Below are 144,179 nucleotides of genomic sequence, written 5' to 3' on the forward strand. Positions count from 1 at the left end.
CTTGCCCTTTTACAATTCAATTAAGAAGGATTTATTGACTTTGCGGAGTTGGAAACTTGGAGTTATAAGCTTATACTTAAGTCATAAGTATAAGCTTTTAGCGCCAAGTATATTCAATGATTATCACTGATTCTATCAAAGTTAAAAAAAATGATTTGACAAAAAGTAAGTAAACTTGAAAGTAGACTTTACTTGGTGGTAGGACTTTGTGGGTCGTCTGGGTAGGTACCACTCAATCATCAGATATTCTACCGTCAAACAGAAGTACTCAGTATCGAGTGAGCCAGTGTAACTAAACAACTAACAGACACAAGGGACATTACATCTCAGTTCCCACGGTTGGTGGCGCATTGCCGCAAGGAATGGGTAATATTTCTACAGTGCCATTGTCTTTGGGCAATAGTGACCACATACCATCAGGTGGCGAATATGCTCGTCCGATTACCTATGTCATAAAAAATGTATTATAGTTTATAATAAATTGATGATCAATCTAACTCTAAATGATTTAGAATTCGATATTCTTGTCTTTAAGCAAGAAATACCCCGGACACGTACATTTGCGACGCTCGGTTGTCGAAGTACCCAAGCCTAAACGTGCCAGACCGCTTTGATGTGGGAACGGACAGCCCTCCTACACAGCTTACGTTGTACAGATAAATATGAAAATGAACGTTTCCTCTGATCTCAGTGTTATTCATTACCATTTAACATTTGTGGTAAATTTCATTATTCTTATGAAAATTACCGACTAAAAGCACTTCTTACTATTGTTGCGTTTCATTTTGTAATTAGTACCTATGTTAGATATCTGTGGACATTGGTAATTTAATCTATACTTATATTAAAAATGTGAATGTAATTCTGTCTGTCTGATCTTCTACGATCAAACGAATGAACCGATATGACTACTTTTTTGCCTATCACGTGACAATTAGGCCCCCTAAAACGCGAGCAAATCCGCAGGCGACGAATAGTGATTGATAAATATTTTTTATCTTTTACCATAATATGGTAAAAGATGGTTTTTTTTATTATTATCTTGTTCATATATTATATTTATTTTTATTTGTTTTATTTTTTTGATTAGACGTAGATTAAAGTGCTAATTTTAATTGTTTAATTGTAAAAGGAGGTCGACTAATTTGTTCGTTTTATTATTAAATTAAATTAAGAACAATTGAATATTAATGAATAGTTTCATTAAATATTTTAATTATTTGAATACTATTAAGTAATCAAAGCAAACGATTTTTACTTTTCCTATTCTATTATTATTGAATTGTTTTGATGTTTCTATTGATAATATAAAAGCTTCATGAGTGGTAATTAATTTATATGATCACTATTTACCCCACCGAAAGCCCTCAACTCTCTAGCCCGCTTCGTATCCTATCTCTTACACCTTTATGTCGCGTTCAATTTAATTAAACAATATTACTGCAATTGAATAATATTGCAAAATCAATACAATGCAATCTTGTCGTAAATATTTTGTATAATAATATTATTTGTTTACTATAATACTACTTCTTAATATAGATTTAATTTTTAATACAACCTTAGGGTTAGTATACTGATGTTGATGTCCTTAAAAAAATGAATAATCTGGTTCTCTTAAGAAATAAATATTCTTTACAACACATGCATAAAGGTAAAAATATAAAATAAAGTTATGCCCATGAGAAGCCGGGACGGGCCGCTAGTTTTAAATAAATAAAGATTCTTACTAAAACTTAAAAAATATTCATGATTATACAAAAATTAATCATCTTTCGGTCTTAGCGCGTTAAAAGATAATAAGTACGTGCAATCCTATAACGAAATAGCTTTGAATATTACTATCTAATTTTTATTAGATGCGATTGAAATTTGAAATGAAATGAATTCATTTTTTTTAATGAATTCATTAACTAGCTTCCAAGTGAGATGATTAATAATTTTGCATATCCAAGGCAAGGTTATAAAGAATTTATTTTATGCTAGATAGCATACTTTTGTTGCGGATGGAATTTTAATTATTTTATAAAGGAAATTTACTGCAATTAAACAGTGTAATATTTTGTCGGAAGATAAAATTTTGAAATTCTTTATAGATTTTATGATATTGAATAACGTATTTTGTATTAATTATCATGCTTTATCTTACTCTTTACACAACATCTAAACAATGTGTGTTCTGGCAATATCATTAATATATTTTTTTTTTAAATAACACCGGCTTTAAAAATGATCATTAAAAAGTAATAAAATAATTTGATTTAAACACGTATTATTGTAGTCGTAAGTAAAATAAAAAATATTTTATTTTACTCTTTTTAATGTTATTTTCTCAAAATATTATAAATTTAAAGTCCTTATGTATGATGGTTATTTGTTGATTTTTTCAAAAAAACGCTGAACCTATTTCAATAAAACTTATATGGGACCACTTCTGGAGCATGATATACCAAACAATAACATAACAAACGAAATGTTTAGTGAACCTGTACTTCTCTTCATAAAAGCTATGAAGAGGAGTATAAATCCATATATTAATGTTGAAAGAACTATCTCCTAACTCCTAGTAATTGAGGACTTACCTTCTATCATCAGCTCAGCAGTATAATATTATGATTGCCAGAAGCAAATGCCAATATAACTTCAGAAAATATGTAAAACTCGGTACATGTGCCTATAAAATTTGAGGGTGCCCCTCGATTTCTCCAGGATCACATCATCAGACTCTGACGTCCTCATAATGGTACCATTTCAGGAGTATCTTCTCAAAAAAAAGTCATCAAAATCGGTTCATAAATGGCATAGTAATCAGCGAACAAACAAAAAAAAATACTATATACGGTCGAATTGAGAACACTCCTTTTTTTGAAGTCGCTTAATAAAAACAAAATCAAACTATACTTTATTCAAGTAGGTTTTTACAAGTAGAGTAATTTCATTAGTAAATTCAAAAGTAGAATCGTCACAACTCTGTTAAGTGAAGCTACCATCCTTTCAGAATGTAGATTCTACCTAGAAGAGCTGGCAAGTTTTAAGTATAATTCATGGACGATATATTTTAAACTTACAAAAGAATCATATGTAATGTGACAGGTATTCAGTTCTGTGTAAATATTTCCGGCTTTAACAATGATGTGCCTGTTTCTTACGAATGTCAAATCAATGATGACAGAAAGAGACAATCATAGTTTGGCTGTGCATACGCTAAGCCATAGTAAGACCAATAATAATTATTATATATGCAATAACACCCGTTCTGAACAATGGGATTGACAATATCCTCTTAAGCCGAACTAAATCAGCAAATCGTGTAGCGCTATCAGATAGACGGATTTACAGTCCCAACTGGCAACGACAAAGGATCTCGGGATTCCTTAATAGCCTTCGTCCAGTCTTTGAAGGCTTTGATCCTTACGATTGCCGACGTATTTTATCTGCGAAATTGTTGAACGCCAAATAAGATACCTGTGAGATTGAAAATATGCTTTAAAGAATATTTGTGCAGCAAATCGAACCTATGTAAATATATTTTTTCATATATCTGCCTCGCAATTTATATTCGATATAGACTTTGGTCTTGACGATCCCTCGAGAATCTTTCCAATTCCAGAGATAAAAAGTATACAGTATGTTGATTTAGGTTACTAGCTTGCCGTGATTGAGTTTGCTGAGTTTTCATGAAACTATCAGATACTTTTCGATCGCAAAAACAGAATGTAAAAAAATTCAAATATTCGTTACAGAAAATGTGAAAATATTTATATTGTTTGAGCATATGTGTATATTATATAATTGTTAATATATTGTAAAGTACCAGTAAGTTAAACTTGTAAAATAAATATGGCATTATTTATTTATGAAAAAAAACATTTAAATTTGTATGCTTCCACTTTTTGTAGGGATTAATACTTAGGGCAAATAAATTAAGCTGCAGTAACGAGTACTGTAATTTATTGTTATTCCCTTTTTTAATAATAAATATTATTTTGAGATACTTAAAAAATTATATAGTTCATAAGCGATGATACATGCATGTATATGATTTGGCTTCGGTTTCTAATAAATAAATATATATCTAAACAGATAGACAGATAATTTTATCTGAATATTTTGGAGTCTTAAAATTTTCTTTTATAAAGTTTTTCGTCTCTATAGATATCGTCACGTTTGAGTATTATACTATAGTAAAAAATATATGCAACATATTATCATCCCATATATGTACTAGATAGCTTGCCTAATCTAAAACTGTAGGGTATAATAATAGGTCCAATAAAATATAATATCTAATAGCAAATAAGTAATTTTAGTGTGAAATTACAAAAAACCTTATTGATTTCCAATATTATGTCTCGATCCAGCTTCGTGGGGTGAAATAAAAAGAACAAAGTTTAGAAAGAAAATATTTATTTCATAACGTTAATTTATTGGGCTATATTGATTATGGTCTAAAAATAATATCAAAATTGGTTTTATACTAAAATCACAACAATTTTAGTGTAAATATCAAAAATTCCATGACTTACCTAATTTTATTATTACAACCAGTTGTGCATTCAAAATCAAAATTAAAAATCAAAATAAACTTTATTCAAGTGGGCTTTTACAAGAACTTTTGAATGGTCATTTAACAATTAAGTAAAGCTACCACCGGTTCGAAAAGTAGATTCTACTAGAAGAACCTGCAAGAAACTCAGTAGTTACTCTCTCTACTCTTTTTCAACATTTAAAATAATACAGTCATATTAGTTAATACAATTATTTAAATTAATATATCCTGCCTGGAAGTCAACAGGTATTAATTCCACGCCTTTTTATCATCTACAAAATCGTGTATCGAATAATACGCCTTTTTAACCAATGTATTTTTTATAAACGATTTGAATTTACGAGACGGTAAAGTTAAAAATGTCTGCGGAATTATATAATAGAAATGGATACCTTGCCCCAAGAAAGAATTATTGACTTTGCGGAGTGGGAAAATTGGCGTTATAAGCTTATCCTTACTTCTAGTGCATATACAATGATTATCACTGATTTTATCAAAGTGATCAATGTTACTGTGAATATACATGATATTGTTGTAAATATATTGCGACGCAACAGTGAGTATTCCTACTTTGTTAAAAACATCCCGAAGAGAGTCTGTAGCTTCAAGATTATAAATAAACCGGATTGCTCTCTTTTGTAAAATAAAGACAAATTCAATATCTGCTGCGTAACCCCAAAGTAATATGCCATATAACATAATACTGTGAAAATAACCAAAATAAACTAAACGAGCGGTATCAATATCAGTTAGTTGTCTAACTTTTCTAACCGCGTATGCTGCAAAGCTGAGTCTTCCTGTTAGGGACGACAAATGGGGACTCCACTGAAGTCTGGAATCCAATTCTATTCCCAAGAACACCGTAGTATCGGCTACATCAAGTGGGCCACCGCTTAAAGATATATTATAATTTTGTTTTCTAACTTTGGGTAGGGTATAAATTACACATTTTGTTTTTTGAGCATTCAAAACCAAATTATTTACTCTAAACCAATCGTGTATCTGTGATAATGCACCGTTCACATCGTCATAGTCAGTTTTTATTCTGTCAACGTGAAAAATCAGTGAAGTATCGTCAGCAAACAATACTATATCACAAATACCTTTAACAAAGAAAGGAAGGTCATTTATATATAATAGAAATAGAAAGGGACCCAAAATTAAACCTTGTGGAACACCCATTTTTAACGTAGATCCAGAAGACTTTATTCCATTAATGAAAACTTGCTGGATTCTTTGATTTAAGTATGAAGCAATAAGATCAAGAGCTCTACCTTTAACGCCGTAATATTTGAGCTTATAAAGAAGCGTCTCGTGTTTTACACAATCAAATGCTTTAGATAAATCACAGAATACTCCAGTAGCATTCTGTGATTTCTCCCAAGCATCGTAAATATGCTTAAGAAGCGCTATTCCCGCATCAGTTGTTGATCGACCTGTTGTAAAACCAAATTGCTCACTATGAAAAATAGTATTTGTACCAAAATGGATAAGAAGTTGATTTAAATAACTTTTTCGAAAATTTTACTTAAAGATGGGAGTATTGAAATAGGCCTGTAATTACTGGGATCGCTTCTAAATTAAACGTTTCGAAGCGAAGATTTTTTGTTTGATATATTTTAAAGTATTCGATTGAAAGGTAAAGTAATGCTATATCAGTAATTCCCTGGAAAGACAAGCGAATTATGCAGTATTTATTTAGGCGGTCAGATACATGAAAACCAGAATATTCTCTTTTCTCTTATGTACCTACCGATAGAAAGAAATCAAAACATTGCTTAAAATTGTTGAAGTGCAGAATGGCGTTAAATGTTATTCGGGTGTAAACATTGTTAGCTGTCAACGAAGTCTGGACTCCGGACATATAAGGAGCAACTATTCAACTCTCGTGAGACAAGTCTAATAACATTTTTACTGACCTAATCCGGGATTTCGACCCAGGAGCTCGGGTACGGATTAAAAGTTTTTATTTAACTTCCAATGTGTGTTTGCTTATCCGGGTCAAACATCGCAAACTGAATTCGAATCACTTTCTCTGATTCTATTGAGTTATGATTAGGCACGTGGACAGTTCCAATGTGTTATTTATATACAGGATTGGTTCCAGACGAAAAAGGTACCACCAATAGCTTAAAAAAAAACAAAATTTTATTTATTTATATACTCTTTATTGCACACCAATACAGACAAAAATAATAGGAGTAAAAAAAAACAAAGAAAAGAAAAATGTACAATAGGCGGCCTTATCGCTAAGACAGCGATCTCTTCCAGGCAACCTTTGGTAAGGGAGAGAGATAGGATGGTAGGGGTTTTATGTATTAAATAATGTGTACAAATTATTTAATACATAAAAAAATAGATACAATATATATATGTATGCATACGATACATAAATAAATATTCCATAAATATATAATTATATAATAATATAATATACATACACATTATAAATATATACATTTACATACTATAGATACTTACACAATAAATTTAAATTTTGTTTACTATAATACATTAATCTCTATACTATTATTACAAATGTAAAAGTAACTCTGTGTCTGTCTGTCTATCACTCTTTCATTACTAAACCAACGAACCGAATTTGATGAAATTTGGTACGCAACAAACTTTAACTCCAAATAAAACAATCCCTAAAACACGAGCGAAGCCGCGGGGAGAACTAGTTTAAAAAATATTGTAGCTATTAGATAAACCGTTTTTTTTTTATTGAATAGGTTGGCGGACGAGCATATGGGCCACCTGATGGTAACTGGTCACCATCACCCATAGACAATGACGCTGTAAGAAATATTATCTATTCCTTAAATCGTCAATGCGCCACCAACCTTGGGAACTAAGATGCTATGTCCCTTGTTCCTGTAGTTAAACTGGCTCACTCACCCTTCAAACCGGAACACAACAATACTGCGTACTGTTGTTTAGCGGTAGAATTTATCTGATGAGTGGGTGGTACCTACCCAGGCGGGCTTGCACAAAGCCACCAAGTAAAACCAGTTGATAATCAGTTTTTAATAAAAATCCCATCTATATATATTTAAAAAAATAGTCACAATAATCATGAACATTGAGTCGAGATGGCCCAGTGGTCAGTTGGTTATCTTAACCGATGATTGCGGGTTTAAACCCTGGCAAGCACCGCTGTTTCATGTGCTTAATTTGTCTTTATAATTCATCTCGTGCTCAGCAGGTCTTCACCGTTTTTTTCCTTCGAAAATATCGTGAGGAAAAGCGGTGAAGACACATTTGACAGGTGACACATTTCATAGAAATTCTGCCACATGTGTATTCCGCCAACCCGCATTGGGACAGCGTGGTGGAATATGTTCCAAACCTTCTCCTCATGAGAGAGACAGATGAGGCCTTTAGCCCAGCAGTGGGAATTTACAGGCTGTTGTTGTAATCATGAACATTGAATTAAACTATTTGTAATATAATCAAATGTCCAATAAATACAATATGTAATATAATACGTACTTACGGGCTGAGAGTATTTTCAGTAAGATTAATAGGCCTTTTGTTGAAGCCGTGAAGCCTTCAAGTCGATCAAGTGTAAAACTAATCGACGCCAATATAATGATTCATACACGCTTATCAGTTATGTAAAACATCGATTAGTTACCTATCACTTTGGTTTTAGGACTAGGGTCAAAGAAAACTGCATCATGAACATTCAATAATAATTTATTATGGTTAAAGTCACACGTTTCACCGTGATATTATAGTTTTATATTTACAATTTAATTTTAAGAAACTGTTTCACAATATTTCGATATTCAAGATATTTATTTATGTAACATAGTATAATACATTAATCTGCATCTTCATTAAACCGAAAATTGGTATTTTGAGTTAAAAACACTAGTTGATGATAAGAGATTCCAAATTCAAATTAAACTATGAACAAAATACAAAACACGTTTTCAATTTGAAACTTCAGTATAGACCCCTTATCATTGTCATCATTATCATTACATAGTATAAAGAAAAGTCTTAAATAAATTAAAAACTTAAATATTTAAAATAACGCAACGGATTTTGATGCTTTTGATTTTTAATAGATTAATAGATAATAGAGGGATTCGAAAGAAAGAGTTTTGTATATAATACATGGATAATATAGTTAAGAAACAAGAAAAAACTTGTAGCATATTTAGTATCAGCATTGCACCCGTGCGAAGCCGGTAATAAAATATACATATCTTAACAATATAAAGCTGAAGGTTTATAATTCCATTGTCATGTCACGATATCATATTCTTATTTATATACACAAATATAACTTCAACTAACTCTGTATTTACATATTATATAAATTACAAGCTTCATATCTGTATCATATTAACTCACTTTGCGTCCTTGTGATATTATGATTCGCTTTAAAATTTCACTACAATAATTTTATTTAAATATTTTCTGCTATGTACCATATTTACATTTTGATATATTACAATTTCACTTAAATAAATTTACGTAATTTTTATTATAAATAAACTATTTAAAATAAATTAAATTTTTGATTATAAAATATAACAATATAATTTATAGATATTTATTTTAATGGGATATTTGTATTAAAAGTAGTAACTATATCTAATCGAATATTGTATATATGCAGTATAACAATCATTTGTACGATTTCATTTGTCAATATCAGAAGTCCGGATTTAATATATAATTACGAGCAAAATTTACACTAACTGCAAGAACTCATTTGTGTCATAGTGAGTGCAAACTCGCGTCGGTGTCGCTCTCCGCCCCGCCGAGAAGGAGACTTGTTTCACAGGGAAGGGGGCGGCTCGGCGAGTCTATTCGGACGTCTGGCTGACGCATTAGTCACAGCTCGATAGCCGCGGAACCTTTCCACGTGATACCGGCTCTTAGGAGGTGATATAATCGCAACACGCACCATATACATAGACACTGAAAAAAAAATTATGAATTAAACTTTAATATGTACTACTAACGATTAATTTAAATTAATCATTTATATTAAGAAAATTATATATTAGGCCATTTTTAAATCAGTTTTTTGTCATGACAGGGAATCGAACCCGTAACTATAAGATAACTGCGGCATTAAGCTGTTCAATTCTATTGAGAAGACTTGTTTACATATACGATGTATAAAGCAATATTTATGATTATGGTTTTCCGGTTTGATTAGGCCACTACAGACTAAAGGGACATTAAATCTTAATTACAAAGGTAGGTGGCACATTTATGGCCATAGCTTAATATTTCTAATAGTGCCAATGCCTATGGGTGGTAGTGACCTACCATCATGAGGTTCATTTATCAGTCCGCTCAAATATAGAACTATATAATTTTTATTTAACCTACATGATTCTTAATGCATCATTTAGCAACAATTATCTCGAAATAATGAGTAAAATTATTTTGATTTATGAATTGGTTGGACTATAAAAAGTAGCACAAGAGGTAGATTTGGATCTAACAAGGAACGGAACTAGAGTGTCACGGAAAACATTATTCAAAGATAAATTACATTAAAGAAAACATTAGATTGAAATATTCCATGCGTATTGTTAATTTACAGCTCAGTTACTTAAAATACGTTTATAATGTAACACTATTCCACTTAAGTAATTATATTCATTTTTTCCCCAAAGTTCCAATTACAACTTTGCTGATATTTAAATCGCCATTACTCCCGTCATATCTTGTCAATTCAATGTTAAAGTAGTTTGTTGTCTTATTGTTATTGGAATAGACTACAAAAAATGTATTTCGAAGTCATAGTCAACTACGGTGAATATAATTTTTTTAATCGTATATTCTGCTGGAATGACACGATCCGAAAATCAAAGCAGATTTTTGGTCTCTCCCATGTTTTGAACCTAGGACTTCAGAATTTGCATCCTCGCAAGCTAGTCGCAAGACGTTGGTCTTGCGACGAGACGTTGGCGGGTATGATTGAAGTAAGTATTGAAATATATTATATATTGAATTCCGATGAATCTATAATTTAAAATTTAAATGTAACATTAATTTTGCAAAGACTTTCTGTTGCTTGCAATGAAGATTTCCTCATTTCCATTTTATATAAAACTTTTTTTAAGATTTTGTAATTTAAACATTCAAATATTTGTTCAAATAAAATCGCTGAAGTTTATAAATATTATTGCGAAGGTAAGAAATGATCTTTCGCTGAAAAGAAGTTCCGACTTAATAGTATACTTACATTCAGAAGAATTCTCGGTATTAAAAACGATATTTCCGCTTTGCACATCGCGTCGAATTGCTGTAACAAAAAATTCATTATCAGCATAGTATCTATAATAATTATTTTTTCAAAACTCATCATAAGATCAAAGTAAGAATCATTTGTTTGGATAGAAGCAGCTTTCAGGTAACAATAAATGAATCTAAAAAATAGTACTGAAGCATATAGGTAGTATGCGTGTCACGCACATTAAAGGAGGGCGCAGAGAGGGTATGACGTTATATGAGAGCATCACTACGTTTTTATCACGGCATACGACCCGCTCTTACCTCTACGGGCGCCAATAGGTATCAATATAAAGGAAGTATAAAATAAATGGTTAATAAACAAAACATTGGAATGAAACTAGGATATAGTGCCTGTAACTATATGTAGTCTACAATCTTCCTCAATAAATAGTCTATCTAACGCAATATAAAAAAGGGTGTTTTTTGGCATAGATCTGGTAGTTGCTTTATAATATTAGCAAAGCTTAATCAATGATGTTGTCTTCTGATATAAGCTTCTATAAATATACTTATGACCACCAATAAACCCTGGTCTTTATTTCGTAACACGAAGGGTGGAAATACACGGAAACTGTTTCCTTTTAGATAATAATGAATCATTATTGTATCACAGCGTATATGTTCACAAACAATATAATTACATTATATCTATATATAAAAAGGTCAGAATATTTTTCAGTTCAGCGCATATTTGTGCGCGTAAAATTCAATATGTATTCGATGGACTATCAATGTTGATATAAAGTTGAATTTTTAAACCGATGTGTTTCCAAAGTTACATAAACGAATACATCGAACAAAAATATAGAATATTTTTTATTATTTCAAACAGTTGATGTTACGAGGTCTTTGATGTGTGCTTGAATTCCGACTATGAAACTTTGAATAAAACACATGAAATAATTTGAAAGAAGGGAGAGGTCATTATACACAGCAGCACGTAATATGGGGTGTAATGTTTAATTTAATGATGTGTTAGCTCGGTGTTTAGGGTGTAGCTTGATGAAACTATGTTCTCTGGAATACTTTTAGTTAATTATGTACCAAATTCATTTCAAACTATGCCACACACTAAGCGTGGTTGGGCTTAGCTAGTTTTAATATAACAATAAAATTTATAATAATGTGTAATGTTGTCTTAAATTTTCGCGATTATTACACATTTAAATAAAACTAGTTATAACGGATTGTAATCGCGTATATTAATTATTTTGGACATCCCGACGTTTCGAGCACTTTACAGCGTTCGTGGTCACGGGTAGACATATAATAATGTGTTATTTTCATTTGGTAATAATATCAAGGGCATAGTTATATTATACTACTAGCTGTGTCCACGACCTTGTACACCTTTGAATATATCAAAAAATATATTATTGTAGCCTCGATAGTGAAAGTCCCGTCAAAATCAGTTTAACCGTTTCAGAGATTAGCCGGAACAAACAGACAGACAGATAGACAAATCGACAAAAATTGTAAAAAATGTTATTTTGCATTTATAGACAGTACGTATACCACGTACCGTGTATAAATGCATATGCATTGATTAAATAAGAACTCTTTGAATATTACAAACAGATACCCTAATTTTATTATATGTATAGACTATTCATAACAGAATCAGTTAGGCGCATATTCCACTATGCTACTCCAATACGTGGGATTCACACGTGGCAGAATTTCGTTGAAATTTTTTTCACCGCCGAGCTCTAATTATATGACGACCAGTTCAACGCAAAAAGTTAAGGCGCATGATCAACGGATTTAAGTGCTTTCTAAGGTACGGGTGTAAACGTTTTTCTTGACTTCTGTCTACTACTGACTTTTTTTACAGAAATGCTAATAAATTCTTATTGGCTCGGAATTTAACTACAGATCGCGATTTGTTGTTTTATCAGATAGACACTTGGCAGATGTAGAGGCAGTGTGATATAAATATTGTTTTATATTTAATAACATACCGATTTTATTTGCACGATAAAACAAAATTGAAGTGAATAAAAATCATAAAGCGACTGCAAAATCTACGGATATAAATACATGAGCTATCTCGGTTTACAGATGATTTCACTTTGCGCTTTCGCTAAACTTGGTCGTGCAGGTATTTTCGAGGCTCAGATATTCTTATGTACATAGAAACAAACTGTGTAAGTCTTAAAAGGTTATAACGGTATTGTACTGATTGATTCTTTTATTTATAATATAAAAAAAGAGTCGAGATGGCCCCGTGATTAGAACGCGTGCATCTTAACCTATGATTGCGGGTTCAAACCCAGGCAAGCACCGCTGATTCATGTGCTTAATTTGTCTTTATAATTCATCTCGTGCTCAGCGGTGAAGGAAAATATCGTGAGGAAACCTGCATGTGACAAATTTCATTGAAGTTCTGCCACATGTGTATTCCACCAACCCGCATTGGAACAGCGTGGTTGAATATGTTCCAAACCTTCTCCTCAAAGGAAGAGGAGGCCTTTATCCCAGCAGTGGGAATTTACAGGCCGTTGTTGTAAAGAAAAAATGACAATAAAATACCTGACAATAAGTGTACACATCAGTTTTATATTTTTACCAATTTTTTACGAAAGTTCCTACGGAATAAATAGCACTACAGAAAAAAAATTACAATTCTTCCTTTTTGAATTTGGAAGAAGTTTCAAGTGAAGTGAGATATTTTTAGAGAACTGGATCGGGAAAATATATTTCGCGATAAGTACGTCTGAATAGCGTTAAATATAACGAGCTCATTATTTCGAAAGAAATCATAACATTAAATGGATATAGATTTCTCGATTTTTATCATTTATGTTTATTAAGTTATCCCGATAATAAACTGGTGTTCTTATGTGCTTTGGTTATAAAACTTATGAAAGAGGATTACTTTACTCTTTATACTGCATTTACTTCTATACCCTTGAATGAGTCAATCTGTAAGTAAGGAAATAAGCTCTAGGAAGATTTTTATTAAACATTCCTAAGAACACCTTATTGTAAAAAATTACTAATATTCATATTTGCCCTTCTTATTAAGTCGAAAGCTAGTGCTAAGAGTGGATACCACAATACGACCTCCGCTGTCGAGTAGTGTGTACATCGGAGTACTGCCGAGTCGATGTAGTACTATTCTATATTGTCTTGGGTCTGGGTGTTTGTGGTACCGTCGTTACTTCTGATTTTCCATAACAAGTGCTTTAGCTACTTACTTTGGGATCAGAGTAATGTATGTTATATCCAATATATATTATAATAGCCCAAAGGGTCAGGATTTAAGCTAACATTTTTACATCGCTAGGCGGCTTGTAAACCACTGCGCTAATAACACTTCTTTGATTTAATTGTAATTACTTTCGATACTGTTATATAAGAAATATATTTGGATGCAAATACAATTATTTGACGCAATCTGACTGATTTGACGTTAGTGAGCATTGTAAAACTTGACATTCTAATACTGGATGCTTAAATTAAAGTGTTTATGGTTTGAGTTTGATGAAGGAGTAACTGGAGAGGTGGAGTGGCTTATGAGTTTATCGTTCCTCTCGGAATTCCGAACCGTTGGTTGCTATCAATTTATTGTAATCTTGAAAAATAACGATTCTAAAGTACCTACTCGAATCGAATATATTATAAATCAATTTTTTTGAAATTTCGATGGCTGCCTTTCAAGTTTAAGTTAATGTTGATTGTTGGATGATTTTTTTAAATTTTACTCATAAAAATAAGTTCGATAGTCGTTTATAATAATATTATTATATGCACGAAATATATGAGTATTATAATAATACTTTTGATAAAACGTTTTAGTGTTTCTGTTTTGTTATAAATTTGATAAATTGAATATCACTCCGAGCAAGTTCCAAACAGACTTTGCTCTTAAGATTTATTTTAATCTCGTTAATTTCGGTAGCACGCAAATTTTGTTTTAAGGGTTCTCGAACTTAATACAAATTATTCAATTTCGTTACATTGAAGAGCACATTTAAAACTTGGATTTAATTCATGTTTAAATCGTTACAGAATGTCTGTTATTTAACAACGATTTATATCTGGATATTCTTTATGTCTTTCAAAATTAGCTCTAAAGCAATTAGCATTACTAATCAGTATTGATAAGATTTAATATTAACATGGTTATTTTTATTACTAAAGTTATTAATTTCGGGATATTTACCATGTTTTTTTTTATATTTATTCGTTGGAGCTCGATATTTCGACATTATCTACGAATGTCTCGTGAACAAGAATTATTAACTTCAGTATGATAATTTGAAATAACATTGGATTATTTTTACCAATATTAATGATATATATAACCCGTTTTAGCAGTTTGTACCGTCTCGGCTTAAGGAAATGATTTGCTATTTATTCTTAGGTATAAAGTATACACTGATTGGTCGCAGATTATACAAAATACGATGTTATTCAGGACAGATAAAATTAACGTGTTCTATCAACTGTACCTTCACGCCAAATGCAATAATATTATATAATACATATAATTGTAATAGCGACTTAATATTTAGTATGTTTACTCAGAAGCAGAGAACTGCGGTTGAGAGGTGCATGACAGCATAAGACGTAACACAAACTTTTCTTTCATTACTTGAGAGAGAGTCGAGCTTTTTTCGTACTAGTCGGTCATACCCATTTTCTGACTCGCATAACCATTTTGTGGAACCAGCTTTCGCCGGCGGTTTTTCCGAACCGATACGACATGGGAACCTTCAAGAAAAGAGCGTACTCCTTTCTCAAAGGCCGGCAACGCACCTGCAAGCCCCCTGGTGCTGCAGATGTCCATGGGCGGTGGTAGTCACTTTCCATCAGGAGAGCTTCCTGCTCGTTTGCCACCTATCACATAAAAATACCCCCAACGCGGCCTTAAAGATGTAACACAAAAGGTCTGATAAAAGCCAAATCCAGCTATTATACAAGTAGAATACAGTAATTATTCAATAATTATAAGCATGAAACATTTTATTATCTGTGTACGAACCATCTGTTTTATATTACTTAAGTAATTACGACTAGGTTACACAGAACGTAGCACGCCCATAAAAGTTGACCACTCATTAGCTAATGAAAAATCATTATGGCAACACTCACTGCTTAGAATAAAATTAACGTCGCAAGTGGTATTAATTACTCTAGTAACACGTGCTGTTATTTAAATATGTTGTTTACGTAAATACCAATGTTTTCCTTAATCACCGTTAGTCTTTGGATTGACAGATGTTTTAGTGTGTAATTAATTGTAGCAGTATACAAATAAAATATAATAATTATGTATTTTGTGACTTTTATGGCAATAATATTACCACTTGTTACTTGAATAAGTAAATATTAAATCAATCGTATATAGAAGATAATATAAGATAAGAAGCTAGGTAGTTATAGCTGGAAATTCTTTGTTACCGTCTCACGATACTATGTGAAAGCGATCCCGTGGCGCCCGCCGAAGAGATGAAAAGGGTATCAAAGTTTTTTAATGGGTATTCCAGTTAACTAGGATGCAATATGAGTCCTTGGCATCGACGCATCCCACAAGGACAAGAAACCAACCCCCCCCCAACCCCTTAATACAAAACGACTTTTTCCAGCAAGTTAAAAAAAAGTAATTCTATGTTACGGAAGAGGTAACATTAATGACTATGTATATTGCTTTTTATCTTTTAGTTCTTACATAACAAAAAAACATTTAACAACAATTAGTTTTAAGTATAACAGTATAATACGGCTAGAGTTAATTTATCATCACACCGTAAATCATCAGTATCAAATGTATACTAATATCTGTTATTTGTCATTTCAATTCTATCTGTACTCGATTGGTAAATTGTAATCAAGACTTCTGCGTTGTCTAAAAATCACACAAAGAACTTTTTTTAATAAACGCTGATTTTGTTTCAAAGATTGTTTACTAGACAATGAAGGTAATCCAGTAAATATATATAAATTTAATACTAATAGTAAGTCGTAATAAACGCAAGTATGAGTACCATTATTTGGTCTAGGTTTCTTTTCCAATTAAAATGTTATGAAGTTTATTATATCAAGGTTATATCACTACGTAGTGGATTTGTAGTAGAGTTTCATCCTACTGATATACGTTTCCTAACAACGTTTTACTTCATCGCTAAGCATGAGTTGTCGCATAAATTAATTACATGAAAAGGCAGTGGTACTCGTTCGGATTTTATACCGCAGTCTTCGTTCATTATTTAAGTGTGATTCATTTGTTCTAATCACTGGACTCTCTTCTCTCCCGTTTTACTGTCGATGTTATAGTATTACGATATCTTTAAAAAATGTAACGTAGGATTATTATGGTACAGCTACTTTGTGGTAGGGTTTATATTTTACGGCCAAACAGTGGTATTGTTGTCTTCCATTTGAAGGGTGAGTAGGCCATTGAAATTTCAGGCACACGTGACATAGCATCTTCGGTCTCATTCAATGGGAAATTTCACAGCGCTCATGTCTACATGATGTTTGACATCTGATGAACATTTATCATCTGTTGGCATACATTTGCCGATAGCAAATCTATTACATCCTTATCCTTACATACTATAAAACAAAGTCGCTTACCGCTTTCTGTCCCTTTGTATGCTTAGAACCTTCAAACAACGGATTCGGATGAGGTTTTTTTAAGTAGATAGAGTGATTCGAGTGGAAGGTTTTTTGTATATAACACATGTACAATACAGTAAAGAAACAAGAAAAATTCTGTAGTATATATTTTAGTATCAGCTAATAAAAAATAAATCAATAATAATCTATCTATTTGTTTAACTTTTATAAATGATGCTTTCACATGTTTTAACAGTCACATCTCACTAATTCATATTATGATACTATTGTATGCCATTTCCAATAATATGTTTATCCTTAAAAAAGCACGGATAATTATTATATACGTGATGTTGGAATTGTTTGAAGGCCGAGGGAGTTTGATCGATATACGTGAGGACGTATCGTGTTAACGATTTATTAGTATTCGGAACATTGATATTGGGAGACGAATGACCAAATATTTTGTTGATTTAGTCCAGTCACAAAAACGCCGCATGATATATTTCGACAGATACTGTGTTCTATTCGTTTGAATGTAGATTTTCTATAACAATAAGTGATAGTTTGTATACGTTTCAAAAGAGTTTATACAGAAGCCCGGAATGACGTTTTCTCGCCAACGATGTTGACATAATAGGTTACTTTTCAAATATAACATAATAGGTTGGGGAAAAAGTTTCTTCGTATTTTATATGAAAATTCAAAAAGTTTTTTTTATAGTTTATTTACATTTGACTAAAGTATGTAGGTGCCATTTTGTTCCATAACTTTTTGCCATCTTGTTGGTAGTGACATGATCCCAATGCTGTAAAAATTTTGGGGCTTCTGATCGAAAAACTGCGACAGGTGGTTTTGGCAGTCCTCTCGTGATGTTAACCTGACACTGCCTAAGGAATTCTGCAGAGACCGAAACAGATGAAAATCTGAAGGTGCAAGGTCAGGACTATACGGCGGATGCATTAATACCTCCCAGCCAAACTCTCGTAATTTTTGTTGAGTGGCTAAAGATGTGTGAGGTCTAGCGTTGTCATGGTGAAAAACCACACCCCTTCTGTTGATCAATTCTGGCCGCTTTCTCTCAATTTCTTGCTTCAATCTCATCAATTGTTCGCAATACAGTTCTGAATCGATGGTCCTAACAGCTCATAATGAATGATGCCCTTCCAATCCCACCATACACACAGCATTACTTTGTTGCGAGTTAATCCGGGTTTTGCCACAGTCTGTGAAGCTTGACCGGCCTTTGACCACGATCTTTTTCGCACGTTCTTGTCGTATGTGATCCACTTTTCATCACCAGTTATCAGCTTCTTCAAAAATGGTTCGGTTTCATTACGTCGTAATAAAGAATCACAAATGAGTACACGGTTCATTAGGTTTCTTTCAGTGAGTTCATGAGGCACCCATATATCGAGCTTTTTTGTGTACCCAGCTTTATTCAAATGAGTCAAAACCGTTTTGTGGTCCATTGCCAGTTCTTCAGCTACATCGTAACTACTAATATGCCGATCTAGCTCCACTTTTTCAAAAATGGCATCAATTTTGTCCGTAACAGGGCGACCAGAGCGAGATGCATCTTTGATATCAAAATTTCCGGCTTGAAAACGCTTAAACCAAACTTGCGCTACTCTCATAGATACTGCATTAGGTCCATAAACATCACAAATTTTTTTCGCGGCTTGAGTTGCATTTTTACCTTTTCAACCGACTTCCAAAAGGAGGAGGTTATCAATTCGTCTGTATTTTTTTTTTTTTTTTTATGTTTGTTACCTCATAACTTTTCACTGGGTGGACCGATTTTGATAATTTTTTTTTTGTTTGAAAGGTAGTGCTTCCCGTAGGGTCCCATTTTTTTATTTTTTTTCCGATGATGGTATCCATGTGAAAACGACATAAGTCTTAAATTTGCAGTATGTATATGCGCGACAAATAGGTGAATAACTGAAAATCACGTTAACCAATTTTGATAATTCTTTTTTTATTATAAAATATATACTTCAAGGGTAATTTGGTGAAAGTTTGGTAAGGTTCTGAGCACAGGATCCATGACAAAGTAACGGAACGGAAGGGAACGGAACAATTCTGAGGAGCACGTTAGCGATACTCGGTCGAATCTTTTATTTATAGGTTATTTGGATATTTGAGTCACCTTCCGTAATGTGGATATGTTTATGTAATTATCATAGTCGAATATTATAATCAACTAGCTACCCACCCCGGCTTCGCACGGGTGCAATACTGATACTAAATATACTACAGAATTTGTTTATATACGACATCACATAGCAAACTTCTAAAATTATCAGTGTTTCTTTACTATATTGTTCATGTATTATATACACAAACCTTCCCCTTGAATCACACTATCTTTTAAAAAAAACCGCATCAAAATCCGTTGCGTAGATTTAAAGATATAGGGACAGAGAAAGCGACTTTGTTTTATACTATGTAGTGATGGAACTCCTATACGGCTTGCAGTTAGGGTGCAATATGGGGCAGAATTTCTTACTATCTTTAATCAAATTTTGTGTATGTGATGTGATGTCATATGATGTACGAAATATAGTTGGTCTTTTTCAAAGTTTTTTTGCTGAGTTCGATTACAGCTCTTTCGAGGGATCCTTGTAGTTTACGGCGCGTGACGTATTAAATCCGCATTTTCGAAAGTCTATTTTTGCTTTATTCGCAAGTTTCCTTTGAAATTGTCCTCGAAGTAGTTTCTGACTCATATAAACGGAACGCTTAATCTATCCATATTAAAAAAAATTAGTTAGTCAACATCAGCTTCACTTAAAATCAAAAAATAAATAAAATTTTAACAAAAAGAAAAACCGACTTCAAACAAAACACTATTTTAAAACAAATGAATATCACGAAAAAGTAATAAAAATAATTGCGTATTCAACATATTTTTTAGAGTCTTCCTAAGTTAAATGAAATGAAAAATATTAGACTACTTAAAAGTCGAGTGTTTTGTTTGAAGTCGGTTTTTCTTTTTGTTAAAATTTTATTTATTTATAGTAAAATTTTAAAATATATCGAATTTCTTCTTTAGATTCACTCATTTTAACAACAACAAAAACAAATGAAAATCACACAAATTCCTAATTTGAATTTGGAAGTGCCTTCTTTAAAATTAAAACTTTTTAATGATACCAAAACCAGCCAGATACAAATGGTATAGCCAAAGAGATTTTATTACAAGTTCATACATACTATATGCGAAAAGACTTTTTCCCCAACCTAATATAATTATAGTCTCTTGAAGACATGAAGTTATCTTTACAATCACACAAATCTTAGATTTATATATTTCATTAGTTTTACTAATAGTTCGGCTATGTTCTTGATTAATATGTTATTATTAATAAAACAGAATTTTCCTATTACTTTACGAAGGTGCCATAACAACGTATATAAAAAAAGCATATTTTCGAAAATTCATTATTAATAGCATAGACACTCGACCAATGATATCACGTTAAATCATGACGAATGTTGCTTAAGTTTATGACTATGTACATATAGCAATCTATATCCGAAGTTTAAAAATACATCTATAAATATTAGCAAATAATATTTAGGTAAAAATAACACAAAATATTAATATAAATATTGGTAGCGATAATTTAGAAAATTCTTAAAATTTTATATCATAAAAGTATCATTTATCATTTAAGTTATTAATTTCGTGATATTTACTATGTTTTTTATTTTTGTTTACGAGAACAAGACATTCGTAGATAATATCGAAATACTGAGCTCCACCGAACAAAAATAAAAAACATGGTAAATATCCCGAAATTAATAATTTTAATAATAAAAATAATTAAATGTTAATTTAAAATCTTGTATCATCTATCAGTACTTATTTCTGCTTACATTTTATCTTTAAGTATTTTCCATTATATATATTGTAAAGTAAAAGAAGAAATTATAACTTCAGAAGTCAAAGCATACCGAGAAGTTTCGAACTTATACGGTTCAGATAAGGACCTGTCACCTTCATGTGAGGATACGGGCTTATAATCATTTAATATGTCGAATTTCAAATATATTTATAACTTACAGATTTAGCTTAGCTTTAGCAAGCTATTTATCCCGATTTCATACTGGCAGAAAATCTACATAGATATACAATGCATGTAAAAGAGCTTATGTTCAAAATATTATTTTTTATAATGTTGCCTAAAAATTTCGCGATTATTACACATTGAAATAAAACTAGTTATAATGGATTTGAATCGCGTATATTATGTTCGTGGTCACGGGTAGACTGACCACGAGCGCTGTAAAGTGCTCGAAACGTCGGGATGTTAAAAATAATTAATATACGCGATTCAAATCCGTTATAACTAGTTTTATTTCAATATATTTTTTGTTTCACTTTTTAAAGCCAATGTAGTAATATATGTACATATATTCTGTTATCTTAAATCTGAATTTCATTGTATTATATTATGTTCGTGGTTACAGGTAGACTGACCACGAACGCTGTAAAGTCGGGATTTTAAAAATAATTAATATACGCGGTTCAAATCCGTTATAACTAGTTTTATTTCAATATATTTTTTGTTTCACTTTTTAAAGCCAATTACTACATTGGATATACATATATGTATATTCTGTTATCTTTAATCTGAATTTCATTGGTTGTAAGATACGCCTATATTTATTATTTTTACAAGCAAAACTGTCGAACTGGGACTGTTTTTTGAAGAGCGTTGTCAGAGCTCTAATTTAATATTGCCAGTGAAATTTCAAAATCACATACAACTTTTTAAATATATTGAAGGGCACTGTGGTTCTTTACATGTACATTTTGTTTTTCAACGAGATTTGAAGTATAATTGAGCCAGTATAATTACCGTTTAAAGGTAGTTCTATCACAAGGATGATGGTGCGTTGGTGATAGGAATAGTTAAATTTCTCACAGCGCCCATGTCTTTGGGTTGTGGTCATTTAGCACGAGAAGGCTCATTTGCCAGTTTCCCTTAATACCCTAAATGAAGAGAACAACATTATGCAGTTGATTATTGCATAAATTCAATTCTAATTTTACATTACCTTTTGTAAGTGTTCTTAACGTAGTTGTTTAGTGTGTGTTTTGTTTATGTCTTTTTGTCATCATAATTTGCCATTCGAAAGAAGAAGACAGAGTACGGTATAACTAACTTTAAATAAGATTTATTGGTAAGGTCGTGACTGTATTATATAATTAGAAAACTATGAGCGTATTAGAATTCAGATATTATTGACGAGAGATTGAATCTAGGGTCAATTATTTCGTAGGTCAGGCTTAGATATATGAAGGATAATTACTAGACTGTTTCATGAATTTAATTACTACCTAAGCTTTTATCTTTCTCACATCTATAACCCTAACTAACCTTTACCTAAAGACGAGTAATAGAAAATAAACAAAAACATTGGCCTCTGTCTCTAAATAAATTTGAGAAAGTTAAGCATTTTATAAAAACGCTCACGTAACCTTTTAAATATTTTATTTCTATGATTAGTAACTGGTTTTGTTATAAAACTGACAGGACTAGATTTTTAATAAGTACATTTAAAGAATCTGTTATAGAGCCAGTTGATTGCATATCTTACATAATATCTGCGTAATTAATTATTTAATATACTTATTTAAATAGTTTTGTGCAATAAACACATTAGTGAAGAGAAATTAAAAAAAACATATTACGAATGGTGTGCATAGGCGGTTTTATCGCTTATAGCGATCTCTCACAGATAACCTTTGGTGATGGGAGCTAAGAAAGAAAACAGATAAGTGCAAATATGAAGGCGGAGATAATAACTTTAACATTCCAATTTTTACTATGTAATAAAATGAGGACCATATTGTAAGGGAAGCCTTGAGCATGGATGTGGATGGATATAAAGGTAAAGGACAACCAAGGAAACGACGGATGGATTGTTTGAAAGACGATATGGTTAGAAAGAATGTAACTTGTCAGATGACGTCTGACAGAGAAGTATGAAAGGAGAAGACATGCTGCGCCGACCCCAAATAAAATTGGGATTAGGGCTGGAGAATGATGAGTTATTATGTAAGCTTAATAAAACCATGGCAAGGAAATGAATTGCATATTCTATGTATACTAACTACAAATAAAGCTTTTAAACAAGTTACAGCCTAGGCCTCATAAAAATAACATTTCATTTGTACAGTGACTTCATACTGAGTCAATTTATATTTAAATTGGAAGCAGAGTGACTCCCTTGCAACGTTTATATGTGAGGTCTGTAATAATTTTGGTTCGATAGAATATGTTATGTCATATGAATCTAAAAAATGTTCAAAAAGAAAAGGGTCGTTTGGAAATCGCAAAATTAGTCTGCCCTTTTAAAATTGCTTTCAGTCTTTGTATTGTAAGGATTATTTTAAGATTGCTTTATTAACTTTTTAATAATCTATTGTATTTTGTTTGTATTTCGTTACAATTAATAAGAGCTGATTCAAATATAGTTTTGTGAACTGGAAATGTTGTGGAATTTAATAAGTCCAAATTATAAACAAAAACAAAGAAATAACAATTTAAAAGAATACATTTTGATTTTAAACATCACAGCGACTTACTCCATTGTTACATATTTCGTTAACCTTTGTGGGCTGTATATTCAATTAATATATTATATTTAAGAGTTGATAGAGATAATGTCTGCTTATTTTACCTGATGTTCGAAATTGGTGGTCGACACAACTAAAAGTCATTAAACCAAGAATTGAATTGAATTGAAATTGGTGGTCACGAGCTGCCTGGAAGCTCCGTACATCGGGCGATGTTGAGTGCACGGTTTTCAATGTCTACCTTCATTACTCTTTTATTATCTTTGTTTCTACTATATTGTTTTGAACACACTAAAATAATACAATCGGACCGCGCGCACGTTTGAGGCACTTTAATTTTATTAAATTTATCAAGTACCGGATTTTATGTTGTTGATAAATTGAATAAATATTTCGACATAGTTACAATGTTGTTTCCTAACTTCGCTTTGGGAAAAAACATACTAACTTTTTTCTATGCGTCGGCTTCGTCTATTGAATGTAACACTGGAAAAGTATATAATACGATGGGAAACTGTTGCAATGTACTCTGTCAAATTTACGCGTCACCCGAAAAGCTCATTGTGTGTACTTTGTAATTATTTGTACATTAATCTGAACGAAAATGTAATTGATTACTTAGTAAAACCTTTTAGTTAAACCATTGAATCTGAGAGTCCCAAAATTATAACAACAACAACAACAGCCTGTAAATTCCCACTGCTGGGCTAAAGGCCTTTGAGGAGAAGGTTTGGAACATATTCCACCACGCTGTTCCAATGCGGGTTGGTGGAATACATATGTGGCAAAATTTCTTTGAAATTTGTCACATGCAGGTTTCTTCACGATGTTTTTCTTCACCGCTGAGCACGAGATGAATTATAAAGACAAATTAAGCACATGAATCAGCGGTGCTTGCCTGGGTTTGAACCCGCAATCATCGGTTAAGATGCATGCGTTCTAACCACTGGGCAAAAAATAAAAATGCTTATTTTTAAATATTGTATAATGAACTTGAGATCCCATTATACTCGTATTGTTTCAAATTCATATTCCGAGTCTACATACTTTAATTAAAATTCCAAAAACAATGAATATCGATGAAGTATATTGGCTGATGTAGCGTTATTTACGATGAAGATTAAACGGATATTAAAATGTTCATCCAACTTTGAATATGTACAATTAATGAAGCAGAATTGCTGGTAGCTTTGTGCGAGATCGTCTGCGTAGATTTCGTCCACTTATGAGTTATTCTACCGGTAAATTGCAGTTTAATTTCTTGCCATGGATACCTAGTTCATTTATTTGTATATATTTAAGAATTAAATGTTATGAATTCTTATGTTAAGAAAGATTCCTCACCGGTACTATTTATTTGTTTATTCTTTTTCCGTTTTTATAATTGCTGTTAATATAAGTTTTTGCAGTTTTATTTGTTTAATTTTTCAATCAGGTGTAATCTCGATTTCCTGTATATATATATATATATATATATATATATATATTATTAAAATACAATTTGTACTTAAAAAATCGAACTGTCGTTAAAATAAAACAGAAATAACCTTATATTTCTGCTTTATTTTATAAAACTCAAATTAACAATTATGATTTAAATTAAAAAAAAAAAAAATAACAAGTAGGAAAAACATCGCATTCAAGTTTCTTTAAAAAAATTGAGTTACACGGTTAGTGTTTCTTTCTGAGTTATTAAACCTTATTCTTTATTAATAAAACTCGTCAATTAAACCATACTTCTAAGCTATATAATGTTTTACTTTCATTAAATACTTTTCATTTCTAAATTTATGTAAGTAAGCCACTAAAAAATATCGATTCACAAAATATACAGGAAGAAAAACCACGCAACAATGTTCTAGGTGCCTGTCTGTATGTATATAAATATAAATATAAATAATATGTGTATATTTACTTTATTGACGTGATCCCGCAGTATGTTAGAGTACACCATTGCCATCGCCTCCAAAGCCATGAAGGTCATGCAGCCAACTACCCATGGAACGAGAAAGGCGACGTTTTCCTGAAACAAAATATGTTTACCTTGAGGTTCCTGTACAAATATTGACTTTTATTTTTATAATACGTCGTGTGTGTTCTCTTTACGGAGAGCCTTTAATCCTTTCGTATTTAAATTAAACCATATTAACAAATTAAAATAGATGTTACATTGTCTTAAAATAAATTAACCACAATGCGATCTTTATCATATACCCATAGAATTAAATCGGTGTGAAAAAAATGTTTATAGCATCATAGTTAGTTATAAAAAGTTACTTATAAAAAAAGAAAATTCCTTCCATAAACAAATAAGATCTTCATTAAATATTTATTGATTTCTTGTACATCTTTGCTACAAATATGTACTACGTATTATGTATAATATTTTAATATTACACGCGTAGCTTCTTGGAACTCGAGTATCCAATGAAAGATCTTTTTATTTTATCAATAACAATATTAAAATAATATTTTTTACAACATACATTTCGTGGTCTAGATTTCTTATTTAGTCAAACAATTATTACATTATTAAAATATCTATAGGACAAAAGAATAATGACAATTCTTTTTATTTTAGTAACATAGAAAAGGTTTAAAGGCTCTGTACCATTTCAAGATTTCGAGTTTCATGTGTAACCTACCCAGGGATAGATTTTTTATTGTGATAAGTTTTTGCAGTCGTCAGTAGTAACGCAGTGAATGCTGGTGGCCTATACTCGTATGTATATTATATATTATCAGAGTTAATTTAACAAACGCGAACTTGATACAACAACAAACAACAACAACAGCCTGTAAATTCCCACTGCTGGGCTAAAGGCCTCCTCTCCCTTTGAGGAGAAGGTTTGGAATATATTCCACCACGCGGTTCCAAAGCGGGTTGGTGGAATACACATGTGGCAAAATTTCTATGAAATTTGTCACATGCAGGTTTCCTTACGATGTTTTCCTTCACTGCCGAGCACGAGATGAATTATAAAGACAAATTAAGCATATGAATCAGAGGTGCTTGCCTGGGTTTGAACCCGCAATCATCGGTTAAGATGCACGCGTTCTAACCACTGGGCCATCTCGCATCCGTTCCTCCGCTCCGCGAACTTGATATATAATTTTAAATTAACTGTGAAGGTTTATATACTCAGTGCTTAATATTAAGGGACAATGCATGAATATATGTATGTAGTTCAAATGTAATCTTTGTTTTATGAGTTTGTTCAACTCGATTTTCACAGCTCCATTAAATAGAAAATGCTTCTTGAAATCACAGCGCGAGCTCGTAAAATCCTGATGCGTTGCTTACGATCCTCTAAACCAAGTTCTTTCTTTTGTTCTTATAAAAATACGTCAAACTGTACATATGTGTAGATGTTAAAGTTAAGTCAAAAGAAGAAGGGCTAGATTACATCTGAATTTCAAATCTTGACGAACGATTTTATAAAACTAACAGGCTGTAAAAGTACTACGACTGGGCGACAGCTGCATTCTTCTTAAAGGCAAGGTTTGAAGATTATTCTATCGCGTTGTTTCAAAGCGTGCTCGTGAATATGAATATAGATTTGACTAATTTTCATCTAATACATTTCCACACAACTTTTTCCTCTACGGTCGAGGGTGAGAGTAATTATTAAACACTGATTCATCATACGAAAACTCAGCGGTTCATACTTGGGTTTGAATAAAAAATGAACATGTGACAAAATTTCATTTGATATACATATTTAGTGTTTCACGCGATTTTTTCCATTGATTACGAGATTACTTTAAAAAAAAAAAACAAATTTTTCTATACGTTCTCATACTTTGTGAGAGCTTTTGCATTTGTATGCACGTCATATCGGCACTCTGCTATGACTATGCTACTCATAGCAAAGTAGCTTAGTTTGTATTTTATTCTACGATGTTGCAGGGATGACAGAACAAAACAGACAGATGAAAATTGTCCTTTACAATTGTACGTGTAGCAATGAATGTTTGAGATGGATCGTTTTAATAAGGCGTTTGGTTTAGAAGTCGTCCAAACGGTTTCGCTCGAAAATAGTAGGAGCCTTATTAATAGTATAACGCCACACAGACTCTGACTAGCGAGCGATTCCCAAGAGTTCAGAGGGATATTAAAGTTAGTCAGATGACGCTTTAAAATATCCTTCTATCGAAGGAATTGACCCCACGTCTACACTTTCCAATCTTCAGCTGTGTATAAAACAGAGTCGTACATTCGATGTTTTTTATTCTAAGTAGCACGAACAACATACGTATCAATTTATTACTTATTTCACGAATGTGTCAGACGAGATTACAAAACAAATAAATAATGTATTCGTATCTGTTGACTGAAAACGAAATCTGTGGATTATGTATTTACCTAGAACGGAATTCTAAATAAGAACATAATCATTGAACAGAAGATTCAGATAAAAATGCTACCATTGGATAATTCGCAATAATAATTTAAACATTCATTTTTTACATACAAAGCAAAATATAAAATTTAATTTATTTAAAGTCATATGTAATTCAGTCTTTTAAAAGCCATCATCACACCGGTACGTAAATATTTATTCCGAATAAATATATTTATTTCCTGTTACTGTTATTTTGTTTTTCCGTAAATATTTGCATAGCGGCTTATTGCTTTATCATAAGATTATTTTAATGATACGGGGAATAGAATATGTACATGTGAAGAAGACTTATTCGCTACAAATATCATATAGTAACTCATATTTAGGAAGTAAATTTCTAACTGGTGTTATCGGTACATTATTATTATTTTCATTTAAACTACTTTTATTTGTATTGTGTAAATTTTACCAGATGTTAGTTGGTACGAGAAGAGTTGAGATGGCCCAGTGGTTAGAACGCGTGTATCTTAACTGATGATTGCGGGTTCAAACCCAGGCGAGCACCACTATATATATTTATATATATGTATATGTGCTTAATTTGTATGTATATATCATCTCGTGCTCGGTGGTGAAGGAAAACATCATGAGGAAACCTGAATGTGTCTAATTTTACCGAAATTCTGCCACATGTGCATTTCACCAACACGTATTGGAACAGCGTGGTGGAATATGTTCAAAACCCATTCCTTAATGGAAGAGGAGGCCTCATCTCAGCAGTGGGAAATGTACAGGCTGTTACTTTACTTTTTTTTTACTTTCTTTGGTATAAAGTCCAGGGTGGGTACCATTTCCTCGTCAATTATTTCATCAATATATAGTATTACTTTCTTGTCAATTTGAATGTTAAGTATGACAGTGTACGTACAGACAAAAGAAATTTAACATCTTAGGCGCATTGACGGTATATAAAATATATATTATTTATTACTGTAAGTTAGTTATTTGGTATGAATCAAACTTGAACTCTTAGGGACTGGACCGTTTGTTAGAGAACTCGTTTTAATTTTTCATATAAATGCTTTATTTCTGTTAAGGATTATGTGTTGAGTGTTAAATATGTGTGGGAAAATATAACCCATCAATATAAAAAAAAATGTTTTCCAATAATGTAATTAAAAATTAATAATCTAAAACATTCTTAAGCTTCACTAATCTAACCATCTTTGAAGCTATTAAGATAAGCTCTTTATTACTGCTGTAACAGCATGATGGAGTAATAAAGAAAATCGTGACTATCGTAAACCATCACTTGACACTCGATCTTATTTCCGAACACTTTATAGCACTTACGAAAAATAAAACCAAGTTTCATCATGAAGGAAAATACACGAATAACTTTAGAAGCGAACGGCTGTAGTCTCCGGCGTAATATTTTTCAAGAAAATGCATAAAACAGCATCTATAACGGAATATGGAAAATGAAGGAGAGAATACCCCTACTGAGAATATCAAATAGTGACCTTGTTTAGACACCGGTTATATCGATAAAGAATAATGTTTTACAATAATTAAATATTAAAACTAAAATTGCACTCAATATTTTAAACTAAAAAGCTTTTCAGCTGAATAATATGCAAATTTGATTTAACAGATAACAGCTGAATGAACTATAAAATTATACTCACTTTATAAATTCCGTAAAATAGGAATATGCTGAGCACAATCATAAACATTTGTGTGCCAATGATTGCAAAATACGCTATCTGAACACCTGGAACAAACGAAATAATTTATTAGCATACACACACACTAATATACAAATATATTTAGTATTATTGAGAATTTATGAATATAAATCTTTTGCTTATATGTGATAATATAATTTTGATGCTATAATAGATTTGAATGATGTATATAATAGATTTTTCTTTGAGTCAATGTAAGGCAGGATACATAAATCGTGTATAAAAAAAATGAAACGTTAAACTTTCACACTTTCAAAAAAAAAATAACCGTTTTATCGAAAGTGTGTGTGTGTTTTTTTTAATTTTGGATTAAGTATACGTATATTTTAGTATTGCGATATTATGCCGTAGTTTAATAGTGATATCATTAAAGTGAATTATTATAACAATTAAGATAGGTGTATCTATTTACCAGTTAAAATTTCTAGAAAAAAGTGCTGTTTTTGGTAAACAGGAAATTATAATATTATATTAGTAATTAAATTTTGGTGTTTCATCTCTTTTGTATTTTATTTATTCTAAATCATACCGCTATGTCTATTTGTCTTTCTGATCGTGATAAAGTAAAAAATTACTGAACCAATTTTCACACGGCTTAAATCAATGGACTAATGAAATGATTTACTGACGTGTGTTGCGTTAATCAATAGAGTTATATCGTTTTTATAACATAAATGTTTTATTTAGACCTTTATCTGGACGGGAAGTTAATATATATAAAATTAAATCTATTTAACATTAAAAAAATTGGGTCATTTCGAGACTTACACCCACCTAAAAAGCTTAAGTTATTCTATTCGGTCCAGCCTACCTACTTTCATTTATTATTATAGGAAGGCTGGTTCTCATAGGAGCCATTATTAGAAATATTAACCATCCCTTCTAACGCTTACGCGCCACTAACATTGGGAATGATAAAATTTTAACAAAAAGAAAAACCGACTTCAAACAAAACAGTATTTTAAAACAAATTAAAATGCACTAAAAACAAATAAAAATAATTGCATATTTAACACATTTTGAGAGTCCTCCTAGGTAAAATTAAATGAAAAATATTAGACTACTTAAAAGTCGATTTACGATTATATAACGTAGTTATAGTTATTGTTATATTTGGAGCCGGTGTCAGCCACAGGCACACGCTTCAACAATCAAAAGAAAGAAGCGATACAAGCCTCTTGATTGACCCAGTATAATATCGTATAAAAGGTAATTTGTAAGAAACATTTCTTAAAGTATTCTCGTATGGTTTTTTGATAGGTATAGTATAGGGTTGGCTGACACCGACTCCAAATATAGCAATAATTATAACTACATTATATAATCGTAAATCGACTTTTAAGTAGTCTAATATTTTTCATTTAATTTTACCTAGGAGGACTCTCAAAATGTGTTAAATATGCAATTATTTTTATTTGTTTTTAGTGCATTTTAATTTGTTTTAAAATACTGTTTTGTTTGAAGTCGGTTTTTCTTTTTGTTAAAATTTTATTTATTTTTTGATTTTAAGTGAAGCTGATGTAGACTAACATTATTTTATTAATATGGATAGATTAAGCGTGCCGTTTATATGAATCAGAAACTACTTCAGAGACAATTTTAAAAGAAACTTTCGAATAAAGCAAAAATAGACTTTCGAAAATGCGGCTTTAATACGTCATGCGGCATAAACTACAAGGTACCACCCTCGAATGAGCTGTAATCGACCTCAGTAAAAAAACTTTCCAAAAGAGCTATTTGTATGCTATGTCGTACATCATATGACATCACATCATTTACACAAAATTTGATTAAAGATTTAGGAGTTCCGTCAATACATAGTATAAAACAAAGTCGCTTTCTCTGTCCCTATATCTTTAAAACTACGCAACGGATTTTGATGTAGTTTTTTTTAATAGATAGTGTGATTCAAGGGGAAAGTTTCTGTATATAATAAATGAACAATATAGTAAAGAAACACTGACAATTTTAGAAGTTTGCAATGTGATGTCGTAAATAAACAAATTCTTTAGTATATTTAGTATCAGTATTGCACCCGTGAGAAGTCGGGGCGGGTCGCTAGTTGATTATAATATTCGATTATGACAATTACATGAACATAACCACGTTCCAGAAGGTGATTCAAATATCCAAGTAACCCATAAATAAAAGATTCGACCGAGTATTGCTAACGTGCTCCTCAGAATTGTTTCGTTCCCTCCCGTTCCCTTAATTTGTCATGGATCATGTGCTCAGAACCTTACCAAACTTTCACCAAACTACCCTTAAAGTATATTCTTTATAATAAAAAAAGAATAATCAAAATTGGTTAACGTGATTTTGAGATATTCACCTATTTGTCGCGCATATACATAATGCAAATTTAAGACTTATGTCGTTTTCGTACGGATACCATCATCGGAAAAAAATAAAAAAAAAATGGGACCCCACGGGAAGCACTACCTTTCAAACAAAAAAAAAATTATCAAAATCGATCCACCCAGTAAAAAGTTATGAGGTAACAAACATAAAAAAAAAAAAAAAAAAAAAAAAAAAAAAAATACAGACGAATTGATAACCTCCTCCTTTTGGAAGTCGGTTGAAAATGTGATGTCATTTGTGCCTATAATAAAATTGGTTCACAACACTCCTTCAATCTGGAATACAACGTACATACTTAGTGTTGCCGTTTAATGGTATTATATTTGATATACATTTTATTATCATATATATAAGATGAGTATATAGATACATATTATTTTTTCTCCTTCTATAAACTAAACTTAAGCAATGTTATTAAAAATGTTAGTAATATAGTTTTAGAATATAATTAAGTAAACAAATGTTAAAGAGTGATGAATAGACTACGTGCATTTGAACCAAAGCTAATTGTGTTTATAAATCCTTCGTGCTCGTCGACGAAGGAAAACGTCGTTTGAACGACATATTGTGACGGATTTGTTGTTTTGGGACACAGCTAAAAAAATAAAAAGTTTTGAGATTACTAATAAAAACGTAAAAATGTTGTTTGTTTATTTTGATTATTTGGTTCTATGAAATGAATTTGAAGAATTACAATATGTTTATCTACTGTGTTTTTTAAATAAACAATAAGTGTTATTACATAACAACAAAGAAAATAAAAAATATAAAGAATTCATCACTCAACATACGTTGAACAAAAAAAGTTTTATGTAAATAATAAAAAAAAAACAGAAATATTATTTGTCAATTCCTGGTTCAATAAAGAAAAATTGTTCCATTTTTAAATATGGTTTTCGAATGTTATCGGATATTGCATGTATGGAACTGTCAGTTTTTACGTTACGAGTTAATACACAAAACGTTTGCTTAAATCGTATATCGCAAACATATTCGCCGTAGCAATTTAGCTCGCTTAAATTCCTTATAATAATACCGTGAAAATGTATCTTTCATTTCGTATGAGTTCAAGCAAATAGCAACCCTATTTTATTGTTCAGTTATAAATTGTATAATCTTCATCATCATTAAAAAAAATTATATACAAGATTAGCTTGAATTCTCAAATATTCTAATAATCTTTTAGACTGTTACGTAACAGAGTAAATAAGACTTTTATTCGGATTGTAATCACGTACATCACGTAATCGATTCTGAAGTGTACAAACAAATCGAGTAAAATCGATCACATCGATTACCCGAAGGTATTTGCTTCGCTCGGCTTGAGAAAATATATGACGGAATTAAGTTGGAAGTCCCGTAGTAAATTGCATTAGAGTCGAAAATTCGATGCTCTGAATTAAATTACATGGATCATTGAAGAAACTAATTAAATTTCTTTACTTTTTTCTTTTCCATTTACAGGTTAATTAACCTACTATTAAAATCACTTTTTTTAAATAATCACATGGTAGTTCTCATGATGATGACTCTATCACTGATTCTAGAAACGGTAACCTTTAAATATATACATAAATAACCGGCCAAGTGCGAGTTGGACTCAGACATTCAGGGGTTTGTACAAATATCTATATCGAAAAAAGGAAAAAATATTGTATTGTATCGGAGCCCAATTAAATATTTAGTTTGTTCTGTTTTTGAATTTTTGTTGTTATAACTGTAGTCTTTGAATCATTATTCATGGGATAGAGCCTGGTCACAGACGAACAGACAGACAGACGGACAGCGATATATATTTGTTAAATAGTACAAAGTTTTAAAGACACAAAAAAAGTGAATCATTTACACTTGTTAAAACAATAATCTGACTATCTTAAAAAAATCAGGTTAAAGCTTAAAAAAACCACTCATTTTGTGTAACATATATTTTATTGTGATTGTGAAAGTTGACTTTGAATTTTCTTTTGAGAAAAAGGGTATCTGTTGAGCTTCCTGTCAGCTATTCTCGGTAGAATATACACATACTTTCAATTTGTCTTGTAAAATAAGGATTCGAGTGCTTGTATGGGCTTGCTTGAATAAAGTATATTTTGATTTACGATACATGTATGTATCTATAGTCAGTTCAATTTTGATTTTCATGTTTTTTATAAATTTTTTAACACTCTTTTCATGCCATGTGTTACATAAACAGTTAAGAAATTTTCAAGAATATAATCTGAACTAAATGTTAAATTGATAAAATATTTAATCGAAATGGATGAAATAATTTTAATCTTCTAGTCTTTTTAATATAAGTAATCTTTGAATGTTTATCCCTGGATATAATTCGATCAAAATAATCCCGGATTAGAAAAATATCAACAACCGAGTATTAAATTTTTTGGCTTTCTGTTAAGTGTATACATGTTTTGGTTGTATGCACTGAAAGTTTTGATTTATTTTTAGTCCCTTCCATTTTTAGTCGACTTCGATTGTGAATAAATACCTGTTGACTTCCAAGCGGGATATATCCTGACAAAGTCAAGTACAAATTCAACAGGTATTAATAATAGTAATTTAAATAATTGTATTAACTAACATGACTTCGCATTTTTTAGATGTTGAAAAAGAGTAACTATTGAGTTTCTTGCCGGTTCTTCTCGGTAGAATCTAATTTCCGAACCGGTGGTAGCTTCACTTAATTGTAAAATGACGATTCAAAAGTGCTTGTAAAAGCCTACTTGAATAAAGTTTATTTTGATTTTGAATACTTTCTTTCTATAATTATTAAAAAGGTTCCAGCTTATTAAAGTTAAAAATACATGTGAACCGTTCTTTGTTTGTCATTTTCTGGCGTGTATCTACGCTTGATAGTAAAATATTCCGCCAGTGTCACGTGTAAAAGATACATATATACCTACATACCCGTCTCATTCCAGTGGCTAGTTTGTAGACCAGTTTAAATATAAAAAGTTTTTGTTTACCCTAAGTAGGTTTTACTATTATTGTATAAATGTTTATACATAGATAAGTTGTGGAATATTTTAATTAAAATCCCATTTATTCTTTTAAATATTACTTACTAGTTAAGGGACTGCTCGAGATAATAGTATATATTCATTTTTTGAGTTTGAATAAAATCAATGAAAAAATAATAATAAATGAGGTTATAATAAAAATAATATAGATTTTAACCGTTATCATATTTTCTTCTATCAAATCATACAAAAAGATCGAAATGTAACAGACCTATTAATGTACATATTACAAAACTATTAACTGTATATCTTCTTGCTGAATATATGTAGATTGGAAACATTGTTATCGTCGATCGACCCGTTCGTTCGTGTAACTTTCCTTGTACCCCTATTCTAGAATAGACGGATGGCTCAGTAAATTTACGCCGCAGCTCTTGGAATTTATAAGTTTTACCGCAAAGGTGCAATTAAAGAAGAAAATAACGTTAAAATTAAAATTAAACCATTCCTAATTAATAAAACTTTAATAAATTTTATCGTATGAACTGTAACTCCGATACTATATTTTATAGTCTGGTCTCATAATTCCAAAGATAACGTCTCATAATCTACTGCCTTAATTATCTTTGGGAGTTGATGTCCATAAACTCAGTTCTCAGAATGACACTCGGAATAGAAATTGTGGATTAAATGCATACCGTAGATCTCATAGTTCTTAAGAGCTAATTTAAAGTGTGCTATTTTTCAATCATATTAAGTGTTATGAGGGTTTGTAAACGGAATCAAGGATGGCGAATAGGAAACTAATCTGTGTCGAAAAAACGAAAGGCCTATACGCCACATAATGTAACATCCATTTTTTTAATATACAACGTCTTCAGTTCAATCGTAAATAAAAATACATATATTTATAATGAGTATATAGTTCTAATACACATTGTATATATGTGTTCTGTCATAGTGTACGCTTAGTACCTGTAAATAGTTGAACAATTGCCAAGATAATTTTGAAATGCAATTATTAAGGGCGAATTAGACTATTTAGACAAGGGACAGCGGCAAAAATATTTTAAGTTGTATTTTAAAAGATCAAGATCTTTTGCAATTAGTAATTTTTGTGATGATATCGACTTAGAAATTATTGTGGTTGTTCACATTGATTTGTTTAATTTTTAATGATTGGTATAAAATAACTGTTTTTAGAATAATAATATACAGTAAAGACTTATTGAGATAGTTAATGAGTATTGGCGCTAACATGCCGCGTGATGTGATCATGATGAGGGATCGTAGGTACTCAACTTTATAAAACATATACCTAAATTTCACTCGTATGAGTGCTCTCGACGACTTGTTGTTAGTAAGTAGTTATTAGCCACAACAGACAACCAGAATAACATGTAAGAAAATAGTGTTAACAGCAATAGGAAATAAATAATTAAATATTCGACAACATCACATACATTACTCTGATCCCAATGTAAGTAGTTAAAGCACTAGTGTTATGGAAAATCAGAAGTAACGACGGTACCACAAACATGACCAAGACATTATAGAAATTTAAAGAACTTTTTTCTACATCGACTTCGCCGGGAATCGAACCTGAGACCTCGGAGTGGCGTACCAATCAGAACTGGTGCACACACTACTCGATAATGGAGCAACAGGAAAGATAGAAAACAGTCAGTAAGAAAAAAATATATAATGTAGTAGTTGCCATTGTCTGCCGTTTCAATGTTAAAATAAATAAAACATTATTTGTTATTTCTAGTTCATTGCAAAGAATGAAAAATCTCCCAATATAATAAGATTCTAACTGCATGAAAATTCAATACTTTTTTTTCATCTGTTCATCACGTAAAATAAAGATACTCTCTCGAGATAATACCAATATTACTGGTTTCGTTTTATTTTATTTTATATATTTTTAATAAACGATACATATAAGTGCAGACTATTTGATAGGTCAAAAAATATTTTAGTACATCAATAATTTGTATATCAATGATGCATTATTAGTCTGTAAATTTCCCACTGCTGGGCTAAGTCCTTCTCCCCCACTGAGGAATAAGTTGTATGTTATATTTTTTAAAACTAACTTAAGATGTGATAACATACTTCAGCATAGGAATGAAAGAGCATTTTTAATATTATTTTTATTAATTAATATTCATTTAAGTCATGACATTTTTTCATATCGCAGATTTATTCGTTCAATGAAATATGTTCATTTATCATATTTGATAACGGCCTTCTTGTAATATTAAAATTATGATGGATCACTTTTCTACCCTTAAAAGCCGAATAGTTTATTATAATCGAAGAATGAGCAGACATAAACAATTGTTAGATTTAATTATTTTTACTAATATTGTAAATGTGAAAGTAGCTCTGTTTATCTGTATGTTGCTCGTTCATTACCAAACCACTGAACCGAATTTTGAACTACAAGGACATAGGCTACTTTTTTGCCTGTCGCATGACAACCAAACCCCTAAAACACAAGCGAAGCCGCGAGCGATAACTAGTATTAAATATTCGTTAATAGTTGTAGTCATAACAATTCTTGATTAATATATCTTTATTTATAGTATAACACTATTCCATATTTACAACTTGTGTGTACTTTGATTAGAGTCGAGATGGCCCAGTGGTTAGAACGCGTGCATCTTAACCGATTGCGGATTCAAACCCAGGCAAGCACCGCTGTTTCATGTGCTTAATTTTTCTTTATAATTCATCTCGTGCTCAGCGGTGAAGGAAAACATCGCGAAGAAACCTGCATGTGACAAATTTCATAGAAATTCTGCCGTGTATTCCACCAACCCGCATTGGAATAGCGTGGTGGAATATGTTCCAAAACTTCTCCTCAACGGGAGAGGAGGCCTTTAGCCCAGAAGTGGGAATTTACAGGCTGTTGTTGTTGTATAGTCATATAAAATTTTTTGATTAACATATTGTAATTTCAGTAATTCCTGTTATAGTAATGAATCCGTTTTACAATGATGATCTTTTTTATATATTTTTTTACAATGCTTGACAATCATCCAATTTTTCATTATATTACCCAAGTCAGTTTGAAATGACAGTAACAATGAAAATAACTTAGGTCAAGTTTATTCGAATGAATTTAATTAACCTTTCATAAATTTATAAGAAATTAAAATGAATGCGGCCTCGGGATACCAGCTGCTGGTACAAATAACTTTTTTTAAATATTGAGCTGAATTAACATGTACAATAACTATCAAATTTAAAAGAAAAATCTTAGCAATCTTGCATAAGGCAAAACTTCTGCAAATTATTTGTTTATAAAACAAGTATTTAATTTCTAGTTCATTCGAATTCAAATTTAATTTTTTTCTTATGACAGCTAAATCATTATCAAAGTAAGAAGCAGTGCTATATGCCAGTATGAAATGTTAATTCATATAAAATAATATTCATTAAAGTTGTACAAATTATTTATCAATTAATAATAATTGTGTGAATAATAAAGTAAATGTAATAGTTCCTGTTATATTTATAATACGTAGGAATAATAATGTGATATAATGAATGATAAAATGCAATGATATAACACCATAGTGAAAGGCTAGGGCTACTCGCTAACAATGTCTTTATTGATAGTATAACACTATTCCATTTTTACAACTTGCTTGTACTTTGATTTATTTCCCAATTTTCGTTAACAACCTCGCTGACATTCATAACGCCATTATTTCGGGAATCCTTGACGAATGCCATAGATTATTCATGATTTCGACCAATGATGTCATGTCAATTCAATGTCAATGTGTCTGTTGTGTGTATGTATGCATGTTACACGTCCTGATATTGGAATATCATATCGTATATTTAATAAGCATTATAGTCTTTAATATTTTTTTATAATTACAAAAACGTTCTTGTAAATAGCACTCTTGCCATAGGAAGACAGAAGAGTGCTACGGGCGACTACGAGTATGTTTTATAATCACAAAAACCTTTTTCGAATTAAGCGCCTACGGAAGTTTCGTTCCCGAAGATAAATATTTCTATAAATTACTTTTTGGATTAGTTGATTAGCTTAGGAAATGCACCACATATGTTTTCTGGTTTGTATTAAAAAAGAAACATATAACACAAATTATAAAACAAAAAGCATATTACTCATAACCTTTTTTTTAATTTTGTCTTATGATAAGAAGCAAACTTGGAATAGCTAATTCTAAGCTCGATTCAACGTATTCTATTTATGTTTCAAAAGCTAAATTTTCCATTAGAGAAAAAAACAGAGAAGACCAGAAGAAACATAAAATTTGTTTGATTAACTGGATTGCATTTTGCATGTGATGTTCCTATATCAAAGGCTAAAATTCTCCTACTAACGTATTTTTTTATTTTAATAGTATTCTAATAAACGCGAAAGAAAATATAAGTTCCACAACAAAGAATTTGCTGTAGCTTTTAATTATGCAAAATTATTTGTGATGTTATTAAACTCGTGATTTCTTGGACGAGCGGACTAATTAGTAATTATTTGAATTCGAATGAACTAGAAATTAAATACTTGTTTTGTAAACAAATAATTTGCAGAAGTATTTCCTTATGCAAGATTGCTAAGATTTTTCTTTTAAATTTGATAGTTATTTTTTTTTTTTTTTTATTTATTTATTAAACCAAAAGAACAATACATTAATAATACACAAAACGGTACAACAAAAACCACAGTCGGTTTTCCTGCGCACCGCGGATTCAAACGACGATATCAACATATTAAAATGATAACGAATTAACAATGAGTATGAGTAAAAATAATAAGTGTAACAGAAATACAAAATTGAGGGTAGAACCAAAATAATAGCTTTGTAGTAATAGTCGACGCTCGCGCACTGAACTAGTTCCAGGAATTTACAATTTGAATAGCTACACTATACAGCATGTTCCAAATAGAATTTTTTTAATTTGTTTTTATAATTTTTTATGTTTAATTGTTTTTTTATATCAATAGGGATTTTATTGATTAGAGTAGGAATAACATATTCCAACACTCGCTTGCCGTAGTTATTATTGTATTTAGGAATATTTAATTTTTGATTACTGACATTTCTTAATTGCATGTTATAATTATTAGTATTTATTGTTTGATTTACATTAAAATTAAAATATTGATCTGTTAGTAGCATGAACTCAATTTTAATATTAACTGGCATTACCTTGCAATAAATAAATAAGTTGTGATAATTAGTTTTATATAATTCTTTAATTTTTTTTGGTACAATTGTTTTTAACAATCTTAGCTGCAGTTGATAAATTTGATTAATATGTGTTCTCTCTGTTAAACCATAGCTGCTGAGTCCGTATGAAATTATAGATTCGCCGAGAGTTTTATACATCATCAATAAAATTGAATATGGAATTTTATTACGTAATAAACTAAGTTTTGCTAAAAGGGCTCGTAACTTATCACAGACACTATTTATATGATCTTTCCATTTAAGACGGTTATCAATAATTAAACCAAGATATCGCTGGTTTTGGACCATATCTAATGAGGGACATTTACAATAATTATAACTATTGCTGTGTAAACATGTATGACTATGGGCAATGATCTTTAAACTACCATTATATCTGTTGTGACTAGAACTTATGTACATAGAATTTGTCTTTGTGACATTTATTACAAGACCTACATCATGTGACCACTTCGAAAGTACGTCAAAATCAGATTGAATTTGTTTTAATGCTTCGTCTATGTTATTGTGCGCTGACAGGAGACATGTATCGTCTGCAAACTGATACATTTCACAACTTTTAATAGCATTTTCTAAATCATTGACGTACGTTATGTAGTGTAATGGTCCTAGTACCGATCCTTGTGCCGTTCCGTGTGAGACGTATACTTCATCACTAAGCGATTCACCGATTTTAACACTGTATGCTCTGTCTTTTAAATAGTTTTGACACCATTTTAACAAAGGTCCTCTAATTCCATTATTTTCGAGCTTTTGCATTAAAACAGTATGTCTGAGCGTGTCAAAAGCCTTACTATAATCTATAAATACAACTATTACATGTTTTTTATCATTTAAATGCTTATTGACAGAGTCGGTAAATTTAGATAATAACTGCGTGGTACTCTTTTTCGGTTGAAAACCAAATTGCTTATGAGATAAAATATTATAGTCTTTATAAAAACATTGTATTTGTTGACAAATATATTTTTCTACTATTTTATCTATTGTTGGTAGTACTGTAATAGGTCGATAGTTTTCGTAGTCATCACTTTTACCTTTTTTAAATAAAGGCCTGACTAATCCAAATTTTAGATCTTTCGGATACTTACCTGTAGTTATACAGGCATTGATCAATTTTGCTATTATTGGAGCAATTTTATCATTTAATTTTTTGAGATCTATGACACGTATATTGTCTATGCCTGGAGATTTGTTATTGTTAAGTGACTTAATAATATTAGAAACATTATACACACTAGCCTTTTTAAATCTACATGACATATTAACACGTCTTTCATAATCATTTATTTTTAGTAATGGCATTGTACATGTGGGTATAATATTTTTAACACTGTTTTTAAAAGACATTGCAAAGTTATTTGCAATATCCTTTATTGGGATGCTATTTTTGTTAAAAGCTTTTATAATAATTTTATCCACGGAGTTTTTAACTTTGCCAGTTAATCTATTTACTATTTGCCATAATTTTCTATAGTCATTTTTATATTTATATATTTCGCTTTTATAATAGTTATTTTTAGTAATATTTATTATTTTATTTGCAAAATTTCTTGCTTTATTATATTTAAGTTTTAATATTTCATTTCCTATATCTTTCTTCCATTTTTTAAACAATTCATCTCTATATTTACATGCTCTGATTATACTTTTGTTCATCCAATGATTGGATGAACGATTTGGATTGTTTTTTATTTTTATTTTAGTTTTTGAGTTGTTATAGCAATTATTTATTTTATTTTTAATATACATGTAGATATCATCAGGGCATGTCATACGATCGATTGGTGTCCAATCGATGCCGTTTAAAAGCTGTTGCAAATGTTCATAATTTAAAATAGTTTTATATTTATCATCATTCTGTATAGCGGTTGAGCCAACACATGCTAAGGCGACCATTCGATGGTCGGCCAGTACAGTGTCGAGCGTCGAGGTGTATATGTCTAGTGAATGAGATCTCGCGTATATGTGGTCTATGCATGATTTTACTATTTTATTATTACGTAATTCAATACGTGTATAATCTGAAATCCCACACACCAGACCTAAACCGTACATCATATTGTTATATTTATGTTTGACAGGATTATTTATTTTTAAGTCAATGTTTATATCTCCCAACAAAAACAAGTCATTAGATAATTTAGTGTTTTGAATAAGTTGTTCGAGTTCCTCAATAAACAGATGTTTACTTAAGTTCGGAGGGCGGTAAAGTGCGCACAGATTAGCGACGTATCTGTTCGGTGTAACTAAAGTGCCCAGAATACATTCAAAGTGTTTTGTTTGTGATTTAGATATGCTAAATTTATGTTTTTTGTTGATATATATAATTATGCCACCACCTCTGCGCGCCTTACGCAACTCTGTGTACATTTCGAATCCATCCAAACCATACATACAACTTAATGAGTCGGAGATATTTGCCTCAGTTACCACAACAACATCGATTGATTTCTGAGATAAGTTAATACATTGTTCTAAGGCAGAAAAGTTTTTTATCATAGATCTTATGTTTATATGGACGCAAAATAGTTGGATATTATTACTATGTGGTATATTAAAAACAAAATCTTGTATGTTTATACAATTAGATAATTCCAGTAAATCATCATTTATTACTTCCATTTTAGTTAATTGTGAGATTATTATAAATTGTAAACTATAAAAGACTATAAACTATAAACTGTAAACACTTAAAGAAAAAGGATAAAATAAATTAAAAAAAAAAAAAAAAAAACTGGGAAATACCTTTTCTTATTACAAGTAACTTTTAATTATGAACTAAGCGACTTATGTCCTTTATTGATCTTAGTATGATAGGTACACTATCACTGTCCTTACGTACACGAATAACACCCTTTTTACACCATATAAACTTGTACTTATCCTTAAGTTGTTGTTTTGCATTCCATAATAAATTTTTATTATACGGTGTTAGGGATTCTCGTATATATACTATTTGTTGACCGGACTTTGTACCTGTATTTACAACAACATCCTTTACAGATATCTTACACTTTTTTGATGTAGTAATCCATTTGTTTTGAATACTTTCATTCTTCATTTTTAATAGTATCGGTCCCGGCATTTCATTTCGATTCGAGCCCACTTTTGTCTGAATACTTACTACATCATCTTTTGGTAATTGCAATTTATTTGCAATTTCTTCAACAATCAACCTTGCGTCTTCTTTATCATTGTAAGGTATATTAGATATCTCAATTTGATCACCCAATTTTTGTTGCTCGATCTCCTGTAACCGTTGTTCTAATGCACCAATTCTAGTTTCTAGGTTAGAATTTTTATTGCTCAGTTCTGTGTTTTTTCGTTTTAGTTCCTGAATTGACTGCTTGCAAAACTCGAGACCTTCCACCAATTCATCCAGCTTGTCACTTTGATACTGTAGCGATTTCATAAAGTCCTTCATTTCTCGTTGTATGGCTTTTTCGATTTCTTTGGACATATCGCTTACCATTTGTTTTATATTTATTCGCATATCCTGGGATGTATTATCCTCATCCTCGTCATCCTCCTCCGGTACGATAAATGAATTACGTTTTAAACAGTTGCTATTGCATTCTTGACACGTCCATTGTAGATTTTCGGTTGCACGCAAAGCAGCAAGTTGTTTATTTGTTAGACCGGAACACGAAGTATTTCCATGTACTGTTTTTTCACATTTATTACATTCCAATCCAGGATATCGTTTGGTAATATTTTTTCCACACTTATCACATTTACTCATTTTTAATCTATTACACACCGCGCAAATACGTGTTGACTTAACGAACTACCGCCGACGAATGAACACATGAAGTGGTCACATGATGTAGGTCTTGTAATAAATGTCACAAAGACAAATTCTATGTACATAAGTTCTAGTCACAACAGATATAATGGTAGTTTAAAGATCATTGCCCATAGTCATACATGTTTACACAGCAATAGTTATAATTATTGTAAATGTCCCTCATTAGATATGGTCCAAAACCAGCGATATCTTGGTTTAATTATTGATAACCGTCTTAAATGGAAAGATCATATAAATAGTGTCTGTGATAAGTTACGAGCCCTTTTAGCAAAACTTAGTTTATTACGTAATAAAATTCCATATTCAATTTTATTGATGATGTATAAAACTCTCGGCGAATCTATAATTTCATACGGACTCAGCAGCTATGGTTTAACAGAGAGAACACATATTAATCAAATTTATCAACTGCAGCTAAGATTGTTAAAAACAATTGTACCAAAAAAAATTAAAGAATTATATAAAACTAATTATCACAACTTATTTATTTATTGCAAGGTAATGCCAGTTAATATTAAAATTGAGTTCATGCTACTAACAGATCAATATTTTAATTTTAATGTAAATCAAACAATAAATACTAATAATTATAACATGCAATTAAGAAATGTCAGTAATCAAAAATTAAATATTCCTAAATACAATAATAACTACGGCAAGCGAGTGTTGGAATATGTTATTCCTACTCTAATCAATAAAATCCCTATTGATATAAAAAAACAATTAAACATAAAAAATTATAAAAACAAATTAAAAAAATTCTATTTGGAACATGCTGTATAGTGTAGCTATTCAAATTGTAAATTCCTGGAACTAGTTCAGTGCGCGAGCGTCGACTATTACTACAAAGCTATTATTTTGGTTCTACCCTCAATTTTGTATTTCTGTTACACTTATTATTTTTACTCATACTCATTGTTAATTCGTTATCATTTTAATATGTTGATATCGTCGTTTGAATCCGCGGTGCGCAGGAAAACCGACTGTGGTTTTTGTTGTACCGTTTTGTGTATTATTAATGTATTGTTCTTTTGGTTTAATAAATAAATAAAAAAAAAATAACTATCAAATTTAAAAGAAAAATCTTAGCAATCTTGCATAAGGAAATACTTCTGCAAATTATTTGTTTACAAAACAAGTATTTAATTTCTAGTTCATTCGAATTCAAATAATTACTAATTAGTCCGCTCGTCCAAGAAATCACGAGTTTAATAACATCACAAATAATTTTGCATAATTAAAAGCTACAGCAAATTCTTTGTTGTGGAACTTATATTTTCTTTCGCGTTTATTAGAATACTATTAAAATAAAAAAATACGTTAGTAGGAGAATTTTAGCCTTTGATATAGGAACATCACATGCAAAATGCAATCCAGTTAATCAAACAAATTTTATGTTTCTTCTGGTCTTCTCTGTTTTTTTCTCTAATGGAAAATTTAGCTTTTGAAACATAAATAGAATACGTTGAATCAAGCTTAGAATTAGCTATTCCAAGATTGCTTCTTATCATAAGACGAAATAAAAAAAAGGTTATGAGTAATATGCTTTTTGTTTTATAATTTGTGTTATATGTTTCTTTTTTAATACAAACCAGAAAACATATGTGGTGCATTTCCTAAGCTAATCAACTAATCCAAAAAGTAATTTATAGAAATATTTATCTTCGGGAACGAAACTTCCGTAGGCGCTTAATTTGAAAAAGGTTTTTGTGATTATAAAACATACTCGTAGTCGCCCGTAGCACTCTTCTGTCTTCCTATGGCAAGAGTGCTATTTACAAGAACGTTTTTGTAATTATAAAAAAATATTAAAGACTATAATGCTTATTAAATATACGACATGATATTCCAATATCAGGACGTGTAACATGCATACATACACACAACAGACACATTGACATTGAATTGACATGACATCATTGGTCGAAATCATGAATAATCTATGGCATTCGTCAAGGATTCCCGAAATAATGGCGTTATGAATGTCAGCGAGGTTGTTAACGAAAATTGGGAAATAAATCAAAGTACAAGCAAGTTGTAAAAATGGAATAGTGTTATACTATAAATAAAGACATTGTTAGCGAGTAGCCCTAGCCTTTCACTATGGTGTTATATCATTGCATTTTATCATTCATTATATCACATTATTATTCCTACGTATTATAAATATAACAGGAACTATTACATTTACTTTATTATTCACACAATTATTATTAATTGATAAATAATTTGTACAACTTTAATGAATATTATTTTATATGAATTAACATTTCATACTGGCATATAGCACTGCTTCTTACTTTGATAATGATTTAGCTGTCATAAGAAAAACAATTGGATGATTGTCAAGCATTGTAAAAAAATATATAAAAAAGATCATCATTGTAAAACGGATTCATTACTATAACAGGAATTACTGAAATTACACATTTGTTAATCAAAAAATTTTATATGACTATACAACAACAACAGCCTGTAAATTCCCACTTCTGGGCTAAAGGCCTCCTCTCCCGTTGAGGAGAAGTTTTGGAACATATTCCACCACGCTATTCCAATGCGGGTTGGTGGAATACACGGCAGAATTTCTATGAAATTTGTCACATGCAGGTTTCTTCGCGATGTTTTCCTTCACCGCTGAGCACGAGATGAATTATAAAGAAAAATTAAGCACATGAAACAGCGGTGCTTGCCTGGGTTTGAATCCGCAATCGGTTAAGATGCACGCGTTCTAACCACTGGGCCATCTCGACTCTAATCAAAGTACACACAAGTTGTAAATATGGAATAGTGTTATACTATAAATAAAGATATATTAATCAAGAATTGTTATGACTACAACTATTAACGAATATTTAATACTAGTTATCGCTCGCGGCTTCGCTTGTGTTTTAGGGGTTTGGTTGTCATGCGACAGGCAAAAAAGTAGCCTATGTCCTTGTAGTTCAAAATTCGGTTCAGTGGTTTGGTAATGAACGAGCACCATACAGATAAACAGAGCTACTTTCACATTTACAATATTAGTAAAAATAATTAAATCTAACAATTGTTTATGTCTGCTCATTCTTCGATTATAATAAACTATTCGGCTTTTAAGGGTAGAAAAGTGATCCATCATAATTTTAATATTACAAGAAGGCCGTTATCAAATATGATAAATGAACATATTTCATTGAACGAATAAATCTGCGATATGAAAAAATGTCATGACTTAAATGAATATTAATGAATAAAAATAATATTAAAAATGCTCTTTCATTCCTATGCTGAAGTATGTTATCACATCTTAAGTTAGTTTTAAAAAATATAACATACAACTTATTCCTCAGTGGGGGAGAAGGACTTAGCCCAGCAGTGGGAAATTTACAGACTAATAATGCATCATTGATATACAAATTATTGATGTACTAAAATATCTTTTGACCTATCAAATAGTCTGCACTTATATGTATCGTTTATTAAAAATATATAAAATAAAATAAAACGAAACCAGTAATATTGGTATTATCTCGATAGAGTATCTTTATTTTACGTGATGAACAGATGAAAAAAAAGTATTGAATTTTCATGCAGTTAGAATCTTATTATATTGGGAGATTTTTCATTCTTTGCAATGAACTAGAAATAACAAATAATGTTTTATTTATTTTAACATTGAAACGGCAGGCAATGGCAACTACTACATTATATATTTTTTTCTTACTGACTGTTTTCTATCTTTCCTGTTGCTCCATTATCGAGTAGTGTGTGCACCAGTTCTGATTGGTACGCCACTCCGAGGTCCCAGGTTCGATTCCCGGCGAAGTCGATGTAGAAAAAAGTTCTTTAAATTTCTATAATGTCTTGGTCATGTTTGTGGTACCATCGTTACTTCTGATTTTCCATAACACTAGTGCTTTAACTACTTACATTGGGATCAGAGTAATGTATGTGATGTTGTCGAATATTTAATTATTTATTTCCTATTGCTGTTAACACTATTTTCTTACATGTTATTCTGGTTGTCTGTTGTGGCTAATAACTACTTACTAACAACAAGTCGTCGAGAGCACTCATACGAGTGAAATTTAGGTATATGTTTTATAAAGTTGAGTACCTACGATCCCTCATCATGATCACATCACGCGGCATGTTAGCGCCAATACTCATTAACTATCTCAATAAGTCTTTACTGTATATTATTATTCTAAAAACAGTTATTTTATACCAATCATTAAAAATTAAACAAATCAATGTGAACAACCACAATAATTTCTAAGTCGATATCATCACAAAAATTACTAATTGCAAAAGATCTTGATCTTTTAAAATACAACTTAAAATATTTTTGTCGCTGTCCCTAGTCTAAATAGTCTAATTCGCCCTTAATAATTGCATTTCAAAATTATCTTGGCAATTGTACAACTATTTACAGGTACTAAGCGTACACTATGACAGAACAGAACACATATATACAATGTGTATTAGAACTATATACTCATTATAAATATATGTATTTTTATTTACGATTGAACTGAAGACGTTGTATATTAAAAAAATGGATGTTACATTATGTGGCGTATAGGCCTTTCGTTTTTTCGATACAGATTAGTTTCCTATTCGCCATCCTTGATTCCGTTTACAAACCCTCATAACACTTAATATGATTGAAAAATAGCACACTTTAAATTAGCTCTAAAGAACTATGAGATCTACGGTATGCATTTAATCCACAATTTCTATTCCGAGTGTCATTCTGAGAACTGAGTTTATGGACATCAACTCCCAAAGATAATTAAGGCAGTAAATTATGAGACGTTATCTTTGGAATTATGAGACCAGACTATAAAATATAGTATCGGAGTTACAGTTCATACGATAAAATTTATTAAAGTTTTATTTATTAGGAATGGTTTAATTTTAATTTTAACGTTATTTTCTTCTTTAATTGCACCTTTGCGGTAAAACTTATAAATTCCAAGAGCTGCGGCGTAAATTTACTGAGCCATCCGTCTATTCTAGAATAGGGGTACAAGGAAAGTTACACGAACGAACGGGTCGATCGACGATAACAATGTTTCCAATCTACATATATTCAGCAAGAAGAGATACAGTTAATAGTTTTGTAATATGTACATTAATAGGTCTGTTACATTTCGATCTTTTTGTATGATTTGATAGAAGAAATATGATAACGGTTAAAATCTATACTATTTTTATTATAACCTCATTTATTATTATTTTTTCATTGATTTTATTCAAACTCAAAAAATGAATATATACTATTATCTCGAGCAGTCCCTTAACTAGTAAGTAATATTTAAAAGAATAAATGGGATTTTAATTAAAATATTCCACAACTTATCTATGTACAAACATTTATACAATAATAGTAAAACCTACTTAGGGTAAACAAAAACTTTTCAACCGACTTCCAACAGGAGGAGGTTATCAATTCGTCTGTATTTTTTTTTTTTTTTTATGTTTGTTACCTCATGACTTTTCACTGGGTGGACCGATTTTGATAATTTTTTTTTTGTTTGAAAGGTAGTGCTTCCCGTGGGGTCCCATTTTTTTTATTTTTTTTTCCGATGATGGTATCCATGTGAAAACGACATAAGTCTTAAATTTGCATTATGTATATGCGCGACAAATAGGTGAATAACTGAAAATCACGTTAACCAATTTTGATAATTCTTTTTTTATTATAAAATATATACTTCAAGGGTAATTTGGTGAAAGTTTGGTAAGGTTCTGAGCACAGGATCCATGACAAAGTAACGGAACGGAAGGGAACGGAACAATTCTGAGGAGCACGTTAGCGATACTCGGTCGAATCTTTTATTTATAGGTTATTTGGATATTTGAGTCACCTTCCGTAATGTGGTTATGTTTATGTAATTATCATAGTCGAATATTATAATCAACTAGCTACCCACCCCGGCTTCGCACGGGTGCAATACTGATACTAAATATACTACAGAATTTGTTTATATACGATATCACATCGCAAACTTCTAAAATTATCAGTGTTTCTTTACTATATTGTTCATGTTTTATATACACAAACCTTCCCCTTGAATCACACTATCTTTTAAAAAAAACCGCATCAAAATCCGTTGCGTAGATTTAAAGATATAGGGACAGAGAAAGCGACTTTGTTTTATACTATGTAGTGATGGAACTCCTATACGGCTCGCAGTTAGGGTGCGATATGGGGCAGAATTTCTTACTATCTTTAATCAAATTTTGTGTATGTGATGTGATGTCATATGATGTACGAAATATAGTTGGTTTTGCTTTATTCGCAAGTTTCTTTAAAATTACTCAACTGATTTGCATGTGATTTTTTTAATAAATAGAGTGATTGAGAAGAAAGTTTTTATATGACAATATAGTAAAGAAACACTGAGAATTTAAGAAGTTTCTAATGTGATGTAGTAAATAAACAAATTGTGTAGTATGTTTAGTATCAGATATCGGATCGCTGGTACCGGAAAACAAAAATACTAAGTATCGCTACTTGGCAGCAGAATATATGATAAGTTTGGTTCTACCTATACCTAGCTTCAACAAAGCTTTGCCACCAATAATGTTTTTAATCAAAGAAGAAGCAAATTTAAAATAACTCAAAAATGAAATACCAAGAGAGAGAGAGAGAGAGAATCAAATCTATCATGATGAATCCTGACGATAAATGATATCAGTTAGACGACACCTAACCGATATCGTTCACGGCAGTTAACTCAAAAAGTCCAATCTATGATTTAGCATTATAGAGCACAAGTGTTAATGCAAAACACAGGCGCTCTCTCTTTTCTCTTCTCTTAGTTCAATGGCATGGCAAATCCAACGCGACCGGAGAGTATTCATTCATGCAGAACCAGAGGGAAATGCTTTCCGAGGGACGCGAGTGCACACATTAAGACACCGAATTTCCCGACCTAGGACTCAGAATCTGGTATTCTGTCTTCTAGGCACTAAACCAATGAGGCAGCTTTTTTCCAAGTAAAAAAATGTAATAGACAAATTTTAATATAATTAAAATGACGAAAATATAAGCAAGTCTAATCAAGTATTCTTAAAATGAAATTCAAATTAATTTATCCGTTGTAATACATTTACTTATTGAAGGTCAAATCAAAAACTGCCGCCTAACTAAATATCAAAATATTCGTGAATAGTAAAATTCAAAGTACGTCCTCGGGTATTGCGTTGCGCAATACCCTTTGTCCTGCTATTATAATCCTCAAAGCTATGGGGATGTTACTATTACTATTTCATTATATTACCCAAGTCAGTTTGAAATGACAGTAACAATGAAAATAACTTAGGTCAAGTTTATTCGAATGAATTTAATTAACCTTTCATAGATTTATAAGAAATTAAAATGAATGCGGCCTCGGGCTACCAGCTGCTGGTACAAATAACTTTTTTGTAAATATTGAGCTGAATTAACATGTACAATTTTATGGATTTGTAAAGTAGTCGCTGTGCCCTATTAGATAATGAAGACCAAAGATCAATATTATCAATAAGCGTATTTGGTTTCATTACTATCAAAAGAAATAAAAATAGCCCGGATTAATATTGACAATTTTGCAAATTGGTTTTGTGTTACGAACCCTTTTCATCATCAGCAGTTATTAATTTTCAAAAGTGTACCTACTTACATATAAAAAAAAATCAATGAGATTATATTTTTTTTATAGTGATGTTCGAAATTTAAAATAGTTTTTTTTTTAATTTTAAGTGTTTGAAATACGAAAAATTCCTTTGCTAAGTTATGAAAATTTTCAAGAAGTTTGAAAGTGGGTGAATATTAAATTGCAAACATACGACATAGTCTAAGTTTTTGATAGATATTTTTGTTAAAATTTTTATATGTATACATAATATGTAAAACGTTGTATTTTTATCCGAACAATTAATATTTCGATTATTGGATGTTAATTTGACTAAATTTGCGATAGCCAATCAGAAGCGTTCACCAATCACAGCGACGACTTGATCATAGTTGAGAACGGTTGGATAACGGCAGGCACTCTGGTCTGAGCGCTCAACGACGACACAGCCATAAATTTTTGTAATATAATATTATTATAATTCGAGAAAGTAATTATACAGTGTTTAATTGACTGACCCTCTTCATTAGATACCGTTCTTGTGAATATAGAGACAAATAACTCACCGTAATAGACATCGTCAAGTTCCTTATATCTTTTGGCGTTAACACCAATCCTCCAACTGTATAAAAGCACCACCAGGATTGATATATTCTGTAACAAATTTACATAACTGTGTTAATTATTTAACTTATATTTAGACCTAAAACATGAATTATTTATTACTGAAAAAAGTGTAACGCAATAACGCAATATGCTATGTTATTATTTAAAATCCAGTTATCTGTCCACTGCATATAATAATAAAAATGTAAGTTAATAAATAAATACATGGAAATATGAATTTTTAATATTATGTAGCAGTTCTGTCGTGCCTCGGACAAAAAGTTGGTAAAATAAAAAATTACCCCTGTTTGATTTTTTTAGCTTTCTTTATTTGTTTTATATAAATTGTCACCAGAGGTAAGACTAGGACAAAAATGCAAAGATATATTGCATTTTCATTACAATATACACAGCAAACTCAACTCGCAAAATGGTAACTGCTGTTGTAGCTATGTACTGAATTATCTACATAGCAGATGTATAAAACATAAAGCTAAATAAATACCAAACTCAATATTAATTAAAAATAACGTCACCTTAATGCCACTAGTATGAAATAAAATGTTACTTGTTTTTTGGCTTTATGAGTTATAGTTCTATAAAAAATCCGGCAATTTTCCTTAAATGCCCGATTCATCTATGTTAGAAAGTCGAGGATTTATTTTTAAAACTTTTTACCCTCTTCTCTAGTGACCAAATGTCATAAGGACACACTCCGATGTAAACTACCTACGGATTAAATCCGAACATTAACTTCTAAGTTACCTACTGGAATCTAGACTAATGCGATATGTATTAATAATAATCTTTATACATATGTAAAATAACTAAATCTGATTAACTGATTTATTATTGCCGAGTATATTAAAGTATTAAAGTTAAGGCCTTGAAATTTGGTGTGTGAGTGACTACTATATTACACACACAGCTAAGGAAGGAATTTGGAATATACTACACCCGTAACATACATGGTTGACATATAGGTTGAACGTATATATGGAATTCTGTCATTTTTTAATTTAAAAACATGAAGCTTTAGGTTTCGAATATTGATTTTAAATAAGTGGATATATGAATCATATTTTACGTTAATCTGTAGATATATTTCACTTCCACGCGGGAAAATCCGCGGTAAACACCTAGTTGACAATAGTTATAATACTGACGTCTATGTAAATAGAATTTATTTGTCTTAACAAACGACAGTCTGCCTAAACCTTCGTAATGCCATGAGTATTGACAACAATGATGTATTTGAATTGGGTTCGCGCAAACAAAACTAGAAGGGTAAAGGATATATGGGCGTCGTTAAATCTGGCGATATTTGCATAAGATTCGGTCGGATATAATTATGCCGGTCGTATGCAAATATACTCAAATCACAAGATGTGACGTGCAAGTTTATTTCACGTAGCGTTTTAAACGAACCCACACATTTATAATAAAAATAAAGTAACAACTTTTGTCATGTATAATTTATACAATGCTGTTTTGTATTTCTTTTATAATTTGTTGATGTAAAAAAACTTTAAAATATGCTTTATTCCAAAAGGTTACCGCCGGTTCGGAATATCGGTTCTGCCAAGAAACTATAATTTTGAGCAGTAATAGTTAATTCATGAAAAAGATAGACTATATGTTTTTTTTTTCAATTATTTTAAAGAAACTTTTATAAGGCATATCCATCACAACTACAATTAAAGATATAAACAGTGGATATTATTATCGCCTATAAGGAAGATCGGAGTGGATTACGAAACTTAGCTTAATGATCCACATTAATATTTATTTATTTTAATATACATTTTTAAGACGTTTTTGTGTTTCATTTTATTATAAAATGATTGATGGCGTTATTTAAGCAATCTATGGGTGAAGGTACCAACGATAGTTACACGTATTAAGTACACAAGTACTTACACCCATTTAATAATCTCTCTGAATCCGTCGTATTCGAGTATAAATATTTATGTACACTAAAGGCGCCATTAGAATGTGGCGTCAGGGTTTCATACAAGTGGACATGAATAGCAAACACATTGTCCACACAGATTATGGTATACTTTATAAGATGACATTCTCTTATTACGTAAGTGGGTTAGAGTGGGTGGGATTATGTGATTCCTTCTATCTATTTAAAGGTATTAGAGGAGCTACGAAAAATGATATACTCCACTAAGAGTTAATGTAACGAAAGACAAAGGTTTGTTATGAGTTCTCGTTAAAAAATCTAAGAGATTACAAACTGAGTGTTGTTTTGTAAATATTGAAATGTTAATTTTAAGTTTTTAGTCAAAATTTATCGTGTAGTTATGTTTAATCTTTTATTTAAATTGTAATTTGGGTAATAAAACCGTAAGTCTCAGCTAGAACAAAATATGTTGCGATTGCTTAAACACGATGAAAATTTATTTACGTTAAAATAGGTTCGCTGGTATTATTTAAAGCAAATAACTTTATAACACTACTAATGGTGCTGTAAAATTATTTCATCGCGAAATATTCTATCCCAGCATATATGATCAAAACATTTTGAATTTATAGCGAAATGGAGCTCTTCATGTACTTCTTTTATATTATGTACTAAAAATTTATGCGAATACAGTAAAGTTCAAAAAGGTCATAAATTTATATTGTTTTATGGATATATGTAATAATAAAAAAGAAACTTATATTTGCAACCGATGGTGGCTTTTTATTATATATACGTTTAAAATAAAAGCACAAATTCATAAAATTTATATTATTATGTTAGTTTTTATTTTAAATCATTTTAGATGGGTGGTGATGATCAAACTTTATATGCCATTAATATAATAATTATATTTGAAATAGAACAGTTAAAAACTTAATACCTACGATTTTTTTATTTGTTCATTGTGTTAGTAATAATAATGAAATTAATAAATAAGTAGCAAAAATACTAATACATTTTGTAAGGAATTTAAATTTCCTTTACTGACAAAATATTATTTGTTTTAATTCCTGTTATACGTTTTATACTTTTTGGGTTAATTAAGTGTCGTCGCAGTGCACGTTTACCCACTGTTTTCTTTGTAACTTGTTTTCTACGAGCTACAAAGAAAACAGTACTAGAAATTGTTGTCCGTTAAGGTATTGAAAAACAAAACTTTTGGAAAACAAAATAAAATTAGCAACAACTTACAACCGAATATCGTGTCCTGCAAATATTTGATAGGTACATCTTGATAGACGTATAGTACGACACAAATTAGACGTAGCATTGGAAAATACAATGGAATGAAAATAAAACCTATTACTGCCGATTTACACAACCAATAGAAATAGCTCCCTATCGCGCCATTCGATGCTATTTGTCGCTATAGATTCTCGCGTCAGAGAAAGCAAGTGCATGTAAATCGACGTGTCAAATTGACGAATACATTACGTCATATGATATTACAAGTTATTACGTTTGTGCAAAGATCATATTCGCTTGAGAAATATATATTGATGATGTGGGATAGCGTACTCAATTCGGATTTGATCGGTTTTACGAATTTTGCCGATGCTACATCTAAGGTATGTCGTACTATACAGGAATACACGGACTTCAGTACTGTGACATAATATTCAAACGTGTGACAGGCAAATAGCAAACGTCGAGTGCGCTCGTGTATTGCTAAGGGATACAGAGAAAAAAAAGCGGTTACTTTAATAGCCGAATCTACTGCCTTGAGCAGCAGAAATCAGAGAAGGCAAACACCTATAAGCTTCTTCTTGATGTTATTATTTAGTCTGAAGCTTTTCTGAAGCACTCGTATATCGAAAGATTGCAAAGTACTTTTACTATAACAGTAAGATTTTAAAAATAATAAAATAATAACAAGGTTAGGTACGATAGATATTAAAAACGTCTTCAGGCATAAAATAGGAGATAGGATAAAATAAATCTATTACAGTCTCGATAAAACGCACCAAAACTCTTAACCATATTTCTTGTACGAACGAAAACTATTACAATTTTTAAAACCAAGATCTCAAAAATAATGTATTTTGCCTTCTTCCTCTACCCAAATTAAATTATAATGACAAAACCGAATTACTTCTTACACAAGAAAAACAAAAGAAGCACATGTGATTAAGAGTGATGAGTTTTATTGTAGAGGAACAAAGGGGAAGAGGACAAATACAGATTCTAACTATAACTTCCTCAGTTGTTCTCACAGGAGCAAGAATGTCAGAATAATATGATGAATTTGAAGGATCAATTGTCGAATAATAGAAGTCATCAAATGTCTTTGTTGAGTTTAGTTAAACATTTTATTAACATATAGAAAATTTTAACTTACCTAGCTTAAAATGTTTTAGTTTAATATTTAAATAATAATTAATAAAAACATTTTTTGATACAAAGTAATTAAAACTGACTGAAGTAAAATTATGGTCTCTTGTGGTAAGCAGATTTTTTGGACAACTAATTAGAATTTTTTAAATGAACTTGGTTTCCAGCAAAACTTTTGTGTTGTCAAAAGCAAATAGGATTGTAGAAGTTTGACGGCTATTATTTTTGTAAGTTGTTTTGTATTTAGTTATAAAGTTTTCGGGGATATTTTAGCAAGTGACTTTTTCTAATTAAAGCCGGTCTAGTAAAAACTATTTAACGAAAAACAACATAATACTGTACAACTCAACAGTAAAATTTTGAGTACCTTTACCGACACTTTTTATTCATAGCAGATGCATCTGTAACAGCCTCGTAGTATATGGTAGATTATGCAATTGTACATTAAATATTCCTGCATACAAATATTAGTTCAATGGTACATAAAATTATGTCGGCGAAAATTTTTCAACATTTGGAAGAATATTTTACACGTGATGGTCACTTTTACTTACATCAACTTAAAATATCTTGTTGTAAATCGGTAAATCAATAATAAAAAAAATAATGATAAAAGTATCTATGTCGGTACTTATTGCAATGGAATCTGACTGTTATGCAATGAGTCCGATAAAATTATAAAAACTCGAGTCTGAAAGCAATATGAAAGATGACAAAGAAAATTTCGTTTAAAATGTTGTTTATGTATAATTTGGATGAAGTTTTTAAAACCCATTTGAAAAGTCTTGCTCAAACTAATTCCAATTGAGACACGAGTCTAGAGATCAAAGGCTGTAGAGAACCGATACAATTTAATTTACAATTCGTATTGTAGCATTCATGAAATTGCGACGGATTGTTTTTATTTTCCATTTTTATGGTTCTGCGAAACAAGTAATCCTCACATTTGGATTACTATTGCTACAGAGAATATTTTTTGGGTTGATTTGTACACTTACATTATTGTGTTCTTTTCATCAGGATTTCTTTATGGTTAAAAAAACAAATGTCCTGGGTTTGATAACGCCAGTAAAATATTATTTAGTTTACAACTTCTTTCGGTCATTTCCGATTAACCGACATCTAAACAGATATTAGCAAATTCAGTCAGGAAATCCTATTATTTGTGAAATGAGTCGCAGTAGGAGAAATGAAAATAACGGATGCAATAGTCATGGGGATGCTGTTATTTCCACTATCAGACGCTTAAGTCTTTTTTTACGTAATAGATAGACATGGAAATGGGTCTACTGAAAGTACATAATATATGGTCGTCTTTGTTCATCACACCAATGCGACACTAATCTTAACAGCTACAATGTTATGTCCCCTGTGCCTTTAAATACACTGGTGCACTTATCTTTCACACAACACAGCAATACAAAGAATTACTGTTTGGTAATAGCTGATGAATTGGTACCCATCGGAACAGGCTTTCAAAGACCATCCCGTAAATTTATTTATTCTAGTATGGTGTAAATTTGTTTGATGGTATTATGGTATAGGCATGCTGTGTTGTGTGTGTTGTCGATGTAAGTCTTGTCTATTATTTCAATTCCAGAGGCCGCTATAAAAATCAATAATCAAATAAGATCTAAAATACACAAAAACTATCATTACGGTATTCATATTTTTAAGGAGTTTATAACAATTAACAAGACGTATTCAAAATAATGTTTGTTTTTGCTTTGACTTTATATGGTTAATTAATTGGTAATAATAATCTAATTTTCATATTAATTCGTAAACACCATTATACAGCTCACACATACGTATTTTAAATAAATGTAACTATTTAGTTATGTGATCATATTCTTTTGGGTTTTTTATAAGCATTTTTTTAGTTTATTATTTTTGAATCGTATTAATAAATTCGGTTTGATTTAAATAATCAAGTGGTCAATGATAATTACGAGAAAAAATAATAACAGTTAAGTACTTTAACATTCCATGGAATGAATCTTAATGTAAATTGTTTCCACTGTGGCAACATAAATCGAGCTGTAATCCCCGTAGAGTACAAACAAGGATGGCCCTCAGGAAACGTAAATGTTGTCCAAACAATGTTATTTGTGAAACAAGTGTAGGTAAATTAACTTTTACAAAGGACATGAAGCAAACAACGCGAAAAAAGGTATTTTACGAAGCACGGATTTCGACTGAGACATCTTTAGTGTATAGGTATTAAGCTACAAGATTATGATGATTGATTTTTCTTAATGTATACCGAGTTTTGATTTGAAAACGTTGTGTTTGAATATTATTATCACTTGAAAGGCGGGCAGGGATCTTATGACCCATTGAAGTTTATCGTTCGATAATTTCGAAACTATTAGTTTTGGTGCTATGTCCTTCCGTGACTTTTAATGAAATGGTTTATATTTCAATGTATTGTTGATGTTATTGTTATATTATCATCCTGTATTAAATAAACATAACATTTACCTTCAAAGACGGTGCCGGGTCATTTGACCCAAGCAGCGTTTACTAAGATAAACAGTATCCATTTGAAGTTAGGTCTTAATATTTACATTATTCTTTTATAGCTGTGGATGTTACATGTGAAACTAATTGTATAGAATCATACCAACTGTTACCTTCATGCTGCAAAACAATGTTATTTCGCTATTTTACAATGTCTACGCTGAGCGACCATCAAATATTATTATCTTTACAATCATTGCCTGAGGATCAGTCAGGCGGTGAGGGTGAAAATGTGGAAAGTAAATGAAAGTAAGGAATTCAGAAGAGAAGGCACCGTAAATAGAGTAAGACGTGGCATTCCTCCCTACGCCAAAATCTAAATTTAAATTTATATGAAACAATTGTTTTGAAGACAGACGATGACCAATGTTCATTGACCATTTATCAAGCGAAAAAATCAAAAAATGTATTATTAGTCAGCATACTGCATAATAATACTCAAGTGGATGAAAGTACCTTGAAGAAAAAACCCTTACATTTTATAACTCTACTAAATATGGTGTTGATGTTGTTGACCAAATGGCCAGAAAATACAGCGTCAAAGCAGCATCGAGACGATGGCAGGTACAAGTTTTTTTTATAATATATTAGACCTTGCTGTTATAAATGCATGCATTTTATAACAAGAAGTGACAAGCAACAAAGTGAGTATAAGAGATTTTATACTCCAACTAGCTTTTGAACTCAGCAGTATGTTGGAGCACTCTTCTACCATTGGTTCAATACAACCAGCAATACCGAGGCAGTCAGCCGTAGCTACTGGAAAAAGGCGCAACTGATCTACTTTTAATTGTAAGAATAAATCCAATAATATGTGTGATATTTGCAAAAAACCATTATGTGGACAATGCATTCAAAATTGTAAATAAATATAGTTCTAGTTATTAAAAGCTATCTTATTTCGCAACCACGTTCTAAGCTGAGTTTCGAGTTTGTTCATACAAAACATATGAGTAATGAGTTTGTTTTATTTGTTTGACGTATTATCAAATATGTTTATCCGTCCCAAGTGATTATACAACTAGTTAATTTATTCCAAGTAATAAATATCAGCTAAAGCAATGTTTGTTTTGACATTGTTTTGTCTAAAATTATTACTTTGTTTTCGGGACATGAAGGAATGTCCAAAATAAGCCTCGGGGAATAAACTGTCAAGATCTATTCGAGATCACATTTATCAACAATTATGATATAATTTACAAAATATAAAATGTTTTATTTTACTTGCTATAAAATATAAATATCATACTTTGATACTAGTTGCCCATCCTGGCTTCATTATGATTTGACACGTGCTATGCTCAATTCACGAATGAAATAGAATAATTAGGAACAAAATGAAGTACAGGAAAATCCTGCAACGCGTTATGTATATTAATGTTATAAATGCGAAAGTAACTCTGTTTGTCTGTCTGTTGTTCTCTCGCGACTAAACCTTTTTGTAAATGAAATTCCATATGAAGCAAGGACCTATGACCTTAAAGGGCGTTTAAATGTTTGCTAAAACTATTGGAATTGGAAGTGTGAAATTTTTAAAATTAGAATGTGCTCAAAGAACCAATGCTTTAAATAAGATTATAAGAGATTATAAGGTGCTTTCCAACGAGGTGTGAAGAGGCATCTTGCCGGCCGGCATGGCGAGGGTGGCTAGTGCAGTTCATTCTTGCTGTCCGTACTAGCCGTCTTCGCGTTTAGACTTCTCTTCCACTTACCATCAGGTTAAGTGGAGCCATACGCCCAACCGGATAATATATATATAAAAAAAATGATGAAATAGAAACTGCACTTGTGAACTTTAATATGTCCTGTGTTTTGTTAGTCTTCCTTAAGATTGGCCATCGTGATCGAAATTAGTCAGGACGTCACAAATATCAAATAAAATGTTTACAGTATAAACCTTTAAAGCATTGAATAATTTCCTTTATCAAATAACAAGGGCTTACTACTGTTCTACTCCACTTTATCCGTACACTTTATATCTCTGTCTGCTTTCCTCGAAATCTGCATTTAATAGTCTTTAGATGGAGACAAATATCTGTATAGAGATTAAGGTAGGATTTTTACTCGCAGATTATCCGATTTGCATTTTAAAAAAGATTTTAAAATTTTAAGTTCCATTTTTTACTTTTTGTCGAGAGTCACAGTTTCCGTCGAGCAAGATATGTGTGTTGTAATATTGTAAGTTCAAGTTAAGCGTGGTATTACTCTGTTTCCGCATATTTATTTTATAATTTGAAGCAACCGTTATAATGTCCATAACTTCTATTATCATAAAAAGGTGATAATAATTGTGAAATAAAGAAGAGTCAGTTACGTTCTGATATATATAAAAGTAAAATTATGAAGCATAGGAGAGTTTTTGATGTCACTGAAAATTTTGAAAATTGCAATTATTATAATAAAGTTAAAATATATTTTTAAATCGTTTTAAATAAAGTAATGAAACAAATCCTTGCTTTGAGAAATGGAATTTATCATATTATATGAATGTAAGAACTTTAGTTGACCAACAAGCTTAAGCGTCGTCTCCCTTTGAGGAGATTTCAGTGGTTCTTGTTTGGGTTTGGACTCGCAATCATCGATTTAGTTTGTGTTCTAAGCTCTAGACTATATAGACTTCTTATACATATATTCTCATATTATTTGCCTTCTTATATTTATAGAACAGGTAATTCAATCGAAACACACAAATTATCAATTTTAATAAAAATGGGCAGATAATATTAAAAATTTCTTAATTACTGACAGTTCTATTCAAATGTTGAAAGTACTGATATAAAACAGCTAACACATACACACATTGATCTATTATATAGTTTTGTGTTTATTTAATCGGTAAAAAAACTGTTAACTCTAATATAACAAGTTAAATCGTTGATGATAATAAGGCAGAAATCATATCATAAAATGGTAAAATTGTTGTAATATAAATCCAGATAATACTTAAGTATTTTGACGCGCGATTTTTAATTGACAAGAAAGACGAAAACTTAAAGCAACAATAATAAAAAAGCGAACAACGAGTCCCCAAAAGGAGTTCAGAAAATATATCAAAAGACGGGTAACGGACTTCAATTAAATTATTCGCCTGATAATATTTCATCAACATCACACAGAGAAAGAGTGGATACAAAGGAATTGGAAATTGATCAGTGCGGTTGAGATTGCAGAGTCAATTAAATTTCTAATAACGACACCAAGGGCTTCTTTAAAATTATAGAAATTAAAAATAAACTAGGAAAAGGATTTTTCATAACACCCAGTAACTTAATAACTGAAGCAAAACAATTCGTCGTAAATTATATGATCAGGCATTGGGTACAGATTCCAGTATAGCAAAGACCTAACCAATAGACAGTCAAAAGTAGATAAATGTTTCAGTAAGTAATTAAATTTAAGCAGATTTTATATTTAGGAGCCGAAGACTATTTTAGGAAAGTTGTTATTTAATAGTTTCTTTTATTATTTTATAACAGCTTATTTACCTGTTCTTCTGTTATATTTTAAATTTTATCACGAATCCTGTGAACGATTCTTCCGTTTAAATGTAATGTAAGTCAAAGTCAAAAACTTTTATTCAGAATGGAAGTAAAACTAGTTATAACTAATTATTTTTGGCATCCCGACGTTTCGAGCACTTTACAGCGTTCTTGGTCATGGGTAGACTGAGGTGGCATTTGTCTATTTAGAGAACAAAAGAAATATTATTCACAACTACCGCCAACGATTTCTCAATTGGTATCTTGAGTAACGTTCCGGTTGCACGCAGAAGGCACTGACTGTATCTTTAGGTCTTGCAGTCTGTTGGATTTGGTATTTTAAATTTTTAATAAATGGATCCCAGGTGTTAGAAAGTCTCCAAACATCTTCTCTATCGAAGTTCGGATGTTTTTGAATTTCAATAGCCTCGCGTATCATTCTAGTAATGAATCTGTGTTCTTTAGCGAGGATCTGTGGTTTGTCAAATCGAATAAAATGGTTAGGTTTATCCAGAGCATGTTCACAAACTGCAGACTTTGAAGAACGCCGAATCGCGCTGTTGTGGATTTTCGGACATCAAGGTGGTGCGGGTGAAACTTAGAATTTTGGCGAGATGTCCGAAGGTGAAATTCAGCAGCCGCGATTAATCCGAACAATTCCTCGGAACATTCCCCGTGAAAAATTCGGTAGAAGATGCAGAGTGATCCAATATCTCAACGCAAAGCCAAAGGATCAAGGAGATCAGAAAGGGCTTGATCGTCGATAACTCGAGCCGTTCTACGTTGAATGCGGTCAAATGGAAGGAGCTGGTACTTTGGAGCACCCGCCCAGAGGTGAGAGCAGTACTCTATGTGAGGCCGAATTTGCGCCTTGTAAAGTTTTAGGCGATGGGCCGACGTGAAATACTGTCTCGCCTTGCTGAGCACACCCAGCTTTTTTGAAGACAATTTGGCTTTGCCTTCCAATTGACCGCGGAACTGAACGAGGCTCGAAATATCAACGCCAAGTATTCCGATACTACCTGTAGCGGCTATCGGAATGTTCTCAAATTGTGGAGATACGACAAATGGTGTTTTTTAGCGGTTAACGCGCAAACTTGCGTCTTTTTGGGGTTAAAATGGACTAGATTTAGCCAGCCCCAATTCGAGACTTCGTTTAACGAAGACTAGATTTCAGACACAAGTTTGTTCCGGTTCTCTTCGAAGTTTTCCCGAGAAATACAGACACACATACACACATAATTAAAATTTATTTTGATATAATGTTAGTTTACCTACTGATTGTGAGTTTTAGTATATAGTAAGATATAGTTTATTCTTTTTAAGAACATGGACAGAATTGTATGCTATGGAAGAGCGGGTCCTTCTTTCACGAGTATTATATTATACTCACTAAAGGGTCCCAACCTTTATTTGGTATGTACAACTTGATAAAGAATAAACTATTTTTCATTTTTATTTTCATTATCAAAAACAAATTGAGAAGCGACAGTCATTATTTTAATTTCTTTAAATTTACATCTTAACAAATCTTTTGGGCCTAGGTCTAAATTGCATGAATAGCCCTCTTCCGCAGTACAAAAATAGTATTAATATCAGCTGCATTACCCCAGAGTAGGATACCATACGACATAATACTGTGGAAAGTCTAATCTTTTTTACCGCATAGGCTGCAGAGCTGAGTCTATTCAACAATTTACTTATATGGGGGTCCATTGGAGCTTAGAGTCTATGGTCATACCAAGGAACTCTGTTGATTCTAATACATCTAATGCTTCCCCGTTTAAAAGTACATTCGTCTTGACACATCTTACATTGGGAGTAGTGAGTTTAATACATTTTGTCTTTTTACTATTTAACATTAAATTATTGACATTAAACCAATGCTTTAATTCCGAGAGAGCGTTGTTCACATCGTCATACGTTAAAAGACGTCTTTTTAATTTAAAAATTAAAGAAGTATCGTCAGCAAACAATACTATCTCGAGTTTATCACCTAAGAGGAGCGGCAAGTATATTATTATAATTATATTATGATATTTATAAACAAGGAAGAGAAATGGACCAAGAATTGATCCTTGAGGATACTGTGGGATACACAATAAACTGAGCCCCGGGAGTAAAAAAAAGGAACCACTCTATTTACTTTTAATATAATATAAATACTTATATAAACTTTTCTTAGCCGAGTATATTACGGGTAAATTATACATAAAAACATTTTTTTTTTTTCATTAATTGTATTGAGCTCAATAAAATGACTTTGTTCTCAATTTCAATATATAACTTTAATATTGAAGCCTTTTAATATCCAATTGTGAGTAAATGTATATAAACTTGTAATTAAGTTGAATTGCGTTGAGAGTGAGTTGAAAACAAACACAGTTGTAAAGTGATGTTTGGTTAATAAACAATACATAATACAAAATAATGTTTGTTGCCTTAAACATCTCATCGATGTATATGCAAGGAAGGGCTACAAACTTTGGTCATGAATTCGGTGTCATGTGACATCGTTATCAAGTTTGTATGATTTGTAGATCGTTCGCTTCAACCCGTTCAATATACAAACTAATTTATTGAAAAGTTAAAGTTTAATAATTATTAAATAGTTTAAAAACTTAGAAAACACGCTTTTCGTGCGCAAAAATTACAAATCAAGCGTTTTGTGCAAAAAAAGGTCAAGTGATATTTTTTTCGTATCCCGTTCAGCAAACCCTTTCATTCGATGTCCGTATCACGATGGATTTTAAACAGCCAGTCCAACATCTTGGGGAGAACGTCATATTGGATTTGTGATGACGTTTCTTAGCTAGTCATGTATTGTCATCAGAGCGTGTGCAAAATTTCACCCTAATCGAAGACCGGGATGTGGGTCAAATTAAGATTCCAAGATTTTGTTACATTCATAGTTAGATACAAGTGATGCTTATAAAAACGTGTTAATTAATAAATGAATTAAAAACAGCAGAATGTCACCAATTTTATTGTAAATACCCTCCCAAAATTTTCCACTAAATGTTGGTATTAAAGTGGTCCATTGCGCCTTTATTGACAATGGATCATCACCCTTCAAACCAAAACAACAAAAACAAGTATTGCTGTTTTTCAGTAGAATATTTTTTTTATGGAATAGTTTGGTGGACGAGCATATGGGCCACCTGGTGGTAAGAATTTGTTTTATTACCAGTGATTATTATTAAAGTAATATCAATGAGATTTGAACCCCTAACTTCCAATGAAAATTGAAGGTTCCATTCAACTGAGACATCTCAGCTTTCAGCTACAATGTAAATGAAGTTTAATGCAGACACATCGCTTCACTTAACGAGTTTTGGTGGTGAAGTTTGAAAAACTGAACGATTCTGCTACATGTCTTCCGATTTTCATTCCCCGTTTTATTACCCTCTCAAGATTGTAGAATTACGATCCTCATGTGTATACCGTGATACGATACCTCGAATCTATTTGAATATTATACGACGGTAATCGAAAAAGTTGTTTTCCTTATTAATATTTTCGACAGTGTTATTTGTTTTAATGTAGCGTGTCGGTCGCTTTGTTCAGATCTGTGGTTTTTGTAATGTTAACTTTTTGATGGCTGTATAATAATAATGATTATGGAAAATTTATATTAAAAAAAAAAACATTTTATAGGCTGTAAATGTTTCTCCTCCTCCTATTTCCTTTAAGTAGAAGGTTAGGCTCACGAGATGATTCACAAACGTAATTAAATAAAAATATAAACTCGTGTTACTTGCCCGGATTTTATTCACGATTCATTCCATCCTTAGTCTGTCTTCGGGTTTGCTTAGAATATCATACAAAGAACCGTAAGGCTCTTTGTGTTGTAATAAAGCACAATACATTGTTCTCATATTCCATAGCTCTTTGAAAATTTGTAATATTCGAGTCTGAACGCTTCATTAACTAAATTTGTACGATTCAAACTTTTAGTACTAAATCCGTTACTAAGCACTTTTTTATTGCTGCTTTTAAATAAATATAAAAACTCTTAATAGCGTAACATTGTACTGGCTGGATGCGATGTGAATGTCGCCACGTGCAATCTTGACCCCCATAGGGGGGTGGGGGACACTATACAAGGTATACGCTTTTCTGGAGAAAATACCTGAATTCTTTGAATTTACCAACATAATTTTAAGTCCGATTTCTAGAATCGCCTTCTCATCTGAATAGGTTTACTCAGAAAGCGTAAACATTATTCCATATGAGTAGACTTGGTATACTTATTCGAATGGGATGATTTCATGTCAAAGTCAAGAGTTTTCAACCGACTTCCAAAAGGAGGAGGTTATCAATTCGTCTGTATTTTTTTTTTTATGTTTGTTACCTCATAACTTTTCACTGGGTGGATTTTGATAATTTTTTTTTTGTTTGAAAGGTAGTGCTTCCCGTGGGGTCCCATTTTTTTCCGATGATGGGATCCATATGAAAACGACATAAGTCTTAAATTTGCATTATGTATATGCGCGACAAATAGGTGAATAACTGAAAATCATGTTAACCAATTTTGATAATTCTTTTTTTATTATAAAAAATATACTTCAAGGGTAATTTGGTGAAAGTTTGGTAAGGTTCTGAGCACAGGATTCATGACAAAGTAACGGAACGGAAGGGAACGGAACAATTCTGAGGAGCACGTTAGTGATACTCCGTCGAATTTTTTATTTATAGGTTATTTGGATATTTGAGTCACCTTCCGTAATGTGGTTATGTTTATGTAATTATCATAGTCGAATATTATAATCATCTAGCTACCCACCCGGGCTTCGCACGGGTGGGTAGCTAGATGTAATACTGATATTAAATAATACAATGCAATACTGATACTAAATATACTACAGAATTTGTTTATTTACGACATCACATCGCAAACTTCTAAAATTATCAGTGTTCCTTTACTATATTGTTCATGTATTATATACACAAACCTTCCCCTTGAATCACACTATCTTTTAAAAAAAACCGCATCAAAATCAGTTGCGTAGATTTAAAGATATAGGGACAGAGAAAGCGACTTTGTTTTATACTATGTAGTGATGGAACTCCTATACGGCTCGCAGTTAGGGTGCAATATGGGGCAGAATTTATTACTATCTTTAATCAAATTTTGTGTATGTGATGTGATGTCATATGATGTACGAAATATAGTTGGTCTTTTTCAAAGTTTTTTTGCTGAGTTCAATTACAGCTCTTTCGAGCGATCCTTGTAGTTTACGCCGCGTGACGTATTAAATCCGCATTTTCGAAAGTCTATTTTTACTTTATTCGTAAGTTTCCTTTGAAATTGTCCTCGAAGTAGTTTCTGACTCATATAAACGGAACGCTTAATCTATCCATATTAAAAAAAAAATAGTTAGTCAACATCAGCTTCACTTAAAATCAAAAAATAAATAAAAATTTTAACAAAAAGAAAAACCGACTTTTAACAAAACACTATTTTAAAACAAATGAATATGCACGAAAAAGTAATAAAAATAATTGCGTATTCAACATATTTTTTAGTCTTCCTAAGTAAAATGAAATGAAAAATATTAGACTACTTAAAAGTCGATTAACGATTATATCATGTAGTTATAATTATTGTTATATTTGGAGTCGGTGTCAGTCAATAAAACCCTACAGTATATCTATCAAAAAACAATACGAGAATACTTTAACAAATATGTTTTTTACAAATTACCTTTTACAGAATAATATACTGGATCAATCAAGGGGCTCGTATCGCTTCTTTCTTTTGATTGTTGGGGCAAGGGCACCGTGGCTGACACCGGCTCCAAATATACCAATAACTATAACTACATGATATAATCGTTAATCGACTTTTAAGTAGTCTAATATTTTTCATTTCATTTTACTTAGGAAGACTCTAAAAAATATGTTGAATACGCAATTATTTTTATTACTTTTTCGTGCATATTCATTTGTTTTAAAATAGTGTTTTGTTTGAAGTCGGTTTTTCTTTTTGTTAAAATTTTTATTTATAAGGAAACACCTTCTTTAATGTAATTATTTTAATGGTTTTTGATAAAATCTTAGTCGAATTGTTCCTGACGAAAAACGTCGAATGTTTATGGTTGTGTATAAAGGTCAAAAACCAGGTTAGGAGACTAAGTTTAAAAGAAATCAAGCTTTAACTATTTTAGCACTACTATTAAGTTTCTAGTAAAAATAGATAAAACGACTTTTGTATCGATAACAATAAATTTGTAAAAAAAGATATAGAATGTACTCAACTTAAACAAAAGCCTTTTTGTCACCTTTGTTATTATATTGGTCATAAAGTAATTTATATCTTGGTCGGTTCAATATAATAAGTAAAAAGTAACAATTTTACACGTTGCTAAATTATACGTAAGTAGAGTGGGAATTAAAAACAACCTTTTACGTATAAATAATCCTACTTAAAATGTCCCGTTTTGGATATTTTAACCTCAGTTTTGTATTTGAATTTTATATCATACACATTTCCTTCGCGTTTAAAGTGCACTTACGAATTGTGAATCAAATATTGTAACCGAATTTCAAATCAGTTCCGGCCGATTGAGCAGAAATTTTGCATGCCCTTTGTTACAGGACAATACGATACCAAATACCGTTATCTATTCAAAATTTTCACCAAGAGCTTACTTCTGAAAGCTTTATTGTAATACTTTTAAATTTTACGTTTCTCTTCTCCACAATTTACGTACCGCGCTTGAGATGGTTTGCCTTTGTAAACCAAATACACACTTATGTTAATTTGTGTGTGCAATTTCTCTCTCCTACAAATATGCTATTATTTATATTTACTAACTAGCTGTGCCCGCGACCTTGTACGGGTTTGAATTTAACAAATAAAAAATGTTATTGTAGCCTAAGTTACTCCTTATCATATAAGTTATCTGTCAGTGAAAGTCCCGTCAAAATCGACCCAGTCATTCCAGAGATTAGCCGAAACAAACAGACAGACAGACAGACGGACAAAAATTGTAAAACTATATTTTTAGTATATGTACCGTCTATACGTACATATACATTGAGTAAAAAAGGGCTATTTAATATTACAAACAGACACTCCAATTTTATTGTATGTATAGATAATTGATAAGCCTAATATGAAATAAGCCGATGATAATACTCAATATATAATTAAAAGCCATTTTGAATGTGCGGTTACGTTATGCTAGGCCTAATATATGTATATTTTATACAATCATAGCAGTATATTTAAGCATCGCATTTAATTTTTAACCGACTTCAAAAAAAGGAGGAGGTTCTCAATTCGTCGGGGCCTTTTTTTTTTTTTTTTTTATTTTTTATGTATGTTACCGAATTACTCGAAGATGGCCGGGCCGATTTTGACAATTCTTTTTTTGTTTGAAAGGGCATGTTTTACAGGTGGTCCCATTGTCAGGAGATCAGGATCTGATGATGGGATCTTGGAGAAAACGAGGGAACTCCTCAAATTTTATAGGCACACCTATAGTGATTTCGGTTTTATTTAAAGTGCCTTGGTCATATGCTCACGAAAAGTGACATTTGATGAAGAACTGATGATGAAGACCACAACTGGTAATCAGAACCTATTAGTAAGTAACTATTTTGGGTTTAGTTCTATTTCTTTAAGATAGTCGTCAAGCAATTGATGTTAGTAAACATACCTATGATGAAGTCTAGCTGATGGTGGACTACCAGGAGAACTCCTCAATGATTAACGGTATTGCATCGGGAAAAATGGTATTGTCTAATTGGCGATGAGCAGTTAACATTAGGCTATTGTAACTTAGGTAACGCTTAATTTGAGTTGCAGTCCACATCGTATTGAAACGGCGTTGAGTTATGTTTAGAGTCGAAAGCCGAAATGTACTGAGTATAATAAAGTGAATGACAAACACTACCAATTTTAATTATAAATAACAGAACAACACTGAAAAGCAGTAAATAAATTTTTATAAATAAAAAAAAACCGCCTTCAAAAATGAACTAAAAAGAAAAAAATAATCAGTTACATCCATATCCAATTTACGATTTTTTAATCACCTTTTGAAGTCGGTGCCAACAAAGTAAATAAATTCCTATATTGAAATCATTTAATTTGTATCGATAGTAAGGTTTGTCTAATGGTGTCATCTATGCAATAAATAGATTTAGGTTTGTATGTATGTATTATGTATTACGTACCTATATTAGCAATTTTGGCAACGACTTTGAGAGGTGATTAAAAAATCGTAAATTGGATATGGATGTAACTGATTATTTTTTTCTTTTTAGTTCATTTTTGAAGGCGGTTTTTTTTTATTTATAAAAATTTATTAGAGCTTAGATTCGTTTATAGAAAGATGATCAAAAGGAAGTGGCCCAAATAAAGAGAATTCATATTTCTAAAACGTGGTTTTTGATTTCCAAAGGTCCTCGACCTATCAATTGGCACAAAGCAATTTCAAAGGCAAATAAATGTATTTTATTTAAATTGAGAATCTTTATTGTGAAATTATTAATGTAGTCCTTGGGCCTTTACTTTTGTTGTTATCGATAATGATTTTGGCTAACCTAGTTTATACGGAACGGGAAAATGAACCACCTGATGATAAGTGTTCACGACCGCCCATAACCAATGCGCATCTAATCTCGGATATAAATTTATGCCCTTGGGCCTGAAGTGAAATGTCACTAGCCAGCTAACATAGTCTTCAAACCGGAATACAATAATGTAAACTATTGCTGTTTGGTAAAGTGACTTAAGAGTGGGTCGTACCTATCAGGACGGATTTTATAGCCTCCTACCAAGAAGTCATCCATTTTGTTTTATGCACAGTGCACAGGAAAATATGAACTGGCTTAATATATTTTTTACTCTGTTTCCTTAATATATTAGGCGAAGAAAAGTGCAATCGGTTTTTTCCTGTTGTTTTCTTTTTCAACCACAGTTGTTAGTTAATAATTGTTTCAAAGTTTTAGTAATTTTCGCAAATCTCATAAAATCTGGCTTTGTTACTCAATTACGCCAGCACAGCTGATCGGATCTGGATCATATTGGGCAAAGAGATAGATTAGTTTTTATCTCAATAGATTTGTTTTTGTGATTAAGAGCAAGACACATGTTTTTCTTTACATAGTTCAAGATTAGGAATTGACACGTGTTGTTATATCCAACGAATACGTTCGGTTCCTAAAGGATAGTATAAAGAGTAAAGATAAGTTTTTTGTAATCGATAAGGTCTTAGACAAATGATCCGATACACCAACAGAAAGCTAATTTATTTCAGTAATATTAGGATTATATTCGATAATAAGGGCATTTATGTAACAAGCAAGAGCAATCGCCGCGGAGCTGATTTATCTGCGTGCGATTTCTAAAATAATGATTCGTTATATTACATAAATGTTGGCGTTTAGCAAATCTTAAACAAAGTAATAAATAAGCCACTGTAACAGATTTTATGTCAAATATAAGTTGAAAGTAATGTTATCATTTAAAAAAAAGAATTGATAAAATAATTATTATTATAATCATATTAATATATGGTTTTCAACTTATCATCTGCTTAATAGCTTGGTAAACACTAAAAAGATTTGTCTTGAACTTAACTTAAAATGGTAAACTTACTAATGTGTACAGGGCACTCGCGTACGCTGCGTGTTTGACGTGCAAAGTTCTGCAGCAAGACAGCGTCGTATCTTGCTCGTGGGCTGACCACGCTTTCATCTGTCGAAAAGATTTGACATTAATGTATTTTATGGAGCTCTCATTTTTAGATTTTTTAATTTTTAATAAATAAAAAAATATAAAAATGGTTAGGTTAGAACACGTTGTTTATACATAAGTCCAAAATTTTCTAGCTTTCATATTCTTCCGTAGCACAGAAAAATATGCAAAGGAAAATTACGTCGTATGAAAGCCTGCAATGTGTGCATCCACCTTATCCCAATAATTGTTGCATATTACTCTCATTTTTTTAATGGTAAGCCATGTAAACATACATTAATAAATATTATACCCCTACATCATTAATATACGTTATCCAAACATTCTGAGACGCAATGTCCTTCGTGTAATAAATAATACTCGCTTACCCTTTATCGGAATACCACAATATATTAATATTTGGTGATAAAAAAAATAATGATAGCTACCCTTTTATTAAAACATATAAAATAGGATTTGTATTCATCATGTATAGTTACCAATGTGTGCCAATTAGGCAGTGTTCAAGAGGCAGTCGTGACAAAACTCTCGATTGAGTGTTCCCATTCAACAAATTCTTTGTGTTTTCTTAGCTATAAATTAACATTTAATAATTAACAGATAATAAACTACTTCATTATATTTTTTTTCAAGGCTTTTCTTTTATGCTTTGAAGAACGTGCCAGTAATTTTAAGCTTTACAATATTCGTCACCTTAGTTTTGTTTTATTAATCGACTTTAATCTATTTGTGGTTTATATGTAAATATTTTTAAAAGTTTTCATCCTGTGCAGCTCTTTATAATGAATGTTATTACATGTTATTGAACATACTATATATTTTTTATTTATCTTATTACTATTTATTTTTCTTTTATACCAATATAGATAAATAAATAAAATATGAGACATTAGGTGTAATTACATAATTAATCTATGTTCATTAATTACACAGTAATACAAACATTTGACCTTTACTCTGAGAGATAATAAAAGTCAAAAATAATCTAGCAACTAATAATATATAATACAGAACTCATTCATCTTAATTCAGCCACAAAACAGTCACACTATTGCAATGAAACAGAGGTTCGTAAGTTTTTAGGTTTTCATAAAAACACGTTTATTAAAATATAAATATATCTTAAAGGATTGTATTATGACTGTAAAAATATATCTATACTTAATAAATAAGTTTAATTTTTAAATTGTTAATTATTTTAAAATGTATAAAAAACTACATAATTATACGTTATTTTTTAATTGTTCTGGTAAATCACAATAAATAAATAAATTAAAAACGAATTGAAATTAGTTTAACTTCCATTCCACAAATATTTAAAATGCATCGGAAATAAAATATAAATCGACAATATCTAATGTATTATAATATTTTGAAATGAGAACACCTTCCATCATTCAAATATATTTTTTTAATCATATACGAGCTTCGAATTTTAATATCATCAAATAAACATTTCGAATTTATTGAACGAAATATAAAGTTTGGAAATTACCTTTGATTCAATGATGAAGCTGCAAAAATATCTGAATCACATTGCATAGTATTGTTACTAGTTTTTTTTTATCGTAATTATTTGCGAGTTTGGAGCGACGGGACGTGGCCTCACCACCGCGGTCGCGTACTGACTGAAAATGGAAAAGTCTTTCATGAGGCAGCGTCATATAAATACTAGTAATACGTTGACTTTAGGAATCGTTTTAACGAACTTTTATCGTAAAACTTTTAACAATAGCTTGAATATCTATTTTTTATGAAGATTGAAACTGTTCCAGCGTTTTATGGAAATGTATAATTATGTTTTAGCCGTATTTATTAATCCATTAAATAAATTAAAATAATGTCTCTATAAAATTTTGATTTTTATTAATTATAAAATTTGTCAGTGCCATTAAATTTGGCCAAAAAACCATTTTTTACGTTCGCCCTATCATATCTATCAAGTAGGTATATATGTAGGTATACCGTCATATACCTATATTTTTATTATATAACGCTAAAGCTGTTACCATTAAAACACATACAAAGACACACATCACCAGTAATGGCTGCACTGCTGTCAAGAAAATTCTCAGGGTTATGCTTACGATTATGTTTCGTATTTTCGTATTCAAGGTCAAACCTGTATCCCGCGTCACCGACAATACGAAACCTGATAAAAATAATATTTACCGAACCACTTAGTGTCGGCAAACTTCGAGGAGTTTCTGAACAATCTTGTTAAGGTAAATGTAAATACGGCCGCATGAACTCACTTACGTTTTACTATACTTTGATATCATCGTATCTTATTTTTTTGCCGCTATTTTTATTCGCTTATAAAGTTTATAAATAAAATAAAAATGTCCAACTTATTGGATAAGGCAACCTTGTCATTACAAAGAACGTTAGCAGCTAATTTCAATTCACATTAGTAATAGATTTGTCAGATTTTCATCCATGTCATGCAAGTTTCTTCACGAAGTTTTCCTTTTCAGTCGAAGGTATAATTAAATATTACAAACACCAAATAACCAAAAATAATCGATTTAAATTCCAATGTAAATCACTGGATAATCTATACTGCTATTTATTTATAATGAATAAGTATCCATTTAATTACAAAAAAAAACCTAACATTCGTTGTTATGCATCTGGTATAATTCCTTAAAGCGAGCCAAGGTTGTCTCAGATAAGACCTCGAATTTTAAGCCAGCTTTTGCTTAGTATTTTTCTTTTACGTTTCTGTGTTACGAATAGCTATGTTTATGTATACGTGTTTATTTTGAAAAGCCTCAAAAGTGTTGGGATTTAGCGATGTTGTAGTCTTTGGTCCGATCCCTTGTCATCATCTTACTCACTTCTTACCAAACCTCAACGTTTATAAGGAAATTACTATAAAAGAGTTGTCTTGAAATTATATGTCAGCCCTCATTATATTTATTGTATTATTTATTATTACCTTAACGAAAAAGAAATATAGTGTAAATAAAATAACGCAAATAAAAATTTCAAATATTAATTTACATTTTTTTTTAAATATACAGTTATGTATTGCGAGGTATAGAACATAGGCCACCATGACAAAATAACCACCATGACAATAGGACAAAAAGTAATTAAAAATAGAAAAATATCTATATTTAATATTATAATTGAGAAAAAACCTCTTTCTGTCTGTATCACTCTTTCGTGAAAGAGCTACTGAACCGAATGTGATGAAATTTTTCTTTAAAACATACTTTTTAACTTTGCCGTTTCGTAATCGTTTATAAAAAATACATAGGTAAAAAGGCATATTATTCGATACAAGATTTTATAGATGATAAATAAGCGTGGAGTTAATACCTGTTGACTTCCAAGCAGTTATTAATTTAAATAATTGTATTTAACTAACTTGACTTTGTATTTTTAAATTTCGAAAAAGAGTAACTATTGAGTTTCTTGCCGGTTCTTTTCGGTAGAATCTACTTTCCGAACCGGTGGTAGCTTCACTTAATTGTAAAATGACGATTCAAAAGAGCTTGTAAAAGCCTGCTTGAATAAAGTTTATTTTGATTTTGATTTTTTTTGAAACAAACTTGAACCCTAAGAAAGGCTCCTTTTTTGTCTGACACATAACAACCAACACTCTATAAGGCGAGCGAAGCCGCGGTCGATTACTAGTCAAATATAAATTACTATTCTTATTTTTAAAGTTCCAATTTTTAGATTAATACTCAAGGAATCTTGAGCAATGATAATGCGTCAATTCTATATTTAAGTTGTTTATTTGTCTTTATTACTCTTGTATTTGGAATAGAAATATATTGGCAATCGTTAGGTTGATTTCAATATTCCAGATTAATGCTCTGTAATAATATAACAAAGTGATTCTGTCAGACTAACACATAAAAATATGTACGAGGAAAAATATGGAAAGACTTATCGCTAGAAGCGATTACTCATAGAATACCTGTGGTGAAAAAAACTTAGTAAGAAAAGTGTAATAGTGATATTAAAATATAACAATAAATTTTGGAAAAAAAAAATTATGTATCGTAATGATAAAGAGGTGAAGTTTATTTTTAAGAGCCGAGATACCTCAGCGGTTAGAACGCATACATCTAAACCGGTGTTTGCGGGTTCAAACCCAGGCAAGCACCACTGTATTTTAATGTGCTTAATTTGTGTTTATAATGCATCTCGTGCTCAGCGGTGAAGGAAAATATCGTGAGGAAACCTGCATATGTGAAACCACCAAGCCGCATCGGAGCAGAGTGGTGGAATATGTTTTATAATCTTCTCCTCAAAGAGACAGGAGGCCTTAGCCCAGCAGTTTGAAATTTGAAGGATGTACGTGAAGTTTATTTTTGGATTCAGGTTGTAATCTTTAAAGCGACTCATCCGATTTAACAAAATTGTTCCCCATCATTTACAATACTCACATTGGAGAAAGGCTATAAATAATCCCGTAACAATATAAAGGTTTTTTCGGGAAGACCAATATTGGAATGAAATTCGACAAGAAAACGGACAAGCGTTTCTCATATACGTTGTCTTGATGGCAAGAGATCTATGAAGGCTTTATATATTAACATTTATTTCGATCTGTTCGTACATATTCATTAGTTAGTAATGAAAAAATCTTGGGAAAATAAATTTTCCCAAGATTTCAAGAGGTTATTATTGTTAGGTAAATTTAGTATAGGATATTATATTTCCTGTTTATTATATTGTATTTTTTAAGTTGAGATTACGATCAGTCTAGATAGATAGTTAAAGCCATATAAAAGTTTAACATGTTTTGAAGAAAATGCTGGCAAAAACAATAACATATAGACAAAAACTTTGCAAAGGGGTTGTAAATGTCTCCCAAACATTTACAAAAAAATCATCGATCACACGATCGAAAATCAATTTATAGGTTCACAGATAACGTTATCAAATGTTATTCATGTGGAAATCATGTATTTTTTTTAATTTTTGTTTAAAAATCCCATCAGTTGAACCGCTAATTTTAGAATTCATCATTATCATCATCATCAGCCCTTACCCGTCCACTGCTGGACATAGGCCTCTCCAAGTGCACGCCACTGTGGTCTTTATCCGGCTACTCGCATCCAGCTCCGCTCTAGAACGCGTTTTCCCCAACGGTTGTCGATTCTGCGACAAATATGACTAGCCCACTGCCTTCAGCTTACTAATCCGATGGGCTATGTCGATTTAATTTTAGAATTAAATTAATTAATTAATTTAATTCCACGCGGTCAAGATTTATACAGTAACTAGTTTTAGTTCATATTTGTATATATATATTTAAGCATTTAATGTTGTTAATTCTTATTTTAGAATTATTAGGATATATTTAGATTCGGCGCGATGTTAAAATTATTACCACAGTATGGGCGAACACATAGGTTGACGAATGTTTATATCTACCAAGTTAAAAACACGAGATAATAATTTACCCTTACGAATTTGGGTGGTGATTATAAACATATTACATAGATTATTCTTAATCATACTCACGATAAGGACAAGAATATAGAATTTAATTTAAATGAAAATTATCCATAAATGATTATAATTTTTCAACTTACTTTTTTGTAATTTCTCGTCATTAATCAGCATTAGAACAACAAAGACATATCTTTGTTTGTTTTTAAATAAGTAAGGCGATGGGGCAAATCGGTTACCCGATGGTAAGGGATCACCAGCATCCATAGATATTGGTTCTGTAAGATAAGCATGCCTTGTATCTTCAATATGCCACCAACTTGGAAACTAAGTTGTACGTTCCTTGTGCACCGGATAACTCTCAAACTGGAATTTTGATGAATTAAAATCTTGTAACAGAATATATATTTTGTCTCGCTCATATTTATTTACCATAGTAATAATCGATTAGATATCCTTATTATATGAGTATGTACGTGTATAAAATTGAACTATTAATTAATTTTAAATACCTATTTAAATACTGGATACACTAATTTATTTACTCTATTTTCAAATAATGGAGTGATAACGTTAGATTCGACCTTTACTCCTTGTCAATCGCACAACACAAGAACACCGAAACCATAGAAGGCCTCCAGCGCATGATCAAACACTTTTATACATCTTTAAAAGTGGATCTAAAGAGCTCTCAAATGGTGGATGTCGAAAAATGCGATGTTATTAGGCACGATTAAAGGCCAGACGTAAATAACTTTATTTCTTACTTTTTTCAATTAAATGAATCCCATAAATACATCAGCAAACTATATAGCAGTATTGATACCACTAGTTTCGATACTGATACAAATTTGACACAGAAATTCCATTTCATTCTTCGTTATTGAAACCTTAAAATTTGCCATTTAGAAACAAAAATGTAATTTATAATTTAATTAAGTCCCTTATATAAGGTTTTGATAGATATACTTGTAAAAATTGTTATGTATTACGTAAAATATGTAAAACATTGGAAAATATTATTAACTTAAGTTGATTCTTTTCCGATCAATTAATATTTAGATTATTAGATGTTAAGTTCAGTACATTTGCGACAGCTAATTAGAAACGTTCGCCAATCACAGTGACGACTTGATCATTGTTGAGAACGGCTGGATAACGGCAGGCATTCTGGCCTGAGCGCTTAACTAGACACGACAATAGAGTTTCATAATTTATTACAATTAGAGAAAGTCATTACAGTGTTTGACTGACCCAAGAGTTGTATTTAGCCATCCGCGTAAACGAATGTGTTCTACAAATTTGCTCTTGAGATTCCCCATTGACCAATGCCACATTACAGTAGAATTTCGTCCAGATTTCTCTGCTTTAGCTCATCCAGAAATCATGATTGGGTATTATACATTTTATTCTTAAACAACCCCTTTTAAAAATATAAGAATAAATAGACAAACTTACGAAAATTTGGAGATTTTCGAACAATTCTTACGCAGCTTTCGTTGATTGCCTTGCTGTGTGTAATGTTGCGCCGTTCTTTTGAAACTTTATCTCTTGAACGTACTACACGTTTCGAATTGCGCAATTCATCACAACAATTTTTGTGTTATCCCCTATAACAAACGAGCAGGAGGCATGTCAGATGGAAAGTGTCCACGGCCCATGGACATTTGCAACAGCGGGGGGCGTAGGTGCGTTGCCTTTAAGTTATTTCCTGTTCATTAAAACAAAAACAATTATCTGTGGAGTACGAGTACTTCTCTGTGGTCTTATTATTAAATTAGGTTATAAAATATTATATAATTTTACTGACTTCAGTTTTGCAATGGTACCTATAAAAGAATGATATCATTAAAATTTATGCAATCGTATCAATACATTCATATGATGAACAAAACGTAAACAAATTATGTTTAATACAATTCATTAAAATATGTAATACGATACCGACTTCTTCGTAAGCAATTTGATTTGCAAATGTAAAAATATAATGTATCATAACACAATAAGTAAACATTTACATTAATTTTTCATTTGTTCCATTTTTTCACAAACATAGTTGTGTCATTTTGGTTTTATATACATATTTAACCGTAAAAAAAGTGAAAGTCCAATGTAGGTACCTAATTATTTCCAAAAAATCATATTAAGATACTAATCTTTCTTAATGAAAAGGAAGGGAAACGAAGAGGAAATCTTGCTGAGCTACAGATCATATTAGTTATGACCAAATAATATAGTAATTATGTATACGCAACGTATCAAAACTGACATCAGTATCCTCATATATGTATAATCTATGGCTGACACTGGCAAAGCAGCGCCGAATGCAACTAACCTACTTACCCATGCCTTTAATAATAATAATTAACAATGGTATTGTCCTCCTGACGGATCACGGTAGTTTCAATCCATCGTACAGTTGCAAATTCAAGTCCACACTTTTTCACTTTTCTCATAATTTGACTGGACGGCAATCCGACTCGGGAGAAAAGAGATCGGATGACAGAACAACAGATTTACGTACTTTCCGAGGCACGGGATTATAAGCCATACTAACTATCAGATTATTTTTTTGTTTATGGTATAGGTTTGCGGACAAGCATATGGGCCACCTAAGTAGGTAAGGTAAGTGGTCACCATCACCCACAGACAATGACGCTGTAAGAAATATTAACTATTCCTTACATCGTCAATGTGCCACCAACCTTGGGAACTAAGACGTTATGTCCCTTGTGCCTGTAGTTACACTGGCTCACTCACCCTTCAAACCGGACCACAACAATACTGAGTACCGTTATTTGGCGGTAGAATAACTGATGAGTGGGTGGTACCTACCCAGACGGGCTTGCACAAAGCCCTACCACCAAGTACATAGCATGCTGCTATTAAATATTTCTTAGCAGAAAAAGCTGGGGTTTGTACCCACACCTTGGGGTCTGCTGCCTATAAATTAGTCACTAGTCCGATGAAGGATATGATATTTTTATTTAAACAATAGGATTTTCTGAATTAAAAAAATAATTTAAATAAGACATTTGTGATAATTTATTCCGGTGATTCTTTCCTCGTTTTTTTTTGTTTGCACAAGTATCTTTGTTCAATTTCTAAGCTTTTTCTAAACTGGAGTACATTTTCCGCTCTGCGACTAAAATTGTACAAGGTCGTTTCACGTAATGTTTCGAAGCTTTTGTCTCACATCAAAGACGTAAGAAATTGCCACGCGTTTGGATGAAACATGAAGTGAGCATAAACACAATGTCAGAAACAAGTGTGTTTAAAAAATTGCTATATTTCCACCCACGAGCCTTACACGAGGAGGTAGTATTTTATTTGGTCGGGTTATGTGCCTAACCAAATATACATTAAAACTGTTTCCAATCTCTATATAAAATAAACTGTCCTTTCACATTTAAACGCTAAATCAATGTATGTTTGAGATAACGAATCTGTACTATTTATGAGGTCAAATAATGCATTGTAATTATGTGAAAACCCCGAGAAAACCAAAGTGTCGTATTGTTGATACAGTTTCTTTATCAAGTAGCAATTATATGTATTTTTAAACGGTAGTGTACTGTTCGACAGGAATTAATTATTTCTTATCTAATTAATAAAATATATCTGCAACGATTCTGTGTGTTATATACATTTTTCTTATACATTTGTTTCGTACGACTCTAATGAAAACGAAATGGTAATGGTAGTTTTCGATTTGTATTCGCTTTTGTTGCTTCACTAAAAAGTTCCCGGTACTCCATCTGACTTTTTTTATAATCGGCGGTTAAACATATGTAATTGTCAATATCCTAACTAATAAATGTATATGATCTTCAGGTATATTTAACAAGCATATTTGCGTCCTATTTTACAAGACAAACTTTTTACACATCGATTTCGATTGAAGACTTTAGTGCGAAAAAAGGTCAAATAGGTTAAGTAAGTTTTTTTATAAATCTGGATAGAGTGTCGCACTACCAAATAACTAAAGGAAACGAGGCTTCTTTATTATCCTGGTGCGCGTGACAGCTACGCTTGAGGTCCCAAATATTGACAAGCGACGCTGAACCTACATGAATAAATGGATCATCAATTTGAGTGGGCAATCGTGTACCATATTTTTCCGGTATGAAAATATTAAACAAAATTTATATTTTTTTTTATCCAGAGTATTATTGTTTAAAAGTATTTAAAAATTATATTGTTTTTAAAAAAAAAACCCTTGACATTATACTTGAATACAAGGATTTTTTGAAACTTTTGATGAAAAGAGTTGGTTTAAATTGGAAAGTATGATCTTAATTCGTTGTCCGATTTTAGTGAAGTATCGAATTTGAAGTGTTTTCGTAACTAGAATTTTATTTACGATCTCTTACGTAACGTAAGGCAATACTAAGTATTTTATTTTTGACTTTTCAAACTAAATTGTTTACTGTTATAACACAAATGACGATTACCGAATTGTGCATTAGTATCGCTTACATCGTCATCACTACGATTTCTGCTGTTAACATTACAAATCTATTGATACTTACAAAGAAATTGTCTCAAAAATTATCTTATAAAACACCTACTTTTGTAACACACATAGAAAATGCTAATTTTGTTCATTAATTTTTAATTAATGTATACCGGTAAGATTAAAAAAAAACATGTAAATATAGCGTTATCTAGGCTGATCTGCTATCATATCTCTGTTTTTTATGGTATAGGTAGGCGGACGATCATATGGGCCACCTGATGGTAAGTGGTCACTATCACCCATAGACAAAGACGCTGTAAGAAATATTAACTATTCCTTACATCGTCAATGTGCCACCAACCTTGGGAACTAATATTTTATGTCCCCAGTGCCTGTAGTTACACTGGCTCACTCACCCTTTAAAGCGGAACACAACAATGCTGAGTACTGTTATTTGGCGGTAGAATAACTGATGAGTGGGTGGTACCTACACAGACGGGCTTGCACAGAGCCCTACCACCAAGTGAAGTAAAGTCTCTTAACATAGTTTTGAAAATTATAGCTTTCAGGTTAAAATATTTTGACTCTTATGATGAATACTATTAATAATAATCGCATTCAGTTCATTGAACGTCCATAAATCTGGTATAAGATAATTCTATATTTATTGTCTGATCTTCAACTCAATGTACGTAAAAGTCATAAAACTTATAACTTTGAAGCAATGCTTTGTTTCTCAATCCTTATTTTTAATTCCACAAACGCCGACGATGCCGAGATACAAGAGCCGAGATGGCCCAGTGGTTAGAGCGCGTGCATCTTAACCAATGATTGCGCGTTCAAATGCAGGCAAGCACCGCTGAATATTTATATGCCTAATTTGGTATAGGTATTTGCATCAAAATATTTTTTTTTTTAATTTTTGTATCTTGCCAATAAATAAAAAAGATATAATGAATAATAAATCTTTCACATCATAATCATGATTATATCGTTTTTAATAATATCAAACTTACAACATGCATTCAGACAATTACGAATTAACTAAAATACTAATTATTATTTATGAAATATGACATGTCAATTACAAATCAAGATTATAAAGCACTCCTATGGTGATAAATTAAAAATAACAAAAAATATTAAAACACTACTTTTCAAATTAACATCATTATTTTAAAAGACATCTATTTAAAAAAATCCTCTCTATTTCTTTTAGATCAGGAAATTCTGTGAACGATTTGATTCACATATACATTTTTGAAGTATTTCAGACAAGATCAATCAAATGAAGCGCTTTCATGTGTTTATACCTGTATATATGTATATAATTGTCCTCCATACCATCATAGGCAAACAAACATATTAGGGAATTACATTTTCACCTAATGTATGTATCCAAACTTTTGTAAAAGATTTGTTTTTCATATTAACGTGTCAGTATTTTGTTTGGATATAAGTTATAAGTATGATTTATGCCTTCTTGACCTTTAGTCCTGTTCGATCGATTATATAAAACAACTTGAACTTCATAATATTACTAGTACCCACTTGACGCAGTAAGAGCATATACAGCGATCATTATGCAGAATATTTTACGAGTAATCGTATCTCTCAGTACTGTTCTTTCATTTGTTGTAATCGATGCAAAACCCTGGTAAGTGTATTTAATGCATATTTTTATTGTTTTTATGTTTGATGGGCAAAAAATGTACTTGCTTTACCAGTCGATGAAGAATGATGAGAAGGCGGGGTTATACTTTTAATGAAGGTGTAATTTATAAACTTAATTAATAATTAATTAGTAATTATTTTTACTTTTAAATTGTATATACATTATTGTTTCGCGCCTGCAATTTTTATATTATATAAACATCTAAATTAATATAATTTTAATAAAAATTATTTCATCATATATAAAACCTTCTTTTACAATATTTAAAAATAATAAGTAATGTGCAAAATCGAGTGTTCTGTGATCTTCTTTTGTTTTTTTATTTATTAACTTACTAACTATTAATGACTACGTAACAATTTATAATTATATTGCAATAATATCAATATTAAACTAGTTTTAAAGCAATATTTTGTTTACTTGAATTCGGTTTATTTGAGTTCGGACTCCAGTGTCTAAGTAATGGACATATTGTAATAATGATAGTATTTTGTTTTTTTAAATTTAACTTAAACTTGCTTTTATAATTATTCTACTAAAGTTGCTTAAACGAGTAAGTAACATATCTTCGCGGAGACATTGAATGGTGTTTTTTTAATAAACAGGTGTGGTAGTTACGGCTGTGATAATGTCGCATATGGTGGCGGAAGCAGCGGCAATGGTGGCATCGGCGGATACGGTGGAAGCAGGGTCGGATTTGGTGCTAGCGGCGGAGGAGGACCTCCATCCTATAACGGTGGATTTGCAGGAGGTAGATTTGGTGGTCAAGGGTAAATCATTTATACCAATAATATTGTTTTTAATTAAAATACTACTATTTGATAATATATATAAATATTAATGAAATATGAATACCAATGTTCTAAATTAATTAACCACAGGCGTAAATGACATTAAATGTTACTTTCCGAGGTTGGCAAGGGTGACACGTTTATCATCATCAGGTGGCCCATTTAACCACCTAATTTTTTTAACTAATACTAAATACAATATTTTTTTACTTACAGTGGCGGTGAAATGAGTTTTGGTGTTGGAAGGCAAAATTTTGACATTAACGCCTGGCTTGGAGGGTAAGAATAAATATTATAAGTACCTCAATATAATTCCTAAACAATTTAATTTTTGATATAAATATGTTTGTTTATTTTTGTCAGATTTGGCGGAGGGCAGCAAGGTCGTGGAGGAAGGTAACTGTCAAAATGTGTTTTAATTTTGATAATAATAATCATAATATTTCAATGTATAATGTAATATGTAGAAATAATATCAATTAAAAGTGATTATCTTCATGCGTAATTTCGAAATCGGAAATGGATTTCTTATATAAATAAATTTAACGCATTTTGTTCAAGTCGATTCTAATGTAAATTTAATGAAAATGGTGAAAATTGATTTTTTATTTGTTTGATGAATGAGTCCCTCGAGTGTCAAGATACATATAGTCAAGTTTCTTTATTCGATTCTCTATGGAGCTCATGAAATATATTTAGTGATACGTGTATGATGTGTTAAGGTCAAAGAACAAAAATGTTCTTTGAGGTTGATTCCCAACGTATCAAAAATTGCGAATCGTTTAAAGACATTACAAAGTTTTGCGAACTGGCAACACACTTACACACATCGTTTAATTGTGTTGCCATTCTAATATAAATATTTTTCGTTTAATAATGAAACAATTATTTTCCAGACGACCCGATTATGTTGACCAAAGTGAAGAAGAAGTTGAGGAAGATGAGTATAGTGACTACACTTTCCAACCCCGCGTTTGTAGGGGATGCAGGATTAACAATATTGGGAACGGTCGCTACAACAAAAACTCGTTTCACTTACATAGAATTTGAATATTTTAGTTTAAATTAATCATAATGTAACCTCCAACTATTCTTTACGCTCCATTTAATAAATAAAACATAATTGAATATAACGCTCGTTTCAATATATTCAAAATAATTGAGAACACAAATATCAATATTATATTACTGTAATAATCGGAACTCTGCAAATAGCACAAAATTTAAATTAATAATTAAAATAGGCTTAATTTTGTTTTAGATAGAAAATCATTCATGAACATATACACCTACTTACTGACTGTTAAATTGTTAAATTAAAAAATTCTACCGGTCTAGAAAAAAAAAAATCTTTAACATAATACAAATGTATAGTAAATGCATACTAATATTAAAATTACATACACAGCCTACATGATTATTGGAACTTAATTCAAAACAGCATCACCAGTGCAGCATGCCTGTTTCATTAAACATAACTTAACACTTCACTATTAAATACAATATAGAACATGGTTTCAACGGTGCCTTGATAGTGTATTTCAGCCGGCAGCAATCTAGTGTTCTGCTTCGCAATAAAAATTAGTAATGTTAACCAATGTGTGCATTTGTGTCTAAGATGTACTTCATACATAAACTTTTGAGTAATTGCGTTTCATTTATATTATTAATACTAGCTGTGCCCGATAATTTTTACGCGTTTGAATTTAACAAAAAAAATATATTATTATAGCCTAATTTACTCCTTATAATATCAGTTATCTGTCAGTGAAAGTCCCGTTTAAATCGTTCCAGAGATTAGCCGAAACAAACAAACAGACGGACAGACAAAAATTGTAAGGATGTTATTTTGGTATGTGTGCCATTCATAAATACACAGCATTGAGTGAAAAAGGGCTATTTTAATATTACAAACCGACACTTCAGTTTTATTATATGTATAGTTAAATATTAATATTTATACTTTATGCTACCACATAAAAAAATTGTAAAGTAAAATTAAATATTTGAATAGTCCAATTTCACTTTGGTAAAAGATTAAATACATTAATAACAATAGTTTTAATACGGTCGTGTATTTATATCTTTAAGTTAATTTTGGTATAAAATGTTGTAAATTCTGTATATCTCTAAACGAGTTCTTTCATTAGCCATACGTAAGATCTAAATGAGTTTTTAGTGTTTGTATTGGTTACTTAAATTAACTTAAACAATTTAATATTTCATTCACGCTTTAGTTTGTCCATCTTTGAGTGGCAGTACCTTTATTAATGAAATATACATTTTGTATGTAAATTAAATAAAATTTTGGCTTTTTTTACTCTACCATATAAAAAAGCTTCACCATTGTCGAAGACTGTCAAAGCTGAGAGTGCGAAATAAATTGTTAATTGGACAACTGTTGGCACGCTCCCTAATAAAGTAGTACGACGTTAGCATGTCAAGTGTATATGTTGCGCACAACAAGATAATAAAGATGGTTTGTTTGTTTAAGTTATAGTGTAGTCTAGTACGATCTAAGCTACTTCCTATGAATGTAGTAGAATCTTTCAGCGTTACAAAATAAAAATGAAAGATAATGGTATTATAGTTAGACGATGTAAAAGATATCGTAGAAATTTAATTTTTATTTAATATTACTGCTTAAAACACGCATATCATAACATAGAGCTATTTAATTTGACGACCTCCGTGGTCGAGTGGTGAGTACACCGGTTTTCATGGGTACGCCAGTCCGAGATCTGGGGTTCGATGTAGATTATAATTAGTATTCTATGTTGTCTTGGGTCTGGGTGTCTGTGGTACCGTCGTTACTTCTGATTTTCCATAACACAAGTGCTTTAGCTACTTACATTGGGACCAGAGTAATGTATGTGATGTTGTCTCATATTTATTATTTATTTATTTATAATGTTACAAACCTCTCTCTCACTCCAATTTTATTATATGTATAGATTAACATTCACTATTATGTAAATAAAAAAAAATGAAATATCACAATAATATAAATGACACAACATCTGCAATGAGCGTTTTGAATACGAGCCTTCGATTTACTCAGTCTGATTTAAATCTAGGTACTTGAATTTATTTTTTTCTTATCGGAAAGTCAAAGAAAGGATAGTAGAAATCCTTTCGAAATGTTCACGGACGAAGAATTCAAATGAAGATAACGCTGATATGAATACCTCGAATTATCAACGCGCGAAAAACAGCGTTACTTTTTCTGTTTAGTTATTGGATTGTGATGCCATCCTTACAACCACTGATAAGTAACAAACTATCGTTATCCAAATTGCACAATAGTTATTGGCCAATTTTTATAGAACTTCATAAAGATAAAATTTTATGATAAAATTGTTTTTAGATGTTGTAACGAGTGGCAAATCAGTCTCAATCAAATCAAAGTGGCAATCTAGTGGCGAATTAAGGAAGTGACTGTGATCTGTGTTTTAGTTATTATTAATAATGAATGTAAAAAAAAAATATTAACTACTCCCTCAAGTTCATCAGCATGTATTAAACATACACTTGAACTCCGCTACCCCATGTGTCAAGCTTCCTATTGGTCATTTCTTAATTCAATTGACGTTCATTTGCTTTTTTTGTCTTTTGTCTTCAATGCAGGTCAAAATATTTTTTTATGTTAACACGGGGAGTAAAATAAATATTACTTTTTGACCTTTAACCCGAACAATCATATGAATGATTTAAGTTTTAGTAATAAGAAATTTAATAGTTTAACGGCGATGACGTGCTTAATATATGTATTTAATACCAGCGCCCCGACCCGGCTTCGTACGTGTGCAATACAGATACTAAATACACTACAGAATTTGTTTATATACGACATCAAACTTCTAAAATTATCTACCATCCTCTCGAATCAATCCATCTATTAAAAAAACTGCATCAAAATCCGTTTCGTAATCATAAAGATCTAAGATCAACTTTTGGTTTTGCTTTACTTTTTCGTTTTGACGGTTAAAATAGAAATAAAACCTTGGTAAGGATAAAAATCAATACTGGCATCGTCATCATCAGCCCGTACCCGTCCACTGCTGGACATAGGCCTCTTCAAGTGCACGCCACTGTGGTCTTTCTCCGGCTACAATAACCAATACATTCCTTCGAATACTGGCATGTATTGGTTTTTTATTTAAGTTTTTGGAAATATGTAACTAATATTTAATAATAAAAATAACATTGTGTATTATTTGGTTTGTATAATGAATATTTACGCAATTTATCATGCGTAAGTTTGTAAGATTGTCCCGTAAACTGTTGTGGATCTTATCATACAGTTTTATACGCAAAACACGTGATACACCTTGGTCAGTCAGAAATAAGTCACGAGTGTTTGACACCACTTTTTATATAATCTAGAGTTATCGTACTAATATACAAGTCGATATACTATTTTCAATAGACACATAAATAGTTAGATGTAATATTGTGTAATCTCAAAATGTCAGTATGCGTGTTTATTCTTGTATTTATTCATTAAGAAGACAATTTGATCAATTAATTTAGTTCAAATAATTAAATCATCGTAATACTATTTTTTTAACACTGATAAATACATATATAACACTGATACATAGCTTAAATACTAATAATTATTATTCTTAATACATTGTTGATTCAAAATAGAGGTCTGCAACAAGGCGGTAATCATCGAAGAGGTAGTTTTAAACACAGTAGCGGAATTTTATTGAAACATAGTGAGGAAAATGAGTTAGAATATTTTTGAGTATTGATGAATATTCTTGGATGTGGAATTGAAAGTTCTATGTCTATAAGCTGAGATGGCCCAGTGGTTAGAATGCGTGCACCACTATATACATATATGTGTTGAATTTGTGTTTATAATTCATCTCGTGCGGCGGCTGTGTAGGAAAACAACGTGAGGAAACCTGCATGTGTCTAATTTCATCGAAATTCTGTCACATGTGCATTCCACCAACCCGCATTGGAACAGCGTGGTGGAATATTTTCCAAACCCTCTCCTTAATGGAAGAGGAGGCCTTATCCCAGAAGTGGGAAATTTAAAGGCTTTTACTTTACTTTACTTTTTTTATCTTCCACGATCAAACATACGTGTAAAAGTAAAAATATGTTGTCTGTGAAAGATATCCTTATTACTTCGAAATGTTACTATTGAAACCTGCTCATATTATGTTTGAACGTACGTACCTCATTTAAGAAATCTAAAAATGTGCTATCCCTGAAACAAAGGATATGTGTTTATTTTTATCTTTGACTTCTATGTACCTATACAACTAGACAAGCTGTAAAATAAAATTGTATCTCCGTGATTGAAAATAGAAAGGAAGTGGAAGGGGAATTCCAGTGATTAAATAAAAAAAAAGATTAAGTCAAAACGATCGCGCAGATGTGGCATAATATTTTTTTTTCAGTTAATCTCCAAGAGTATCGCATTTTCAATAAGAGCCATAATTATATGGTATTAGATAGGTTAATCAATGGCTACACAAATATGTTGCTTTAAAACTATTCAATGAGTAATGAGACTAATTTAGTTGCGATAATTGACCGTAGCATAGTGTAATAAAATTACTCACGTAACATTATTTTATGTCACTATATTACTTTACCAATCAACACATATATTATTTATCCGCTTATTGTATATAAGTTATATCCTTTTACCTCCCAACCTCGAATCTAGTTTACTTCCCCACTCCCCGTTCAAAATTTCTCGTGCCAGGCAGTACCAGTTCGCCGCACCACGCCACGAGAGGAAGTGACAGGAGTCCCGCTACGGTGTCGAACCGAATCAATAATCATACTAATAAATGTTATTTCAATTAAAAAAACGTATTTAAAAATCAAAACCGTACTAAATATTATTATTTCAATTATAAGTATATTTAAAAAGTCATTACAGTGTGCAAAAGCCCAGTATCGGACAGCACGGCTAGTATACATATAAGTCAATGAATTCCATACAAAATATACCAATTTATGTTATACAATACTCACTTTAAGTATCAACCAATATTAATTTATTTTCTAACCTTAACTCTTGTTTGTTTTTATTTGTTATATTAAGAACTAGCGCGCACTGGTAACTTTTGTCACGGTGACTGTTTGTCACTCTTGTCGAGCCCATGAATATGTATGGAGGTGCGCGCACATTACGACGTGACATTATTTTGTGTCTGCATCTGTACATATTCACGGACTTGACAAGAGTGACGAAACAGTCACCGTGAAAAAAGTTACCAGTGCGCGCTAGTTCTAAATGTTGTCTCCCTTTACCATTATGTTAAATTATGGTGCCTTGACAATATCAAAGTCACGCTATAATTATGACGGAAATAATAAAACAGATGAAAATGTCAGTAACTTTATTTGACGTTATAATAACTCTGGTTTCTTTAGGAAAAGCTTCGGCGGCGAGTTTCGACGCGACCACCTTTCGATAATTAATTGACACTATCCTGGATAGGATTTTTATTTGTAGAAAGTCTGGTGAAAGAAGTGACAGTGATGGCGGCTATTGTGACAATTGCGAGACGAATAGTTAAATATAAAACATAGGAAATGGACGTAAGAATCATAACACTGTTTATATATATTAAAATAAATGATGGGTGCCAAAATATTGTGCACATGCCATAATCTTATAACATTGTTACTAGGAAATAAAACAAGACGGTACATCTGAATCTTCACCAGAGTTGAAAATTATAAAAAAAAAATACAATTACCTTGTGCTATGTATTACTTTATTTTTAATTAGTATATATTTATGAGGTTATCGGTTTCAAATGTAGTATATTTAAGTATTAAGTAGTTCACGAATTAAGTGTTTTAAGCAGTAATGTTACATAAAAATCTATTCCTACGACAACTTTTATATTGTCAACCTTTAATACCATTTGCTTTCATTTTTATTTTGTAACGCTGAAAGATTCTACTACATACATAGGCAGTAGCTTAGGTCTTACCAGACTACACTATAACTTAAACAAACAAACCATCTTTATTATCTTGTTGTGCGCAACATATACACTTGACATGCTAACGTCGTACTACTTTATTAGGGAGCGTGCCAACAGTTGTCCAATTAACAATTTATTTTTCACTCTCAGCTTTGACAGTCTTCGTCTATGATGAAGCTTTTTTATATGGTAGAGTAAAAAAAGCCAAAATTTTATTTAATTTACATACAAAATGTATATTTCATTAATAAAGGCTGCCACTCAAAGATGGACAAACTAAAGCGTGAATGAAATATTAAATTGTTTAAGTTAATTTAAGTAACCAATACAAACACTAAAACTCATTTAGATGGCTAATGAAAAAACTCGTTAAGAGATATACAGAATTTACAACATTTATTTATTTATTTATTTATGTATTTATTTATTTATTTATTTATTTATTTATTTATGTATTTATTTATTTATTTATTTATTTATTTATTTATTTATTTATTTATTTATTTATTTATTTATTTATTTATTTATTTATTTATTTATTTATTTATTTATTTATTTATTTATTTATTTATTTATTTATTTATTTGAACACTAATATTTACAAGGAATAAAATGTTCTAATAATATTTCTTAGTGACTACTTTTTTACAGGTGTTACATAATACCAACAAAAAATAATGGTTAACAACGATACAATTAAAAAGTTTAAAATTGAATTAATTATAAATAAAAAATAAGTTTATTTAAATTATTTGTGTTACAATAATAATGAATAGAGGAAAATTATCAAAATTAACAAGTAAATTAAAATTAAAATGTCTGAGAATTATAAAAATATTAAGTTAACAATGAGAAAATAATTTACAATCAATAAATAAATTACAGATCAATAAATTATTCAATAAAAACAATTAAAAAATTACACAATCAAAATTAAGATTGAATATTGGTTTAGTCTTTATCAAGATTGCAAAATATAAATCCATATAAACAAATTACAATAAGAAGGAATTATTTATTATTGAAATACATAAGTAACTGATTTCTTAAACTATACAATTTATTATCAAAAATGTCAATGGTTCTCACTTCTGTTGTATTTAACTCTTGTGTACTTTTAACTTTATTTGTAGTTTTATATATGTTGTTATAATTAATACACATTCTGTTGATAGGGGAGAAACGCCCTTGACGAGAGTGCGTTAATTTTTCTAAAATTTTTTGTAAAAGGTGCATATACAGACGGCCTAGAAAATTTTCTTGGAGCATTATTCCTCAATTTACCTAATAGGTATGGGCAGTCTGTGGACCCATTAATTAATTCAAAAAGAAATATGTTGTCGAGAAGCTGTCTTCGATCGCGAAGAGAAAGAAGTCCAAAATGCGACAATCTTTCCTCGTAGCTGTGCAGCCTACCAGCCAACTTAAAGTTATAGGACAGATGCCAAAGAAATCTTTTTTGGACTCGCTCTAATCTGTGGCTGTAAATCTCATAGTGTGGATTCCACACCGTGCAGCAATACTCTAAAATACTACGTACTAAGGCAGTGTACAGGGAAATTTTAGTTCGAGCCTCTTTAAAAACTCCACAGTTACGTAGAACTAGATAATAGGATATACAAGTAGCTCAAACACTTTTGCAAATATTGATATTATAGACATTGGTCTGTAATTTTTTGCGGAACCTCTGTCACCGTTTTTATAAAGTGGTAGAACCAAGGCTTTTTTCCAAAGTATAGGGAATTGGCCAGTTTTTAGGGAACGATTGATGATCATAGTTAGTGGCTTCACTAGGTTATTTGCACACGTAGTAACAAAAAATACAGGAATTCCGTCCGTTCCCGCACCTTTAGATTTGTTCAGGCCTTTCAAAACTCCGAGAATTTGCTCGGATGTAAAAGATATATGACTCAGACTTTGTGATGTACATATTATATTATAATTGGTGTTTGAAATATTTATAGTGGCAACGTTCACTGGTGGTGGCGTTGTACTATTGCTGTACACAGAAGAGAAATGATCAGCAAATAGATTGCAAATATCTGCACCATCAAGAGCTACACGGGAATTCAATGTCATTTTTGCGGGGTACGAGTTGTTCGGCTTTTTTTTCATTTTCAGGTATGACCAAATCAGCTTGGCTTTTAGTCTTAATGAAGACTCGAGGTTATATATGTACTTAGAGTAGGATTCTTTTAACAGCTTATCACACCTTTTTCTGAAGAGCTCAAAAGTCAGAACATCACGGGGGTTGTTATATTTTCGTATTTTGACTGTATTTATATTTCTCCTTAATACAATTAATTAAACCGCGATTGAACCAAATAGGATATTTAGAGCTTCGAGGCTTAGAAAGCGGAACATTTTATCATTTATACCAAAATTAACTTAAAGAGATAAATATGCGACCGTATTAAAACTATTGTTATTAATGTATTTAATCTTTTACCAAAGTGAAATTGGACAATTCAAATATTTAATAAATGATGGTCATTTATTAGCGAACAAAATTAATTAAAGGTAAACCTATTACACTTTGATGACTATGAATCCAATAAATAATGTATTGAAAAGATAAATACAACGATCAAAGGCATATTATTTAAATATATTGTTTTAGTAGTTTAAACATTACGAAAATTATAGTTTGTTTTGTTAAAATTAGTAATAAGATTAACTTTATTGCAAGTTAATGCAAAATTGTATACTTACAGATATTTGTTATACTTAATTGTATTGTAAGAACATAATGACAAACAAACAAAAACTTAATATAAATAAATATAATTATGTTTCTGTATGGACCGTGGTCTTGGTTTAAAATAAATGTATTGGTTATTTTCATTCAGGATGTTTTTATTAATATGAACAATGTTTGTATTTTTCTTCCGTCACCGATGCTTTTAATTTTCACATTCTCGGCATTGATTGGATAGAAACACTAAAGCCACCGTAGTCACCGAAGCCGTTGTCGCCGTAGGCTATAAATTATATTTAATTTAAAAGTCTAGATCTGAAATTAGCTGATATAGTCCTGACGGGCTTCGACTTACCTCCTCATAAGTGGTTGCTTCCGCCTTTATGTCGCCTTTTATGTGATGTGTGATCAATTACGTTTAGTTTAGTATTCTACGTATTTGATGACATGATTCTTAAATAGACGAGATTTCAATAACAGTAGTAGCAGTTATTACAAAATAATATTTCTCTCAAAATCAAACGAGATCGGATACGACCGTTTCCTTGTGAATACAGAGGGGTGCTCTATTTTTTTATGGTCTAGGTTGGCGGACGAGCATATGGACCACCTGATGGTAAGTGGTCACCAATCACCATCACCCATAGGCAATGACGATGTAAGAAATATTAACTATTCTTTACATCATCAATGTGCCAACTTGGGAACTAAGATGTTATGTCCCTTTTGCCTGTATTTACACTGCCTTACTCACCCTTCAAACCGGAACATAACAATACTGAGTACTGTTATTTGGCGGAAGAATAACTACTGCTCACACAATTTCCAAACTTCGCCCCAGAGAATTTTTGACAGAAAAAATTTTGAAATTGTGTGCTGGTCCGATGCAGTTATGTATAAGCTTACCACAAACCAACGAGGCAGTAATACAATTTATATAAAAAACGAAAAGGGATTTTACGATACATTTGTGTTTATAGCACACACTAATGGACAGTTTCGATCCGATTTTAACTTTTTTTTGTTGCATATTCAAATAAAATCTAGCTTTTAAAGCATTAACTCGTGTAAGATTACACAGAATATTTTTTTAATGTCCGGATATGTTCGTATGTGGGAAATATTAGATCACAATACTTGTTCATCATCTCGTCATCTAAAAAAATTTGAATACATATAAATGCTTAAAGTTTGTATAGAGAACTAATACAAGTTACATAAAAAACATTACTTAAATAAAGATAAATAAATAGTAGAAACGGAAATATGACATTAGAGATTGTTAAAAATACTAAACATTCATTATATGTCCAATGTATCACCAGCCTTGGAGGTTAAGATACGATGTGATGTTTCATATCCCTTGTGCCTGCAATTACAATGCAAATTATTACACACGTGGCAAATTGTCAGACAACTGCAGAAACATGCAGGCTTCCTCTCGATGACCCATCCACAACTGACTTCAATATAATGCTTAATACGCTTATGAAAATTCAGTAGAATTATAATTTACTTTAAGAAATTTTAATAGAGTTTGTTACGTTCTCATATTAACTACTTAACCGATTATAGACACTTGTAGTTATGGCTACAATAAAAAACTTAGGATATTAATATTTTATCTTTCCCACACATTCGGCTGTGACAAATTTCATAGAAATTCTGCCACATGTGTATTCGACCAACCCGCATTGGAACAGCGTGGTGGAATATGATCCAAACCTTCTCCTCAAAGGGAGAGGAGGCCTTTCGCCCAGCAGTAGGAATTTACAGGCTGTTGTTGTTTTTGTTGTACACAAGCTGCGGGTAAATATTAGTGTTTTGAATGTTAATTCCGCAAAAATATTGTTGTATATTATAACTGTTTTCTTAATATCTGTGATTTTATTCTTAAAAAGATCCTTCATGGCAATCTATCTATGTATATAAAAGCGAAATACCGTTTACTGATTGATCACGAAATCACAGAAACTTATAAAAATAAAAATTATATACGTAAAGGGAAAAAAGGGGGTTGGAAATTCGTGTTTTAAAATTTCGCGTGGGTAAAGACGCAGGTTCTGCTAGTTATTCTACAGAGGTTTATTTTTGTAAATTGCTCTTTGTCTCTCCAATAAGCTTATACACCACAAACCTTCATGTGTATTAATAGCATAAGCTGATTTTTGTTAGCAGATAGTTGTCAGCGGATTTTTTTAGCAAAGTAATAGGTTGGGGAAAAAGTTTCTTCGTATTTTATATGAAAATTCAAAAAGTTTTTTTTTATAGTTTATTTACATTTGACTAAAGTATGTAGGTGCCATTTTGTTCCATAACTTTTTGCCATCTTGTTGGTAGTGACATGATCCCATTGCTGTAAAAATTTTGGGGCTTCTGATCGAAAAACTGCGACAAGTGGTTTTGGCAGTCCTCTCGTGATGTTAACCTGACACTGCCTAAGGAATTCTGCAGAGACCGAAACAGATGAAAATCTGAAGGTGCAAGGTCAGGACTATACGGCGGATGCATTAATACCTCCCAGCCAAACTCTCGTAATTTTTGTTGAGTGGCTAAAGATGTGGGAGGTCTAGCGTAGTCATGGTGAAAAACCACACCCCTTCTGTTGATCAATTCTGGCCGCTTTCTCTCAATTTCTTGCTTCAATCTCATCAATTGTTCGCAATACAGTTCTGAATCGATGGTCCTGCCGGGCGGTAACAGCACATAATGAATGATGCCCTTCCAATCCCACCATACACACAGCATTACCTTGTTGCGAGTTAATCCGGGTTTTGCCACAGTCTGTGAAGCTTGACTGGCCTTTGACCACGATCTTTTTCGCACGTTCTTGTCGTATGTGATCCACTTTTCATCACCAGTTATCAGCTTCTTCAAAAATGGTTCGGTTTCATTACGTCGTAATAAAGAATCACAAATGAGTACACGGTTCATTAGGTTTCTTTCAGTGAGTTCATGAGGCACCCATATATCGAGCTTTTTTGTGTACCCAGCTTTATTCAAATGAGTCAAAACCGTTTTGTGGTCAATTGCCAGTTCTTCAGCTACATCGTAACTACTAATATGTCGATCTTGCTCCACTTTTTCAAAAATGGCATCAATTTTGTCCGTAACAGGGCGACCAGAGCGAGATGCATCTTTGATATCAAAATTTCCGGCTTGAAAACGCTTAAACCAAACTTGCGCTACTCTCACAAATACTGCATTAGGACCATAAACATCACATATTTTTTTCGCGGCTTGAGTTGCATTTTTACCTTTTTTATAGTAAAATTTTAAAATGTATCGAATTTCTTCTTTAGATTCACTCATTTTAACAACAACAAAAACAAATGAAAATCACACAAATTCCTAATTTGAATTTGGAAGTGCCTTCTTTAAAATTAAAACTTTTTAATGATACCAAAACCAGCCAGATACAAATGGTATAGCCAAAGAGATGTGATTACAAGTTCATACATACTATATGCGAAAAGACTTTTTCCCCAACCTAATAGGAATACTCACTGTTGCGTCGCAATATATTTACAACAATATTATGTATATTCACAGTAACATTGATCACTTTGATAAAATCAGTCCTCACCCAATCCTTCTGAGGGCTAGGTATCCGTTTCTATAATAAAATTCCGTAGAGATTTTTAACTTTGCCTTTTCGTAAATTCAAATCGTTTGTAAAAAATATATTGGTAGAAAAAGCATATTATTCGATACAAGATTTTATAGGTGATAAAAAAGCGTGTAGTTAATACCTGTTGACTTCCAAGCAGGATATATTAATTCAAATAATTGTATTTAACTAACATGACTTTGTATTTTTTTAAATGTTAAAAAAGAGTAACTACTGAGTTTATTGCCGGTTCTTCTCGGTACAATCTTCTTTCCGAACCGGTGGTAGCTTCACTTATTTGTAAAATGACGATTCAAAAGTGCTTGTAAAAGCCCACTTGAATAAATATTATTTTGATTTTGATTTGCAGATAAAAATCGGTTATGACCTCATTTACAAGAGCTCCAGGCGTATATGTGCAGATAAATAAAGATAATTCTTTATTGCAATTTACTAAACGGTTACGATTTAACAAAAAAATATTTTAGCTATTTTTAAATTAGAGAGCAGTATACTACGGCAAAAATGATATACTCGTATCCACAGACCCATATGTCTAATGTCCAATTTATACAAAGTATTTTCTAAAATGTAACTTGTTCGAATAACACAATGCTCAGAAAAAAACCAACCAAGAGAACACGCTGGATTTCGTAGCTATTCTAGGCTCAGGCTTTTGTTTATCTTAGTCATAATTATATCTGGAAAACTCTCGTAACACATGGCGTAGAAATAAAATATAGACAAATCCTTAAAGAAATATACAAAAACTCAATAAAAAAAGCAAAAGCCAGACTTGAACAGCTGGGAGAAGAATTTAGTAACCAGAGGGGTGTCAGGCAAGGTGATCCACTATCCCCAAAACTTTTTACGGCCGTGCTAGAAAATATATTTAGAAATTTAGCATATATAGTAAATACATTACAAATGTATTTAAATTATATTTGGAAAAAACCTAACCTGGACGAAAGATGTAATGGAATGGTATAATAGGAATGGGAATAGACAAAAGGGGCGGCAAATAAAGAGATGGGAGAATGACAGACCAAAAGGTTGGAGGAGACTTGCTCGTGACAGACGCGAATGGAAAAAACTAGGGGAGGCCTGTCGAAAGACAACCTGACCAACAAACTGGTTGCCGCAGAATCTAAGGTATTACTTAAGTTAATTGTATTTATTGTAACCATTATTTATAGTTTTATAAGTCATTATAGTGTTATAAATTTATTTATAAGTATTTTAATCAGCGAATAAAGGCTTTTATTTATTTATTTTTACTACGGCTGTATAAGAAAAAAATAGTAAACGTAAATAAAAGTAAAGAAAAACATACAAACAACAATTTTAACTGAATTATTGTATACTATTTGACATTATAATATAATTTAAATAAGACTTCCTAATTTGGGCGTCAAATGTAGACGAGTGACTTTCGAGTAGTATGATGAAACTTGCTTATAAATTATGAACGTCTTTATGTAAGATTTAATTTAAAACACTACTTAAGCTGCCATAAATTCCATCTGCTAAAGTAATTATATTAACTATTTAAGAAAATAAATAAGTTATTTTAAAATAAGTTTCAATTATTTGTACGAATAACTTTAATATTTTTGTTTTCGCTGTGTACAAACTTCAAAAAATATTAACTAAAGAATATTTTGAGGGTTTTAACTCCTTAAAATTGACTCCGTTATGATGATCATTCTTAAATGTACAAGTCTGTGTAAACACAACTGCTCTTTTCACTTCCTCACTCACATAATCCGAAAAGACGACCACCCATCACAACTACAGAAAAAGTTCAAACGCAAAACCACCAGACTTACGTGCCTTCGGTTCTTGCGTTGGCCAACATTGTGGCGAATGAACATGGCCAATGTCGATAGACATCATGTAGAAGATGTTTGATATCTATTGGAATGATGGCTAACGAGTTGGCACAAGCCTCATGTGGTGTCGGTCTTTTTAAAAAGATCAAAAGACTGTGGCGGAGTTATGATTGTCACGTCCACACGTTGAGCGCACGTTTAATTTTACCAGCCGTAAATGTGAACGCACACACGCACCTGTTATATTTTATAAAAACGCGTCGTAATTAAATAGTATCTACCAAAAATGGGAGAATACACGTAGTAGCGGTATGCTGTGAATAAATAAATCGCAGTAGCCGCTAATATTTTAACTTCATCCGTTTCGGCCTGAAACGAAGCAAACTGAATGTTTGCCAACGCTTGGATGCAATCACAAACTCTAGGCTTTAATAACGCTATAATATTCGCCATAATGTTGGCCAACGTGTAACCGCTATAAAGTAATAAGGGGTTTTCTATTTGCATAATAGCTGAGAAATATATTTTATATATTATACGTTTTATAAGGTAACACCGAGAGCTGGCTATATCAATGAAAGCTAACGACTCAACTTCTTATCTTGCGCTGGCAGCTTTGCGAAAATGCGGACAAAAGAGCCTCATTTCAGGGCATAACTATGTTACATCCTCTTACGTGTTTTCTTTGCTTGAATTTTAATTAGAATCTACAATGAAGTACTCATGTGTAGCTGTCTTCGTAATAATATGTCATCTGTCATCATATAAAACCTTATTTTTCAATGTGTTTATGTTTTTAGTTAAAAACTGCTTCTTGTCTTTTTGTTTTCATTGTATTACCATTTGAAAGCAAAATATACATACAGTGGAAACTAGCGACTATTCACTGGAAATTATTAAAACAAAAGCCGAAAAGAACAACGTACCATGTCATTTACATTTCAATACTACATTTAGAAAGGTAGAACCATTTCGTATTATTACGAATGGTTTTTCGACTGAATAATTATGACAATCCTATTAAGTGGAATATTTTGTATTTAATTCGATGAATTATTTAATTTTCTTGAAAATCATAATATACTAAGAAGCAACTTAATTCTAAGTAATATCTATCTATTGGTAGGATTATATGAATTATTGATATGCTATAAATTATTTACTTATAAAGAAAATATACTTACTACATTTTTTAATTTTATATAGGTACCACCCACTCATCACATTTTCCACCGTTAGGTTCGTATTTTTAGTTTTTAAGTTTTACCTCTTGTAGGATCCTGTGTAACTAATAAGAATAAGCACACATTTCAGTACCAAAGTTTGATAACGTATTGACGAACTAAGGAATAGTTAATATTTATCACAGTACGAAAATGCCAATATAAGCGGTGATCAATTCAAGAGGCTCATTTTCTTCATAATTAAAATTAAATAAATAAATGTGTCACTAGTTTCCTATATTGCAAATGCTCAAAACGTGTGAGCTTAGTTTCGCGTTTTTGGTTAATGTCATGGTCTATAAAATAGTTTCTGATACTTTTGGAAGACATTATCTTACAGGTTAAAACAACTAATTAGGAGCAGATGTGTTGTTACGAGCAAATTGCTAAGAATTTAATTAATGTAACACTCTGAATAAAGGATTAATTAGGTATTAGAAATTGCCGGTCAGAACAAGTTATATTAATCCCTTCTGAATAATGGCGTTAGTTTAGCAAAGTTGAGCCTAGAAAATATTTATAGCAATTCATATTTGTCACTAGATTTATTTTACTATGGTATTAGTTATTTAAGGTAAATTTTGTACTAAAGTCATCTAAAAAATAATTGTAACTAGGTTAATATCGCTATTATGGTTTTAAGCTATTAAAAATAGTGGTTGTTATTGTTAGCTATTTAAAAATGAATAATATGTACTGTACATACATATGATTATGATTTGACTATTTTAATTAAAATGTGAATAAAATCAGCAAGGCGGGTAGTCAAATAAATTGTAAATGTAAGAAGGGCTAAAGATTTTAAAAGCACTGTGTGAATAGATTTACTCTCAGTTCGTTTGGAGTTTTGATGGCGAAAGTAATTTAAGGTAAGATTATTGTACTAATTGTAATGTTCATTGTGTTAAGTTAAAATGTATTAATGTTTAAAATGTGTTGTGTAAAATAAATATACTATGTGATATGTATGTTCTGTTTTATTTTAGTATAAAATATTAGTAAAACGTTAACAAATTCAGAAGCGGGATAACTCTTCGCGCTCAAAATAGATACTAAATTTTTTTTTGTGCTATTGTGTAACAAATTATGTCCGAATATGTTAAATTTGTTTCAGCAAGAACAATGAATAACTCAATGGAACTCAGTGTTAAGCATTGACAAGCGACATCGGCGAAGCCGGGAGGCCTGTGGCAGAGTTGTCTGCACGCCGCCGCGTCGTAGTCGACAAGCGAGAGAAATCGAACATCGAACATCGAAGTCGGAGTCGCAGTTGCAGCGGTCGCAGAACGCAGCATGTCAGCAGGGAGCGACATCGTTCATCGAGACCAGCAACACGAAATCGATCATCCCGCACGCGTGGAAGGTACACGGATCCGGCTGATATACACAGTGAGTTCATTTCAAAATTTACTGATATTATTCAGAGTATAAATGGCAGTCACAGTAAGGAACATTTTGTGAATTCAAATGTTATCCCAAAGTTCGATCCGTCTCAAAAAAATCAGACAATAAGTAATTGGATAACTAAAGTTAATGAGTGTGCTATTTTGTATGGATGGAGTGATAGACAGATTATACATTATGCGTTGCCTAAGCTAAGTGGGGTAGCAAAAAAATGGTATGAAGGGTTATCTACAGTTTTATTCACTTGGGCAGAGTGGCAAACGAAACTCTTAAATGCATTTCCGTCAGATGAAAATTATGGTCAAATGTTATCAGATATGTTAGAAAAGAAAGCTAAATTTGGAGACTCTTTAGAGGATTACTTTTACGATAAAGTAGCGCTAATTAATCGTTGTGATATTAAAGGGAAAAGAGCCGTAGAATGTGTGTTGCACGGGATAGAAGATAGGTCGATTCGCTTAGGTGCAGAAGCAGCACAATTTGATAATCCAGATAAATTGTTAGCTTATTTACGAAATGTATCAACTAGAAATTTTGATAAAAATTTGAAGAAAGTTAGTAAAGATATTAAAACTAATACTTATAGCTATAAAACTTCAATTAAGTGTTATAATTGTAAAGAAGAAGGCCATCCAGCCTTTAAATGTCAAAAACCCTTAAAAAAATGTATTAAATGTTCAATGTTAGGACACCTGGATAGTGAATGCTTTAGTAATAAAAACAAAAAATGAGCAAAAAAAGGAAAATTCTTTTAATAAATAAAGATTTTCGAAATAATGAACAAGATACATAAATAATATTAAAAAAGTAGGATTTATTGACTTAGGGAGTAATTTAACATTAATACGTGAATCGGATGCAAAAGAAATTTTTAAACAATGGGATAGCAATGATAAAAGGCCTATGGTAGGATTCGGTGGCAAGATTATCCACTCGTTAGGATCATGCATAGCTAATATTAGTATCCAGGGCGTAAATGCTAATAGTATCGGATTCATTATTAAAGTATCCCTTACTCAATGGTCAAACTTATACCGAACAATCGCATGTTAATATTTTAAAGACAAACGATAAACTAATTATTATGAGCAATTATGATGATTACGACAAAAACCAAATAAAAATAAAATAAAAGTTGCCTCTAACGTAACAATTAAAAAAGAAATAGAAATAGTTGAAGTCATGAGTGACCCAAATGTACACGGATCAATTTATGTAAAAAGCAGTTATCGGGGACGTCCAAATAATGAATATATAATTCTAGAAGGTATTTTTAAAATTGAAAATGGTCATAGTTATGTGTTAGTTATACCCTTAGTATCCACGCCGATCCAATTTATAAAAGGTGAACTTTTAGCCAGAGCTGAAATGGTATTAGAGTCTTTCGGGTCAATTGAAGTAAACAGAATTGAAACGAATTTAAATGTAATGTCGTTTAATTTGGATCAAATTAATGTTGGAGAAATCCCTTATAATTATAAATTGAAACTTTTGGAATTAATAAATTGTTATCGCGATTGTTTTGCAAATACTTTGAGCGAATTAGGCTGTACATCGATTGAAAAGATATCTATTGATCTGAAAGATGACCAGCCATTTATATACAGACCGTATAGATTGTCTCATAGTGAACGTTATGAAGTACAAAGTATGATAGATGACTTAAGTAGAAACGGTATAATACGTGAAACAACTTCTCCGTATGTAAGTCCAATCATAATTGTGCGAAAAAAAACCGGTGATAAACGACTCTGTATCGATTACCGTGCGTTAAATAGAAAAACCATTAAGCAACATTACCCCTTACCCCCAATGGAAGATCAGATGTATAGACTTTCAGGATATTAATACTATTCTACTCTCGATTTAGCTAGTGGTTATTACCAGATAGAATTAACGGAAGAGTCCAAACCTAAAACTGCATTCGTAACCCCAGACGGCCAATGGGAATAATGCCTTTTGGTTTAGCTAATGCATCAGCCATCTTTCAAAGGACTGTTCATAAAGCCTTAGCAACACATAGGTTCAATACTGCTATAGTATACATGAACGATATTTTAATACCATCTGTAACTATCGATGAAGGCTTAGATAAATTAAAAACTATATTTCAAAAATTTAGAGATGCAAATTTAACATTAAAATTATCAAAATGTTTGTTCTTTACTACTTCTATTGATTATTTAGGATTTCAAATAACATCTGTAGGTATTAGGCCAGTGAAAAATAAAATTGAGGCCGTTCTAAAGTTTCCTGTACCAAAGTCAGTTCATTGTGTTAGGCAATTTTTAGGATTAGCAAGTTTTTTTAGAAAAATTGTTAAAAATTTTGCGTCCATAGCTAAACCTCTTACATGTTTACTTAAAAAGAATTCTATATGGATTTGGGAAAAAGAACAACAACAAGCATTTGACGAATTAAAAAAACATTTTAGTAACGCGACCAATACTTGCCTTGTACGACCTCTCTCGATACAGAGTTGCATACCGATGCTAGCAAGCGAGGATTAGGCGCGATCCTACTCCAAAAGCAAAAAAACCAATGAACTTAAGCCTGTAGCATATTTTAGTCATCAGACTTCTCCAGAAGAACAACATTTCTCGTCCTACGAATTAGAGACATTAGCAGTTGTGTCTGCTCTAGTTAGATTTCGAACATATCTCTTAGGAATCCATTTCACTATCGTTACAGATTGCAATTCTTTACATGCTACTTTTCTAAACAGAGATATCTTTTCAAGGGTTGCGAGTTGGTGGTCACTTAAATAAATATGAAGTTACATTCTATTAATAAAATTGATGGCAATTGGTTAAAACCTGTTCAATCATGTGACAGCGAAATTGAACGTATTAAAAGTATACTACTTGACTCAAAAAGTAACGATATAATAAGTATTGAAAAGAATTACTGTCTTAAATATAAAAGTGTATTTAAAATCACTGACAATGGTCTTAAACGGTTAGTTCCCAAAAGTGTTCGCTGGCAAATTTTAAAATCAAATCATGACGGTATTGGATAGTTTTCGTATGAGAAAACTTTTTCAAAAAAATTATTGGTTTCCGAAAATGAGAAAATTTACAAAAAAGATATGTACAATCATAATTTATAAAATTTAACAGGGATGTCAGATACTAAATTAACGTCGGTTTTGGATAACGATAAGAATAAAGATGATAGAAATTTGTTACAAATTAGGTCGGAAGTAGACAAACGAATAACTAACAATCAGGAAAAACAAAAGCAGTTATTTGACAAATCAAGATCTAGGTTTAAAGATCTTTATTTCTCAAAAAGATTTACAAGAAAATCACTTACATGATAAACAAATAAACAAAAAAAAAATCAAATCAAGATCTAAACCACGAAAATTTAACATAGGTGAACTAGTAAGAATAGAAAAATCTATTACTTGTCCCGGAAAACATAAAAAAATTAATACCAAATTGCTTTTCCGAATGATAGGTATTTAGTAGGTGATACTCTACAATTACTAAAAGAAAGGGTAAAGTAGTTTATGAAGGAATATATCCAGTCGAGCGTATATATTCATCAATTCATGGCTTAGTTTTAAAAGTCCTAACGATGATGATAAAAAGTAGTAGTGATAGTGATAGTTGTTAAAATAGTAAAGAGAATAGTCTTCAAATTATTTGTATTTTTACTCTGAATAATACACAACAAATAGATATGATTTTTCACGGTATATGATAGGGATATTATATGGATATGATATGGATTTGATATGGATTTGATATGGATTTGATATGGATTTGATATGGATATGATATGGATATGATATGAATATGATGTGGTTATGACATGGATATGACATGGATATGACATGGATATGACATGGATATGACTCGGATATGACATGGATATGACATGGATATGACATGGATATGACATGGATATGACATGGATATGGCATGGATATGACATGGATATGGCATGGATATGACATGGATATGACATGGATATGACATGGATATGACATGGATATGACATGGATATGACATGGATATGACATGGATATGACATGTCATATGACATGGATATGACTTTGATATTACTTGGATATGATATGGATATGATTCAATGTGATATGATATGATATGTAAAATATTCAAATGATCTAATGAAACATGATATGTGATATCAAGATGTATTTAATATATATATTAATTTACGGGATATTATTTAGTTTGCATACTCTAAACCCTAACTTTTAAGCCTACCCTAAAATGAATAACAATATTATATGTAGTTAAACTGTACTCAATTGATTTTGTATAATTATATCATATTTTCAACCTATGTTCACAATATAATTTTTATATTAAGATAAATAATAGAAAACAAATTTGTAAAAGAGGTAGTATTTGATAATTTTGTTCACGAGGACGTGACGAGTTTGTCAGGATGGACGAGTTGTTAGCTATTTAAAAATGAATAATATGTACTGTACATACATATGATTATGATTTGACTATTTTAATTAAAATGTGAATAAAATCAGCAAGGCGGGTAGTCAAATAAATTGTAAATGTAAGAAGGGCTAAAGATTTTAAAAGCACTGTGTGAATAGATTTACTCTCAGTTCGTTTGGAGTTTTGATGGCGAAAGTAATTTAAGGTAAGATTATTGTACTAATTGTAATGTTCATTGTGTTAAGTTAAAATGTATTAATGTTTAAAATGTGTTGTGTAAAATAAATATACTATGTGATATGTATGTTCTGTTTTATTTTAGTATAAAATATTAGTAAAACGTTAACATTATAAATTACCTTTTTCATTTATATTGTATCGTGAAAGAAAATAATGTATAGTACGACACAACTTAGATGTAACATCGGCAAAATTCGTAAAACCGATCAAATCCCAATTAATTACGCTTTCTCAAATTATCAATATTTATTTCTTACGTGAATATTATCTTTACACAAACGTAATATTCGTCAATTTGACATGGTTGACTGACGCGACAATCTATAGTGACGAATAGCGTCGAATAGCGCGATAGGGACCTATTTCTATTGGTTGTGTGAATCGGCACTAATCGGTTTAATTGCATTTTCCGATACTACATATAAGTTGTATCGTACTATATGTAGATCAATAATTAAAAGTTGAATTAAGATATGATTCATTTATTATTGTTGTACAGTATGCATATCAATATATTTAATAATTTATCGTGGAATATCAGCAGATATATCAGCAATGATGTAAGCCACAGCTGTCCAAAAGGCGGCACATAAATCAAGTTCATCGGGATCTTCGACATTCATCGTATCTCCTTCAGTGTGATGGAACCAAAAATAGCGTTCATTCGCGTTATGAAGACTTGCGCCAGGAATTCCATTCTTGATAATAACATTTATGTCAGAACCAGGACTGTCGTCTTCGACTAATGTAGACGCATTTATTGATTTGAATAGTTTTAGGATTTCAGCGATGATGCATCGAGCTTCTTGAGTTCCAGCTACTGCTAAACCACGCGGCGCGAAGGTTCCTTCATCGGATTCCATTATGAAATTGATATTGTGACTTTCATTTCTATGTTTCTCTTCGTAAGCATAGGCACCAATCAAACCTAATTCTTCAGCGGTCCAGAAAATTGATCGAATTGTTCGTTTAGGTCTTAAATTCAAACGCTTTAGAATAACTGGGGCTGCCCAGCTTACAAATAAACCACCACCATCATCCATCGCACCTTGGCCAACATCCCAGCTATCTATATGTCCAGAGACGATTACTAACTTCTCTGGATGATCAGTGCCTTTTAGATCTATAATAGTATTTCTTGAAGTCTTCGTTTCGTATGTTGATGACATTGTAATATTTAGAACAATTTTTTCTCCACGGTCGTAAAATCTCCTCAACAAATCCGCATCTTCAAGTGATATAGCACCGGCAGGTATTTTTTTAATATTGTCGTCATAGTTTTGAGAACCGGTATGAGGCGTATTGATAGAAAATGGAGTAATGGATCGTACTAATGAAGCAACAGCACCTTTTTCAGCTGCTTTTGATGCTCCTTGACTTCTATAGACTACAGTTTCACCATATGTTGTGAATATTGGATCATATACAACAATCTTACCATCGACATCCGATTTTGGTAAATTAGACAGTTCCTCAAAATTTTTGACAACTACTACCTCAGCTGTAATACCTTCAGGTGGCGTGCTAACACTGCGTCCAAGACCTAGTACATCAATATCTTTAATTCTTGGCTCTAACATAGTTACTTTTTCTGTTCCTCTTATCCAATGGGGTACCTGTAAATATTTTTAACAGTATAGTATATACTACTAATAATAAAATTGGTTATTTAGTAATCAAATAGCTTATTTTTGAGGAACAGAATTGTATGTAATGATAAATATGCAGAAAACGTATTCCATATTGCGCTTAATTACCTCTAGTTCTTCCGTAACGATGTCATTTATTTCCTCTTCCCGAGTTAGCTTGATCATGTGATCGATAGAATCTTCGAGAACTTGCGATCCCGAGGGCCGCGCACCGAAGGTGTCAACAAATTTTCCTAATCTAGAAATATAAATGAAACAATTAGTATTCTATATTTATTAACAGATTCTGGGACAAATAAATTATAGAAATCTAAATTAATATTATGGACACTTTTTTGTTCACATATTGAATCTGGATCTTTAGCATCAGATAAATAAATAAATGAAAGAAGCGTTATTAAATTTTATTTTATACTTGTATTAAGTAAGTTAAGTGAGTAAATAAGATTTTTTACATAGGATATTATTTTTATTTATTTTTTTGGAATTTTAAAGAGCGACCTATAGTATATTCGTTCATGTTCGAATGTGAATTCCCACCAGCGTCCTTTCTGGTTATTTTATTTCGGCTGCTTTGAAATAAATTCTTAGTTTTTATACATTTTTGGAAAGCTAAGAAAACGGTTATGTTTTTAAAATAAACTGCAGAACAAGTTCCATAATATTTTTTTTTAGTTTTTAAGGCATTATTGAGAAATTGTTTTTTTTTTTTAAATTGAAATAATGTCGTTTTCCGCCTCCAATTTTTAAATTAGGGCTGATAATGATTGTTTAAATATTGACGAATATCCACTGTTTATTCGTTTTTATAAATCAGAAGAAAAAATAGATTTTTATTGATATTTTTGTCTAAATAAATTTTTGGAGTTGCATTTTTGACAAATTTTGAAAAAATCTAAAAAACGTGGTAACTCAAAAATGGTTCACTTTTGGATAATGCATATGGAGGTTAAAATTATAGCCAATAGTCACCCCTATCACCTCCTAGCGGATGTACGTCGAGTTACCAATAACCCTGTATATAGAGTAGTTAATAAAAAAAAATGATATCGAAACACAAATCAAATATTGAGGAGTGAGTAGATTTTTTTAAATTTTAGAATAATTTAAATGATACAATTGCGATGCCATCAAAATCTATTTGTATGCCAACAGGAAAATTAAATAAAAAAGTATTTACTCACTCATCATAAGTTTTACGCTTGAAGTCACCTTCCAAAACATATTTAAAGATCTCATTTTTTACATTTTTATATGACGCTATCTCTTTTATCAGATCATCTCCTAACAAAGCTCGGCAGCCGTCACGACTTTTTGGTAAAAATTTAGCCTCACTAGCAAAAATAATAAAAAGGGTTACAAAGATTCGGGCGGAGAAACTCATTTTTCTGCCCGTGCCTTGATACTAATGCGATGTTGTGATAAGAATAGACCCTTTTGTTGAGAGACTATCTTATCGGTATAAGAGAAATCGTCGGTTGTCGAAAACGTCATATTTACTTGAGATATATTCGATATAATCTTAATGTTTCTAGACATTTAGGCTTTGGGAAGATCGTTTATCTATCCTATCAAGTTTTCTTAAAAGATTACATGGATAGAAGATATAAAAAACAATACTATGTATTACATATTGTTTTACGTGTTCTGTTATAAAAAAATTGAAGGGATTGTAATTAGAATGTAATGTCTTAGTTTTCCAATCGGTAAAGTAATTAGATATTACCTAATTTAGGAATACTTTTTTACGTGTGGTAACTTTTATTAATGTATCCTGGCACCTCGAGGTAGTCAGGCAGAGGTAGAGAGTATTATGTGGCATTGTGTCAGTCGAATCTCTGTGGCAGTTTTCACCACGGATCGAAGAAGCTAAAGGAGAACGTACAATGTACATCATCTACGTCCAGCTCAACTTCGCTTAGGAGGGCGAGAGAGTAATCACGTTCCGCTTGCACTTTGTAAAATCTTAGTTTGTAAGAAAGTACCAAACTGCTTCTCCTAGAGCTTGGGTTTCCTCAACAGTGTTTTGAAATTGTGATATTGTTGTAACCGATATTATGCAAGACCGATTCTTAAAACATCATACAACAATTTCTTCATTTAATAAGATAAATTATGCTCAATTTATGACGGCTGTGTGTGAGCATAAGTTTTTTTATAAGATCGTAAACTACCGAATAATCTAATTTACTTTCTAACTTCTAATTTCAAATGTCTACGAAATATCCTAGTCTAGTCATAAAGTTACTTCCACTGTTTCCGTAAATAGCTGTGTACTTCGCTTTCATGGCTTAATATTTCTGAAAGTCTGTTTCGTCTGATACACATTAAGAAAAATCTTGCGAACTGTTACCCATTAATCAGGGTCACAGCTTGTAACCTGTGATTTAATGACGCACATATTAAATGCATTTTTTTTAAATCAAACTAATTTTCATGACGAACATACAGATTTTCCAATCCATACATACAATAAGTATGGATTTACCAAAATACATGGTTTTAAGATACCCGTCATCTTATCTGCATGTCAAAAATAACAATTACTTTTCAAATATCTTAATATTATGCGGAAAAAAACAAATAATTGTAAATATTACGAATGTATGTGAAAACATTCGTAAAAAATATTGTACCTACTGGATATTGGTTATTGAATAAAAACACGATTGAACAATTTGTAATTAAAATGTTATCAATGTCGCATTTGTAAACACTTAATCAATTTATAGCCGTGAATTTTTAGAATTAGCTTATAAAAGTAGGATTTATAAAGATTAGAAATAGGAAAAAGCTAAAATATTTGAAAAGAAATACACGCTACGTTTGGATGTTGATTCAAAACTTCTCAAGCACAATGACTTGTCATTTGCTGAATTTGCTTTTGAATAACACAACATACTCGTTGTATGTTATATCGAAAGCTTCAAGGATTTCGATAGTTTACTGATAAAGTAAAAATTAACAGTTTGTTCATGTTGGACTAAGGGCTCCTTTTCCTTCCAGGAGAAGGTATGGTTATTATTCCAGAATTTCATTGAAATTGGACACGTACAGGGTTTCTCCCGACGCTGAGATTAATTATCAATAACATACGTTTTTTATTTTTTAATTGTGAATATTAAATTTATTTAATCTTAACTAATATTACAAATGTGAAAGTAACCCTGTCTGTTTCATTGTCTGTCGCTCTTTAACTGTCAAACCTACAAACCAAATTTGACGAAATATAGCTATCGTGCATCTTTGAACTCCAAGGCATACAACATAGGCTACTTTTTTGCTTAACACATGAAAATCAACCCATAAGACGCGAGTGACAACTAGTTTGTAAGAAACTGAATAGTGAACTCTATATACTTTATTGAGTACGATTTCGATTCTACATTTGACCTTGTGTTATCAATCATAATACAACACAGCTAAACGGTCTATTCTCATCAAAATATGTCTTTGAAGAATTATTTCTTGTACTAAATATTAAGATCAAAATTATAGTGCATATTGGTCTTTATAGACTTTATAAAACATTATTAGTCATCAGAGCGTGACATTTGACCTTGATTATCTTGAGTCGCGTACACGAGAAACTATTGTTTATGTATTGTAAAAAATGTTCTTTCTGTGTTGTAATACATACTATATTTATGTACCTTGGTTAAATCGATATTTGGCTGGACTATAAACTTCAAGCATAAAAAATAATCTACCAGATGCTAAGAAAAAAGCTGGACTGCTGAGAGTGCAACGTGATAAATTTTTGACAGAAAATACCAAAAATTTTATCTTTGGATTATGATTATAAAGTGATCTTGCGCAACTAGTTATGCTGTACTTATGAATATATAAGAATATAATATTGAAAATAAAAAAGACTTATTTGCTATTCTCAATCTCATCGATAGAAACTAAGAAAGTACATACTATTTCATAAAAGAATAGGTGAATTTTATATTTTTTTAAAACATTAATTCTTTATGTTGTTGTGTTCTGTCACATACGGCGATTAAGCCAGCGTTATTATAGTCGTACGGATGTAGCGAGTTATATCTCATGGTTGGCAGCGTATTTATAATGTAAGCTTATGGTCATGACTACTGGCAACGCATGCCAAAAAAAAAATAAAGAAATTGAACACTTGGATATAAATAAATAGTCATTATACGAGTTAATGACATCAATTACCTGCCGGATTATGTACATATTCGTTTCAAGATAACACTGTCAATCTTACACACAGCTGAGACGCGATCAATATTAATATCAAAATTAATTACTTACTCATCATAAGTCTTCCTTTTGAACGGGCCACTAACCGCGTAGTCTATTATATCCTTGACCACTGTATCGTAGGACGCTATTTCGTCAGCCAATGGCCCGATATCACATTGTTTAATTTCCGAATAAGATTTCTTCTTAGGAGCACATTGCACTTGATACAGTATTATCGAAAGTAAACTCACTTTGACCCAAACAAACATGTTTTATCTAGGCGCTTGAAACGTCCATTCTTAATGACCAGTGCAAGGTAAATGATCACACTTCTAGTCAACTATTTTCTACAACTAGATGACTCATATGAGTGAAATGTTAACGTACGTACGATATGTGGTTATTGAAAATTATAACATTGACAAGAAAGTTAATCATTGTTTTGATGTATAAATTAATAAATTATATCGAAGGAAATACGTCGAGCAAAAATGATAGCGTGTAACTTTTATATTTTTACTATAGGTAAAATTTATAAATAATAAATTAAATCTTTCTTTTTCTTTACAGAATGCGAACTTAGAGGTAACTCCCAAATAAATGTAATCTGATGTAAGAAGCATTAAAAATATACAATTTAATTAGAACCTCTTACTCGTCTCTTTTTAATCGATTTTATGTTTGAAGTTTAATTAAACTGTGTCTGTCTGTGTCTGAATTAACAAAGTTATATCATTTAAAGCACACACACACACACATTAACACACTCTTTCTGTAAACAATTTTATTTATAATTTTTTTATTAATGTAATCCTGTATGGCCCCATTAATTAGGAGAAATCAAATTATACCTACATTAATTTTCTATAACGCTGTTGATTAGAAATACATCAATCAAATTCATATACCATAGTCAAAATACATGTAATAACTTTGTACGATACATCGTATATATGTTACCTAATTATTATTATCATGGAACATCGTATTATTTATAAAAGTGTTACTGTATTGTAATTAGTATAATATTAAGATACTTGAAATTATATTATATTGAAGATTATTGTAGCAGATATCTATTTTGTATAATTTAAACTATGTATACAATTACTAACAATATTATAATATTGTAATCTAAGTTATACTTTTTCGGGTATTTTTATTTTATTTTGAACAATAGAGAGATATTCGTCTATTTCTTATATTTATACTTATGTATATTTGCATTTTAAATCATAATTGAATAAATTTGGAATGTATATTCCAAATTTACAATAGTGAACATTTCTGAAATATGTTTTAATACAACGCCTTATTACCTCATCGGTAAGAGGATTGGTTTTTTGGAATTGTGTATATGTAGAAATACATTGTTAAAATTTTACCATTTCCCATAATCGTGCTACTTATTACTACTTATTTAAATATTCAATTGATTCATATAAGAAGAGCAATTTATAAACGTACATATATTATGTAAGCGTACAAAATATATTATATCTTCACATCCTACATGACTCGAGGTGTAAAGATTTAATACGACAAGGAGATATTAAACAAAATTATTTGTTTTGGTGTTTGTATTTATTTTATAAATAAAACTTATTTATTTATTGAAAACAAATAAATAAATTTTATAGATAACACAAATATAGCAATTTAAGGAATCTTTTGTGCTGGATCAAGCGCACTTCATAACAGCACGAATTGACAATATCCGCTATATAACTCTTAGTTCGTTTGTCGAACTCAATGTCATTTGTTACATTATTATTGAGGATGCGTCGAAACCAAGTTTCTGTTGACCTTCCTTTGAACTCATGTTATCCTAGTACTTGATTTTGGTTTTAATCGCAGTATGAAATTTATAAATAGAATTTTATTGCATAAGTCTATCCTTATTTAATAAAGTAATGTTTAATGAATAAAAGTAATACAAAAGCACATTTATTCCAGATAAATGTTATCTTTCTGTATTGTGAAAATGTGGCCTTCTGCATTTTTTTTTATGTCATAGGTGGCATTTGTGCAGGAACCTGATGGAAAGTGACTACCACCGCCCATGGACATCTGCAACACCAGGCGGCTTGCAGGTGCGCTGCCGGCCTTCAAGGAAGGAGTACGTTCTTGAAGGTTCTCAAGTCGTATCGGTTCGGCAAAACCGCCGGCGGAACCTGGTTCCACAAAGTGGTTGTGCGAACATAAGAGAAAAGAAAAATAATTTGGTCGTTATGTTTATTTTTATTTCATGTATATAACTATACATATATATTACTGTGATACGTCATTTTGATACCTGTATCCTATACATTTTATACTGTTTACGTATAGACAATGCCGTAAATCTCATTCTGACATTTCAAGTTCGTGTTATGCGCTGAGTTTCGAGTTTCTTATTACAGAATAGCCTGTCTGGGAAATGTTTTTAAATACACGTGTTTTAATCCTCAGTTGTGATTTACATTAATGACATTACCATATGTGACAATTTTATAAAAATTGGTAGAAGGACTTGAACTGTACTTGGTGATTGTGATCTCATCCATAATCAGATATTTTTTGTCAAACAGAATATTTAGCACTAGTAGTCGCCCGTGACTTGTGTTTTAGGGTGTTGGTTGTAATGTGTTAGGCAAAAACTCAGGCTATGTCCTTTCTTGGAGCTCAAATTTGCTTCATACCAAATTTCATGAATTTCGGTTGAGCGGTTTGGTATTGAAAGAGCGACAGACAGACAGACAGAGTTACTTTCACAGATTCGATTGTTGTATTCCGGGAGAGTAATAAGGAATTTACTTGGTGGTAGGGCTTTCTGCAAGCCCGTCTTGGTAGGTACCACCCACTCATCAGTTATTCTACCGCCAAATAACAGTACTCAGTATTGTTATGTTCCTTTTTTGAAGGGTGAGTGAGCCAGTGTAAGTACAGGCACAAAGGACGTAAATCGAACATCTTAGTTCGCATGGTTGGTGGCACATTGACGATGTAAGGAATAGTTAATATTTCTTACAGCGTCATTGTCTATGGGTGATGGTAACCACTTGCCGTCAGGTGGCCCATATGCTCTTCCGCAAACCTATACCATAAAAAAAGCTAGTATAAGTACAGAAGTAAAGGATGAAACAATTTAGTTCCCAAGGTTACAGGCGTATTGTTGATATAAGAAATACTTAATATGTTTTATCAGGTCATCTGGCCACTTACCATCAAGTGGACCATTTGCCCGTTCGCCTAAGTATATCATAAAAAAGATCTTAGCATATTGAATTTCACTCATATTTTATCGCACGAATAGTTTTACACGAGATCCGTCCGAGTCCTTTTTCGATCCTAGATCAGTGTTGGGATATCGTAGCATGTTATAGGAGTAAGATAAGAAGGTATAAAGTTATGACTCTTTACATAAGACAGCATATGTTAGAAATTGTAGTTCGTATACATTTCATTTTATTTGGGGTACCACAATGATGAACTAGTTTTTGAATAAAAAGTACGCAATTGTGTCTACAACAGTAGACAAAATGAGAAATTATGTTAAATCCGCTTCTGTACCTTTGTCGTATAGCACTGTTGACGCAATATTTATGTAATTGATTTTTATTCTATTATTTTTTGGAACTGGTACATATGATATCGACATCTGTCGATTTGAGTCAGCCGGGGCATTACACTTTTATTTGTTTTGTCAGCTATGATTAATTGAATTTAGGACTTTGAAAGAATTAAATTATATTTGTATAAAGAAAACATATTTTTACGATCTACTATATTAATCTTTATAATTGTCGATTACCTTACAATCTCTCTTTATAAAAAATTCGTTACACAGAACAGAATGTGTTTAACATAAATATTACTCATAAAATTAATACTGTCAAGAAAAAGGAGAACTACAAGGTGAAGTTGCGTTTGGTATGATTTGTATAATACAAATGTTTGCCCGCGACTTTAACTACATCTGAATTTTTTTTGGGCCCACGGGTATTCCTTGTCATCTCGTATACATCTGATAACGTGTTTCCATGTGATATGGCTATCTGTTAAATAAGATGTGAAAGCGCAACACGCAATAGGGCAAATTAACAAACTCGTTTTGTATCCATAGTAATAGCATTATGTAATCTTTGACTAGTATTGCGAAGATTGTAAGCATGAATAAAAAACTGCCTTCCTGCGTATAATACCATCAAAAGAGCAAGGTCACAGCAAATGAATCGTATATTGCATAATGACTCGTTCAGTAACCGCGATACACAGTAATGTGCAGTCAGTATTATATTGTAAATTAGATAAAATTAGATAAGAAACTATAAACATAACATACATACAAAACGAAAAATTTATGTGAAGTCATTGTTGATAAGATATCAAGTGTCCTGTGTCTAGAGATTTTTTCTTTGTTAAGTACTAATAATAGTGTAATAAGTAAGCAAGTAATGTACGCATTGAGAAGATTTACGTTTAATTTGGAGACCATTTGCAATGTAAGGTATGTTTCTAGTATATTTGTACTTCATATACTTCACATATCGTTTCTTCTTTTTGTTTTGTTGTTGTATAAAGTCCATCTGCTCGTTATTGGGGTTTTCAGTTATTCGATTTTAGCCAGACATGTTCGCTTTTTGCAGTCCTGTCCAAAATTATTACGAGTCCAGTTTATACGGTTTCTAGTGAGCTTTTTGTCAGAATTTTATAATGAATGAATATCATGCAGACGCATAGGACTGTTGAAAAAAGAGTCAATACTAATGCCTAATAATATAATAAAGTTACGTCGAGAATAAAAAGTTTTGACTATCAGGTTAAGAAAAAAACATTCAATGCCAAGCCTAATTATCTCCCAAGTACTGACAACCTTAATAGCAATGACCCACCGCTGTGTTGTTGTGTGCATGCCTGCGAAGGCTTCTGATCTTAGTTAAACGTATTTAGAAGTATGAACGAGGCGAAAAAATTAAGTTAATTTGAGTTTTAATATTGGTTACCTGATACACGTCAACACGAGGGTAAATTAGTCGATAGGGTTTTTGTTGAATAACTTTGTTTCTCGTAAATTTATAGTTTTAATTTAAAACTATTTGAAGTACCAATTTTGTCAATGCTGTTAATAACATAAATATGTTTAACGTTATTATTTTTTATTGGCTCGAAATTTACTTAAGATATACTGGAAACCTATTTCGTTTTAATATTTTGTAAAATATGTATAAGAGAATGTCGGCTATTTTAATAGCTCGATAGATTAAGGAGTTCAAAAATGATTGTAGGAAACCCTTACCGTACAAGTTTAATTAAAACTTTACAGACTAAGTTGTTTCTAGAGAAACTGCTTCACTTCAAAGTCATAATTACAATAAACGACTTCCACTCGAAACCCTAGGTCAAGAGTTCTTGAGTTCTAACCTTAAATTGCGCTACAGTTTATAGGCACGCCTGGACGGTATTTCCTTCGACTTGGGTTATTAAAACAGCGGTGGCAAAGCGTTGGATTGATAGCAATAATGTAATATTTTACAGATTATACAAGAACAGAGAAATATAAAAATATATTAAATTTGACCTTTTCGACGATGGATCCTGACTGATGGTTAGCAACGTCATACCTCATCTAAAGATTTTTCTTTCTATCCCGTTTTAAAAACGTTTACCAAATGTTAAACAAGGATAATGGCCAACAGTCTATATTTTCTGGAAATACAATATCCATCTTAGGATGCAGCGATCAGATTTACGCTATCGTATCTGTCATGCCTCGTCTCGATGAAACGCAACTGACTGAAAACAACATAGTCAGAAATAGCAAATGTCTTCTGCTATACAGTCAGTAACAAGAATGCATCGGGAATGTGGTAATACTGTATAGGCAGCAAAACGTACAGTACAGTGAAAACCAGACTATACACGTCTTTGCGTAGACACTGAGACACTGATGCAACACATTTATTATCACATACACACACACATAAAAACAGTTATGATCGCTCTTTCTAAGAAGTAGTCAGTATTTGTTCCATTTCTATCCAAATCATTGCAATTTAATTTCATGATACATAATATATTATTCATTTGCCGTTTGTATAAGTAATAGCTATAAAATAAAAAAGGACTTTAATTATCATGCATAGTTTATAAAAATTTTACACAGTTTCTTCGTCTTATCTATTAATACTTATCTATACTTATAATAAATCTGTAGGGAAGTCAATTCTGTACATGAAATATTTTTACAAAATAACTATCAGGGGGTGATCAGGGATCGATACTAATGGCAAAAATGCAATCAGTAAAATTTTTGTCTGTCTGTCTGTCTGTCCATATAACCGTTATAGAAACAAAAACTACACGACGGATTTTAACGAAACTTGGTACAATTATTTTTCATACTCCTGAGCTGGTTATAGTATACTTTTCATCACGCTAAAGTCCATAGGAGCAGAGCACTGAAGGGAAATGTCTGAAAAACGGGAAAGTTACCCCATATTTTGAGCTTCCGTCGCGTGTTTAGCCTTAATGGTTATAGCTACACAGAAATCATGTATTACGGAAATGTTCTCCTTAAAATTATACAAAAAATATCCCATGACAGCCTATGTCTATCTTTTATGGTTGACTCACAATAACACGTGTCACTCCCAATAGCGTAGTAGTTCGAAGCTTTCTGATTATATTTGTCTATTCCTGCGTTTATCACACTCTCAATCATCTCAAATTTAACAGTATTAACTATTCCATAAAAAAATCATAGAAATCGGTATAGAAACCCCAAAGTTATACATAAAATACGCTAATAATAAAGCTATCGCACGTGAGTACTAAATCTATACTATTATATAAATCTCTAGGGTCTGTCTGTACACTTATTTTTGTCGTAATTCGTCATGTGTTCTTCGACTGACTTAATTTTTACCATTTTTGAAGTTTTTGTGTGTCTGTATCATTATAAAAATTGGGATACAGGAAAAACATGTACTTGCGCAAATCATTGGCTATCTATTTATACAAAAGTATATGTATATAGATACCCAAAAGGATGTGTTTGCATGTGTGTCATCGATAAACTCAGAAACTATTTGATCGATCATTATGAAAATTGGTATGTTTATCTATTGTTTTATGGAGAAAGTAATTATTTCATCCGTATCATTAAAAATAACCAACAGATGGCCCTTACGTGTCACGATATATTTATATTCCGATCAACCGATAATTATAAAATATGAAATAAATAATGAAAATCTATTCAAAAAGCATAACAACTAACTTAATTTCCGTCATATGCCAATAAACAAAAAATAATCACAACAATAATAATTGTCATTTTAAAATGAGATAATTATTATAAATTACATATATGGGAAGAAGTTATTAGCTGTTTTGTTTATAAAAAAGTAAACAATAATCATAATTGGTAAGTATACTCATAACTCCAATAACAATGAATGTTTAGTATAAAATTTAACGTAAGACACATAGCCAAAAATAATTTATATAAATAGAAACCACCATGCCATTGAAGAAACAATAGATCGGAATATCAACAATATATGCATAGCGTCATCCAAAAGGGCTACGGAAACAACACACCAACAAGAAATACGTTTAGAAACAAATAGAATGCGAATTTCTACTTTAAGAGCTGCCAAAACAGTTAGTCAACGAAATGATCAAGTTCCAGATCTTCGAACAAGCATCTTTATCAAGAGATACTGATAAACCTGACAAGCCCAATTACTGGATGATGAATGATTAAAAAAGACTTAGTCAAGAACTAGAACCAATCTCAATAAATCAGCCTTCAATTACTATATAGGTTATGATAACAAGATGAATCCCGATGTGATCATTGGTTCAATGAATATAGTATGCCCATATTGTCACACTAAATAAACTGCTGGTATATGCTACTCCACTGGTAAAATGTATTTACCACAATTGGTTGAACCACCAGAATCTCTTCTTACCTACGTTACGGAAACTATTAAGGAGTCTAAATATTTCCTTCAGTATATTAGAAATTACAATTCATGCTTTTAAATGACATCTTTTGGAGTAACAAATATTGTACAATACAATAATTTACGTCTACGTTTAAAGTGTATCATATGATTGGTTCACTTCTTCCAGTATCTAAATAAAATCCCCAATTTCTGTACATTTATTTCACGGACAACGTAGAAAAAGATTGATCTTTGATGCATGTTCAGTACCACAATCATCGCTAAATTTAGGATTATGCCTAAAACTGCTCTAGATAGTGAAACAACAAATGATTCAAAGTAATTATCAATGCAGATAGAACGCAGAGCATGAAAGGCGTATTAAAGCTTCCATAGCTTCTGAAGTCACAGCTGTAATTGTCGGTACAGAAATTACAAAAAGAGGTATTGTTATCACAAAGCGACACAAAAACAATCAAGGTGTCGCTGAAAAATATCAATCGTATGACAATTATTACGATTATCCAATTATGATTATGCGAGCAGAAGATGAATATCATCTCCGACTGTATCAAAATAATCTCACGACTGGCTCTGTGAAATCGAAGAGTTTGATTTTTCAACCGACTTCCAAAAGGAGGAGGTTATCATTCGTCTGTATTTTTTTTTTTTTTTTTTTTTTTTTTTTTTATGTTTGTTACCTCATAACTTTTCACTGGGTGGACCGATTTTGATAATTTTTTTTTGTTTGAAAGGTAGTGCTTCCCGTGGGGTCCCATTTTTTTTATTTTTTTTTCCGATGATGGTATCCATGTGAAAACGACATAAGTTTTAAATTTGCATTACGTATATGCGCGACAAATAGGTGAATAACTGAAAATCACGTTAACCAATTTTGATAATTCTTTTTTTATTATAAAATATATACTTCAAGGGTAATTTGGTGAAAGTTTGGTAAGGTTCTGAGCACAGGATCCATGACAAAGTAACGGAACGGAAGGGAACGGAACAATTCTGAGGAGCACGTTAGCGATACTCGGTCGAATCTTTTATTTATAGGTTATTTGGATATTTGTATCACCTTCCGTAATGTGGTTATGTTTATGTAATTATCATAGTCGAATATTATAATCAACTAGTTCCCCACCCCGGCTTCGCACGGGTGCAATACTGATACTAAATATACTACAGAATTTGTTTATTTACGACATCACATCGCAAACTTCTAAAATTATCAGTGTTTCTTTACTATATTGTTCATGTATTATATACACAAACCTTCCCCTTGAATCACGCTATCTTTTAAAAAAAAACGCATCAAAATCCGTTGCGTAGATTTAAAGATATAGGGACAGAGAAAGCGACTTTGTTTTATACTATGTAGTGATGGAACTCCTATACGGCTCGCAGTTAGGGTGCGATATGGGGCAGAATTTCTTACTATCTTTAATCACATTTTGTGTATGTGATGTGATGTCATATGATGTACGAAATATAGTTGGTCTTTTTCAAAGTTTTTTTGCTGAGTTCGATTACAGCTCTTTCAGGGATCCTTGTAGTTTACGCGGCGTGACGTATTAAATCCGCATTTTCGAAAGTCTATTTTTGCTTTATTCGCAAGTTTCCATTGAAATTGTCCTCGAAGTAGTTTCTGACTCATATAAACGGAACGTTTAATCTATCCATATTAAAAAAAAATAGTTAGTCAACATCAGCTTCACTTAAAATCAAAAAATAAATAAAATTTTAACAAAAAGAAAAACCGACTTCAAACAAAACACTATTTTAAAACAAATGAATATGCACGAAAAAGTAATAAAAATAATTGCGTATTCAACATATTTTTAGAGTCTTCCTAAGTTAAATGAAATGAAAAATATTAGACTACTTAAAAATCGATTAACGATTATATCATGTAGTTATAATTATTGTTATATTTGGAGTCGGTGTCAGCCAATAAAACCCGACAGTATATCTATCAAAAAACAATACGAGAATACTTTGACAAATATGTTTTTTACAAATTACCTTTTACACAATAATATACTGGATCAATCAAGGGGCTCGTATCGCTTCTTTCTTTTGATTGTTGGGGCAAGGGCACCGTGGCTGACACCGGCTCCAAATATACCAATAACTATAACTACATGATATAATCGTTAATCGACTTTTAAGTAGTCTAATATTTTTCATTTCATTTAACTTAGGAAGACTCTAAAAAATATGTTGAATACGCAATTATTTTTATTACTTTTTCGTGCATATTCATTTGTTTTAAAATAGTGTTTTGTTTGAAGTCGGTTTTTCTTTTTGTTAAAATTTTATTTATTTATGCGTATCGTATAATGATTAGAGATAATCAATCTAAACATATTCTGAAGTGTCGTCAACTGTTTTAACAATTCATTGTTGACATGTACGCTATTTTGCAACATTTTGCAACATTCGATGCAACCAGTCAAAACTTCGAGCCAAAGGGTACATTTATTTACGAGATACATACAGATGACAAGGCTGTAAATGTTATATCATCGATATTTGATAGAACTGGATAATAGAGGACGTTTTTGGTGTGATACAAACTTTTCTAGACTGAGAAATTTAATTAAAATTTTCATCGTACCAACTTTACATCGAGAATACAACAACAAAAACATTCTCATAAATCATATCTGTTTCCGGATTCAAAAAAAAGAAGATATGATCTTCATAAATAAGTTTATGGGTGTTATGACCAATCTGCAGCCTATCGAGAACATCATTGACGAATATTAAATGAAATAATTTTAAGTATTTGATTAGATCTCGCATATTTCTTGATTATTTGTACATTGTATCGGTAATTAATTACAAAATGAAAAATTAAAAAAATATTTTCCTACGACTAATGCCCAGCGAAGCGGGCGGGTAAAGCTAGTAATCTATATAATTACTGGCGTCAGTTGTATATATGTGCGGCATAATTATTGTAATTTTTGCAGATCAATAGCGACTGCTAATAGCATCAATTATAGTAATGAAAACAATTTAAAATCATGGAAGGAAATTCCTGGACCGACCTCTCTGCCTATAATTGGCCAGCTGCTGCACTTTTTACCAGGAGGTATGACAGGCATTTCAGAAATACTGATGTACATTTCGCGCGAAACAATACGCCTTTGTTTTAACGTGCAATATTGCGAGCATCTTATACAATGAGTTTCATTTTGTGTAATTTTCATGATGTTACTGCATTTATTTACTTCAAATAATTATTATTTTTATGTAATTGGTTTAGGACGGGAAAAAGGACTACCTGATTATAAGTTGTCACCACCACCCATACCAATAATTGCCTTTCCTTACATCACACCAATGTGCCACCACGACTAAGATAGTACTAGATGGTACTAAGTGTTACTTGGTGGTACCTATCAAGGGAAGGGAAGGAAGCTTGCAGAAAGTCCAAATATATTTGTTTGATATTATAGTATAAATAAAATTTGTTATTTTAGTGCATATTGTAAATATACCCTATACGCCTAAGATGTTTTTATTATTAATTACTGGTAATCTATTGTAACTATAATTTAATTGTTGGCGTCAGTTAATGGTTTGTTTGAGAGTATTTCTTTTCGGTATGACACTGTTATTTGTTTTGACCGTAGTATATTTATCTGTTTTGTTCAGGTATGTTGCATGATCGCAATGAGTTACAAGGGGTATTATATAAGAAATACGGACCAATCGTTAAACTAGATGGGACTTTAGGATCGTCTGCGTTAATATTTCTCTTTGAACCTGAAGCAGCATTTCATGTAAGTATTGTTTTAAACGGAAATATATAAATACGAGATGCATTCTTCTGGATTAATAGATACTCCATTATTATTAACAGAAACTCAATTATATGTAAAAAAAAAAACAATAAATATATTTTTAAGATACGAGCACGTCACAGCCTTTCACAAAATCTTATATTTTTAGTTTATATGTTTTTTTTTTATATAAAACAAGTTACTTTTTTTATTTAAATAAAAGGAAATCTTTTAAAATATCAAATAACAAATTTCATATAAAAATTTCAGATTTTCCGAAATGAAAACTGGGCACCAATACGTCCAGGGTTTCTGTCTCTGGAATATTTTAAAAAGCATCACAGCAGAAAAAGTGACACCGCCTTCGAAGAATCCACTGGACTTTTGACAGAGTGAGTCAAATGATATTAATTAAATTTATTGTCCATACTGTTTATATCAAGTTACATGCCGATAATATCTTATATATATAAAAATATAATGAACAATTATTATTTTTCAAATAATCATCAAATTAAGATTTTTGATTATTATCAGAATAAATAACTTCGTAAAGCAATAGAAGGAGAAAATAAAATTCTCAATTGTACTTACTTCTATAATTATATTTACCAAATTTCTAAATGAATGAGAATCATGAAAATGAGGTATCAATATTATTTTTCGTCTAGAATCTAGATAGTCATATTATAGTACTTAACGGTAAGCTCGTTTAGTAATCAAACGTTGTTAGATATTATAATTAATAATGTCTAAATTAATATTGGGTGTAAACCAGTGATGTCATAGAGCTACGTAACCGAAACTATCGGATAAAAATCTATCCATAATCGTAACCAATAAAAAAATAAGTTTTATAATTTTTTTTAACATTGATATGCTTAATGTGGTTGGTATTTGAAAGCTTCCTTCCTTTACACATAAAAAGTAAAATAAAGTCGGATAATCCGAAATAATTTTGAATCTGGAAAAAGTTCAGGCGTTAACTTGCTCTCCGAGGCACGTGTACAGATGAGATTTAAAGATAAGGAAAAAAATTACCTTTCTTCCGTTCGACTTGATATTTGGTCCCAGGACCAGAGATCATCTGTGATCATATATTTTACCACTAGACCGACATTTTAAAATTAAACAAATACAATAACCATCTTATTGTTTTATAAAGACGTTCGAGTTTTAAAAATGTTCTTTTGAAAAGTATCAGGAAACTCAACATGGCTATACTCTATGCGAAATTTTTGAACGGGTAGAATTTTTGTATCAGAGGGAAGAAATTTCTGAAAAGGCTTAAGCTCTTTGCTACTGGACCCACTTGTTCAAGATTTTGTTATTGATTTTCAGGAGAGGTTACGAGGGTTCAAAATAGATGTTATAATAATTGATCAAGAAATAATTTTATATGATAACTAACTGGAAATTTTGTCTTCATATATTAAGTTTTGTCAAAATCTAAACGATTTACTATCATTGAATCATTAATACTATTTATAAAAACATACAAGGACATACACACAAAATGGTTACTACGGTTTAAGGTATCATCATCATCATCTTTCACATCGAGTCAGTCATATCGAGTTTTGACTCATGATTACATATTGGTTAGGGGATTATCCAAATCTGATATTATCACACTGATGTACTTCAGGTCATCTCGGTTATCGTTATTATGATTTAAAATTACAATTACATACAATTCTACTAATACTGTTTATAAATCTAGTCCTTTATACAGCACAGTCCGCTAAATTCATCATGTATATTCGCCTTAGATCAATGTATGATCTAAGGCGAGTATACAATGATCTAATGTTGTCTTAAAATTTCGCGATTATTACACATTTAAATAAAACTAGTTATAACGGATTTTGATGATTTTATGATTAAAATCCGTTATAACTAGCTTTATTTAAATACAATTATCTGTAAGTAAAAACTATCCTTGAAAGATTTAATGAGCTTATGATTGATTTTATTAATAGGCAAGGCCTCTTACTTGTATCCATATAGAGGATGGAAGTTATCTAAAATAGTATCAAGGGATTCAAAGTAAACTACAATGATGACTATAAAAACTCCTATTAACACTTTACTGTGTTGTTATCCTATTCCCGGAAGTATTCCGTAGTTCAGGAACAAATTGTATAAAATTAAAGTAATTTTACTTCGTGAATATATTGCCATCACGACACTGAATACCACAGAGCCAGTATTTGGGTCTTTGTAATGCGTATACAATTGTTATCATTGAAGAATGAAACAATGTGTGAAGCTATGACGCTGAAAAAGGCTTAAGGAATGATTCCTAGAATCGCAAGCTGTAATACTACAATGAAATGTCAGAAACGTTTCTTAGAAGAACTGTCCATCTGTTGTAACGAGTCCTGAATGTAAAAGATTTCTTTAACACAAATGATATATTTTTTTATTTATAAGTGTAGAATTTGTAACTCAACCGAATGTAGGGTTCTCAAATTAAGATAAGATTAAATTGTTATAAATTTACAGATTTTGTGTGAATTTCAGGCATGGAGAAACATGGCGCAAATTTAGATCAATTGTGAACCCAGCATTGCTACAACCAAAATCGATTAAACTTTACACAGATATCTTAACTGAAGTGGCTGAAGATATGGTAAAAAGGTTTGTGCCCACTCTGTTTTCTTGTTCATTGTGTATTAATGAAGTAATTATTTAACGATACAAATGATATAATGAACAGAAAATTTATTTGAAACCACAATAAAAAAAATTAAAACGGTTTAAAAACTGATTTAATAGAAGGTGGTCACTCGCAATGTTAGTAAAATTAAATTTTCACTTTCATCAAGAACTAGTTTACGCCCGCGCCTTCGCTCGTGTTTAAGGGTATTGGTTGTCATTAATTAGACAAAAAACTATCCTATGTTCCTTTCTTGGCGTACTCGTATGCTTCATACCAAATTTCATTAAATTAGGTTCAGCGGTTTGGCCGTGAAAGAGCGACAGACTGACAGAGGTACTTTAACATTTATAATATTAATATAGATTAGACAATAGTATGTTTTTGTTTATGTGTTGCTGGAAATGATCTGTGTTAGTACTATAACTAAAACCTAAAGTCTCTCAGAAATAAAACTTATTTTTTTTAACAGATTGAAATCAAAACGCAATGATAAAAATATGATCGATGGGAAATTTGATATGGAGATGAACTTGTGGGCTTTGGAGTCAGTCGGTGTGGTCGCACTTGGTGGTCGGCTCAACTGCTTTAATCCTAATCTCACGGAAGACTCTCCTGTGAAAAAGCTAATTCAAGTTGTACATGACGTCATGATAAATGCACAGAAACTCGACTTCCAGCCAAGTCTTTGGAGATATTTTTCGACTCCAACATTTAAGAAAACAATGAAACATTATGAAGACCAAATTCAGTAAGGATTTGTTGATTTAACTCCTTGACTTAAAAATCAGTAAAAATATTGTGTTGATGTGTAGTCGGTATGTATCGATATGAGCTATTGTGGCTTGTGATTTTGTTCACCTTAAGTTTGGACGAAAGATGAATTCATTACATAAATTTTGAAATTATTCGGGTTGAACCACACCATCTTAAGATTGTACCATTAAATTTTCTTTTGATCTTCTATTTTTCATGAAATTTATATTTACAAGTTAATTGCGTTATGATATGTTGTTTTAATCATCACGTTGATATTATTAGGTCTGAATTAATATAATAGAAGCAAGTACGAACAAAGTTAATGTTTTTATGTTGAAAATGTTTTCAAAATAAAAAATAAAATAAAATGAAATGTTCTGTTCAAAGGTTAAATGAATATTTTATAAATAAAGCTATAGAAAATCTCAAGAAAAGGAGTGAATCAATACATGAAGAAAAAGGTGTGCTCGAAAAATTACTTGAAATAGATCATAAAGTTGCAGTAATAATGGCAAGCGATATGTTATTTGCTGGTATAGATACGGTAGGTCATAAGTTAACTCAAGAATGATCCGCGTTATCTGTAGAAATATCCCACCTCGATTTTGTATGAGTGAAGTTCGCACACAGATACCCCTACCATTTCTCCCTTGAAAGAAAAAAGGACAATATAATCCACGCTATTTGTTTTTGCTTTCAAAGTATATCTTTTTGTTCAAATATATTTCTTTGAATATATTTAAAAAATTTTTTAATCGATCACTTAATTTTTGAAATGAAGAGTTGTTAATCTCTAGTACTTTAGTATTATAAATTTGTTTTAGTAAAAAAATATACTTGTGTATTATATAGTCGCAAATTTTATATTACCTAGTGATTGATGATGGTCCTTAATAAATAAATATAAGATAACATTTATATTCGTTAATACCTTTCGGTTATTTTAGATAGTTTTCATTCTTACTTCTGTACTAAGACTGCAACTTACATTGTTTCAATATTTCTGACTTACAGACTGCCAATTCTGTCATAGCAACGTTGTTTCTCCTTGCGAAAAATCCGGAAAAACAAAAGAAATTACGAGAAGAGATAATGTCGAAACAAGAAAAACAAACATATCTTAAAGCTTGCATTAAAGAAGCTATGAGGTTAATGCCAGTAGTTGGAGGAAATTTCAGACAAATAACAAAAGAATACAACGTGTTAGGTTACACAATACCGAAAGATGTAAGTTTAATAAAAATATTTTGAAGTATCTAGTTTGCATTTAAAAGAAATAGAATATTTTTTAGATATTATTATATTTTTTCTGTCGACTTCCGTCCGGCAAGAAACTACTGAGTTTCTTGCCGTTTCTTCTCAGTAGAACATACTCTCCGAACCGTGGGTAGCTTAATTTAAAATAGTTGTTAAATGACGATTCAAAAGTGCTTATAAACTAGAATCTACTAGTGTCTACTTGAATAAAGTATATTTTGATTTTCTGGTTTCGAATCTCATGTCAGACCGACAATTGAAAAATTCTTAATAACATTCCGGATTTTTGGAAGTGGAATATTCCCGTATTTAGAAAGCATATATTATAATGGTACTGTACATAGGATTTTCCGCGTCCTAAATTGATCTGAATGACAAATTAATATCATCATTTTTATTGTTATTAATATATCTTATACATACATTGGTGACAAGAATGCTTAGAACATTTTCCCGTTGGTTCGCAAAATTGTAACTGTTGAGACTGAGTATTATAAAAAGCAAGTCAGCGGCAAGCACAAAAAGCGATGTAATTATAAGCATGTCGGCTTATGAAAATCTTTATTCCTGGAAATTGTGAACAGTAATTGATTATGTCTTGTTAACACATAATGTGTGTTTAATTATTATTAAATAATTTGTAAATTATATTTCAGATGTTTGTGATCGTTGGTAATCAGTATATGTCATTAATGGAGCAATATTTCCCGCAACCGTCCGAGTTTATACCAGAAAGGTGGATCGTTGATAAAGACGATCCCCTTTATTATGGTAATGCTCACCCCTTCGCCTATCGTCCGTTTGGGTTCGGTGTGCGAAGTTGTATAGGTAGGTACTATGTTGCTATTTTTTCAATAGAAATATTCATATCCTTCAGTATTTTTCTACTACAAATAAGGCAGTGTTACGCTTGTACGAATGTCAATCATGAGGTTCCCGGATTCAAATCCCGGGATAGTCACATAAATGTATTGCGTTTTGGGGCAAGTAGAAATACTTTGTATTGTCATATTTATGTCAGTTCTTATCTACTCACTAGTCACGACCTATCATCAGCTGGACTATTTGCTCAACCGCCTAACTATTAAGAAAGCTGGCTGAAGTTAAGGCAACCAGAATTGCATACCTATGATTTGGAGAGCGTACAAAGCATGGGTTTATATTGTAGGAAGTCTTAAACACGTCACTAAAATATTGCTATTTTTGTCACCAGGTCGACGTATCGCTGAACTTGAAATAGAAACATTTGTTTCGAAAGTGATCGAAAGTTTTCATTTGGAATGGTTTGGACCATCTCTGAAGGTTCGCTCTGCTACTATTAATTATTTAATAGGACCTTACAACTTTATATTTAAGGATGTTTAGTATAAAATAGGTGAACTTAATTTTCATTATAATAGCGTAGATTTTATTGAAATAAAGATATTTTATTATACAAATGTGTTTCAATTATTTAGTCCAATGAATTTAGTATATGATATGCTTTAATGCATTATGAAAACAAAAGTTTATTAAAGTGTCATTTGTGTTATACAGAGAGAAGTAATAGACCGGGAGATGATAAATACAAAATATTTGGTCATTTGTACCAGTATGGCGGTTCTTCAGGGGTCTAATCACGTAAAGGCAAAAAGGAAAATGATGGTCGTAGCACTCGCACCGGCGGCCATGGATGCAATTGTACGTAAAAAAAATAAAAATAAAAATCGTTCAACTTCGTTATTTCGTTCGTTATTTTTCCGACGCGTTCGATTAACGCTCACGCGAGTGGGCCGCCGGTGCGAGCGCTACGACCATCATTTTCCTTTTTGCCTTTACGTGATTAGACCCCTGAAGAACCGCCATACTGGTACAAATATTTTGTCATTATCATCTCCCGGTCTATAAAGAGAATGCATTACTGAAGTGCAGAAAACATAAGGATTGTGTTAGAAGATTATTTCTCAAGTCATTAGCAGTTTAAAGAGACGAATAAAGGAAACAATGAAATACTTTTATTTTATAACCATTTTATGAAATCCATATTTATTTATAATTTTTACACATTAAGCTATCTAGGTCAAAATTCGGTCATTATTTTGGACTAAATTCGACAAATTTTTAGGGAACAATTATTCTATACTATGTTAAACGCACATTAAGATATTGTGTAAGAACAAGAGTCACTCAAACGGAAGTCAATAATAATTGAAAATATTTAACGAATCTTAGTCGCCGACATTATTATTGTTGTGAAAGTGAAGAACTATTTTCTTAAGGCAGCAAATAAATAAATTATTATTAATTTAGAATACGGAGTAAAGAAAAAATTATGTAGTTAATTTTAATTCTAGACTATTCTGTAACAAGTATGGCTGTCACAGTGTGAAAAGACATTCACTTTGAATTCTTCACGAGGATACAAAATACAATATATATTGGAATGTGGTCCAACAAATGGCATGAGCTCGTGACAGATGTTAGGTTATTGGGAGGTACGTGCCATCGGCGGTGACAGTTTGGTTTCAAAACAACGCATGCATTTTTCTATCTGAGTCGCAATTGTGGGTTTCGATAACGTGTATTCGTAAATTGACAATCGCGCTGAGAATTTTTTCTAGTAATTACTTTATGAAAGTCGACAATATATAGTTAATGTATTGACAAAATGAGTTATTTGTTTGTTACATTTTAAACGTCGGCGTGACCCAGGAATCATTGACGTAGACGACGCTGACCATTGTGGCCTCGACCATTGTGTCCTGTTTCAAACAGCCTTGAGAAGGAAGACAGTCGGGATGGCTTTGCGCTGCAGTTTGTGCCATCAAGGAGCTTAGGGATAAATAACTTTTGTCCCATGAAAAGAGCTCTACCAAATCATAGCCGATATAAAAAAAAAACCCACGAAAGGGATGTAACACGGGACACAATGCGTTATATCGACATGATCCTGCCGCTTCTCCGTTCCGTGTCGAATTGACTCATCATGTACTTTTATAATTTATGATGGATTCCTTTTGAAATTTGTCAAATCGAAAGCGATATATGAATAAAGCTTACCTAAGACGTATAAAGTTTATGTATAATTTTATTAGTCAAGACTCCAAGAGGATACGATACTCGACAAAAATTTTATAAGGATTCTTTATGGTTTTGTGCTCGATGTCGCGTATACAACTCAAACTCCGTATAACACCATTTCAAATACCACTATAGTGTATTATAAGCGCACAGCTTTATTGAGTAATTCGTAGCAACCATTAATTTAAAATCTGAATATTATTTCATATAAAATGCGATATTGTAATAATTATGTATGCAAACAATAGGGCATATATGCATACAAATTACTGCTACCATCAAGACCCTCTGTGTGCTGCTTGTATTAGCATAACTTGATTGGAATAACGGTTCTGAAAATGAATGAATAGATTATGTTTCATGTATCGACGTACTGAAGCATTCGTCTGTGAAACAAAAGAAAATCGTTTATATTTTTTTTGTGGAACACATTCTTTCCTTATTTAAAAAATTGGAAATTCAAAATAAAAAACGCTTAGATATCTTAATACATAGAACTAACAGTGTATCGTATACTCTTATATAGTCTGTCAATAGTAATATTAAGCGACTAAGTACAAAATCATGAGTGTGCAAATCAAATGTATATATTAAAATGTACTTTCTATCGCGTGTCGGTAAATAGAGAGCAAAGATTTATTCAACCTTTGCACGAATATTTGAATTAATGAGCGGCATTGGATTTAAAATTAACTAGACCTTGGGTGGAAATCTATGTCCTCCAACTTAATGTCAACAACAGATTATTATCGATTTGTCATGCTATCCAATATATATAGCTTTTTTTTAATTGTTCAGTGGGTGGACAAAAGTCTTCGGTGGACAAAAGACAAAATTTTATAAAATTCTCACACCCCCAATGCTCCACCAACCTTGGACACTAAGTTGTTATGAGAAAGTAAAAATTTTTTTAAGAAAGAATTTGATATAAATCTTGAAATCCTTGGTCTAATATAGGTCAACTTTTTTATGCTTTACTATGTTCAATCCTAGACGACTAACACATAAAATCCGAACAAAACCGCGCACGATGACAATCTATTTATAATTCGTAATATATATTTCATTACATAATTGAAATAATTATTAAATTTAAATATAGATAATATAACATGCTTACATTCGCAATATGTTTAATCTGTCCAGTATAGTTAACAAAGTGAAGCCAAATATTACTGTTCCGCTCCCCAAACATATCTTTCTTCCTAAGGGCCAACTATACAAGTAATCTGATCACAGGTCTCGTCATTAACATTTGCACATAATTCCAGGCAGCAGGCAGCTTTATTAAGTAAAACGGAGGTGAAGCTTCGAGGTTGGAACAAAGATTAACTCTGTAGCACACTTTGAGCTTTTTAATTGATACCGTTGTCATAATACTAAACTCAGACGGTTAATGTTTCATAATGAATACCATTAGGGAACTGGCAAATAATATTTCCATATATAATTCCATTCCATAATAACTGAAGTCAAAGAAAATTTCAATAGCGATTTCAAACGCTTTGGATACACCAAAGCGTTTTGAATTTTTAAATGAAGACGGAACCATATAGTAATTTGAAAAGGAGTACTTGATAAACGAATGAGGAGTACGGAATAAACGAAGTAAATTAAAAAATGTTCTGAATTTTCCGTGATAATTTCACTGATACTAACTACAACATTATATGTTTTATATATAGTGTGAATATTTAGACGTGTTTCTTTGTTTAGAGTACATATGAAACATTACAGACAATGAGCTGTCAATAAGGGACAACAAAAGCTTGATGATCATGTTGTTATCATCAGGATGATATTTATTCCAATTTTATTTGGGGTCGGCGCAGCATGTCTTCTCCTTCTATACATCTCCGTCAGACGTCATCCCACAAGTAACACTGTTCCCAACCATATCTTCTTTTACACAATCCATCCACCGTTTTTCAGTCATCCTTTACCTCTATAGACGATCTTATTCATTCAACTAATCAAGTAAAAATAAACTTAACGCCAATAACAAGCCAAATATCCACATAACTAAGCATTAATTCAGCAATTGCATACAAATAAACAAATAAATGCATCCATGAATTTCAAAACGTCAATATGCCTTAACATTATAACATTATCGGAATAATAAATATTTAATCAAAGTCCAAATTATGTTATAATGCAAATGTTTTCATAGATAATATACAACCATGTCATATTAGCAATTCTGTGCTTAGTTCTGTTGAAAATGTATTATGTATTATGTAATTTAAAAAAATTAAAACGAACGTTTGTATTAAAAGCTTATTTAATTCATAAATTTGGAATTATATTGCTAACATATTTACTACTAGTTTTAATAAGGATAAGTAAGAAAATATATTTAAATACTCAGTCTTTTACTGTCTCTTACGATCACTTGTGTGTGTGCTTATACCTTTTACACCGGAACATAGTTATACAATGTTGCCGTTTCGCGGTACCTAATTAAGTGGCCTTACACGTTACTTTATTTCCAGTTACCTATTCACAGATGAACTATTTCAGAAGTGATTTATAACATTAAAGTGTTTTGTAAAAACGAGTTTTAGGTCTCTGGAATACGGTTCAACTTTAATTGAACAGAAAAGGGTCATTGATAAACTTAAAAATCTAAATCAAATTGAATTTATTCGATAATACCTAATACAGTATATGTTAAAAATAAAACCCGCAGATGTCCTGACTGTGTAGATTTGACAATATTTTTTTATTATCGGTTGAGTTACAGTAGAACGTGTAAAGATATTTTATGTTTCGACTTCGTAAAAGTCAAACAATGACAAAATATATTCATCATAAACAGATACAACCAAATCAAATTATATACGATAAGCTGACTTGAAATTTTATTAAATGTTTTAAAAATATCCGACCGACCGACCGAATAATGACGACCTCCGTGGTCGAATGTTGAGTACACCGGTTTTCATGGGTACGCCACTCCGAAGTCCCGGGTTCGATTCCCGGCTGAATCGATGTAAATATTAGTTTTCTATATTGTCTTGGGTCTGGGTGTTTGTGGTACCGTCGTTACTTCTGATTTTCTATAGCACAAGTGCTTTAGCAACTTACATTGGGATCAGAGTAATGTATGTGATGTTGTCTCATATTTATTATTTATTTATTCATTATATCGTAACTAATATATAAAGTTAGCAATTGTATATAATATAGTAAAATCTAAATATTTCAAGTTAATAACTCAATCTCACCTCACAATATGTTGACATATCGAAATAAAAGTTTATTCACAAGGTTTATAACCGAACACTCGGCGAAAGGTCTTTTGAATTTCAAGCTCGGCTTAGCTCGTAAAAGCGAATTGCAGAACAGCAAACACTGCCTTAAACGTATTTGTGTTCAACCCACAGGTCTCTTGAACAAGATAACGTAATACTTATATAATTAAGAGTTATTCATGAATATTGAATCACCATTTAATAATGTCAATTTGTCAAAATTCTTCCTCGTTTGATTGTGATAAATGTTTTGTATTTTATTCAAGTGGAAGGTACTTGAAAGAATACAAAAGAAAGAAAGAAATGCTTTAAGTTGATGGCTATCGTTGTTGCTTCAAGCGGCTATAAAATCAAAAGATAAGATGAATCGAGGCGAACATTTAAAACAAGACTTTTCTTTATCTTTAAAAACATTCAAAACTTCAAAGCTTACGTCGGATCAGCGCAATATTCACGAAATTTATTTATATCCATACCTTTTGTTTATCAGACAACGCTTCTTTCAACTTTATTTATTTATTTAAAATATTTTTTGGACAAAACATACGATATGTGTTACGCAAAGGCGGTCTTATTTCTCACAGACAACCTTTGGTGATAGGAGCTTAGAACGAATACATTTAATTAAAAAGTGATTCAAAATTAACGTAGATGTAATTTAGTTGAATAATAAAATAATGTCTTGGCCAGATCTTCTATTATAAACACTAATTCGAAAAAAAAGTTTGTTAATGTTGTATCTGACAATTTGTTTTAGTAGGATTTAAATTTACACTTTGTATTTTGATCTGTAATATTAAAAGTAACAGCCTGTAAATTACCCAATGCTGGGCTAAGGCCTCCTCTTCTATTAATGAGAGGGGTTGGAACATATTCCACCACGCTGTTCCAATGCGTGGAATGCACATATGGAAGAATTTCGATGAAATTAGAAACATGCAGGTTTCCTCACGATGTTTTCCTTCACAACGGAGCACGAGATTAATTATAAACACAAATTAAACACATATGTATGTATATAGTGGTTCTTGCCTGGGCTTGAAACCGAAATCATGGGTTAAGATGCACGAATTCTAACCACTGGGCCATCTCAGCTCCTCTAAATTATATTTAATAATATTTAATGATTATAAATAAGTGCAACGCTCACTAATTCCCAAAATTAGAAGAGTTAACGTGACATGTTAGATAGTTATTAAGAAAACAATAAAAATTTTAAAGTTTACACGCAAAATAGGGTATAATAAATCGGTCTTCTTTGTTTATTTGTTTGAACTAAGCACTATTGTTTTATGATCTAGATACAAAAAAAATTAAAACTCCAAAAAAAATTACGTGTGAATTCATTTCCTATAGAATAAAAAAAACAACATTACTTTGTATTTTATAATTAGTTTTAGTGTGATTGAGATGGTGAAATTCAGACACAAGGGACAAGTCAGTGGTTAGGAACACATTGACTGTGTAAGAAGCTTACGTAAAGTACTAACTTATTAAGGACTGTTTTTGTGCGACGCTAGCAACTTATCTCGAGATACACACACATATAAAAGGATTTGAGCAAATATATCTTCGCTCAATAGCAATTGCTACAATAGATTTTTTAGTCATATAAACAAGCCTATGTAAGCCGAATAAATGGTAAAGGACACTTAAATATTTTCGTTTTTTTTTATTATTATTAAAAACATTAAAGGACAAAATTATTCGACAAATAAATAAAAATTAAACATTGATAGAAAAACCAGGATAACAAGAACTACACTACAACAGATTTACTAATTAATTTTAAGATTTAAATTAAATGTATTAATTTGTTTTCGTCACAGTGATGTGAAAATACTCCGTAATTTCGATAAATGTTTGAGGCTGTCCGTCCTTTAACCCTGTTGTCTCTAAGCCGTTTAAAGGTCAGATAAGTAATTAATTTTAATTTAAACCTCTAAATGACTTTTTTCCATTGATTTTATAATAGCTGTATTTTATATCAACATATAATAATATGCCAATAAGATACGTATGATTTCACACTTCAAAAAAATCACATTATTAAGGACAATTTATTAGTTATAATTTTTATATGTGTTTTTGTAAAAAATGAAATGTACCATTATCATAGGCAATAAATATTAACACGTCCTTAAAAATCATAGATCACTGTAGCAATTAATGATCATATGTTATAATTTTATTTTTAACAGACTATTATTTACTCCGATGTTATGTATACTATATAAATTGTATAAATTTCGTACATATATGTAATAATTATAGATTTTATACTCAACTCGTGGGCTATTACATCGTAAACTTCCCTCATTCCTAAGTGGGTTATTCTGTTTAAATTACACGTACAATAAAACACTGAGGGCGGGTAAATGAAACAATTTCAGAATAAGTGTCGTTTTATCCGGGCATTCGTCTCATGCTGTGACATTAAGGGTCTGAGAAGAAGGAGTACTGGAAATGTCATCATAAATTCAATCATACATAATTGACAACACACAATACATACAAATGTTCAGAATAATATATATATTGTTTTTTATCATGTTCCGGATATAATATTTTATTGTATTGTATTAAAAAAAAATGAAAATATCGAAAAGTGAGTGAGACTGAAATTAGAATAATAGAAGATAAAGAATCGATTTTAATTAAATAATTAAAATCGATTTTCCTAAACATTTTCGAGTAGTCGGACATACATGAAAAATAAATCATAATGATTTTTTCAGTTTGGGTCTAGAAGAGATTTAACGTCGCTTTACTTAAATTGCTTTCAAATTAAGTAATTGCTATAATTGTTATAATCAGATAAATGATAATTACCTATATTATAGAAGATATTTGAACAAAAAAACAATCTTTTGAAAATATAAAGTCTTTCATTTAATTATGAAAATTTAGAAGATCTTTTTTTTTCTTATGGTATAAGTTAGCGGACGAGCATATGGGCCACCTGATGATAAGTGGTCACCATCACCCATAGACAATAACGCTGTAAGAAATATTAACTATTCCTTACATCGTCAATGTGCCACCAACCTTGGGAACTGAGATGTTACGTCCCTTGTGCCTGTAGTTACACTGGCTCACTCACCCTTCAAACCGGAACACAACAATACTGAGTACTGTTATTTGGCGGTTGAATAACTGATGAGTGGGTGGTACCTACCCAGACGGGCTTGCACAAAGCCCTACCACCAAGAAATCATACGGTGGTATAACATAAATGTCGTAGTGATCGCTACCACACAAAATAAATACTAAGAATACTAGCCATAGTTTGCTAGAGGAAGGCTCCAAATACCGAATATTTGTCCGAATAGAATGTCTTTGAAACCGAAGACGTGTTCACAACAACCCGTTTTCGATCATTCATTATTGCGGCTTGTGAACATGTGTATCGTGTATAAACATCGAAAGAATTTCCATTATTGAACGACAGAGGAATTTCATTCTTTGAGAGATTATAGGGATGCGTGCCTCAGTCGAATTTCATGGCTTTTGTTTTAATGAAACGATTGACGCCTAATCGAACCCTTTAATGGTATTGCATACGGTTAAATTTTGTTCGTTACTTTGATACATTTTATATGGAAATATTTGAGCATTATGTTTGAAAGTTGACGATAATGTAAATTAGAGATAAAAAGAGCCAAGATGTGCCACTGGTTAAAAATGGTAGTCATTCACACGCGGGTAAGCACTAAATTTTCATGTGCTGAATTTATGTTTATATTTGAAATCGGCAAATATAGCCAACAATTAATTATTTAATAAAACAAAATGTAAAAACAAGTGAGATATAGTCATAAATTTCGTAGATACTTTATAATATTATTATATAACTTTTATTATACGGAGTATACTTTTTTTCTTTAAATAATAAATAATGATCGATGTCTATAAATATAAATAGTATCAATATTAATCAAGACTGTTATTTAATACCGTATATGTTACACTTAATTTGACTTAAGTTATTAATGCCAAGATTAGCATTAACTTAGCGAGCGAAGCTGAAATTCCAAGAGACCGATACGATCTTTTAACTTAATTTATTGCTACATTTAAGAATGGTTTCCGTATTTATAGAGTCTTGATAATATTTTCTCCGGATTCGCTTTACAGATAAAATTCTTCTAGATTTAAAGTTTAAATTGTAAAAGAAACCTGTGTCATATAAGATTAGCTTTTTAAGTTTGATAATGAAATCTCAGAAAAAAAATCCTTTTTGGTCGAATCTTTTGCTATCTAAATTGGTCCCTAAATATTTAAAAACCGTACATAAAAGAATATTTTGTACAAAGTCAAAAGGATTTCGAAGATGATCGGAATATAAAAAGCACCCACGTTTCGAGGTTATTGGACTTGGAAGAAGTCTATAGGGCCTGTAGTGTGTCTGAGGAGGCAGCGTGAGACTGCAGATATTTTTATCTGTTGCTCAGATTAGTTCATAAATTCTGGCATGATACAGTAACAAACATCCATCCATCCAAATTTTCACATTCTTAATATTTGTAAGATAAGGTAAGGGTAAAAATAAATAAACTTCAATATTGTGGTCATTACAATAATAATAAACAATATTGATTTGTCTAAAAATGTTATCTCAAACTGTAATTTTGCATCATAAGTAATTTTGGTGTTAAATTCTAAATTTTAACCTCAAATGTTTTTCCTATCGACCAAAACAAGACAAAAATAAATTCCTTTTGAGAGATTGAGACGGGTAATCTAACCAGTTACGTCCATTTGTTCGAGGTATATTTTCTCTTGCATTATGGCCATTATCTCCAGTGGCATAAGGGCTACTCCTGTATGTACACGTCCACGTTTAAGTGAGCACTAGGGATATCTCGGTAAATATTTGCTATCGCTTCGAAAGGAAACTTCGACTAATGGCTCACTCTGGTCGCGGGACTCATTAGAACCACTCAAAGAAAAACGTGGGGCTATTTTGTCATCCATTCAATGTTTAAACGTTTCTAGTTTATTTATTTTGTGATTTTCTTGTTGTTGGGAAAATAATCGTCTATTACTGTCACGGGTTAGATTTTTTTGGTAATTAATCATTAATTTTCGTACGATATTAAAAATATTTTCTGTTTACAAACAAATACTGGCAGGATAAGTAATAGGATTTCACAATTTAAAGTAAAGTAATACCCCGTAAATCTCACCTCACCTTTTCACGAAAGTAGATCGCTTCGAGCTTATATAGCTTACAGCCACCAGCAGCGGCGTTTTCTTTACCAAGTTAATTACGTTATAACTAGGTAATACTTGCCTAGAATAAATGTTACGACTTTCAAGATTATATTATTAGTCCACTATTAGTAATTAACAAAGTTTTATTAAACTTAAATATATTTTTTTTAATTTGTTGTTTTTATGACTTCAGGGCACGGTATCGTTATAAACAATAAAATTGTCATTTTTTTTGAATTAGCAAAATGCTTTGAATTAAAAACAATAATAATTCACGTACTAAAAATTTAAAAATATTTTGAAAAATTTGATATATGGCAACCCTACCTTACAAGCTTTTAGCTCAAATCCATCAAAGACTGGATGGCCATTATTATTGAGGGCTCTGAAGAGTCCTTTGTCATTCTCACCAATTTGACACTGATCATCTATCTTGTATCAGCGTTTATATTTCACTGATTTTGTACAGTATTACGTAGCAACATAAACATTTTGACGAAGTAGAAACAATTAGCATTTTTCCAAACTGGAGACAAAACATCCGGAAACTGGACTTTAAATAAATGGATTTTGAGTATGGATTTCGTATAAGTAGCATATTCTATGAAAATTAAAATATACCTTATTCAAGAAACTTCTATAACCATTTCTCGAATTGTTATTTAACAAATTAGTGAAGCTACCACCGTCTCTATACTATTTCCACCTGAGTTACCTTTTATTATTTAGCACGTTGATAAGGTATGCGATCAGTTACGTGTTTTTATGGCAAAACTATACATAATAAAGCATAAGGTACCCTTCCCCATATTAATCATGATGTATAGGACCCTAGCAGAAAGTATCATATCCTACGGCCTGGGTAGTTATGGACGTACATTTAAAACTTACCTATACCGAATATTTAAAATACAGCAAAGAATATTAAAAAATATAGTACCCCAAAAAATTCAAATTAAAATAAAAAACAAAATTTCTCTTTTCAAATATTGTAAAGTCTTACCAGTGTATGATCTAATTAAACTCGTTATACTCTCTAACAATTATTTTAATAATGAACTAAAAAATCCTTACATTCATAATATGACTACCAGAAATATAACCAATAAAAACTTAACCTTACCAAGAACCAAAAATCTATACGGGAAAAAATCTCTTAACTATGTCCTACCTACGTTTATAAATGAGTTACCAAAAAATATTAGAGAAAAAATTACAGAAAAAAATATCAAAAATGTCCTAAAAAAATATTTTTATCAAAAATTATAATATACTATGTATGTATATATATGTATAAATATGTGTATATATATGTATATGTGTGTATGTGTATGTGTATATGGTATGTATATAAATAAAAAAATATATATATAATTAAATGAGACATTTGGGGACAGCCTGTATTGTTTAGTTTTAATAAATAGTATATGCGAATACTTTTCTTAGCCAATACAAACCAGAAAATGGTTTAATGGCTTACAACAACAACAACAGCCTGTAAATTCCCACTGTTGGGCTAAAGGCCTCCTCTCCCCTTGAGGAGAAGGTTTGGAACATATTCCACCACGCTGTTTCAATGCGGGTTGGTGGAATACACATGTGGCAGAATTTCTATGAAATTTGTCACATGCAGGTTTCCTCACGATGTTTTCCTTCACCGCTGAGCACGAGATGAATTATAAAGACAAATTAAGCACATGAATCAGCGGTGCTTGCCTAGGTTTGAACCCGCAATCATCGGTTAAGATGCACGTGTTCTAACCACTGGGCCATAATGGCTTGTAAAATATATTAATGTGTATGTTTTATTATAAAAATAAATAAATAAATAAAAATAATTGAATATTGAACATATTGTCGAATTATTGTTATACAGGATATTTTAATACTAACGCAATCGCAATTGAAATAAAAGATAAAATTAAATCAGCACCATAGGATAGAATTTATTGTGGTCGAAAATAAGTAAATGCAAGAACCCCTTCTTTGTAAAAATAAAAGATTTCATGTCTGAGTTTAAGCCAACTATTTATAATGAACTGAATAATTCATATCGCGATCACTTTCAATTATTGCAGTCGTATTGCTGATATATATTCCATTTTCATATATGGATATAGAATATCACTTGTTTTCACGGCATCGTATTTTTATCAGCATTAGATAGGTGGACTGTCAAATTGTCCACCTGATGGCAAACCTACCCACCATCAACCATACGTTTGACACACATCGCAAGTGCGCCTCTGACCTCGAAAACTAAAATGTATTTCCTGTATGCTACTGTCAATCCGTAGTATATATGATGAGTAGACAGAACTTACCAGGCAGGCTGGCACAAATCCATACCACGACTTGAAAATATTAAAAAAAGTAATATTTTAATTTTATACGGTAAGCGTTGAAATTATTAAATTTCAACTTCAAATTAGACGTAAAAAAATGCACTGCCAACGTAGTAATTTTACCTCGAAACTATATTAACTTAACATGATTAGTAGCGCTTTTTCTCAGCATTCCCATGTTAAAAAATAGTAATTGGAAGTTTTAAATTGGGAAACTCTAAACAAAACGCACTATAACTTTCACTTTCATAAACCTCAGAATACATCCTTGCTTATATTGAATCAAATATTATTAATAATATTAATTAATGATTTAGTATATATGGACGCACAAAAAATAATTAAAATTTAGAAGTAGTAGATCGAATACTAAGGCTTTAATCTCATTACTAACATATTGGTAACTTCACATAATAATAATAATAATAATAATAATAACCTTTCGTCCAGACTCGAACACCTGAGTCACGTGGGGGGCGGACACCCGCAATGAATTAACTATGCGGGTGACTAACAGGGCAATGGCAAACCCATCGATATGGAGCTAAGAAGTAAACGATCACGTATAATGCCGCTGCCCGGGGGCGATCGCCGGGGCA

The 144,179-nt window shown here is 31.3% G+C and overlaps 4 protein-coding genes across 6 annotated transcripts; 2 read left to right on the forward strand and 2 right to left on the reverse strand.

The window, feature by feature from the left end:
- Window positions 1–8,235: 8,235 nt before the first annotated feature.
- Window positions 8,236–74,305, reverse strand: LOC124544472. Its single transcript, XM_047123043.1, has 7 exons — window positions 74,173–74,305; window positions 72,579–72,677; window positions 52,618–52,705; window positions 30,019–30,104; window positions 25,900–26,007; window positions 10,773–10,832; window positions 8,236–9,490 (listed from the first exon to the last, which is right to left on the reverse strand). The coding sequence occupies exons 2-7, from the start codon at window positions 72,675–72,677 to the stop codon at window positions 9,404–9,406; spliced, it is 528 nt and encodes a 175-aa protein (XP_046978999.1). The 5' UTR covers window positions 74,173–74,305; the 3' UTR covers window positions 8,236–9,403.
- Window positions 74,306–84,109: 9,804 nt separating this feature from the next.
- LOC124544442 (ctenidin-3-like) lies at window positions 84,110–86,133 on the forward strand. The gene is made up of 5 exons (XM_047123002.1): window positions 84,110–84,211; window positions 84,835–84,999; window positions 85,237–85,299; window positions 85,384–85,416; window positions 85,917–86,133. The coding sequence occupies exons 1-5, from the start codon at window positions 84,138–84,140 to the stop codon at window positions 86,068–86,070; spliced, it is 489 nt and encodes a 162-aa protein (XP_046978958.1). The 5' UTR covers window positions 84,110–84,137; the 3' UTR covers window positions 86,071–86,133.
- Window positions 86,134–107,896: 21,763 nt separating this feature from the next.
- Window positions 107,897–113,647, reverse strand: LOC124544385 (carboxypeptidase Q-like). Of its 2 annotated transcripts, none has more exons than XM_047122913.1 (3): window positions 113,359–113,647; window positions 109,186–109,315; window positions 107,897–109,044 (listed from the first exon to the last, which is right to left on the reverse strand). In XM_047122913.1, exons 1-3 carry the CDS (start codon window positions 113,556–113,558, stop codon window positions 107,953–107,955), a joined length of 1,422 nt encoding a protein of 473 aa, XP_046978869.1. In that variant the 5' UTR covers window positions 113,559–113,647; the 3' UTR covers window positions 107,897–107,952. The 2 variants fall into 2 exon arrangements, with proteins under 2 accessions (XP_046978869.1, XP_046978868.1); XM_047122912.1 differs by lacking the exon at window positions 113,359–113,647 and adding an exon at window positions 110,262–110,500.
- Window positions 113,648–117,523: 3,876 nt separating this feature from the next.
- Window positions 117,524–131,136, forward strand: LOC124544392 (cytochrome P450 CYP12A2-like). Of its 2 annotated transcripts, none has more exons than XM_047122921.1 (10): window positions 117,524–117,778; window positions 124,208–124,329; window positions 124,896–125,023; window positions 125,294–125,415; window positions 127,550–127,666; window positions 128,158–128,436; window positions 128,832–128,988; window positions 129,459–129,671; window positions 130,358–130,529; window positions 130,915–131,136. In XM_047122921.1, the coding sequence occupies exons 1-10, from the start codon at window positions 117,726–117,728 to the stop codon at window positions 131,064–131,066; spliced, it is 1,515 nt and encodes a 504-aa protein (XP_046978877.1). In that variant the 5' UTR covers window positions 117,524–117,725; the 3' UTR covers window positions 131,067–131,136. The 2 variants fall into 2 exon arrangements, with proteins under 2 accessions (XP_046978877.1, XP_046978878.1); XM_047122922.1 differs by having other exon boundaries at window positions 117,726–117,773.
- Window positions 131,137–144,179: the final 13,043 nt, after the last annotated feature.

Source organism: Vanessa cardui, chromosome 4, assembly GCF_905220365.1.
Source record: "Vanessa cardui chromosome 4, ilVanCard2.1, whole genome shotgun sequence".
Taxonomy (NCBI): domain Eukaryota; kingdom Metazoa; phylum Arthropoda; class Insecta; order Lepidoptera; family Nymphalidae; genus Vanessa; species Vanessa cardui.

What these genes read in the sequence shown, in the direction of transcription:
- LOC124544472 (XM_047123043.1), bottom strand. Translation starts at nt 72,677, where the DNA reads ATGAAAGCGTGGTCAGCCCACGAGCAAGATACGACGCTGTCTTGCTGC. An exon ending in ACTTGACGATGTCTATTACG is followed by an intron (nt 30,105 to 52,617) that starts GTGAGTTATTTG and finishes CGTTTGTTCCAG; the next exon opens with GTGTTCAGATAGCGTATTTT. An exon ending in TACCGAGAATTCTTCTGAAT is followed by an intron (nt 9,491 to 10,772) that starts GTAAGTATACTA and finishes TTTTTTTTTCAG; the next exon opens with TGTCTATGTATATGGTGCGT.
- LOC124544442 (XM_047123002.1), top strand. Translation starts at nt 84,138, where the DNA reads ATGCAGAATATTTTACGAGTAATCGTATCTCTCAGTACTGTTCTTTCA. An exon ending in GTAATCGATGCAAAACCCTG is followed by an intron (nt 84,212 to 84,834) that starts GTAAGTGTATTT and finishes TTTAATAAACAG; the next exon opens with GTGTGGTAGTTACGGCTGTG. An exon ending in GGTAGATTTGGTGGTCAAGG is followed by an intron (nt 85,000 to 85,236) that starts GTAAATCATTTA and finishes TTTTACTTACAG; the next exon opens with TGGCGGTGAAATGAGTTTTG.
- LOC124544385 (XM_047122913.1), bottom strand. Translation starts at nt 113,558, where the DNA reads ATGTTTGTTTGGGTCAAAGTGAGTTTACTTTCGATAATACTGTATCAA. An exon ending in AAAAGGAAGACTTATGATGA is followed by an intron (nt 109,316 to 113,358) that starts GTAAGTAATTAA and finishes TTATATTTCTAG; the next exon opens with ATTAGGAAAATTTGTTGACA. An exon ending in TCGTTACGGAAGAACTAGAG is followed by an intron (nt 109,045 to 109,185) that starts GTAATTAAGCGC and finishes AAATATTTACAG; the next exon opens with GTACCCCATTGGATAAGAGG.
- LOC124544392 (XM_047122921.1), top strand. Translation starts at nt 117,726, where the DNA reads ATGTACGCATTGAGAAGATTTACGTTTAATTTGGAGACCATTTGCAAT. An exon ending in CATTATGAAGACCAAATTCA is followed by an intron (nt 128,437 to 128,831) that starts GTAAGGATTTGT and finishes TTCTGTTCAAAG; the next exon opens with GTTAAATGAATATTTTATAA. An exon ending in GTTACACAATACCGAAAGAT is followed by an intron (nt 129,672 to 130,357) that starts GTAAGTTTAATA and finishes ATTATATTTCAG; the next exon opens with ATGTTTGTGATCGTTGGTAA.